At 46.8% G+C, this 144,179-nt stretch overlaps 1 protein-coding gene and 1 long non-coding RNA gene across 7 annotated transcripts; both read right to left on the bottom strand.

The window, feature by feature from the left end:
* Positions 1-45,505: 45,505 nt before the first annotated feature.
* Positions 45,506-121,466, bottom strand: B4GALT5 (beta-1,4-galactosyltransferase 5). 6 transcript variants are annotated; one of them, XM_030309430.1, is made up of 10 exons: positions 80,093-80,232; positions 79,865-79,948; positions 65,144-65,278; positions 54,841-54,954; positions 54,103-54,227; positions 52,997-53,113; positions 52,218-52,405; positions 51,382-51,504; positions 49,112-49,213; positions 45,506-48,160 (listed from the first exon to the last, which is right to left on the bottom strand). In XM_030309430.1, the coding sequence occupies exons 3-10, from the start codon at positions 65,259-65,261 to the stop codon at positions 48,013-48,015; spliced, it is 1,035 nt and encodes a 344-aa protein (XP_030165290.1). In that variant the 5' UTR covers positions 65,262-65,278; positions 79,865-79,948; positions 80,093-80,232; the 3' UTR covers positions 45,506-48,012. The 6 variants fall into 6 exon arrangements, with proteins under 6 accessions (XP_030165290.1, XP_030165289.1, XP_030165287.1 ...); XM_030309429.1 differs by lacking the exon at positions 79,865-79,948 and adding an exon at positions 65,953-66,037; XM_030309427.1 differs by lacking the exons at positions 79,865-79,948; positions 80,093-80,232 and adding an exon at positions 121,331-121,466.
* LOC115509989 lies at positions 97,451-102,573 on the bottom strand. Its single transcript, XR_003967558.1, has 3 exons — positions 100,867-102,573; positions 99,669-99,764; positions 97,451-97,901 (listed from the first exon to the last, which is right to left on the bottom strand). It is a non-coding gene; the product is annotated as an uncharacterized LOC115509989 (long non-coding RNA).
* Positions 121,467-144,179: the final 22,713 nt, after the last annotated feature.

Below are 144,179 nucleotides of genomic sequence, written 5' to 3'. Positions count from 1 at the left end.
AGTTCGAGCCCCGCGTCAGGCTCTGGGCTGATGGCTCAGAGCCTGGAGCCTGTTTCCGATTCTGTGTCTCCCTCTCTCTCTGCCCCTCCCCGTTCATGCTCTGTCTCTCTCTGTCCCAAAAATAAATAAACGTTAAAAAAAATAAAAAAATAAATAAAAAATAAAAATCTTTGAAAATAAGATGCGGGGCACGGGGGATGGGGGGAGAAAAGAAGACTAATAAATAAATCCCCAAAGCTGGTTATTTTGATGATGGCAGAGAGGGGTCATCAACAAGTTAAACGGATAAACCACTACTTAATATGACCCAGAAAAAAATGGAGACAGTGTAAGTATGTATAATAAGAAACAAGGGGAGAATTAGCCACAGAAAAAGAAAATTAAAAGGATCACAAGGGTCTACTTTTTGTTCACCTCTCTATAATTTAAATGGAAAATCTGGATGAAAAGAAGAATTCTCTGATAAAATATAATTTACCATATTTGGCTTCAGAACAGAGGAAAAAATAGACCGATTCCCATAGAAATGCTTCTGTCATGAACACACAGACCATATGAAGATCTTATAAAAATTCAGATTCCGGTTCTGGGGTTTTGCCCCAAACCCTCAATTCTGTAAAGTTCCCAGATGCTGCTGCTGCATCAGGAGGAGGGTAAATGTCATGGGAGAAACAGAGAAGGTTGTAGAAGGTCTGTACTCCCCTCACCAAAAAGAAAAAAAAAAAAGACTAACTTAGGTAGCCTCATAGGGAAATCCTATGAAACTTTGAAAGAGTGAACCATCCAGGAGTGCCTAGGTGGCTCAGGTCACGAACTCACAGTTTGTGGGTTCGAGCCCTGCGTAGGGCTCTGTGCTGAGAGCTCAGAGCCTGGAGCCTGTTTCGGATTTTCTGTCTCCCTCTCTCTCTGCCACTCCCCTGCTCTCTCTCTCTCTCTCTCTCTGCCTTTTCCCTACTCACTCTTTGTCTCTCAAAAATAAATAAACATTGAAAAAACATTTTTTAAAAAGATTAACTATCCAAAAGCATTTAAGTTATTTCAGAGCATAGACAAAGAAAGAAAACTTTGAAATTATTTTTATATAGCAGATGTGAGGTTGATATTGAAACTTTGGCAGGCATGAAGAAAGTAACAACTTTCACTTGTAACTTTCCATGCAAAAATTCTAAATAACATGTTAGCAAACAGAACCAGAAGCACAATAAATATGATTATAAAAATTATAACATTATAAATATATAAAAATATTATGTATTTCAACATATAAATTATTAAAAATTATAAAAAGTAAATCATAAAAAGTAATACATCTTGGGGCGCCTGGCTGGCTTAGTCAGGGGAGTGCGCAACTCTTGATTTGGGGTTGTGAGTTCAAGCCCCACTCTGATTGTACAGATTGCTTAACAATAAAATCTAAAAAAAAAAAAAAAGAATACATCATGACCAAGTGGTTTTTAATCTAGGAATGCAAAGCTTCAGTATTGGGAAATCTGTTAATGTAATTTATGATATGAATACATCTGAGGAGAAAAGCCATGATTCTTTTTAGGCGCTAAAAAGACATTTGAGAAAGTTCCAACATCCATTCTTTTTTTTTTTTTCAACTTTTTTTTTTATTTATTTATTTTTGGGACAGAGAGAGACAGAGCATGAATGGGGGAGGGGCAGAGAGAGAGGGAGACACAGAATCGGAAACAGGCTCCAGGCTCCGAGCCATCAGCCCAGAGCCTGACACGGGACTCGAACTCACAGACCGCGAGATCGTGACCTGGCTGAAGTCGGCCGCTTAACGGACTGCGCCACCCAGGCGCCCCGCCAACATCCATTCTTGATGAAAACACACACACATGCATTCAATAAATAAGAATACATGGGAAAAAAAAAGAAAAAGAAAAAAGAAAAAAAATGCATGGGTACTCTGTAAACTAGAAACAGATATTGCCTCTTTCACATAATAAAATACATCTGAGTACATCATGCTTATTGGAGAAAACCTAGGGGCATGTCCACCAAAGGACCAAGACAAAAAAATGTCTATTTTCACTACTATAATTTAACACAGAAGTGGATATTGAAGATAATACTTGTTAGTGCCAAATTAGATGGCAAAAGGGATAGAAAGACATAAAAACTGAATGGATGAAGGTAAATTTGCAGGTATTATGCGTATGTAACGATTCCAGAGGTAGGAAACCCAGGATAATTCGGTAAGGTGTCAAGATACAAAATTAGCATGCATCAACCAACAGCTTTCCTATATTCAAACAGCTGGCAAGTGGAAGATATAATGAAAGAAAAATGTCCACTTCCAATAACAAAATCAATATCAAATAAATGCCAAGGAATACATTTAACAAAAGATGTGTAAGACCTACACGAAGAAAACTTGAAATCAGTATTGAAGGACACACACACACACACACACACACACACAAAACCTTGAAGAAATGTACTTATTATACCTTTCAAATACTTGAACAAAGGTATACCATGATTTTGGATGGGAAGTTCCGTCATTAAAGCAGTGTCCGTGTTCCTTAAATTACTTTATAAGTTCAATGTTATCACAATAAAAGTACCAACAGCTTCTTAATCAGACAAGCTAATTTAAAAATTAGTAGTACGAAAAAAGAATAAAAACAAGCAAAAATATCCAAGAGATCTCTGGAAGAGAGGAGTAATGAGGGGAGAAGAGCTCTACCAGGTATCAGACCATATTATAAAGTCTCAACAGTTAAAACACTATGGTACGGGTAGATAGCAACAGACAGATTAAACGAACAAAACCCGAAATAGATACAAATCTGCTTAGGAATTTAGTGTGTGACAAAGCCAATGTGGGAGGTTGTCTTTTCCAGAAACAGCCACAACGATGATTCTGGTCCCACATAGTCTTGCCCCTCTCTTGAACCAGGGCAGGCCTTTGTGACCGCCTTAATTGATGAGCTACAGTAGAAGTGATGCTATTTAACCCCAGAGACTTTGTCATAAAGGCAATGCAAACTCTGCCTGGCTTTCTCCCTGTATGTGGAGATGCTTGCCTTTGGATGCCAGCCTCCCGGTTGTGAGGAAACCCTGGGCACATGGAGAGGCCTGGGTGGAGAAGAATCAAGGTCCCCAAATCTTTAATCCCAGCTGAGCTCTTAGCCAACAGCCAGCACCAACTTGCCAGCCATGTTTGTGAGTCATCTTGAAAGCGGATCCTCCAGTCCTTGGTGGACCCAGCCCAGGGGACGTTATGTAGAGCACGGTCTTCCCTACAGATCCCTACTCATGTTGAAGATCGATTCATGAAATTATTTTTTAAGCTACTTTTGAGATAACTTTTATGCAGCAATAGATAGCCGGAACAGTTAACATCTGAAATCAGCGGTGAGTTATTCTATAAATGGTGTTGGATAACCGAATAGTTGTCAGGAATAAATTAATGACAGATGCATGTTTCACACCTGCACTAAAATAAATGCAATTGGATCAGAACATTTAACATACTAGGGTAAAACGTGAAAGAACGTCTTGTTTATAACTGGAAATAACTTTCTAGCCATAAAAGAAAAAATTGACATATTTGGCCATACAAAGATAAAAAACTGTGTCTGGCCAAAGTTATCATAACAAATTATAAGCTGGCAAAAATATTCACAACAGACAAAAAAATCAATATTATATAATGTGTTTTATCATATATAAAGAGCTCCTAGAAATCAATAAGAACAAGACCAGTGTTTTGCTCGCATATTGTTGAATGATAAACCTCCTGAAGGTTTAGTGGCTCTAAATAATGGCCATTTCTTATAACTCAAGATTCTCTGGGTTGGCTTGGTTCAGCTGGATGGTTGGTTTCTCTGCTGGTCTTGCTTGGGGTCTCTTGCACAGTTTCAGTGATGTGGCAGCTGGTTTGCTAGGGTTGGATGGCCTCTGTATGGTCTCTTTCTTCATGTCGTGTCCATTACAAGTGATGTGTAAAAATGAAATTAAACGTGGTGCAGTCTACACTATGAAATGAAAGGAATACGTATGATATGATATGAACTCATTTTCCCAAAAAGAAATGATAGGCAAACCCATGTAGTTATATCTATTTGCTTCCAGACTTGTTGCATGGACGTAACTCTGGGATAAAAGACCACACATGTGTCCAATGGACATCTCTGAGCGAAAGATGAGTACAATTATTATTTTGTCTTTCTCTGTTTTTTACTTTTTTCTGCAATGAACTAGTTCTATTAAGGTAATGCAGAAATAATAAAGATTTTTTGAACTGTTTAAAAATTTTTAAAAGTTAGCTTTAGCACTTTGTATGTTATAAACTACTATATATTTTTTGATTTTTGTGTTATAATTATTTCTGGGTTTCTCAACTTCAGGCTGTAAATGGGTTGGGAACTGAGACAAGGACACATACATTCAAACGCAGAAGTTTGTCAGGGGTTGATTTTCTTTTCCGAACCTTCAGAGGAGATATCTAATCATAACAAAGTCCTTAGAAATCATGAGATCTTATAGTTTCCAAACTGCTCGTGGGCCCTCTGGCTTCTGGAACCTCCAGGGAGGGAGGGAGAGTTGGGGCAGCCAGACGGGGCCATGACTCTTCAGCCCCACATCCATATGCATTGGTTCATTGGTTTATTTTACATTCATATAAGATCACATCTAAAAAAAAATCCACTGCTTTTTTAAAAATTAGAAAGCCTTGGGGCGCCTGGGTGGCTCAGTCGGTTGAGCGTCCGACTTCGGCTCAGGTCACGATCTCGCGGTCCGTGAGTTCGAGCCCCGCGTCCGGCTCTGTGCTGACAGCTCAGAGCCTGGGGCCTGCTTCTGATTCTGTGTCTCCCTCTCTCTCTGCCCCTCCCCAACTTGTGCTCTGTCTCTCTATGTCTCTCAAAAAATAAATAAATGTAAAAAAATTACAAAAAATAAAAATTAGAAAGCCTTTGGGCAGCTGTTCAGCCATGCCTGTGGTCCACAGCTCCAAATTCTGATGCAAAGGGCCATCATGTAGCCCAAATGTCTATGAGTCTGCTTCCATAGAGGTGCTGCAGTGTAAACGCTTGAGCTCCAGAGCCAGACTGAGTGGACTCAAACCCTGGCACCTCCACTAAAAAGCTGTGTGGCCCCAGGCAAGTTTCATAACCTCTCTGTGCTGCATTTCCCCCATGTATCAAATGGGGAATGTCCTAGAACCTACATCATAGGGTGATTGGGAGGATGAAAGAGTTCGTATCTGGAAGTTTTGGGAGCATTGGATAAATGTAGCCTCTTATCACATACTTATCCCACCCATACTCAGCATGCTTATCACAGCCTTTCAACCTTCTCCCATTAATAAAAAAAACACACAGAAGAGGAATAAAGGGAGATTTACAGCTGTTTCCCTCACTTTGGTGAAGGAAGATGTCTCCTTCCTCAGGGACCAGAAGGATTTCTAAGCTGGCAGGACACTGGGACCATTTGCTTTTCCTGAAGAGAGCCTGTCTGGAGAATGAAACCAACTCACAGGGAAATCGAGCCAAGAGACGGAGAAAAACTGATTTCTTTCGGCATAATCTGAACCTCTGGATCCAGCCGTGCCCCAGGACGTTCCTGACTACAGGAACCATTCGATTCTCTTTTTTGCTGAAGCCAGTTCGGGTTGGGTTTCTGTCACTCGTAATCATAAAAAGTTCCCTATTCTGAGGACTAAACGAAATAGTGTATGAAAATTTCTGTTCCATATTTGGTGCTCAAGACAGGGGCATGGAAGTGGTCCAAGGTCACACAGCAAGAAAGGGTTAAAACCGGGAATCAAATTCTGATTCCAAGGCCCAAGTTAATAAGATCTATGTGCCAGGGCCCCAATAATTCCCCATGTCTGGGTGGCACTTTACAGTTTAGTGTATATAATGTGGCCCTCACACCAACTTTAGAAGCGGCAGAAGCCAGCCCTGGCTGATTTAAGCCAAAAAGGAGAAAAGAGGGTTACGGAAGGAGAACTTGACCAGCTGGGACTTGGAAAGGGCAGTGACAGGTCAGTTCCAGGGACATGGGAAGGAGGAGCCGGGACTGTGGGGAGCAGGAACCAAAGGGCCAGGTCTTCAGGGCACTAACTGTTCCCCCTCTTAGCATTAATTCCCCTTAGGGGCCGCTCTTCCAAGAGAGGATCTGATTGGCTGAGTTTGTGTCATGTGACCATCCAGCTGCCCTTGATGGGTAGCCAAACAAGACCGGAGGAGTAGGTCCCTGAAGGCAGACTGGAAAGTGGAGTGGGAAGGCAGGATGTCGGGCGGGGATGACCACGTGCCCACATTACAGATGAGGAAAGGGAAGCCCAGAGAGGGATGGGAATCAGCAAGGCCCCAGAGCCCTGGGATGGTGAGGAGTCTGGGCTCCGAGGAGAGAGACCCTTTGCTCTCTTGCCCCTCCGGGCTCTGGGCTGTCAGGGGAAAAAGGGAGCGTTGTGCTCCTGGCCGGAATGAATGGCTGGCTCCTGGGGATGTGCCTGACCCAGACGAGACCTCTTGGGCACAGGAAACCACCTCAGACGGACCTGTATTCCGGGGGCGAGGCCTCCCCAGCTCTCTCCTCCCGCAGTGAACAGACCCCCCTTCAAATCCAGCCTTGCCCCTCAGCTCCAGCCCCATGTTTTTTTTTAAGAGAAGCAGGGGGTGGGGAGGAAGGCTTATTTTTTCAAGATGCAAAATACTGCAGGGATCCAACAAAATCTGTCCAGTCTGGAGACAGACTAAGGACAGCCCTCCTGTAAATCCTGGAACGCTCCTTTGTGCACACAGACACTGAGGCCGTACGACTAGGGCTCACACTCCTAGGGTTGCACTATTGCACATTTCCTTACTTCGAATTTGGATACGCAAAGAAAAGAGCCTTTTAGGGGCGCCTGGGTGGCGCAGTCGGTTAAGCGTCCGACTTCAGCCAGGTCACGATCTCGCGGTCCATGGGTTCGAGCCCCGCGTCGGGCTCTGGGCTGATGGCTCAGAGCCTGGAGCCTGTTTCCGGTTCTGTGTCTCCCTCTCTCTCTGCCCCTCCCCCGTTCATGCTCTGTCTGTCTCTGTCCCAAAAAATAAATAAACGTTGAAAAAAAAATTAAAAAAAAAAAAGAAAAGAGCCTTTTATACTTTCCTTACGGGTCATCTAGTGCAATGATTAGGAGTGAGGGATATTATGGAGCCAGAGGACCTGGCTTCAAATCCCAGCTCTGCCACTTACTGTGTGACCCCAGGCAAGTCACTTAACCTCTCTGGGCGGCAGTTTCCTTGGGGGGACACATATAACCAGCATCTGGCATACAGAAAGTGCCACAAAAGTTCTGCTCGGGTTCCTGGCCTGATCTTGTCACGAGCCTTCCAGTGGGAAGAAATACAGAGTCCTAAGCCAGGACGATAATTTAAACTGTTTGCTCAGGTAAGGTGGGTTTTACCTGGGTGCTTCAGGGACGAGTGTGGTTGCTCGGTTTCCTTCCCTCCCCTGCTTCTCCCCACGATGGCATCTGCCGGCACCCCGCCTTGGTCGCAGGGAAACTGAGCTCCAAAGAGAAAAGTTGAGGCTCCCAAGTGCCATTTAGTGAGCGTCCCCACAGCCCCAGCCCTGTCTCCGTCTTCCCATGGCCTCCTCTGCCATACGACCATCTACTCTCCCTCTTACGATGATGGATGTGGTGGCATTTAGAGGCCAGCTGGATAATCCAAGTTAATCTCCTCTCGCAACCCTTGACTTAGTCACATCTGCAAAGACTGCCGCATACGGTCACATTCACGGGTGCCAGGAATTGTGGCCCGGTATCTTGGAGGTCCGCTCTGTAGCCCATTACACCAGCTGTGTGACCTTGGCAAGTGTCGTAACCCCACTGTGCCTCGGTTTCCTTACTGGAAAATGACAGCAACTACCTCAGTGGGCTATTAGGAGGGTGAAACAAAATAATCTCATCAAGTACTCGAAAGGGTGACCAGCACATAATAAGAGCTGTGTTTGTGTTAGCTTCTAATCCACTGGAGAGTCTTTGGCCCTGGCTAAAATTCCCACAAGGACAGTGCCCTCCTCTGTCCTGTTCACCACTGTCTTCCCAGTAGCTGCCACAGAGGCTTGCACATAGTAGGTGCTCAGTAAATACGTAATGCACGCGTGCCACTGGCTGGCTGTGTGCCTTCAGGGAATTAGGACATTTCCGCTCTGGGCCTCGGTTTCCTCCTTCCTCCATGAAGGGCTGCTGCTGGAGAAAGTACATTTCTCTGTCTGGAAGGGTGTGTCCCGATTAGGGGTGGAAGGCTCCGGGATCAGGGGCCAGCCACAGCTGCTTTCTCTCTGAGTCACCAGATTTCTAGACTTAAGACCAAATGTCTAAATATTATGAGCAAGTCTGTTGGAGATAAGGTGGGGAACCACTGATGTGGCCAAAGCAGCTTCAGCCAAGGCGCTGGGGCTGGACTTCCTGGAGGCAACATGACTTAGCGCTTAGCACCTGCCAGGAAAACAGGCTGCTGACCCACAACCAAGCGGGTCGGCTCAGATGCCTGGCTTTGGTGGTTAGGGCCTGCTCTGGCCATCTTGGCTCCCACGGCCAGTATTTAGCCAAATTCTCGTGGCTCAGGTGGAGAAACGGAGGCCTCGAAAGAGTGAAGACATGTTCAAAGTTATACTGTGACGGCTGCCAGATGAGGCTAAGACCCAGAAGTCCTAAATCCCAGCCCAGCACCTGCGGGCACCACCCAGGCAAAGGGAGAGGGAAGGCTGAGAGCAGGGCTGCAGCCTGTGCAAATGCCCAGGGGTGACAGGCAGGACACCAACTCAAAACCTAGGGTGAATGAGAAAAAGAGGGCCCAGGGCTTTAGACTCCATTCTGAGGGAAAACAGACTCGTTGATGGTTTTAAGAAGAGGAACAACAGAATCTGAGAGTCTTGTTCCAAGTGTGGTGCATAGACCATCAGCATCAGAATCACCTACAGTGGGGGTGGAGGGGACATTGTGGTGGTGCAGATTCCTGGGTCCACACTAGATGGTTCTCCATTTCAACAGACCAGTCCCCTCCTTGGGGTGACTTTGAAGCACACGCACTGTGCTTTCGTGAGTACAGAGATGCTGGCTACCATTCCAGTGAAAACATCAGGACTCAGCCAAACTTGGTCTCAGATCCCAGCTCTGCCACTTACTTGTTATGTGACCCTGGGCTGGTTACTACACTGAGCCTCAGTTTGCCCTTCTCTAAAATGGGGACAATCTTAGTATCTGCCACCCCCCCCCCCCAGTTCTTCCAAGAATTGAGTAACATAATACACATAAAGTGCCCAGTGTAGATCTAGAACATTTTTAGCACTCAGAAAACACTGGTTATTAGGGATTCGCAGTGGTGGGGGTGTGGAGGAGATGACAGAGTGGGGCAAACATGGAGGCCAGGAGCCCAGTGAGGAGGCGGCTATGGGAGTCCGGGCAAGAGGCCTGTGGTTAGAATGTGGAAATGGGGAAGGACAGGTACTCACCGCACTGTGAAAGGTACCCCTTGGTGTAGTGCTAGGAGATGGCCTGAGGCTGGAGAGAGAAGGAAGGGGTCAACAGACAGGACGATGATATATTTTTTTAAATTTCTTTTAATGTTTATTTATTTTTGAGACAGAGAGAGACAGAGCATGCACGGGGGAGGGTCGGAGAGCGAGGGAGACACAGAATCCGAAGCAGGCTCCAGGCTCTGAGCCGTCAGCACAGAGCCCGACGCGGGGCTCGAACTCACAACCGTGAGATCATGACCTGAGCCGAAGCCGGAGGATGCTTCACCGACTGAGCCCCCCAGGCGCCCCATTATAATATTAACTACACTGGCAGGACTGGGTATTTAGCACGGGCCAGACCCTGCACTAGCTGCTCGGTGAACTTGGTCCTCCCTAGCAACCCTGCCGTGTGGGGATCTCTTTCCCCAAGCGTCCCTCAGCCTCGACACCGTCGATGTCTGTGCTGGATCATTTTCTGCTGTGCAGGCGATTTACCAGTGTCCCCGGCCTCTACCCACCAGATGCCAATAGCAGCACCCCCCACCTCCAAGTTGTGACAGACAAAAATGTCTCCAGGCTTTTCCAAATGCTTCCCAGGGGGGCCAATCACCCTCAGTTGAGAACCACTGACGTTACCCCATTTTACAGGGAGGAAATGAGAGGCTCAAAGAACCAAAGCACCTTACGCATTGGCCATCCAGCTAAGTCAGACTCGGCAGATTTCAAACTCAAGTCTGGCTCAGATCCCCGGATGTTAACCTTTGTTGCGAACGAGGCCGGAGCTGTACATGGTGGGCCCGGATGGTCTCTGTGGGAGGAGCTGGGGGCCAGCGGTCTGGTCTGAAGGGGCAGCCTACTAAGGCCAGCTGCACTGGCACTGGCCTAGATTGTGTGTTTACCGGGGTGCTTTGGGGAGGGGTGGCAGCCACTGTGGGGGAGCCTCCCCACCGAGCCCCCTCTAGGCACCACTGTCGGCTGCCCTGGATTGTGGGCCTGAGGGAGGTGGTCGTGGAGGACAGGCAGGCGGGAGCAGCACGATGCTGTTGGAAGAGCTGAGGGGTCAGCTGTGCCTGGAACCCCACAGCCAGGAGCCTCCCCAAAACGCTCCCCAAGATCTTCAAGCTGAATATTTATGCTGTGAACTTTGCTGCCTTCCTGCGTGGACCAGACGGAGGCTCAGAGACGGGCCCAGGAGATGTGGGGAGTCAGGATGCAGGGAAACAGGAAAGGTCAAAGCTGGAGGTCAGAGGTCAGAGGTCAAGAGAAAGTCTTCCGAGGAGGCCGTCCCCTCAGCTTGAGATCCAGAGCCTTCCAGAGCCAGGCACAGGGCCAACAGTCTCCTCCCACAGGGAGGAGAGGAATTCAAATGTGTTTTTGTTTTCTTAAGAAATGTGGGCTAAAATGACATGTTTCTTTTTGCCCAGTCTTGATCTTTTTCAGCACAGGAGGGAGCTGGAGTGAGGGGACAGTTAATTCAAAAGGTCTTGCCCGGAGAAGAAACCACTTTTTTAGACCCCGAAATACTTTGTTTATACAGATGGCTTCTATGAAAGGCCCGACTCTGAGCCCTTAAAGGAGGCGGATTTACACCAAAGGGGCCTCTGGTTGAGTCAGCGTGAGGCCCCAACGGGACAGTCGCGTGGCTCCGCTCCCACCAGACCAGACAGGCCCTGATGGGTTCTTCTCCCCGGCCATGAACAAGGATAAGGCCCTCGAGTTACCAGTTTTACTGCTGGCCTTCAAGTGTCTGAAGTGTCACCTCTAACCTCTGGGCTAGGGTGACCCCCAGGCCTGCAGATCTTGGTGGGAGGACTGCACGCGGTGTGACCCGTTTCAGTAGGAAATGCCTTCATGGGAGAAATAGGTGCCTCTTAGCTGTCACTGCAATGGCGAATGGCACATCCAGTGCTGTGTGTGTGTGTGTGTGTGTGTGTGTGTGTGTGTTTCGTGCACACGCATAGGGCACCTGTGCCTGCATTTTCTTGTCCTCCTTCATAATTCCACCACAGCGAAAGCGTCCAAAGGTGTCTGAGAGATGAAAAACAGACGGTAACAGCCCTTCAATCCACTCTTCCCTCTTGGGGGATAGTACTACCTTCCTGGATGTTTCTAGAATGAGACCGGTTTCATCTCCCACGTGCATCTAGAACACCTGGGTATCTTATTAAAAAGCAGATTCTGACTCCATAGATCTGGGGTGGGGCCTGAGATTCCGCTTATCCAAGCCACGCCCAGGTCTGGGGATCCCGTCTACAGCAGCCAGGCCTTAGCATGAAGTCACGTGCCTGCCTCTGCCATCTGGCACACCCCCCCCCCCCCCGCTAAGCCTCTCTGTGAGCCCCTTACCTTCTCCAGAGCGTGCCTGTTCCGTTTACAGACCGAGGGGATGTCTGAGCCAGAAGAATCTTGGAGACAATTCATCTCTCTTCAGAGTTCCCTGAAGCTTTAGTGACAAGAGCTAAAATCCAAAATAATTATGATAATAATTACTGTTAATAGCTCACGTAAATGAACACCCAAAATATTAAACAACATTTGTGATCATCAAAAAACAGCAAACAATCTAATGTCAATCGGGAGGGACCAACCAGGAAAACCATTGCTGCCTTATATTCTGGAATGCTATGTCGCTGTTAAAAAGGATGGGAAGGTTTGCCTAGGCTAACCTGAAAAATCTCCAACATTCATTAGAAAGACAGAAAAGCACGAACATGATAAAACACATCAAAGAGATCTTTATATTTTCTACAGGCGTACCTTTGTGCGGCTGCACAGACTGAGGCAGGGTTTCTCAGCGTCAGCACTGTTGACATTTGGGGCAGGATCATTCTCCGTTGTTGGGACTGTTCTTCTTTGTAGAATGTGTACCCTCAGCCTCAGCCTCTACCCATTAGGTGCTGGTGGTACCTCTCTCCTGGCTACGACAACAAAAATGTCACCAGATGTTGCCAAATGTGCCCTGGGGACAAAATCGCCCTGTTTTAGAACCCCTGGAGTAAGATGGAAAGGGACTGTTTTGAAGAGAGAAAATCAGTTACATCTGGGAGGATGGGAAGGACTGCGATGGTAATAGAACGTCTTCATTCATTACTGATTTCATTCATTGATCTATTTCACACATATTTGTTAAGCACCTACTATGTGCCAGGCAGTGTGCTAAGCGCTAGGGATGCAGCAGGGAAGAAAACGAACAAAAATCCCTGCCTTTGTGGATCGGACATTCTTGTGGGAGAGACAGACAAGAAATAAGTGAGTAAAACCTGAATACGGAAGATGGGGCTAATTGCTTGGAAGAAAAATTAGGCCGGGAAAGGGCTGGGGTGGGGGGGCTCGGGCCAAGGTGGGGACTTTACAGCCTCAGTATAATGGTTTAATTTCTTAGAAGAAAAATATTTCCATGTGTTGACTGGTTTTAGATTCTTTAAAGACTGGGTGGGCCTGGCTCCCGGCAGATGTGACAGCCTTCGTGGGATTGCACTGCTGTGCCTGAGAAGCAGCTGGCCCAGCGCCTCCTTCCTTCCCCACATCCTCCCAACTTTGGGCAAGAAACCTGACAGATACCCTCAGCTGTAGATGACAGCTGTCAGGCCGGCCAGACACATGGAGACCTCATGGTGCTATAAAAATAATACTAATGCTCCTTGGGGCCCTGAATGTCTGGTCCCTCCTACCCCTCTGACTTCATCCCCCACTTTCCTTCTGACTCACGAGGATCCAGCCATGCTAACTTTCCTTCTGCTCCTTGAATATTCGAGCTTGGCCCTGCCTCTGGGCCTTTGCACTTGCTGCTTCCTGTTGCCTGGACTGCCTTCCCCACGATCTTCCCATGACCTACTGGTTCTTGTTAACCAAGTCTTGGTTCGGATATCACCTCCCCAGAGAGGCCTCCTCCGACCACCCCAGTCCTCCAAATCTCTTTCCACGGCCCTCTTCCCAGGCACGCTGCCTTCATTGGACTTGTTACTTGATGACATGATTCGGTTTGATTATTTGCTGGACGGTTATTGTTGGTGTTTTCCACTAGCATGCCTGTCCCATAAGAAAAGAATCTTATCCCTTGATAAGGCATCCGAACAAGTGCCTGGCACATAGTAGGTGTTCAATAAATACTCATCAGCATATGAGCGAATGGATGAATGAAGAAACAAGCGTCATCACAAGTATGATGACTGCCTATCGTATGCTGAGTAAACCTTCCTCCGTTAACTCTGGGTTCTTTTTGTCATTGTTTTGCCGTATCTGTGTATTCTCTGTACTATTATTGCTTAGCATTTTTCTTTAGATCAATTCCTTGATTTAAAGAAACTGATAGAAAGGCATCTTGACAATAACACCCTGTAGGGGGGAGAATCACCATATACTTTCTATAAATAGCAGCAAAATGGCACAAATAAATTCCACGAAGACACAATAACATCATCAAATGTTGGACATTTGCTATTGCAGGTGCTAAGCCAGGAGTACTCTGTTGTTGTTTTTTAAATTTTTTTAACGTTTATTTTATTTTTGAGAGAGAGAGAGAGAGAGCATGAGCAGGGGAGGGGCAGAGGAAGAGGGGGACCCAGAATCCGAAGCAGGCTCCAGGCTCTGAGCTGTCAGCACAGAGCCCCACGCGCGGCTCGAACCCACAGACCGCGAGATCATGACCTGAGCTGAAGTCAGATGCTTCACCGGCTGAGCCACCCAGGTGCCTCCGTTTTGCTAAAAAGGACACTGGCAAGTATCAGAGAGGCGCTGGAGACAGGGTGACCCCGGTCTGCGGCTTTCTCCTTGCCACCATCAGTAGGACCGAAGGAGAACTGGAGTGGAACTGGCACCCTCACTGCACGACTTACCATCATGCGAAGTCAAATCCATAGACGGCCTCAGCCCGCCTACCACAGCGGTGGCTTTCGAACTTCAGGGAAGGCTGTGCTGTCGCGCGTTACTTTATGAAAGAGGTTCCTTCCCCCTTTTACAGCCGGGGAGGCTGACACTCACTGGAGCCAGTCACACAGCCAGCAGAAGGTAGAGCCAGGATTCGAACCACTCAATTGACATCCCAAGTTCTTGGCCCATTCTATAGACAGCACGACCTCTGATCCCAAGTGGACTACCTACTTTCTGACCTCTGAGTCGGGCAGGTCCCGGCTCCCCTGCTGTAGGACGAAGCAGGGCTCCAAGGGTAACTGCGAGGTGGACAGAAGTGAGGATCTGGAGGTGCCCAGCCCTGCTGTGAACCTGGTTCTTTCCCCGCCAGCTGCAGGGCCAAGAGCCAGGCCACTTCCCCTCAGCGAGCCTCCGCTCTCCCACCCTACACGGAAGCAGCCTCAGGACCTGCCTTGAGGCTTCTTGGGAGTGTGATGGTCGGTTCGAGACTCTGGTGCCCAGTCAGTCAGTCAAACACAGGCACAGATGGGGCTGCTGTGAAGGTGTTTCGTGGATGTCACTGGCATCCATAATCGTTCCCTGTATGGAGAGGAGATTATCCTGGATCATTGGGTGGGCCTGGTCCAATCAGTTGAAAGGCCTTCAGAGTAGGTCTAGGTTTCCCTAAGGAAGAAGAAATTCCACCTGTGGACCGGTATCTGCTATGTCTGCTCCTACCTGAACCTCCAGCCTGCCCTTCCTGACGTCCTGCCCGGCTTTGGACATGCTTAACCAGACTGCCACCACATAAGCCAAGCCCTTAGAGTCGACCCCTCTCTCTCTCTCTGTCTCTCTCTCAATCCTGGATCTGCTTCTTTGGCAGAACCTTGACTGACTCAGGAAGGATAAATAAGATAATACTTAGAAGGTCTGGCACAGGGACGCCTGGGTGGCTCAGTTGGTTAAGGCGTCTGACTTCGGCTCAGGTCATGATCTCGTGGTCTGTGAGTTCGAGCCCCGCGTCGGGCTCTGTGCTGACAGCTCAGAGCCTGGAGCCTGCTTGGGATTCTGTGTCTCCCTGTCTCTCTGCCCCTCCCCTGCTCGTGCTCTGTCTCTCTCTCTCTGTCAAAAATAAAAATAAACACGGGGTGCCTGGGTGGCTCAGTCGGTTGAGCGTCCGACTTCGGTTCAGGTCGTGATCTCGCAGCTCGTGGGTTCGAGCCCCGTGTCGGGCTCTGTGCTGACAGCTCAGAGCCTGGAGCCTGCTTCAGAATCTATGGCTCCCTCTCTCACTCTTTGTCCTTCCCCTGCTCATGCTCTGTCTCTCTCTCTCTCTCTCTCTCTCAAAAATAAACATTAAAAAAATTAAAAAAAAAATAAAAATAAACATAAACATAAAAAAAAGAAGGTCTAGCATATGGTAAATGCTCAAGAAATACTCGTGCCATTATCATTGCTTATTCTCCCCTTCTCCCTCATCTAAAAGAGCAGACCTCGCTGAGGCCATTCTGAGACCAGCTGATGTGGCCGACAAGACTGTGACCTGGGAGTCGGAGGACATCGGCTCCGGCTCAGCACCACCCCCCACCCCCCGCCCCTAGCAGTGACCTCCTTTGAGCCTCAACCTCCCTCACCTGTAGAGTGACAATAATCTTACCCCCCACAGCCTTGCTGTGGTTTGATGTCACCCTGACTGTGTAGCACCTGGGACACCAGAGATACTGTCTGTTGACTCAGCATGCCATAGGCACAAATGTGCTAGGCATTGTGGGGGATGACAACCCACATGGAAGTCGGGGCATCACACGGCCCGTCTCTGAACTGAGACACACACAGATGTCTCTGAAGGAGGACACCCCTCTCCCTGGAGATCCTGGGATGGGAGAAGGCCAGGAGGGAGGGAGGTAGAGGTGGCCTGGGTGACTGAGGTTGGGACCATATGACCCAGTAATTTCCCTTCAAGATCAGTGTTCTCAAGATTAACTCCTAACCACCCAGCCACTGGCCCATTCATCAAACACTCACCAAGGGCCTACTACCTAGACAGGCCTCTCTCGACCCCGAGCCTCCTTCATTCCTGCTTCCAGTCTCTCCTTCTGGGGAAAATCCCTCTCCTGGGACATCAGGGGACAAAGACATCCAGGGACTAGGAGCAGAACTAGGGGCGGCCTCTCTGAGGAGAGATCCAGGCCCTTCCCACCATGTGGAAAAAAAGTAAAAACCTGTGGTTTCCCTCCAGGGCCGGAGGCCAGGGAGCCTGGGGCTGGGGCTGGGCTCCTGGAGCGCCAAAAGTGGCTGGTGGTGACATTTCCCCTGGGAGCTTTCCAACGGGAGTGGGAAGAAGTAGGGGGGTAGTCGGGGGAGGAGGGGCGGGGAGTACTTGTATCACCAGATGGGGGAGGGGGAGTAGAGGCTGACCGAGACTGAGAGACAGAGCCGGCCAGGGAGAGAAAGACTCAGGAGGACAGCTGGACGTAGAAATAGATCTGGGAGAGGGGACGGAGAAGGGGAGAGGCTGAGACAAGGAAGAGAGGTGAATCTCCACGGATTGTGAGGTGGTGCCCTGGGTCCTGTCCCTCCTGGTCTCAGGCCTCCCGGGACCCCCATGAACCTCAGGACAAGCCCAACCTCCCCTCACCCCAGCTTGTGCCCTGGCCCCTCCCAGGCTCCCTCCTGCCCCTCTCCCCTCACACCCCAGCGCCTCACTGACCAGGCCGCCATCTCTCCCCGGCTTTTGGGACTTGGCCCAGGCTGTGCCCTCTGCCCGGAACCCTTCCCCTCCTCCTCCCCCTGCACATCCTGCATGTCTCAGCTCAGACCCTGCCTCTCCCAGGAAGCCCACCCTCAATCCCTCTCCAGGGGCAGATGTCCCCCTACCCCCAGGCTCCCACAGCCTCTGGGCTTTCTTCCCCCTTCCCAACACTGGCTTCTGTGTGGAGGGACTGTCTGGGTCCCTGTTTGTCCCCCCACTTGACCGGCAGCTCCAGAGGACCATGTTGTCCTCTCCGTGTGCCTCAAGGTCAGGCACTCAGTGGGTGCAAGGGACTGGAGGGGTGACTGGGATGGGGGCACCTTTGGCTGAGGGGCTCAGGGCAAGCGTGCATGAGAAAGATGGGGAGAGAAAGAGAGTAAGAGACAGAGAGAAACAGATGTTCAACAAAGCCCTGCAATCTGGCTCTAGAAACCACAGTATCAGCCCATGAAGGCAAGATCTTGTCTGTCTGGTTCAGGGCCTTGGCCTGGCGTCGGGCCCATGGTCAATGCCCAGTAGCCTTTGGCCAATTGTCAGTTGATCAGTCCACTGTGGCTCAGAGGCAGCCCCCACCACTGACTCTGTGACCCCGGCCGGCCACGGCCCCTCCCCGAGCCTCCCTTCCCGCATCTGTAAGTGGGCATTTTAAGACTTGGCTCTTAGGTCCTACACATATTAACACTCAAGGACGAGCTATTGAGTGAGTGAATGGACTCCGAGCCGGAGGGGCCATGAGAGTCCAGGGCTGTAATCACCCCGACATCACAGGACGAGAGTCATAAGTGACCAGGTGAGCCGAGTCAGCTCCAGTCACCAGCCGCCGGATCTCCTGGTTTCTCAAGGGCAGCCGTAAATACAGTCTTACGAGAACTTTTTCCTGACTTTTACGTGGTGACAACTAATTTATAACACTTAGACACATCTGTGAGCAGGATGTAGTTGCAGGCTGTTGGTTTGAGCCTCCCCAAAGGCCAACTGCTGCGGCTCAGAGGTGGGCACTGGAGCCCAGAGAGGGTGAGCCAGCAGCCCCAGGTCACAGAGTACAGGAACTGGAGGGAAAGTGGCCATCTTTCTCCCCAGGCCTCAGCCCAGCTGCCCAGGCTCAGGGCACAGGCTGGACTACTTGGCCACAGTCCCAAGGGAGGCAGCCCTGCCTTCTCCACCCAGGCCTGGCCGTCCTGGGACGAGAGGTTACCACATTTCTGCCCACCCCACCTAGACCAGGCCGTATCAGGCACTGAGATCCAGAGAACAGTTCTAAGCAACAGGCTGGCCTAAGAAGCAAGAGCTGGGGTGGGCTGGGGGGTGGGCACATTCCTTCCTCACTTCAGCAGAGCTGGGAAAGGGACAGATCTTGGTTCAATTCCTGCTTGGAGAAGTGTGCTCTGCTTCCGAAACTGGACCCCCCCACCCCCCAAGCCCAGCACCACCTTTATAGATCTTGTTGGGCGATACCTGTACCAGGCCCGTCTCACCAGAGCTCATTTGACCCCTACACCCTCCCTGGCCTCCTCTCTCCATCTCCCCCACATCTGCCCCAGTCACAACAGCTAGTCCAGACATGCCCCCACCTCAGGGCCTTTGCACTTGCTGTTGCCTCCACCTGGTATACTTCCCCCCATTGTCCACATGGCTCATGTCCTCACCTCCTTCAGGCCTCTGTGAAATGTGACCTTCTCAGTGAGGCCCTCCCAGCCTGTTCACCCGGTTGAAAATCACAAACCATCCCAACATCCCCGTTCCCCATCTGGTTTTGTTTTTCCCCATAGGACGTCTCACTAACATCTTATACGCTACACGTGTTTATTTGTATATTGGTTTCCTGTTGCAGCTGTCACAAATCACTGCAACTTGGTAGCTTACAACCGTGCAAGCTTATTATCTCATAGTTGTGGCGATCGGAAGCTCAAGCTGGGTCTCATTAGGCGAAGCTTAAAGGGGCAGGAGTGAGCTCATTCTGGAGACTCAGAAAATCTGCTTCTTTTCCTTTTCAGCTGGCTACAGGCCACCTGCCTTCCTGAGCTCTGTCTTCCATCATCAAAGCCAGCAGTGGTGAGTCTGGTCTCTCGCGTGCTGCCTCCCTCTTGGACTTAGAGGGACCTTTATGATTCCACTGGGCCCACAGGATGGTCGAGGATCATCTCCCAGCTCAAGGTATGTTGATTAGCATCTTTGATCCCCCCTTGCCGTGTCACCTAGTGTATTCATTCTCAGGTTCCAGAGATCAGGCTGTGGACATTGTGGGGTGGGGTCTCACGTTATTCTGCCTAACACACACACACCCCAAATTGGCTCCAGGAACACACAGGTTATTGTCCATCTGGTCTATACTAAGCCAGTGCCTGGTGCTTAGTGGGTGCTCAATAAACACCAGGCGATGGATGGGTGGATGGATTATACTGTGGTGGCTGAAGGAAAGAGAGGCGTGAGGAGATTCGGACACCCCAAAACTACCCCTATCTGACTCATGAGGAGACCTTGGCTCAGAAGGACCCAATATGCCAAAGGTGAGGCAGCTCTGACTTAGCCCCTGGCCTTCCTACGCCAGCCAGAGAGTGCCCATGTTGTCATCCTGCGCCCACAAAGACAGGGTGGACACGGGTGCTTATCGCTTAGCTCTGCCCATTCCAGGAAGGAACTGAGCTCCTTGTCCCCTGACAGGCTGGGGGCAGCGTGTAAGAGCCCCAGGGAGAAGGCCTGAGGTCTGGGCAGCTCAGACAGGGGAGAGGCGTGGCCCTGAGCCCACTCTCCAAACGCCCGCTTACGACCTCAAGCTCTCTCCCCAGGCCGTGCCAGGCTGTGCGTGCAGACAGCTGCCGGGGCCCAGCCTGCCCATCTGGGGGCTGCGGCAGCAGGTTGGGGGGGCTGGTGGTGGGGGGGGGGTGCAACAGGACCCCGCATGAGTCATGCAGGGAAATTCTCTCCCTCCCAGCCCTGCCTGTCTTCCCGACTTCAGAGAGGACGGGCTCGGGCCCAGGTTTCCTCATGACTGAAAAATGTTCCACCCCAAAGGACGTGAGCAATCGGGCTGCTGGAAAGGATGCAGAAATAAATGGCTTTTCGGCACCAGGAGGGATGCTCAGCCACATGCGGCAACGTGTGGAGATCGTGGGAACAGCATGTCGAGTCAAAGAGGCAAGAAACAGGAGGAGAACCTGTCCTAACGTAGAAACACTCACACAGAAAATAATACTGCTCGTTTCACAAAGACATGTATACACCCAGGGACACATGTCATGGGCCTGGGCATCAAGAATGAAGGGGGAAATCAAACAAAATAAGATAAAAAGCGGTGGAAATCCCTGACACAAACCAATAATGACAGGCTTGACTCCACAGCTAAAAAGAGCTCCACTTCACCCTCAGTTTATAAAGAGAAGTTTATGGGGCACCTGGGTGGCTCAGTCGGTGAGCGTCCGACTTCAGCTCAGGTCATGATCTTGGGGTTCCTGGGCTCGAGCCCCGCATCGGGCTCTGTGCTGACAGCTCAGAGCCTGGAACCTGCTTCGGATTCTGTGTCTCCCTCTCTCTCTGTTCCTCCCCCGCTCACACTCTGTCTCTCTCTCAAAAATAAATAAACATTAACAAAAATTTTTAAGAGAAGTTTAGGGGCACCTGGGTGGCTCAGTCAGTTCAGGGTACAAGCAGAGCCTCCTTGGGATTCCCTCTCTCCCACGCTCCCTGCCCGCCCCCTAACTCTCTCTCTCAAAACGAATTAAAAACGCTTAAAAAGATCTTTAAAAAATAATTAAAGTAAATAAAAAGAGAAGTTTAAACTACATTAAGATACATGCTTTCATCTACTAGAGTAACAAAAAATCAAAAAGCTCCTAACGCACAGTGTTGGCAAGCTTATGGGGAAACGAGAACCCTCACACGTTGTTGGGGGGAGAATAAATTGCTACGACCTCTACAACGTGCAATTTGATCCTATGGACCTCAAATGTCAAATGCACAAATTTGTCCTAAAATCTGACCTCAGGGATTTTCCCCACAGGGCTTTGCACCCGCGCATGCGCACAAGCACAAAAGCGTTAAAGGAGAAAGACAATTACTCTGGTATTGCTTGGAAATGGCAAAAAGCTGGAAATAACCGAATGGTTCAACAGTAAGGGAATGACTAAGGAGGATAAGGTCCCGCCACACAGTGGAATACTGCGCAATTGTAAGATAAGAAAGGATGACGCCCCCCGCATAGGTGACAAATTAAGATCAACAAGACGTGCAAGGGCGCCCTCTGGTGGCTCAGTTGGTTCAGCATCTGACTCTGGGTTTCGGCGCCCCCCCCACCCCCCCCACCCCTCACCCACCCCCCACCCCCGAGTTGGGCTCTGTGCTCACAGCGTGGAGCCTGCTTGGGATTTTCTCTCTCCTTCCCTCTCTGCCCTTCCCCTGCTCATGCTCTCTCTCTCTCTCTCTCTCTCTCAAAACAAGATATGTCATGTGAAAACAAGCAAGATGTGAGACAGCGGGAACGTCATGCTTCTATTTGTGTATAAAGTCCATCTACGGTCGCGTCTATTTGCATGCTTATGCTTTCTCTGGAAGAGCCCACAGGCAGCTGCGCACAGGCCTGCTTGGGGGTGGGGCTGGGAAAGCTGGGGGCTCAGGGTGGGGAAAAGACTTCATTTTCACTACATACCTTCTTGTGCCATTTGAATATTTTACCATTTACATGTCTTACCAATGTTTTGGGCATACTTTTTTTTAAAGTTTATTTATTTATTATGGGAGGGAGGGGCAGAGAGAGAGAGAGAGAGAGAGAGGGAGAGAGAGAGAATCCCAAGCAGGCTCCATGCTGTCAGGGCACAGCCCGACACGGGACTTGATCCCATGAACCGTGAGATCACAACCTGAGCCAAGATCGGACGCTTAACCGACTGAGCCACCCAGGTGCCCCTGAGCATAATTTTTAAAAAATAGAAAAGCCACACTCATTTCTCCCCAAATTTAGCAAAATGCAGATAATATGAAACCAATCGTCTCTAACCCCTCCCCTGAAACAACGACTATTAACAGCTTTCCAGATTTAGTAAATGATCTCAAATTTTGACGTGCTTCTGTATTGTTTGAACTTGTATGACAGGGGCATGACCCAAAATTAAACATAAAGTCTTTTCCCGTTTAAGTCAGAACAAGCAAGAAGTCTGTTGTAGTGGCAAAGGTGAGAGAAAATGGTGGCCTGGACGGGCCGTGGAGACAAAGAAGTGGCTGGCTTCAGGAGACAAGCATCAGGGACAGTTGCACAGGCAGGTGAGCAGGGACGGTGGGCCACAGGCTCCCGCGTCCAAGCCCACACTGGGCTGGTAGGCCCGTCCTGGTCAGATGGGGCTGAGTACAGGGTCCCGGATAGGAGCCCAGACAGGATCAGAAACTCGGGGATGGTGGGTCTGGGGGCACGGGGAAGGGGTACGTGGGTCCGGATATTAGAGTCCGGAACCCTCAAGCTCAGAGCAAGATCCATGGACGACGCACTCAGTGTCAAGAGTGAAACTCCACGGGTACATGGAGTTCTGGAGTCTGGACTCATTGCTGTGAAGTCTGGAGGGAGACGGTGGTGACAATAACATTAACGATCACAATAATAATTACAATAGCCAACACTTTGTAGCACTAACTAGAAGCCAAGTGCTTTATACATGTTAACTCACTTATTTTTATTTTTTGATATATATATTTAAATTAATTAGAGAGAGAGAGCACGCAAGAGGGGGAGAGGGGAAGACAGAGGGAGAGACAGAGAGTCTTAAGTAGGCTCTGGAGCTCAGCATGGAGGTGGACACAGGGCTCGATCCCACGACCCTGGGATTACAACCCGAGCCGAAGTCCAGAATCAGATGCTCAACCGACTAAGCCACCCAGGTGTCCCTGTTAACTCTTTTAATCCCCATAACCATTCTCTAGATAGGTGCTGTCATCCCCATTTCACAGATGAGAAAACCGAGGCGCAGAGGGGTAAAGCAAGTTGCCTAAGGCCACACAGCTTGTTGACATGCACACCACTCGGGGCACACCGCTGAGTAAAAAGGAGGTCCCTTCACCCTAGAGCCCCAAATTCCACCTTCCTCACTCTGCCTCTCCAGCCCACCACAGCGCGGACAACAGCAACAGCCCTCTCCTCGGCTGCCCAGCTTCTGCCCTCCTCCCCCATGGTCCCTCCTCTACCCAGCAGCCAGAGAGGCAGTCCTAAAGTTTAAATCTCCTTGTCTCTTGGCCTGGTCCCTGGTAGGGCCGGGGATTCAGGTGAGGCAAGGCCCAGGGCACATAATCTCAGGAGACCCTCTCCCTCAGGTGAGACCCTGCACCCGCCCGGCCCCATTAGTGAGGCCCCCTAACTTCTCACCCTCGGCTTCTCACAGGTCCTGGTCTTGGGCTATTCTGTATCCTTCTCTGGCTCCCCATGGCCTTCTAGAAATGTCCAAAGTCCTGAGCAGGTCTTGGAATTCCTGATCCGACCTGCTGGCCTGCTTCTGTCTCCATCCCCCTCCCTTCTCCTCTCCACTGGCCCAGCTCCCAGTGCCCTGAATCTCCCACATCCTTCCCACCTCTGGGCCTTTGCTCAGGCTGTACCCCGCCCCCACCCCCCGCCCACTCCACCTTTCTCCTGATAAAATACTGTTCAATGATCAACTGTTCCTCACTTGATATCCACCCCCCTCGTCACCCCCCCTGGTCCCCACAGCCAGAATTAACCTCTTGGCTGCATGGATCCCCCATGGGGTCTGTTCCCTGGGGACCTTCCAGAGCGTGAGTCCCATATTCCTCTGCGTCCTCTCGGCTCCCTGGGCCCCTGCACAGGCTCTGCTCAGAGCAGGCTCAGTCACCACAGCAGGAACGGACCCTCATTTTACATTCTCTCCCAGCAGAAGGGGCTTCTAAGGCACAGTCTTCAACTCAGGGTGGAGAGATGGAGATCAGAACAAAGTCCGGGAGAGGTTCTCGGGCCGGTACCCTGGCCTGCCTCATCCCTCTCCCCTCTTGCCCTCGGCCCTGGGCTCTTTCTGTAACCGTCTCACTGACAGAAGCATCCGGAAGGAAGGAGTGGGCTTCCAAGGTGGTGCCGGGGAGACCCATATATATCCACTACACCTGGCACTCCTCCCCCAGGCTCCCCGAGAAGCTATCCTGTGCCGGGTGGGGGACGGGGTGGAGAGGAGATGTGGGGGTGGCCGTCAGAACCCCCACCTGTATTCACTGGGCACTCACCAGTGCAGTCCATGCCCCAGTGCCCTGCAGCGGGCCCCGGCTGTCTCTTGAAGGCACGAGGCCAGCAGCCCTCGTAAACTAACAGACTCTTTCCCTACTCACCCAAAAGGGTCCCAGGGAAGATGCTCACTGACGTGGCTTTGATCACTCTCCACGAGTTGCCAACTGCTCTGGTCACAGGATACTGACTTCTGGAGCCAGAGGTGGGTTCCACCCATCAGTCTGGATCCCCGTGTCCTTGCCTAGTTGTGAGTAAAAATTCAAAGCAAGTGAAGGCCAGCCAGAGGCTGTACATCATCAATGATTACTTCTTCTAACCTAGAGCCCAAGTTCTTACATAGAAGTTGTATTTATTTATTTTTTTTTCTAATTCCCCTTGAAGCTCTTCAAGTTTCCCCTCTCAGGACTCTTGGTTCTAACTCCCTAAGGTTCAAGTCTCCGTTCCTGCAGGGGACATGAAAATAAAGCCCCCAAGTAATGATTAATTAAAAAGGGAAAAAGTATTTACAGGAAAACTTTTGTTCAGCTTGGCCAAATGATCAAAGTGAACATCACCAATAAATGATAGCAATAATAATCAACAATCGTGGGGCGCCTGGGTGGCGCAGTCGGTTAAGCGTCCGACTTCAGCCAGGTCACGATCTCGCGGTCCGAGAGTTCGAGCCCCGCGTCGGGCTCTGGGCTGATGGCTCGGAGCCTGGAGCCTGTTTCCGATTCTGTGTCTCCCTCTCTCTCTCTGCCCCTCCCCCCCCCGTTCATGCTCTGTCTCTCTCTGTCCCAAAAATAAATAAAAAAAAAAACGTTGAAAAAAAAAAATAATCAACAATCGTTGGGGCGCCTGGGTGGCTCAGCCGGTTAAGCATCCGACTCTTGATTTCCACTCAGGTCATGATCTCACGGTTCAGGAGCTCGAGTCCCACATCAGGCTCCGTGCTGACATTGGGGAGCCTGCTTGGGATTCTCTCCATCCCTCTCCCTGTCCCTCCCCCGCATGCACACACACGCTCTTTCTCAAAAATAAATAAATAAACTTTTTTTTTAATCAACAATTGTTAATAATAACCAGCATCCCGTGTCGCCTGGTAAGATGTACCCAGAAGGTTCCGACATTCACTCCACAGCTCCGGACAAAAGCATACAACCTGAGTCTACACATGAGGAAACACCAGGCTGACCACAGAGGAGGGACAGTCTGCTCAAAGGGTATTCAGATCAAGGACAGAATCTCTCAGATTCAAAGAGACCAGAGAGGCACGATGGCCAAATTAGACTCGGGATTGGGGAAAAACTTGCTGTGAATGACTTTACTGGCACAGTTGGCAGAGTGGCTATGGATTTTAGACAGTATCTGTGTCAAAGCTGCTGAATTTGATAGCTATGTGGCTGTACAAGAGAATGGCATTACCCTTAGGGAAAACGCCCCAAAATGTTTAGGGGTAAAGGAGTATCCCGTCTACAATGTATTCTCAAATGATTCAGGGTGGGGGGTGGGGTGGGGAATGATCCCGAAGAGAGAAAGAATGAATTGTTAAGGAAATGGCAAGATGGTAACAACTGGTGAGTCCAGGTGAGGGGTTTTAGGGTTCTGCATCATCATATTCTTGCACCCTTTATTTATTTCAGAATTAAAAGTCTTTTCACAAGTTCCTAGGATCCCTCCCTTGTCATCAGCTCAGGCAGCATTTTCTGCTCTAGTGCCGTCCATTTACAAGGCTACTTGTCACGTGCTCTGGCAGGAGGGTTTCCCAGTTCTCTGACCTGTGCCCAGACTCAGCCTCAGGGCTCCCTGAGGGCAGGAATGTGCCCCCGTAGCCCCTGCAGCCCAGAGGTGGGCCTGGCGAATATTTGCTGAATGAATGAACAGCCACTGGTTAACCGCTGGGTTCGAATTGCAGCTCTGTACTTCCCCACTGGAAAGCTTCTCTGCTCAGAGGAATCTCCCTTTCTCCCTCTGCAAGGAGGATATTTCCAGGTTTTTTTTTTTTAATCTTTTTTCTTTCTTTTTTTTTTAAATAAACCACAGGTACAGAAAACCACGTGGCACAAATCGATACCTTAATAACTACGGTAAAAAGAATACACTTTCTTGAGATCACCTCCAGGTGGAGAACAGGACTTGGCTGGCTCCCAGAAGCCCCAGCAGGAGCCCGGTCCCCCAGCCCCTCCTCCCTCCCAGCAGGAACCACTGCCCTGGTTTAGGGTCCCCACTTCTGCTTCTTTCTCTACGGATGTCCCCAGACAGGACACTTAGTCTTGCCCATTTTGAAAAAACTCCACATCTTTTTTTTTTTTTTTAATTTTTTTTTCAACGTTTATTTATTTTTGGGACAGAGAGAGACAGAGCATGAACGGGGGAGGGGCAGAGAGAGAGGGAGACACAGAATCGGAATCAGCCCAGAGCCCGACGCGGGGCTCGAACTCACGGACCACGAGATCGTGACCTGAGCTGAAGTCGGCCGCTTAACCGACTGCGCCACCCAGGCGCCCCAAAACTCCACGTCTTTTAAGTCTCTCTCCCTTTCTGTTTCCTGCCCCATGCCTTTCTCGTCCCTGCCATCTGTCTGCTGCAGACCCTGTGCCCTGTGATCTGCAGACTCTCCCGGGGGCCGGGGGGCTGCTGGGCGGGGGAGGGGGGCTGGTAGTGCTGCACACGTTTCAGCTTTGGCATTTCCTGCAAAACAGCAGCTGCATCCAGAGGTTGATCAGGGTATTTGCAAGGAATGAGGGTGTGGAGGCAGTGCCTGGCTTGGGTGGGCAGCCCGAAAACCGAGACTATTTGGGGTGCCCACGTGGCCTGACCGCAGCTCAGCCAGGGCAGACATCCGGGCTCCACAGCCCCCAGCTCTGAGTCCTGCCCACCCCACTGTCGGCAGGCTTATCCCAGTGGGAGCTGGTGGCAGAATGGCCAGTAATTTTAGCCCTTTCTCTTCCCTAAAATTATTTCTCATCTGGAAACGGTTTCCAAACCCTCCCCAGGAAGGAGTTAGTGGCACAGGAAACGTTTTTCTATTAAAAACCAGAAAAGAGACACTGAGCACAGAGTCTCTGCATCCCCGGTTCTAGAAGCCTGGCCAGCACCCGCTCTGTACCCTGCCGGAGCGACTCTGCCAGGGAGAAGCAGAAAGTGACCTCCGTTGCCAGGATCCCCCATCCCAACCTGGGCACGGACGCAGGGTCTGTGGGTGCAGGGCCTACAGGGACCAGAACGAGCTGGGGAGAAGCATGTGGCCTGGGGTCGAGCGGCTTCCTCAGCTGCTGGGAGACTTGAGGACTGTGGATTGTTCTAGGTAATATAGGGCATCAGGTCACAGAGGGGCTGTTTTCCCCACAGGGATTCTCTCATAGCTGCTCTGAGCATCTCAAGGAATAAAGCTCTCTTGCTGTTGGCATGTTCTTATCACCTGGATAACTAACCCTCTCTCGTGTCCTTTCTTTCTTCCTTCCTTCCTTCCTTTTTCTTTCTTTCTTTCTTTCTTTCTTTCTTTCTTTCTTTCTTTCTTTCTTTCTTTCTTTCTTTCGTTTTGTTTTTAAGTAACCTCTACACCCAATGTGGGGCTTGAACCCACAACCCCAAGATCGAGAGTCACATGTTTCTCAAACTGAGCCAGCCAGGCCCCCTCTCATGTCCCTTTTAACAAAGCTCCTGCAGGCCTCTGCTCCCAGGCCGGACCAGCGAGAGTATCTGGCAAGAATGTAATGACATTATTTCGTTCTGACTGTATTTATTCCCACCTTTATCTTCGTGATAAATGACATAGGATTTCCATTTCTGCTAATGATATATAGTTTCCTTTGTACAGAAACAGATTCACCTACAAAAAAAAAAAAAAATGTGGGTGGGTGTCCATTCAAAATCTACATTAAAGAAGGCAGAGCACAGCACGAAACTCAGAGCTGACTGGAGATTGGACAGCTGGGTGCCCCGGGTTAGAAGGCAGACTACAGAGCCTGAGGGCCTGGGCTCAAATCCTGCTTCTGACATTCGTGGGCTGTGTGATCTTGGGCAAATCACTTGCCCTCTCTGAGCATTGGTTCTGTATCTGTGAAGGAAAGGAAAATAATAGCACTTCCCTCATAAAATTATTTCTGAGGATCCGATAAGACAACGCTGGGAAAAACACTCCACACAGCGGGGATGTGAAAGATTCAATAAATTCATCCATTCGGTCAGAGCACATTGAACCTCTCTCCTGAGTTCATAGTGTTTCCTCAAGAAGCCGCGAAGCATCGGGGCAGCTGGGTGGCTCATCCAGTTAAGCGGCGGAAGTCGGCTCTGGTCACGTTCTCCCAGTTGGTGAGTTCAAGCCCCGCATTGGGCTTGGGGCCCCCCCCCCCCCCCCCCCGCTTGCTCACTCGTGTTTGTGCGTGTGTATGCACGTGTGCTCCCTCTCTCTCTCTCTCTCTAAATAAATAAAAACTTAAAGGAAAAAAGAAGCCGCAAAGCATGGAGGTTTGCCGAGCCGGTTCAACCCCAGCCACTTCCTGGTTGTCTGGGTAACCTGCACCCGCCTCTCCGAGCCTCAGCTTCCCTGTCTGTAAAAGGGGAGGCTGATATCCCCTTGAGGTTCCCGAAGGAGGTGGAGGGCCATTTTCTGGGACCCCATGTCTCCCTGTGTGTCCTGTGTCTGACCCCAGGCCCTGCCTCTGCCGCTCAGAGAACTCAGCCCCACAATCTCTCTGCCGCATCCTGCCTTCTTCCCATCTTTTTTAAAAGTTTTTTTTTTTTTAATGTTTATTCATTTTTGAGAGACAGAACTCGAGCAGGGCACGAGCAGGGGAGGGGCAGAGAGTAGGGGAGGCACAGAATCCCAAGAAGGCTCCAGGCTCCGAGCTGTCAGCACAGAGCCCGACGCGGGGCTCGAACCACCAACCGCGAGATCATGACCTGAGCCGCCCAGGCGCCCCCTCCCATCTTTTTATGCCACTTTAGCAGACTCAGCTATTGGGGCTCCTGGAGTCACCCCGGGGCTTCCGTGCGCACCGTCCCCTCAGCCTGAAGTGTCCCACGGCTTCCACACGGATAACTTGTTCCTCCCGAAAAAGCCAGTGGGCTTCCCCCCTTCCCCTGCGGCATCCCCTGGGGCCGGGTGAAGCTGCCCCTCTCTGGGCCGTCCCAGCTCCCCGGTTCTCTGAGCCTTCCTGATTCCCCGATACGGAGGGCCCACAAGCGTGTTAAACAAACGACTGTGCTCTGCCCTAGCCCACCCTCTTGGGCACACGTGTCCGCCTCCCTCCCTGTGGTCAGCACGCGGATGCGCTCATCCGCTCCTCGCAGGGGACCTGCCTCCGTACACCGTGGAAGGGCGTTGTGTCTGCCCAGGGACCTCACCCGCCCGGCCTCAGTTACCACCTCTGAATAATGGGGGCGGTGACAGTACCCGCTCCATTCCGGTCGTGCTGAAGAAAGGAGCTCATACGTGCGGGATGCCCACAGCCCCTTGCTCTACGCAGAGCAGGAGGAACGCCTATCTGGTAGGACAGAGCCTCTCAGAGCACAGCCTGGGCTAGTGTGAGGCGAGTGAGGTGCCAAGGGTGCAAAATTTAAGGTGGCGCTCACTCCCGTGGCGGTGCTGGTCCTGCGAGCCACGGTCGTCCCGGAGCTCCGTTCGCCCCCTGCTGGCCCCTCTGCAGAATGACATCCCTTCCTTCTGCTCCCGTGGGTCTCCCACCCTCATGGCCAGAGCTGGCTGGAAAGAGGGCACCTCACCAGCCTCTGCCCCCTGGGAGCCTCGGCTTCTTCACCCGTAGACCAGGAAAGCCTGCCTCACAGCGCATGACAAATAGAAGGCATGCCTCAAACATTTATGTACTTCCCTTCGCGCAACACCACTATTTAATGAGCACCTACTATGTGCAAAGGACTGAAGAACGTGACTGAGATAGAAGTCTTCCCCTTCAGGGGCTTAGGGCATGGAAGGGAAGGAGGCAGAAGTCTGGGAATGGTGACTGATGTGAGGCACTGTCTCTACTGAGCATGTCTACAGTGCCACATACGGTTCTAAACGCTTGTGGATTAATGGTCTCAGAACACGATGAGTGGGTGCTATTGTTACTTCTTTTAGGAAGCTCGGGCCCAGAGGAGTTAACTAGCCTACCCAAGGTGGCACAGCCTTGGTGGTGGGGGTGAGATTAGAACCCACAGATTGCTAGTGTGAGGCTGTGATCCATTCAGCAAATACTTGTTGAGCACCTGTTGTCAGAGCCGGACGCTGGGGAGAGTGCAGTGACTGGGCAGACACACCCCTGCCCCCCAGGAGGCTGTTCACAAGGAGCGGGTGGGCAGGAGGGGAGATACGTAAGCAAAACATGTCACTGCCGATTATAAAAAATAGAGGGCAGAGGGCAAGCAGGCAGGCAGGGATGCGTTTCGATTTTAAATAGCGGGCAGGGCTTTGGCTTTCACTGTGAATGAGGTGGGAGCCACGGGGGGTTCTGAGCAGGGAGGGACATGGGGGTGACCGAGAGGAGTGGGGACGACTCCCTGAGCCTCCCTCCAGATGGAGCTGCTTTTGAGCCAGGGAAGGTGGGGAGTTTGATGGGCCCATTCTCGGTTGCCTGTTAGCGTGGGGGCGGAGCTTGGGTTTCTCCGCATGAAACACGTCGCATTAACCCCGCACGTCGTGAGCCAGCCGGGGGCGAAGCGGGATCGCTGCCACCCTTGATACTTGTCATCACAGGAACCCTGGAGGGATGGGTTCGGCGTCTTGGCTTCTCCCGAGGCTGCTGCATTGTCCCGCGGAGCCACCAGGTGGCGCGAGCGCGCGTGCCTTGGGCGGGAGCGCTCTGTTCCTGTGCCCTGCGCGTCGCTCAGCAGCGTCTCTGGTCTCCACTCATCCCGGGTCAGCAGCATGCGCCCTCCTCCCCGGCTGACAACCCAGACTGTCTGCAGCCAGGCATCCCCTGGCGGGAAAAAGTCCCCGGAGCAATCAGGGCCGAGACCTTGGCGCCTGCTCCGTCGCATCCGTTTACTGAGAGCGCCCACTGTGTGCCCGAGCCCGGGCTCGGCTGGAACTTGAAGCCCAGAGTAGGCCGCCAGCAGAGACCACGGCCAGACACAGCTGGACCCCAGGTCACGGTGAGGCCGACGTTCAAGACAGTGGGACACCAGGAGTCAAGTTCATCCACCCCGTGGGGAAGAGGAGCCCTGGGTTCGATCCAGGGGTTGCCATCTATTAGCCACGTGACTCTGGGCAAGGCGCCGTAGCTCTCGAATTTCCCCGGAGGTAGAATGAATTAGGAGCCCGTTTCGGAGCCAAGCCCCACGCCGGGGTCTGGGATCCAGCCGCAGGGAGGCCACCGTCCCCCTCCGGAGCCCACAGGCTTGGACACGCGGCATCTGCAGGGTGAATCCTGCCTGTGCCAGTGCCTGCACGCTCCCCGACGCTCCCAGATGCTTCCCGGCCCGCGTTTTCTCCACTTCGTCACCCAACACACTGTTACATTCACTCACTTCTCTGGTTTATCCCCAGGCTTCTATCTCAAGCGCGTGAGCTCCCTGAGGGCAGAGGTTTTTGCTACAGCGACTCACTGCCGTGTCTCCAGTGCCAGGACTGTGCCTGGCACACAACAGGGCCTTCATTTGGTTGGGTGAATAAATTCCCTTCTTCCGTTTTGGCCCCATCTAGTCCGTTATCAACAAGGCAGCTTAAGGGGGGCTGTGGAAACCCACCGCAGATCATGTTCCACGGAACTCTTCTCAGAGTAAAAGGCAATGTTCTCCCTATGGCCTGTAAAGCCCAGCATGATCTGCCCTCCCTCCCCCACCGATCTTACCTTCCTGACTTCATCTCCCACCATCCTTCACTCAGTCTCTCTGTGCCAGACACACTGGCCTGCTTGCTGTACCTCACACACATTGGCATAGTCCTGCCTCAGGACCTTTGCACTTGCTGTTCCCTCTGTCTGGAAAGCTCTTTCCGCCAGATATTGGCATGGCTCCTCCCTTCCATCCAGGTCTCTGCTCAGATGCCACTGCCTCAGAGAGAGCCCCCAGCCCAGGCACTGGTTATTTTTACAACACGCATCACTGGCAGAAAGGATTTTATTGGGATATTAACTTCTTTATTGTCAGTTTTCACCCCACAAAAGACAAACACCTTCCCTCTTGGAGCTCATATTATAGTGAGCCAGATGGTCAGGAAGGGCCTCTTTGAAATGGTGACGTTTGAATTGTGACTTGAAGAATGAGAAGGGACTGGTCATGGGAGACTGAGGAAAGTCTCTTGGAAGGAGGAATGGCAAGAGCAAAAGCCCTGGGGCTGCTCAACCCTCAGAGCCTGCCTCAGAGCAGGCTCTATCTAGGCGGGCCCTGCTCTTTTGGGTGGTGGTTTCCCAGGCCAGGCCCACTTTTGGCTTGAAAGCCCTTAAGTCATCAGGAAGCCGTATACCGTGGACAGGGGCTGGGCCAGACCTGGCCGCACAGAGGCTTATGGACAGCCAGACAGGAAGGGCCCGAGGTGGCCCGAGCGGTGGCTCCTTCTTGCCAGCTCCCAGGATGCTCTGGCTGGAACAACGGAAAGCCTGGAGCTTCTCAGTAGATTTGTGTTTCCCAGAGTAAGGGAGAGAAACACGGGTGGCCTGGTCCCTTGGACACACAGGGCAGGTGTGCAAGGGCTCTGAGTTCCCACGGCACCGTTCTAGGTCCGGCCCCGCCCTTCGCTAGCTGGGTGACCTTGGCCACGCCCTCTCACTCTCGGGGCTTCAGTTCCCCCCTCCCCCAAATGGGGTGATAAACAGGCCCGGCACTACCAGGATGGTGGAGGTCGCATGGGGGAGCAGCAGGAACCAGACATGAGCCGGGAGGTGCTTGACAGCAGGGGGTCCGCTGCGGTGGCCCTTGTGGGGTAGGCTCCCGTGGTTCTAAGCATTAAGACCAGAGGGGAGCAGGACTCGGGTTTCTGGTTTGGACCAACCTGGGTCTGGCTCAGGTTTCCTGCTTTCTGGCTGAAGGCAGGTATGATCTCCCCGGCCATGCCTCAGTTTCCCCATCTGTAAGGCAGGGATAACAAGAGCCTTACACGGGACAATGACTAAGGCAGCCAGACCGAAGGCCCCCTCTGGTGACAGAGAACAGAGAAAGCATCAGGGCGCACCGGGGACGGGAGGAGAGCGCCGATGTGCGCAGGGCCTGGAGGCAGGTGGGCGACCCCTGCACATGCATGTGAACAGATGTACAAGCTCGACCGCAGCTCAGGGTGGTTGAGCACGTCTCAGGCTCGGGGAGCCGCAAGAGCTGAGACCCTGGGAACAGAAAGCCACACGGCAGCGGCCGAGGCCACGGGCACCTTGAGAAGTCCTGCTAGAAAGGTCAGGCAGGCCCCAGGAAGGGGAGCGCAGACACCCCGAAATCAGGAGTGTGGCCATGGGGAGCTGTGGGAGGTTGGGGAACTGAGAGCCAGACCGTTGTGCCCTTGAGAGCTGGCACAGAGAGGAGGGAGACCGCACTTCGCAGCTTCGTCTCCACGCCCAGCTCGGGGCCTGCGGGACAGCTGGTGCCCGGGGAGATGGTTTGGGATGAATACGAGAGTTAATGGGGGAGGGGGAAAGCTGAGCCTTCCCTGGCCCTTCTCCACCCGCATAGCCCGGGGTTCCTTGAAGGACTTAGCGGTAGTTTTTCAAAAGCTATAGTAGCTGCTGTTTGTAGAGCATGGTTTACTGTGTATCTCCTATGTGCTAGGTACTGGCGAGAGCCAAGAACTAAGCAGACCTAGTCCCAGCACTGGTGGAGCTCACGGTTCAGTGACAGGTAAACCGACAAGTAGGATGCCTTCAGGTAGAGTGCTCAGTGCTTGGGAAGAAGCAGGGTGGGCGTGTGAGGGAGCGAGGAGAGAGTTGAGGACACAGCCGCAGGAATAGCTGAGGGAAAGGCATCTCAGGCAGAGGGACCGGCACAGGCAAATGTCCTGAGGTGGGAATGGGCTCAGTGAGACGGAGGAGCAGCGAGGAGGCCAGGGAGGCTCGGCAGAGAAAACCAGAGGAGAGGAGCCTCGTAGGGTGACGAGATAGGAGGGCACTTCTGCAAGGTTTTGCACAGGAGAGTGAATGGCTTGATCTTATCTGCACTTTATTTTTTTTTTTATTTTTTTTTTAACTTTTTTTTTTTATTTTTTTTTTTTTGAGACAGAGAGAGACAGAGCATGAACAGGGGAGGGTCAGAGAGAGGGAGACACAGAATCTGAAACAGGCTCCAGGCTCTGAGCTGTCAGCACAGAGCCCGACGCGGGGCTCGAACTCACAGACCGCGAGATCATGACCTGAGCCGAAGTCGGCCGCTTAACCGAGCCACCCAGGCGCCCCCTTATCTGCACTTTAAATCCTCCTTTCTAAGGGTTTAATCGTTGCTATCCCCATTTTACAGATGAGAAAACTGAGGCTCCAGAGTTTTCCTGATTTACCTAAGGTCCCACAGCTACTAAGAGGCAGAGCCAGGGTGCAACCCCAGCCTATTTGTGTCTGGGGTCTGCAGGGATGAAAGGGATTAAAAGATGCCTGCTGTGCCCACAGGGCTCCTGAGTCATGGGTCTGGGCCTGGGGCTCGCCTCTAGCAGCCAGGAACTGCCCTGGGAGGTGTCTCTCACAATGCGCCAGGGGTCTGTCGGGTGCTTCCACACCCTTTCTACTCTCCGGGCAGTTCCTGTCGCTGACACCAGGGCTGAATGCCTTGGAGGAGACTGAGTGACAAGCCGCTACCCCATCTGCCCCCCTGCTTTTGCCATGTGGCCTTGAGCGAGCACCCCACCCTCTCTGGGCCTGCCCTGTGCCTGCTGCCTGGCCCCACCCCAGTGCACCATGCCCCTCCCTTTGCACCGCGAGTCCCTGCCGATTGCTGATACTGGGTCCCGGCTGAAGGGCGGGACAGATAAATGCAGGCAGTGGAAGGCCCCCCCCCCCCCCCGGGCCCACAAGCCCAGAAGCCTCTGAGAGCGGCCGAGGCTCAGGCCCCACCCGGATGACAGGACCCAAGAAGCGAGAGACTCCTGCACCGGAATTTGGCCGCCCCGTTCCTCCATTCGGTCCCACGTCGGGTTTCTGACCCACTTCTCACTCTACCAGCCTCCTCAGCGTCCTCCAACCAGGTTTCCACCCTCTGTGCCACCAAATGGCTCTTGATGTCACAATTCTTGCTGCCAGGTCCAAACGTGGCACCCTGTGCTCAAGACATTCTTGCTCTGCTCTGTCTTTGGACCTCCTCCCATGTCCTTGGTGACCTCCCCCATTCCGCTGCTTTAAATAAACGTGCGTGCGTGCGTGCGTGCGTGCGAGAGATGACTCTAAGATTCCCATCAGCATCCTGATCTCGCTCCTGGACTCCGGACTTGAAACGTCCTAAAAAGACATCTTAATTTCCCCAAACACGTATTTCCCTCCATCCCACCCTGAGCCTCCAGTCTTTGTTTTTCTTTTGCTTCTGTCCAGCTCTGTCGCCACCACCCTGGCCCAAGCCACCACCATGCTTGCCTACGGCCCCCTTGCTGGGTTCTCTGCCGCCGGATTTGCTCCTCACAGCAGCCAAGACATGCCATTCCCCCACTGAAACTTTGCAGCGGCCTCTGGCTCCAAAGTTCCGGACGCGGCCTACAGGATCCCACCTTTTCCTCCTCCCCTCCCTTTCAGCCATACTGGCTTCCTGGCTTCCTTTCATTTTCTCCAACAAGCCAGATTCTTTCCTGCCTCAGGGCCTTTGCATTTACCCTTCCTCATCCTGTAACTCTCTTCGCTTTTCTTGCCATAACCGCCTCATTTCTTTTATAAACCTCAGCTGAATCATTAGCTCCCCAGAGGTGTCCTCCCTGACCATCTAACCAAAGGAGCCTTACCCTGTTCCTGGTCACTGTCAATGCCATCACCCTGTTCATTTCCTTCATAGCTTTTAGCATGTCTGGAACCCGCTTATATACTTCTATATTGTCTATCTACCCCTCCTCCCCAGACTGTTTGTTTGAACTGTCTTGTTCACTGCCAGAGGTGGAAACCAGGAGTACAGCACAGTATCTGGCACATAGTACGTGCTCATTAAATATCTGTTGGATGCAAGGATGGCTACATGGATGGATATATATGCAACCAAGTAAGTGAACCTCAACTACACCTTTATTCATGCCACTCTCCCGCTCAAGAACATTCTTTGGCTCCTTACTGTCTATAGAATGAACAACAGATTCTTTGTGCATTCAACGCTTTCTGAATTGTTTCCAGATAGGATGGTTACTGCACCCTCAGAAGATAAATGATCCATTCATACTTAACCATTAGGAAGTGGATCACTTAGCTCAGAAGATAAATGATTAACCCATACTAAGCCCTTAGGCAGTGGATCACTTAGCTCAGAAGATAAACGATTCATCCATACTAAGCCCTTAGGAAGTGGATCACTTAGCTCAGAAGACAAACGATTCATTTATACTAAGCCCTTAGGAAGTGGATCACTTAGCTCAGAAGATAAATGATTAACCCATACTAAGCCCTTAGGGAGTGGATCAATTAGCTCAGAAGATAAATGATTAACCCATACTAAGCCCTTAGGCAGTGGATCACTTAGCTCAGAAGACAAACGATTCATTCATACTAAGCCATTAAGGAGTGGATCACTTAGCCCAGAAGATAAACGATTCATGTATACTAAGCCCTTAGGCAGTGGATCACTTAGCTCAGAAGATAAACGATTCATGTATACTAAGCCCTTAGGCAGTGGATCACTTAGCCCAGAAGATAAACGATTCATGTATACTAAGCCCTTAGGGAGTGGATCTGCCTTCCCCACCTGGCCAGGAGCCATCTGAGAGCAGGGTCTTAGTACTCTGCATCTCTGTATCTCCTCATGTAGCCCCTGGCCAGCAACATCAGAAGTTTGACGAATAAACACAAGAATCAGTGAGTGAGTGAGTGAGTGAGTGAGTGAGTGAGTGAAAGAACCCGTAGTGACCCTAGAAGCCAGCAAGTAGGAAGGCCCAGAAACAGAAGCTTCAGACCCAGACAGATGACCTTTTCAAATTTAGAATATGGGAGTAGTTTCGCCGTTTCAGGTGACTGCTCCTGGTCGGGGTTTCAAAGTGTATAAAGCTGGAAAGTGTGGTGACAGGGAAACTTTGAAGTCTGCCAGAAATGAGGCAGGCAGGGTCTCCTCACTCTCTCGGGAGGGGATGATTTGACTAACAACTCCGATTATAAGACCCCGGCGGCACTGGTTCAGAAAAACACACTGCAGCACCGGGAGCAGAGGTTCTTGAGGCTTCTGGAAGGTCTTGTGGACTCGCTTTCTGTCTTTGCATGCCTCTAAGCCTTTCGACTCAATTCTTTGGTCCCCGGGTGGGGCGGGAGCAGCGCTGTGACGAGGGCAGGCAGCTGGGTGACCGCGGGTGCGGCCTGGCCTCCTCTGAGTCACCAGCTCTGGAGAACGGACCTGCCCCACAGAGCGGCTTTGTCCTTTTTTATTGCTCTTTGGCTCAGTCCCTATCTTTGGCTGGGTTCACTGGAAGGCAGACTCAGAGACAGGTTTGCACGCAGGCCTTGTTTGTCAGGCCCTTTGCACCTGCTGTTCCCTCTGCCTGACGCTCCTTCAGATCTCCCATGGCTGATTCCACACCCTTCAATCTGCCATGTCCCCTCCCTACAGCCCTGAGCTGCCCCGGACGTCACCACTGACCACCAGGAGAAGGAGGACCCCATCCCCCAGACCTGCTTTGAGGCTCCTGGTGTGGGACAGACACAAAGGCTCCCCATAACCTGGCACCCATATAATACCACAGCCATACGTAGTCTGTTCCCCTAATGACCGTGATCGCTGAGTAATGATTCATATTTACCACCAGGTGCGAATTTGCTGTGAGGACAAACTCTTAAGGTCAGTTTATACCACGTATGCAATGAATTCTGCTTGTTGCGGGCAGAAAATTGCCGGGGAGGGTATGAACCGTGCGGCTCCCTTATGAGCACAGCCTTCCGCCCTTTTCTGTCACCCCTAAAGGCGGGCCTTTCCTCTCTGCCGCCTGGCCCTGCCCCTCCACTCCCCACTACTGCTGGCCAGGCACCGACAGAAGCGGTGTGCTTTATTTCCAGAACACTGGTGGGTGGCTTAGGGAAGTAGCCAAATAGGAAAGAGGTCCCTGCTTTGTGGAGAGCCTAGAGGTAGGAGGAGGGGAGGTCGGGGAGTAAATCTCTTGCTCTTAATTCTAGAAAGAGCAGCGATGTGGAAAGATGTTTGATAGCCAGGGGCGCCTGGGTGGCTCAGTCAGTTAAGCATCCGACTTCAGCTCAGGTCACGATCTCATGGTTCACGAGTTTGAGCCCCGTATTGGGCTCTATGCAGACAGCTCAGAGCCTGGAACCTGCTTCCGATTCTGTGTCTCCCTCTCTCTGCACCTCCCCCACTCACACTTTGTCTTGTCTCTCTCTCTTAAAAATAAATAAACATTAACAACAACAACAAAAACAGATGGCCGATAGCCAGATTCTACCTTCTACAACCAGAGCTCCACAGCCTGGAGAAGTTCCTTCACTTCTCCGTTTCCTTCGCTGTTAGAGAAAGAGAAATTAGATAAAACCAGGGGTGGCCCATAGTTTTCATAAGAAGGACAAATTGAAAAGTCTAGGAATCTGGGTAGATGGCCATCCCATCCCATCCCCCCCTCCTACACATACCTCCTGTCTCTCTTTCGGTTTCTCTCTCATTCAACACATTTTTTCAGAGTTTATTTATTTAATTCGAGAGAGTGTGTGTGTGCAAGCGTGAGCAGGGGAGGGGCAGAGAGAGAGGGAGAGAGAGGATCTCAAGCAGGCTCCAGCACGCAGCCCGATGTGGGGCTTGAGCCCACGAACCGAGAGATCATGCATGACCTGAGCCGAGATCAAGAGTCTGAGGCCTAACCGACTGAGCCACCCAGGCGCCCATTCTACAGATATTTTCACCCCATGTACTGGCACACGGAGCTGTGGGTGGTGGGGAGTGCAGCTTCTTTGTCATCCAGAAGTTTACAGCGTCGAGGGGGAAGGCAGCGAATAAACCAGTGAACAACCAAATGAACAAGGAACTTCTTCTAATGATGTGGTGTGAAGAAAAACTAGCCGAGACTGGGACGGTCAGCTGTTTCAGACTGGGTGTTCCGGGAAGACATCTATCATTTCTGAAATCAAAGAAGTGCTCCCAGCAGAGGGAGAAGCACGGAGAAACCCCCTGGAGGCTCACGTCCCAACGTCAGCTCTAAATGCATTCCAATTCTTTCCCTGCACACGAAGCGTCAGGCTCACGTACAAAATTTAATACTTTGTACAGGAAATGAATCAGTTAGGCAAGAAACTGGCACAAGAAACTGTCAAGGGCCAGAGGGTAAACATTTTATTTTTAAATGTTTATTTATTTTTGCAGAGGGAAAAAGTGGGAGAGGAGCAAAGAGAGAGAGAAGGGGACAGAGGATCTGAAGTGGGCTCCGTGCTGACAGCAGGGAGCCCGATGCAGGGCTTGAACTCACGAACGGCAAGATCGCGACCTGAGTGGAAGTCAGACACTTAACCGATAGAGCCACCCAGGCGCCCCAATAGTGACTATCTTAGGTATGGGGGCCATACGTAGTCTGTCACAACTGCTCTGTTCTGCCGCCCTCCCTTGAGGTAGCCACGGACAACTCGTAAACAGACGGGCATGGCTGTGTTTCAGTCAAAAGTTTATTCACAAAGACAGGCAGCCGGCTGGCCATAGTTTGCTAACCCCTGAGTTAGGCTAAAAATATACAGAAAAGTGAGCGGTGAAGGAGGGATCACAGAACAAGGAAGGAGTCCAGGGAAAATAAACCCAACGATGTGCACTGGCTGGTTTATCACCGCGTAACACGCAATAGCGGTACCGTGGAAGGAAACTGAACCACCCGGCAAGAGAAGAAAGACAATTGAGGCTCTGGCAACGCAAGGGAAAAGGGAGTGACAGAGAAGAGTGACAGGTTACACAGAAACACGGAAAAACCAGGCTGACGGGGGAAGAAAGGTCACACCACAGGAAGGACGTGCCCATTAGAACATCGAACTGTAGCTTCTTTGATCCTGGCACGTGGCTGAAGAGAGAGCTACTGGAGATTTAGGGCAATGAGGGACATGACTTCTGTGGTGTCTGCCCGAACCAATGACCAAAACCAGTGTCGAGGCAAAATAGATTTTTTAAAAATGTACCACTTAAGGGGCGCCTGGCTGGCTCAGTCGGTTAAGCATCCGACTTCGGCCCATGTCATGATGTCACAGTTCGTGGGTTAGAGCCCCGCATCGGGCTCTGTACTGATGGCTCGGAGCCTGGAGCCTGCTTCGGATTCTGTGTCTCCTTCTCTCTCTGCCCCTCCCCTGCTTGCACCCTCTCTCTCTCTCAAAAATAAACATTAAAAAAAAGTGGAGGTAATGGAAGTTCCTATTGGATGAGGTTAATAAGTAGAATTTTATCATTTTTTAAATTGTGGTAAAAATATGCATAACATAAAAGTAAATCTTAACTGGGGCGCCTGGGTGGCTCAGTCGGTTAAGCGGCCGACTTCAGCTCAGGTCACGATCTCGCGGTCCGTGAGTTCGAGCCCCACGTCGGGCTCTGGACTGATGGCTCAGAGCCTGGAGCCTGCTTCCGATTCTGTGTCTCCCTCTCTCTCTGCCCCTCCCCCGTTCATGCTCTGTCTCTCTCTGTCTCAGAAATAAATAAACATTAAAAAATTAAAAAAAAAAAGTAAATCTTAACCATTTTTACAATGTGTCTAGTTCAGTAGCACGGGGTATATTCACGGGCTGTGAGGCCAATTTCCACAACTTCATCTTGCAAAAATGGCATCGTACTATCATCGAACACCACTCCCCCTCACTTCTGAGACTCAAGGTGACCCGCTTATGTCCGTGCACGTGGATTTACACGCAGCCGTGTTCGCTGTGGGGCATATAATGTGACAGTGGAAAACTGAAAACAAATTCCATGTCCTTCCCAAGGGAAAGGACTAAATAAATGACATCGGTCCACACAGTGGTTACTCCATGTGGCCATTCAAAGGAAGAAGACAGCTTCGTTCAACAAAGATTTAATGAGCACCTACTATGTGCCTGGGCCAGTTCTTGGCACTAGGGATAGAGCAAGAACAAAGCACACACTCTACTTGACAGGGACTACATTTCAGTGGGTTGACAGTCAATGAGCAAAGAACCAAGAAAAATATGGGATTCAGGGTAAGAAGTCTTGAGGAAGAAAATAAAGGAGACTAGGGAATGAACCATTTTAGCGTGGTGCTCACACAATGCCTCTCCGAGGAAGCGACACTGAGCTTTATTGGAGGAAGCCTTTCAATCACAGAGAAGATATCTCCAAAAAATAGTAGGATGGGATGCCTGGGGGGGCTCCGTCGGTTAAGCGTCCGACTTCGGCTCAGGTCATGATCTCACGGTTCGTGGGTTCGAGCCCCGTGTCGGGCTCTGTGCTGACAGCTCAGAGCCTGGAGCCTGTTTCAGATTCTGTGTCTCCCTCGCTCTCTGCCCCTCCCCTACTTGCACTCTGTCTCAAAAATAAATAAACATTAAAAAAAATAGTAGGATAAAAAAACAAAAGTTATTACAAGACAATTTATGTTGTTTTTCTAAGCATACATGTCTTTACCTCCCCATACATACGTGTAGGCAGACAGGTATCAATATAGACACCAGCCAAACTGCTACCATTCAAGGGGGAGAGATTTAATACTTTTTCAGTGAGCACATACTCATGTATTACTTTTATTAATAAAAATATTTAGGGGCGCCTGGGTGGCTCAGTCGGCTAAGCGTCGGACTTTAGCTCAGGTCATGATCTCACGGTTCATGGGTTCAAGCCCCACATCGGGCTCTGTGCTGACAGCTCGGAGCCTGGATCCTGCTTCAGATTCTGTGTCTCCCTATCTCTCTGCCTCTTCCCTGCTTGCACTCTCTCTCTCTCAAAAATAAATTTAAAAACATTAAAATATATATATATGAACCATGTCTTAAACAAAAGCTATTAAGAGCACATATACAAAAAAGAAGTTGGACCAGAAGTAGCATAGGGGTTCAGAGCATTTACCTTGGGGTAAAAATGACCCCGTGTTCAAATCCCAGCTGTCTCCGGGTGCTAGTTTTGGGACAAGTGAGCAGTGGCTTTGGTGGCTTCTGTTCCCCAGCACTAGGACAGCCAAGGGATTTTGCTCTCTCCAGGGTCATTTGGCAATGTCTGGTGACAATTTTGGTTGTCACAACTGGGGAGGACGGGGTGCTGCTACTGGCCGGTAGAGGCCAAGGGTGCAGCTAAATTCTCTGCAGTGCACAGAGCACAGCCACGGCCGCCCCCCACACCGTTGCCTGTACAAAGAATGATCCCGCCCCCCACACCGTTCCCTGTACAAAGAATGATCCCGCCCCCCACACCGTTCCCTGTACAAAGAAGGATCCCGCCCCAAATGTTAAGAGCCGAGGGTTGAGAAACCTTGCTCTAGAAAGAGGGACAGTCTCCCCTACAGGGCTGAGGACTAATTGTGTACAATGTGCTGTGTTAGCACAGCCCCTGGCACAGGACAAGCATCAATAAATGGGAACTACCATTTTTAGGACTGTACTTCCCCCAAATTAAAAAAAAATCATGAGTGGGGAGGAAGTGTAGTCACCAGGAATCAACTCTGCCTAATTCCAATTCTGGTGACTCACTGAAAAGGAACCTTGTTTTTTTTGAACAGCTGTAAGGATCTTCACAGGGTGTCAGTGTCTGCCACGTAGAAATGACTAGGAAGGGGTCCTAATTCCTCTTGGGTTTTGTTGAGTCTCCCCCCTCCCCCGCCAGCGGCCCAGGTACATTCCTGCTAAATTAGCCCTTGTGCCTCAGATACTCAGCTCTCTTTCTCAGGTCGGCGTCTCCCTGTGGTTCGAAAACATACTCAGGTTTCTCTTGTTGGAAAACCAAAATAAAACCCTCCTCGAGCGTCACATGCTTCCCTCACTACCAGCCTTCTCTTTTCACCCCTTCACATGGGATCTCAGAGATGCCTGCACCCACTGCCTCCTCGCCTTTCTCGGCCCACCCCCTGCGGGACGTCCATCGCCGGCCTCCTCCTTGCTCCTCATGAGTTTCAGGCCTCATCGTGTATCAGGTCTCTGTTGACCACTCGCCCTCAGACATCTCTTGCCTTGACTTTCCCATCCAACCCGCTGCTGGCTCCTCCAACCAGTCTGTCTGCCCTGCTCACTCACCTTCTTCTTCTCAACCGGTATAAATGGAGCTCTTCGACGCTTGGGCCTGCTCCTGCTCTACTCAGCACCGAACCAGCTGGTTCCACTCCTGGTCCCCACTGCGCTTTGCAGTCCCCAGGCTGGAACACGTACAACTGCTTGTTGGCCATTTCGGCTCGGGGGTCTCAAAACCCCCCTGAACTCAACATGCTCACAACTGATCTTGTGGTCTTTCCCGTGAACCTGGTCCAGTTCCAGTGCCCTCGTCCCAGGGAATGGCCTTGCCGTCTACCCAAGTGGGGACGCCGGAGGCCAGGTCACGTTCCCCCAGCTGCCCCCCAGCCCCTCTCCTCCATACTGTCCCCGCGTGACTGTGTGCACTTACCCGAACCCCCTCCTTCTCCTTTGCTTCTCTACAGCACCCATTTTCCCTGCAGCCAGAACCATCTATCACAATTACTACCGAGGGATGCCTGGGCAGCTCAGTTAAGCATCTGGCTTCAGCCCAGGGCGTGATCTCATGGTTCTTGAGGTCCAGCCCGGCCTCGAGCTCCACGGAGCCTGCTGGAGATTCTCACTCTTTCCTCGCTCCCTGCCCCTCCCCCGCTCATGCTTTCTCTCGCTCTCAAACTTTAAAAAAACAAGATAAAATAAAACTACTAATGACATCACACACAGCTCTATCTGCTGGGAACCCTTGAGGCCATTGCTCTAAGGATAAAACCCAATCTCCTTACCTCGGCGCACGAGGCCCCGAAAGGCATTCTGGCTTCATCCACCTTCCAGCCTAGCAGTCCCCAGGGCAGCCCTTTACCGTCTGCACCAGCCTGATGCTTTTCTGTTCCTGCAGTTTACTGGGTGACCCCACTTGTCTCCTCTCAGCTCATCAACATCCCCTCGGGAACGCCTTCCACACTTTGTGCTCACGTCCTTTGTAACGCTCCTGTGGTTTTTAATTTGAATCATACCCTCCACGGGGGGGGGGGGGGGGGGGGGGCGTGTGAGGCGAGAGGACAGTAAGCTTTAGGAGGCCACTGACCCTGTCCTTTTTGCTAATCATTGTATTCCTAGCACCTGGGCACGGAACTTTATACTCCATAAAGATCAGTGAGTGGTAAACACTCAACAAATAGAAGCTATGATTACAATCTCCAAGCGGAACCAGGCAGGACTGGCCCCAGAGGACCTTCGATCTGGACTCCATCAACTTTCATCCTCTCTGTGCCCAGGTGTCTTGCTCGACTCGATGGGCATCACCTGGGCCAATTCTGGAAAGACATTGTGGGAGGATGCCTGGGCAGCACAGTGGGGTTCGGTGCTTTTGCTCCAACGGCTGAGTTTCTCACTCACTGGTCTGGTCTCGGGGGTCGGGCGGGCAGGTTTTCTCTCGGGAGTACCCAGAGGTCGGCGGAGCAGCGTGTGGAAGTCAAGCTGCTTGAAGGAGCACACAGGAGCTGAGCTCCCATGAGGAAAGGAGAAGAAAGGCCCCCGAGGAGCCAGACGGTTCTAGGTAAAGACAGATGACCACCAAGGTTTGGTTCTTGAATATGTATTTTTTACTGAAAAAATCATTCATAAATTAACATACAAAAATGTACAAACACATGAGTAAATAATGTAATGACAAAGGACTATTTTTGTGAAAAGTGTTTTTAAAACATCTTTAGATTTCAGTGCAAAAATGTACCCCTGGCACCTCTTAAAACATAAGAGCAAGCTCAAAAAAAAAAAAAAAAAATGTAGTGATGGAAGGATGCTAGCTAGCTACGTTCAATGCCATCGTCAATGGTGAGTGGACACAATCAGTACATGTGGCTGTTGCTCAGCTATTAATGTCTGTGGTAAAGGAGCTGCAACAAAACAGTCCCTGTAATGTCAAAAGAAATATTTTTGCAATAACTCCTCCCCCCCAGAAAAACCGCGTGAAACGAGAAACCTTTCCCTGCACGCAGCAATCAAAGACGAGACTGATTTAAGGGGTCGCCCATCAGGAGCCTTAAAGAATTTCAGCTGCCAAAACACTCACAGGGTCACATTTGGTTCTTATTGTTCTTTTTTTTTCCTTTTTTTTAACATGAGACTCTGACACCATTAACAGCTCACGGGCCTGGTTGTATATTGCCTTTTATATTTCCGCACGACACTCCCAACTTGGTGGGTAAATGACTCAGCAGCACACGGTAAAGCGATTTCACGCGATTTCACACTAAGAGAACAAACTCACATGTGATCGCAAAGATAGTTTCAGTGACCTTACTTCAAGCAGTGAAAAGAGACCTTTCCTCTTGTCCTCAAATCAGCATTTTCTTTTTAAAATCAGGTGTTTCACCTCTTGCCAACATTTTGTTCTCGGTGGCAAAGATGTTCATGAAAAGCTTCGACCGAGACCATTTTACGACACTGCTGGGTACACACACATCGTCCTTAACCAAGGATCGGTGTATCCCAGCAAATTCTTCCAAATGACATCATATAGTTGTGTCCCACTGAAAGTGGCTCACGGCCTTCAGTGACGAAGGAGGACAGGAGAAGGACCAGAAGCGTCAAGGCCAGCACACAGGCCTGGGGGGAGGGGAGGGCGGAGAAATCTTTATTGCTCTATGCACCAGACTTCAAAAAGGAAAACCAAGTGAGCTCCTGGGTGTAATGTTCCCCCGTGAAGGTCTTTCAAAGCATGAGATGCTCAACATTCTTTTAAAACCTAGGATACAACTTACCAGCATTTTCAAGGGCAACAACCTGCCTTCTCATATGAGCTGATAAGAGCTTTGTAATGCTATTTTCTATATATACCATTCTATTCTTCAAAAGAACAAAAAAGCAAGAACAAAAAACAAGGCCCGGCCAATCACTCCCACAGCTTGTGGGGGTCATAAGTCCATGGAACCAACACATGCAACGGAGAAAACCCCCAACCCGCACGCGAATACACAAATATACCCCCTACACACACATTCATGTAAACCATGAAAATTAAGGAAGTTGAAGGCAAACAAGGCAATTAAAAAAAATATGAAGTACTTTTCAGGAAGTACTCCTAATCACGATATATAAATATGTTTTATGGAAAAGGAGAGGAAGAAGACTGGCATTTGTCGGCGTCCAGCAGAAGCCAACAGGAACTATAACTTGAGGGATTTGGCTCAGGGAAAAACAGAGAGGCACAACTTCGAGGGCAATTTGGAATCTAACTTCAAGAAGTGCATGGGGTGTGAACACAGCTCATGGGCTTGGGTCCTTGCATCCTGGAGCCTGCTTTGCAAAGCTCTGATCGGGGCTAACCAGGACCCTAGCTAACCCACGGCACACAAGTGTCACCTGCTCCCCAGCTGAATTCTTCATTCCATCGCTCATTATTTCTATGTACTAGTTCATAATGTTGACAAACAATCTTTCCAGAAACCCAAACAGGGAAATATTCAGAGGAATCACTGAAGCTAGTTAGTAATTTAGGCACAGATTTCAGGAATTGTGGCCAAGTTCCACAAGAGCAAAAACAAAAAAACAAAAACAAAGAAAAAAAAAAAGAGGAGAAAAGAGGCAGAAAACCCATCCACCCCACCGCACCCCCACGTCTCTCAGTGATGAAAGGATAAACACTAGAGTCCAGAAATCCAGGGGCGTGTGCACAGGGAGGCCCCCGAGGGCTCCTGTCTAGCAGGTGGCTGGATGAGGGCGTGCGTGCCCAACTCGGGAGAGCGCGTCCACAGCAAAAGTCAAGAGCAAAGACTTTCGGAAGAGGAGGATGGGAGGGGGCAGGAGTTAGCTACCAGTGACAGACAGGACCGGCTCGTTCTGTAGGTGACATGCCCTGCATCCTCTCCCTTCCAAAGTGACAGCAATTTGGGAGGGGACATTCTTCCACTTCCCCTGCGTTTTTAACGGAGTTCCTGCATTTGCCAACCAAATAAGTGAGCTAATGTAGAAATCCTCGGTTCGAATTGGAGCCAGCTATAAAATTAAATTTAAAAAAGGCATTTTACATGGCTTATTTACAATTATACTTCTTCAAGAAGTGATTGTTATATGTCTATTTATCTTCCCCAATCCCTCCCCCCCACCCTCAATCCCCACCCAAAGCAGGTAATTTATTTATCTATTTTTTTCCTTTAAAAAAATGAAACCGAAGAGAACACCAGAGATGGAGAAGAATGGTGGGTGGAGTTTCATTTGCGCTGCCCTGGGGTGGGGCTGCCTCTTTGCTCCAAAGGCCATTCGGAGGAACGGGCTCGGCGGTGGGACCGTGGTGGATCTCGGTTCCGGGTGTAGAGATCCTGGCTGAGACGGGACGCTGGGGCAGGAGACCGGGGGAGCAGAGCAGCAGGACAGACGTCGTCTTGTGAAAATAGAAAGCCAGTCCTCATGAAGGCAGTTCCCAAGCCACAGTGAAGGCGTTTTGTGCGTGGACACTGTTCACATTTTTTTTTCCCCCTCGAACCCTGTGATCCTTCATCAGACACTGTATTTCTACTCTCTTCCTGTGTGGAGCCCCCAGACATCACACCAGGCTGCCTTCTGGGTGGCGGCGGGTAAAGCACATACATCCTCTCCTCCTCTCAGTACTCGCTCACCTGAGCCAGCTCGGGTGTCAAGTTGACAGTAATGTTTTTATACAAGGCGTCGTATGTGATGTTTGCAAAGTAGTTCAAGTTGTTGAGGCCGTCCAGCCCTTGCCGTTCTTTGGACTTCCTCAGCAGAGCATACCTGTTGAGGCAGAGAACAGAGGGGTGGCTCTGAGTGAGGGGCTCACCTCCTCCTGGCAGGGGAGGGGGCGGGGCAGACACAGGAGGGGACACAACCCAGGGCAGCAACGCTGCGTCCCCTGGCGGGTGACTGGCCCACCCGTGCAGCCGCTCCAGGCCAGATGTTATTATGGGAAACACCTCCTACTTCACGCCAGGTGCTTTCCTTATGACATCATTTCAGTTAACGTACCTGCCCCGTAGCAAATGAAGAAGCCAGGGCTCATGATGTTAAATGACTTGCCGAAGGTAAGGGCAGGGGGCAGGGGAGTGGCAGGTAAGATACTAAAAATCCATCAGATGAGAAGGTCAGGGTCGGCATTCGGTGCCTTCCTACTCCCATGACAACAGAATGCATGCGATCAGAACTGATGGTCTGGAGAACAGGCCTCCTCCCAGTTAACGAGACAAAAAGCTACTCCTGGAAAGGCAGAGATGTCCCTCCATCTATATGCCCCAATCAGTCCAGTATGGAAGCTCCTTATCAGAAGCAAAGGTGATAGCAAAGCAAGTACAAACGGAATTTCAGGGGCCACCCTTCCGGAACCGGAGCTCGCAGGAAGGGCGCCAGTCTGCTTTGTGGTGTGGGTGTAGGTTGCACAGAGACCTTTAACGGGAGTGGATTTTTCTCCAACTCCCTGAAGACTACAGAAGAGACCATGAAGCTTAAGCTGCCAAGTGACCGATTTCCTTAAAAGATCTATGATCAAGTTTTGCACCGATAATCTGATTTCACACAAGCGCCTGCCTCACGGGTAAATGAACATCTCTCCAGGAACTATTCAACAGCCACCAGAACCGGACCTTAGAGAGGAGGTGGGGAGGAAGACAAAGGGTTGCCACATGCTCTGGGACATCTGCAAATGCAAAGTACAGAGGGTATTTGTGAGAAGGATAAACACATTGCACCAACCTTCCAAGAAACTGGACTTCTCCTCGATGGTGATGAGGAATAGATTTGTACTTCCCGGTGTCGCCTTCTGGCCGGCTCACGGAGTAGCCTGCGTTCTGTACTCTGTCCGAGACCAAGAGAATGGGCTTTTAGACCAAATGATCTAGCAGTGCAGGTGTCCACATCTATGCCGAGGCTGAGAAACCCCAAGGTGAACGACAGAACTTCTGCACCTAAATATTCAATTGCCTACCCTCTGGGCAAGCGCGTGGTTGCAGACAAGAGGTCTACAATACAAAAAAAGTTTTGAGGAAGAAAAGAAACTTAAAATTCTCGAGAGTGAGGTGTGCCGCCAGGTCCCCAGGGACAGGTACATCGGTGAGCATCCCCCAGGGGGTGAGTGCACACGCCCTCTCGGCTGGCTTGTTCGGATCCTATCAAAAATATTTTTCTCACTGGTGGACAAAACACTTTTCCTTTCCACCACCTGCTATAACGCAAGTCAGGAAAGTCAGAGTTGCACTGTGCTTTCCTGGTTGTGAACTTAATTACTCTGCCCAACTCCCCCGTCACCACGGAGGTGAACTCATCTGTAGGACATCCTCTGATCTAGATGTAAAACTTCACAACACTATGGGGACAGCAGCATTTAAGGAGGTACTCGGTTATTTATCCTTAGTATGAAAAAGATAGGATTTTGAAGCTGGGTTTACTGGAAACTTGATGGGACTGTAAGAAACTGTGAACACGTGTCAACACTGCGGGAGAATATTATTTCAACATCCTCCTCTTGACTCCAAATTACACTCTCCTTTTGATACAGGAAAGTGTGTTCTTACTCTGAGTTGATAAATACATATAGGATGCCTACTGTGTACCTGGAATTGTGCAGCACACTGGGGGGAACCAGCCCCAGATCCTGCACCCAAGGGGGTTCCTGTTGACCTGGGGACAGTGCCAGCGGAGAATTTTGGCAGATGTCCTGAATTGGAGTTTGACTGGACTCAAGGACCAGTCAACCAGTAGGTCTGTGGCAAAGCCGTTCATCCTCACCGGGTTCCTAAGAAACCCAAATTAGTTAAAAGGATGAGATGCCATTTTTATCTCTCAGACTGAGAAGGAATTGTCTGGAGCTCCTCTATCCGATATAGCAGCCCCGGGCCACACGCGGCTGCTGAAGGGCCGAAATGTGGCAAAATGTAAAAGGTTGTTTATAGCCAATGTTGGCCGTGATGGAACGGTGATGCACCATGGCTTGGACTCTTTCTGCAATCTCTTCTGGAAGAAAATCCTGGCGATTACTATCCAAATTCAAAAGAGCAACTTACTTGACTCTGCCGTTCCACAAGAAGGAATTTAAGCTACAGAAATATCTGCACACGTGAACAAGGATATTCAAAACTGCGAACAACAATGTTCATCGACAGGAGAGGATTAAAATAAATTCTCGTGTATCCACGTAAAGGAATACCATGCCGTTGTTAAAATTAAGGAAGTGGCTCTCTCTGTATTAACGTGGTTGGAGAAGGGATGGGCCTGGGTTATTTACGTAGGAACAGAAAAAAGTGGGGAAAGAAACGGCCTGTTCGAAATCGCTACTTCCTAGGAATGAAATAGGATAGCGGTGGGGGATTAAGAATTACGCTCTGGTTTATGCACCTTTGTATTATGTGAATTTTTACCGGCAAGTATTACTCTGTAATTAAAAAGCAACACGTAGCCTTCTTTTTTAAAGCCAATTTAGAAAGTAAACAGATACAAGGTAGAAATTCTTTTGCTTATTTGTTCCTTACTAGGTTACTATTCACTTACTCTGTAAAAAGACTAGTTGACGCTACTCAAATACAGCATCGTTCACCCAAACTTGTACAACACAAGCCTTATCTGATGGTACGGATAAATGCATGTACACATCACTAATATGTGACCTCTGGTTTGGGGAGGTTTCAGTGAAATGTGCTAGGAGTGTAAAATAAATACCAGATTTCAAAGATAGAAGGGGAAAAAAAGATGAATGTGAAGGATCTTGTCAACATTTTATACTGATTGTATGTTGGAAGGATATTATTTCTGATATATTACGATAAATACACTGTTAACATGTTTTATTAATAAAATACAGTGAAATTAATTTCCCGTCTTTTTCTTTTTTAACCTTTTTAAACGTGGCTGCTAGAACACTTCACATTACCTCCGTGGCTTGCACCCTATCCCTCCTGCGTGGCGCTTGTCTGGGGGAGCAGCCTAAGGCAGTGTTTCTAGAAGGCACCGGAAACTGGAAAAGGGGGTACCTGTTCCATAAGTCATCATCTTCTCCGCCCCAACCCCAGAAAGCGTTTGGGAAGCCATTGATCTTCCGGAACTGTTCCACCGTTAAGCCGCTCACTCCACCAAAGAACTCGGTGTAAGGAAGCCTGGAAGGAGACGTACAGCTTCAGTCATCTGTGCGTCCAAGGGTGGTTTGTCCCCAGGACAGGCCGCCATCTCACCGGAGAACCACACAACGTGAAACAGCACTCTCCGCACTGCTGTCCTGACCCATCTGCAGCCGTTTCCTTGTGCTGAGGCACGTCGCCCTCTGTAGCTAACTGCATCCTTCTCTAATTGTCTTTTTCATAACAGCTTTATTGACACATAACTGGCGTTCCATATAATTCACGCATTTAAAGTACACAACTTCGTCGTTTTTGGGATATTCACGGAGTCGTGCCACCACGACCCCAATCCATTCTAACACCTTTCATCACCCCAAAAAAGAAGCCTTGTACCCATCAGTGGCCACTCTCCGTTCCCCCTCCTCCCCTCAACCCTAACCATCAGTGTCCTTTCTGTGTCTGCGGCTTTGCCGAATTCTGGGCAAGTCATGGAAATACGATCAGGCCAACACATGGCCTCTGGTAAGTAGCTCCTGCCTCGCACCAATGCTTTCAGGGTTCACCCGCCGGCCAGCGTGTCAGGACTCCCTTCCTGTTTGCTGCCTAACAGCGAACCGTGCTGTGGCCGTGCTCCATTTTGTTCATCCCTTCGCCAGCCGATGCACGCTGGGTGGAGCTAACTAGCTTTGGCCACCTTTGCATCTCTCAGCATCCTTTCAGATTGGACCTCTTCCCGGGGACGTGATACTCACAGGTACATATACTTGTCCAGCTTGGTTGCGAAGTGTCTCGGCATCTGCCCGCATCCGTAGTAGTTCCGATCGCTTTCTGGTATGTGATCCACATCATGAAAAATAAGACAGTCCCAGTCCAGATCCTTCATTGCTTCTTGAAAACCGACGTTGAAAAGCATGGCTCGATTAAAAGGCTGGGTGCCGACCTAAAAGCAGCAGAACTTTATTTTTCTTTTGCTCCCGGAGCAAACTCTTTGCTGTCCCAGCCCTGCCTAAAGGAGCGCTTACTGAACCTGACGGGGAGGGACCCCTGGGGGCCGGGCCAGCACGCTCATCACTGCCTCACAAGCCACTTGACATCTCGCCCCGATCTCCTTAGAAATAAGAGGGGTGGTGACTCTCTCCCAAGACTGTCCCAAAGGCAGGCATTCGGCCCATAACAGCATTTGGAAGCCCCATAAAGGGAGGAAAGAACAATACAGCCACTTCTACTCACAGCTCCTTATCCTTATCTTAAGGGGAGTTTCCTGGGTCTGGAGACTGAAGACACCACCCAAGGCAGCTCTGACTCAACCCCCACACAAGGAGCCTTTGTCGAAGGGCACACACAGGTCTACCCTGGACTCGGGTCTGCCCGTCTCGGGTAACACCTCAAACCCAAACTGCTCTCTCTGCCCTCCCTTTCACCTCTGGGTGGCTCGATCGTCAGATTTCCGTTTCCCTGGCTCTGCACTCCAAAGGTGGACTCTGAACTGCTGCCTCGGAACAGAGAGAAGAGGGAAGGAAGGGCCACTCGCCTGTTCAACCACATAAAACGCAAACCACAGGCGCTGGCGCTGGAGCATGGGAATCAGGTGTCTGAGCAGGACTGGGAGGTGCTCGTGGCGGTTCCGGAAAGGGATGAGGATCGCCACCTGGAGAGGGTCACACGAGAGAAGCCGCCCCGTGAGTCCCCCCCGACTTCTGCTCTGTGGCACGAGGCTGCTGCAGAATCGGGGGACCGGCTCTTGGGCTATTCTGGAAGGCTGCCTTGTCCGCAGCCTCTGCTGAAGGAGCGGCTATATTGGCAGGTGGACCCTCGGAAGTGAGGGGACTCTGTCCTCACACACACCATGCTGTGTACATAGTGCACCTGCTGAGTGAGTTCTTTCTAGGCCACAACCCAGAGGAAGACGTTCATCCTCCACCAAGACCTGTCCCACAAACACATCCATGGATACAGAGGCATACAACTAAAACACACTCCACAAAACAGTACTTCCCCTTAGAGCGTGCAGCGCACTCTGAGATAGATAGATATACATCTATCTCATCTCTTAGTGCTGGTCATACGCCCAGTGATGGGCTGGAAATGCCCATCTATTCCAGATCTGCCTTGTTCCTTGCAGGACCGGCACAGAAACAGCACTTGAATAAATACTTGTTGAAACACTGGACTTAGGCCGGTGTCATGAGCCAGATCCACACACGGATGCCTCCTAACTACAGTCATGCAGAGAAACAACCAGAAATTCTCAGTGTCAGGCTGGAGAACTCCGCTCTTGGTCGCACTAAGCTCAGAGTAACGATGCCGAATGAGGCACTTGCAGCCCCGGATTGGTGAAGACGGCTTTTGCTAACATGGCTCAAGAGACCTATCAACCCTCCTCCTTGCTTAGCCAAGATGCCTATAAAGAAGACCAAAGGGTCCCGCTCAGCCATGCGGACGACACGCACTTCCGGGGCTGCAGTCTGTCCTTAGGGAAACCCACGCCTCCCAAGCGTTTCCATGAACTGCAGATACTTTGCATCGGGCAGTAGGGTGCAAAGCACAGATTATCACGGTCCGTGAGTCCCACGGCGACCTGGGATGATGGCAAGTCCAGGTGGGCCTCCTAGCATCTGGTCTGACTTCGCAGCCTACCTTCCATCGAGGCATGCAATCCGAAGGCTTCCAGTGACCTCCGAGCTTGATGGCTGGGTCTTTGGAGAAGATTTCATGGATGTCGTCCATTGCGATTTCACTCATGTTTATGTCTATTGGGCCCTCTGAACAGAGAAAGGGGTGGGGGGGGAAGAAAAAGAATTAAGAGGCCAGAAAATGACAGAAGTCTCCCCCCATGTCCAGGGTTTCACTCTCTAGGGAGGTTCAATGCTTTTTCACCTGACTGCCGTCTTTCACAGTGCTGGGAGGCCCTTCCTCTGCTTTGCAACCCCCTGTATTTCACTTCATCACTATTACTGGGCAAAGCAGTAAGTCAAGAAGTTAAGACTTTAGAGCTTTGGCTCTGCCAATGGAGTGGAAAGAAATTGAGACTGAGTGAATGGCAGCTGAACGTCTCGAGGAAGGAGGAAAGTGGCTCTGCTTGAAGCCTCTCTGAGGGCTCCCAAGGCGAGCACCCACGCACGGCCCCACCACCGATCGGTGATGCCAAGTGATCATGTCCAAACTCAAAACATCCATCTTCTGCTCAGGTCATGATCTCTCGGTTCGTGAGTTCAAGCCCCACACGTCCATTCCTCTGCAGCCCCCTCTCTCTGCCCCTCCCCCACTTGCACTCTCTCAAAAATAAAACATTAGGGAAAAAAAAACACCTCTCATTCTTATTTTAATCAGATAAAAAGACCCGTCAGTCTGCAAAGCCAGGGTGGCTCTACTCACTCATGGAAGGGAGCCTCTCAGGGCAGGTATGGTTTGCAAAGTAGGTGAAGTCTTCAGGAAGAAACGTTGTGGTTTGTAGGAAGGTTTCACTGTGGTTCAAGTCAAGAGGATAATCTAGAGAGGTAAGAAAAAAAGGCACGTGTCCTCAATTCTGCAATTCTCAGAGGCCTACCAGAGAAGTATTTTTCTTAGACAGCATTTTTTTGTTTTGCAGAATTGGGACTCTGGGCTAGCTGTTTACCGCAGCTAAAAATGCGAACATGTCAATAAACAGGTTAACAGACGATCTTATGCCAACCGGTGTTTCTATTCTTATGGTTACTACAGTTTTATATGCACCTCAGTGTCCAAAGAATTCTAGAACATAATTTAAAAAAAAAAAAAAAAAAAGAAAGAAATGAAACAGTGTCCCCCTCCCATGTCTTATTCTCTACAGGAACTATTTTCACTTCTTTCAGACAACTACTGTGGTATTCACTGCCACTGACAGCTGTTCCAGGAGCTTCTGTTTTAGGTCTGTGGGTTTTGCTCTCTTCCCTCCCTGCCCCCATGACACACACACTCTTTCACCCTCCCATCCCCCAACATATATGATCACTGTGGTTCACAAAATCCTTAGTATTTACACGGAAGGATTTATTCCTCAGATACTGTTTGTAGCTGAGAAATATGGAAGGTTAGGATTCCTTTTCTTTTCCTGCATAATTTTTTCCTGGAGTGACTGTTTCTGTTTGCTTAGTTGTTTTGTTTTTTTTTTTAAGTTTATTTATTTTGAGAGAGGGACAGAGAGAGCAAATGAGTGGGGGAGGGGCAGAAAGAGAGAGAGAGAAAGAGAGAGAGAGAGAGAGAGAGAGAGAGAGAGAGAGAGAGAGAGAATCCCAAGCAGGCTCCGCACTGTCAGCACAGAGCTGGACTTGGGGCTCGCACTCACAAAGGCACTGTCAGCACGGAGGCCAGTGTGGGGCTGGAACTCATGAACCATGAGATCATGACCTGAGCCAGAGTCGGACACCCAACCAACCGAGCCGCCAGGTGCCCGTTTGCTTAGTTTCATGTGGTGTCGAGACTAAGCCGACACCGTGCCCTTTGCCACCACATTCCCGCTTAAGACATTAACAAGCCTCACGTCCTCCCTCAACTCTGTCATCCCAAAGAGGTCCTGCGCCTTCCAGCCAGTCTGGACTGGCTCCCCGCTGTGCCCGCTGTGCAGATGCCACCTGGGGTCTCCCCTCCCCTCTCAGCAGGTGTGAAACCTCACTTTTCCTCAGCTCGATTTCTCCCTCTTTCTCGCTGGAACACATCTCCGTCTGGCTTCCTAAGCAGGGGAATGGAAGTACATCTGTTTCTCGTATCTCTCCCTTGATCCATAGGCAGGCCGGGCTTACAGAATTCCGGGCTGGACACAATCCTCCCAGAGAACCGGGCAGGTGCTCGACTCCACGCCTCCTGCTGAACCTGGAGCCATTCCAATTCCGGGTCCCTGGAAAGGTGACCGGGAATTGCTTTCCCAGAGTGTGATGAACTTCCTCTGGGGTCAGGAAATGTTACATTTCTATTTTGGGGTCTATTCTCACCCGCTGTGTTGACCATTTGGTGGACCTTTACCGTGTAGAAATTCATGTCCTCCTGTTCTAGAATTTGGGGGCAGGAAGAGTAGTATTTTTTTTTTTTAACGTTTATTTATTTTTGAGACAGAGAGAGACAGAGCATGAACGGGGGAGGGGCAGAGAGAGGGAGAGACACAGAATCGGAAGCAGGCTCCAGGCTCCAAGCCGTCAACCCAGAGCCCGACGCGGGGCTTGAACTCACGGACCACGAGGTCGTGACCTGAGCTGAAGTCAGATGCTTAACAGACTGAGCCACCCAGATGTGCCCCGCACCCCCCACCCCGGCCTTTTAATGTTTATTTATTTACTTAAAGAGCACGTGTGAGTGGGGGAGGGACAGAGAGAAGGAGAGAGAGAATTCCAAGCAGGCTCTGCCCTGTCAGATCAGAGCCTGATGCAGGGCTTGAACCCATGACCTGTGACATCAAGACCTGAGCTGAAATCAGGAGTTGGACACTAAACCGACTGAGCCCCCCGGGTGTCCCTCTCAACTCTTCTAACTCACCATCTTGCCACTTTTCTGCTCTGCCTTCTAAAAGGTTTCCTCATTTTACCCAACCCTTCTTTTTAATTGTCATTCCTGCTATTTTTTATTTTAACAAGTCCTTTTTACTTCTGAATGTCCATTTCTTACAATATACTTCTTTTCATGTTTGCAATCCCTTTCCCCACACCCTGGAGAACGTATGTGATGGGTGTTCTGAGTTTTCTTCTCCCAGCATGGCCTGTTTTCTCCTGATTTGCTGCTGCTTGTCCGTTTTGATTCCTAACACAGTCTTCCTTGGTTATCCGCTAGTATTTCAGAGGGCACTAACCAGCTACCTGGCAGGGCTTGGACTGAGCTTCTGCGTTGCAGAATGTTCTGGCAAGAAGTCTGGTTTGGAAGCCTCCAGCATCAGTTCCTTAGGGGCTTTCTTCTTGGTCCAATCAGATGCCCCAGAGAACTCTATTCTTTTATAAAGATTTTTTTTAAAGCAACCTCTATATCCAACATGGGGCTCGAACTCACAACCCTGAGATCAAGCGTTGCACGCACTTACCAACTGAGCCAGCCAGGTGTCCCTAGAGCACTCTGCTAACCCCCTGGCAGAATGGCGCAGTCCCTGCCACAGGCACACTGGGACTGAGGAGGAGAATAGGGCACCTAAGCCAAGCCAGGTGCCCTCAAGTTGGGGGGCCTCTGTCTTACCACCTCTGAGGGTTATCAAGTCTCTAGTTCTTTGCCAGGATAGGGGAGAATCTGGGTTTCTGACTGCTTTTTAAATAGCTTTCAATCTATCTTTACCTAGGCTGCCACTTTTAGTCTTATCTGCAAAAGTACTTAATATTGCTAATTCCTGAGCTTCTGGGGGATTCTGGGGTCGTTATCGGCTTTCCCTGCAGCCACATTATCAGTTTTCTTGGGTCTTTTGAGCCCTTTATCACTGGTCTGTCTGCTTTCCAACTTCCAAAATTTTTTGCTGTGGTCTCCCTTCTTGTTCTCATTCTTCAGGGTTTATGCCATTCAACACACACACACACACACACACACACACACACACACTCTTTACTGTTATTTTAGTGAGGCTTTAGGAATGTGGAGTTGATGCCTCTTTCCTGGGGATCTGTATGAAGGGGGCCCTCCAACTTCTTATCTTTTTTTACAGAAAAAGAAACCGTGTCTACACAACTGGTACAAGGAGACCTGGCCAGTGCATGGGTAACTCTGGCTTAGTGATCTTTCCATTACACTGTACTATTTTTTCAGAGTATTAAAATCTCTCTTACCAATCCTTGGGGATTCATGCAGCTTCTACGAAATTAAAACTTTCTACTCAAACTCACTTTTGTACCCGAGAATTATACAATCTTCAACTCATATTTTTTTAAAAAACACTGTGAGATGGTTTCCAAGAATCAAACAGTGAGTAAGTACAGGGAATCCTTTTATACAGGCACAGGGCTATGTACTCCATAAGCGCTCACAGGACACAACTCAGTGAGCGTTGACTTGAAGAGAATTAAATTTCTTAATAGGGGAGGAAAGGAACAAAATGCTTTCTGTCCTTTTCACTAGCAGCTTTCCTGAAAAACACCAAGCCTGCATCATATCGCCAAAAACAAAGCCAGCACGAACCCTAAAGGCAAAATCAATTTACAACAGAAATGAGTTCAAAAGTCCTCAGCTCATACATGTACACCTGTCCTAAACTGATCCTTTTTGAAAGTATTAACATTTTGGGGCGCCTGGGTGGCACAGTCGGTTAAGCGTCCGACTTCAGCCAGGTCACGATCTCGCGGTCCGTGAGTTCGAGCCCCGCGTCAGGCTCTGGGCTGATGGCTCAGAGCCTGGAGCCTGTTTCCGATGCTGTGTCTCCCTCTCTCTCTGCCCCTCCCCCGTTCATGCTCTGTCTCTCTCTGTCCCAAAAATAAATAAATAAACATTGAAAAAAAAAATTAAAAAAAAAAAAAAAAGAAAGTATTAACATTTCAAAAAGCTCTGTCAAGCCCCTCCAATACTAATCATTACTCTGGATAATCCTGATTTTACTTCTTAATCATGTAGATATATGTAGATATATGTAGATATGTGTAGATATACATGTGTGTGTGTTTAAATCTATAAACGATTCTCTTTAAGAAAAGTTTTCATGTGTACTAGAAAATGTGTATTTTGTGATATGTACATGTGCAGAGGGAGAAGCTTCTTCAAAACAGCATCACAGTAATTACATTTGCCTCTCTGAAGGAGAAGAAATTCCCAGGGGCAACATAATAGCATTTTCATAAGCAAATAATAGTAATAAAACACACACACAGAAGAGAATAATAATTCTGGGCAATGACAGAACCAAGCTTTAGAACTACAGCCTAAACAGGAAATAAGAAGAAAAAAGATAAAACTTACCATGATGTAGGAGAAGAGACAAGACACTTTCTAAACCTAATGATCCTATAAAGCCCCTTCTACTCTCTTCAAACACTAATAAACCCAGTAGCAACGAGCATGAAACAAACAAGACCAAATCAACATCACTCATTTTTTCCCTTCTGATTACTATATTAATAAACTATTTTTTTTAACCCCCACAAATAAACAACTCCTAAGTAGAAGTAACCTTGCCCTACACCGTGAGGGGAAAAAAGGCCCACAAAAACCTTCATTTCCTCATTTCTAACTTTAAATTTTTATTTAAGTAAAACTTGCTTTCTCACCGGTAGAAACCTTTCAAAGAAGTGGAAATTAGCTGCTCGTGACCTGGTGAAACTATGTAGTCACCGTGGGTGCCCAGTCCTCCTCTCCAGCTGCCCAGAAACGGGTGCTTCCAAATGACAGCTTCTTCCTCTTTCTCTCTTTTTTTGAAGACTTTATTTTTACGTGACCTCTACACCCATCGTGGGGCTGGAACTCACCACCCCGAGATGAAGGGTCGCACGGTGCTGACTGGGCCAGCCAGGAGCCCCTTCCTCTTCTTCTTCCTCTCTGCTGAATGAGGGAGGGAGCAGCTGGGCGGGAAAACAAGCTGGCTGACTTTCTCTGGCCGAGGCTTTGTGTTTTAAGTCAAATCTGTTTTAAATCAGGACATATTCTTCCAGCAAAGGAGATAGAGAGGCAAAGAAGGTACTGTTTTTGCATTTATAAGACGGGAAAACAGCAGATAGCCCTCGTACCTACAAATTCAGACGGCCTGCTTACTCAACTTTGCTTTCCACCAGGGCTTCGGCAGCCACGCCTGCACATTAGAATCGTCTACGAAGCTTGTAAAAACCCTAATAACACACAGGCTATTTCCCAGACTGATGAAGTAAGAACCTCTGGGGGAGGGGTGCAGGCACTGGTCACCCCTGGGAGTTTCCAAGGTGCACTCAGGTCGGCATGGCTACCCCAGTGTTTAGGAGGGGCAAACATCTGCCTTCTCCCTTATCTTGCCAAATCCAGTTGAGCTGGGACTGGGGAACGCTGACCAAGAGATTCCAGGAAGAACCACCACTTTCCCCTTCCGTTTGAGAAAAGACCAAACACTTCCCTCTCTGCTTGAAAAATGTGGAAATGTGTATATACTAGAAAGATGTCATCAGAACAAATATCTGTAAAATACAAAGAATTAGCATTTTTCACGAGTTAACAGGCCTAAGGATGACCTTGCACCTGCTGGGTGAGTAGACACAAGGAAGACCATGGACTGAGCACCCAAAAACCAGACAGAAAGAGGGGCGCCTGGGTGGCTTAGTCGGTTAAGCGTCTGACTCTTGATTTCAGCTCAGGTCATTATCTTGTGGTTCATGAGTTCGAGCCCTGCATCAGGCTCCATGCTGACAGTGTGGAGCCTGCTTGCAATTCTCTCTCTCGTTCTCTCTCTGCCCCTCCCCTGCTCGCATGAGCGCGTGCACTCTCTCTCTCAAAATAAACAAACTTAAAAAAATTTTCTTTTCATAAAAAATAAAGAAAAACAACAACCAGAGACAAAGAGGTTAAGAATATCTAGCTCACTGAATCTGATACACAGTGCCCTGGCAATGACTTTATTCACTTCATTTGCCTATGGCAACAGACCTGTTTCCAAGGATGTGGACAAGAGAACATTTTTCTGAGCACATGACTATAAAGGGGTTGGGGCTGTAAGTGTGGGAAGGTTTGTGTGCATGTGTGGACACACGTGTGTACAGAGGCAAGAAATCTCCCTCTGGGTGAAAGTTACTAAGTAGAATGGCACCTGCAAACTCATATTTAAGGATGAGAAAGGCCCGGTCCCCCAACCACTCGCCTCATTTATAAAACTAAGTGGGTGGGATGCCCTGGCTGACTCAGTCAGAGGAGTGTGTGACTCTTGATCTCAGAGTCATGGGTTTAAGCCCCCATATCGGGCATAGAGATCACTAAAAAAGTAATAAATAAACTTAAACAAAATCCTAAGTGGCTAGAAGAGATGAACCCAGATGACCCATTCTGATGTCAATGTTCTTTGAGCATCTCCCCTACTGCTCACAGTAAATTCTGCAGGATTCCTGAGGTCACACACACACACACATGGCACCGAGAAGCCTCCTCTCCAGGTTATTATTATTATTATTATTATTTTGTAATTTTTTTTTTTTTTTTTGAGACAGAGAGAGACAGAGCATGAACAGGGGAGGGTCAGTGAGAGGGAGACACAGAATCTGAAACAGGCTCCAGGCTCTGAGCTGTCAGCACAGAGCGCGACGCGGGGCTCGAACTCACGGACCGCGAGATCGTGACCTGAGCCGAAGTCGGCCGCTTAACCGACTGAGCCACCCAGGCGCCCCTCTCCAGGTTATTATTACTTCAGGTGCATCTCCTGGCTCACAGTCCTGATCCTGACAAGTGCATTCTTTTTTTTTTTATTTTTTTAATGTTTATTCATTTTTGAGAGAGACAGAGACAGAATGCGAGTGGGTTGGGGCGGAGAGAGAGGGGGACACAGAATCTGAAGCAGGCTCCAGGCCCTGAGCTGTCAGCGCAGAGCCTGACGTGGGGCTCAAACTCACAAGCTGTGAGATCATGACCTGAGCCGAAGTCGGTCGCTCAACCGACTGAGCCACTCAGGCGCCCCTGACAAGTGCATTCTTATTGGACAATCACCACTTTGGCTTTCAAGGATAAAGCCAGCATTATTTAAATGCCACACTAAGCTTTTTAGCTACACTTGGCCTAATGAAAGTCTTTGAAGATGGGCATGGGCCCCAGCACTGTGTCCAGGGTGGGGCAGTGGAGCTCGTGGGCCACCTCCGTCCTGCTACCCTTGTCAAGCCCGTGGTGGGAGTGGTCGGGTCAGAAATGACAGTCACCCACTATCTCAGCAGGATCAGGTCGAGAGTGCCCTCTCTGCCTGGCACTGCTTTGAAATGAATAAAAATGGTGGGTTTTCACTGGATACCTTTCCAATGAAATGATATTTCCTCTTTAATACTCACTCCCCAAGGATGTGCCAGGAACATGGAAGCCAATTAAGATGGTAATCTCAGAATTAGGTTACAACACTTAAAATGTTTTCTTGTTAAATCTATTCACTCACACACTCAAAAACCACTTCCTGAGGGCCTTGTGTGTGCTAGGCGGTGTACAACGTGCTGGGGCTACCAGACCACAGAGGCCGCGAAGGCTGCTGGCATCCGGAGGTCAGCAAGCCCTACCCCACAGCCACACCGAGCCCTGTATTTTACATTCTCATCCCTAAAGTGGGAACACGGCAGTCGCCTTACTGAGTTCCTATGACGAGTCCATGAGGCAGTGCAAGTGAAGTGTCGAGCGCATAGTAACACAGCCCCTGACAGCTAAAGACTTCCAATCTTTAAGGGAAACAGACACCATGGACACAAAATGGGTGATTATTCCCACCAGAGGGATGCTGGGAAGAATTATTTTGGTCTATGACAATTTAAAAATAAACACACGCGAAGTCAAATCACAATGGGTCCCTGGGTACGTCTTCCGAGGGCACAACTTGGTTTTCAAGGACAATCACCCCTAGGGTGATTAGTGAGATCCTGTGCTTGTAGGGAGGGCAGCTGCCTGTGGCCCTCTAACTTCTGAGAGAGAACAGACTAACTCACCAAATGCCCAGATGGACGTCCCGGTATCATCTAACTTTGGAGAGACATGGAGACTTGGACTGGATAAATGTCATGACAGCACAAATGTTCCTTTTTTCCTGACTGATTCATCAGGGGGAAGGCTGATGAGTAGTCAAAGGACTCCCTAGTTTCATCACACAACGAAAAGCAGGTTTGGGGCAGGGTTCGGGCAAAGTCACCTGAACAAGTCACTCCAACGCTTCCAAGATTATTTGTGCTACCTGTGCAAAATGGAAGTAACATAAAATCCTGTCCACCTGACAGGACCATGCTTGAGTCAAGGGTGATGATGTGTGAGCAGATTATTTGCAAAATCTAATGTCATACATGATGAATTAGGAAAGTGTGCTCAGCCTTCTCCCATGCCTTTAGAAACTGTACGGATTCCTCTTCCAGATCTGGTTCAGGGCTCAGGCCAATTGTTTAATGAAACCACAATTTGGCCGAAAAGCTCTGAAAAGCCAATCACTTGCTCTTTGCAAACAAGAAGAAAGGAAGTATTAAAGCTTTGGTTTGCTAACTGTAGTCCTTTGTTGCTAAGTTGGCCAGCAGGCCAGACTGATGATAAACAAGGATGTGGTCAATTCTTTTAAGGATTTCACTTCCCTTTGAGAGGCAATGCTTTCTCCCGAGATCCCAAGCACCACAGAATTTTCATTTGCAGTGTTTGCAAAGCAACTTCACATTCTACAGTGAGCTCTGGACAATCTCAGAACTTAGAGAAGGCTGATTTGGATGCAAGAATATTTCTTCAACTATACTCATTTTATGATACTGCACTAGGCTTGAGTGAAATTGGTAACAAAGCCACAGGAAAGCACATTGGGTCTCAGTTAAAGAAATACAAAGGCAAATCATAAATGCTTAGCAAAATAAAATCTCGGGGGTGTCTATTTTTTAAATAAAATACATCCCTGGCCAGACAAGAGACGCCTCACGACCGTCCCATTTAACCATCTGGAAATACTTTCTATGTTCATTTTTTGGAGGAGTTAAAAAGAGAGACCAAAAAGACAGCTTTCAAAGGTGAAGAACTTGCTGTGTATAGCCTTTATAAAAATAGTTAGAGTCAAAACCATGATTCAGGAACAAGCTCTTTTCATATAATGTTAGGCAAGCCATCTAACCTCTGTGTTCTTTTTTCCTCTTTATATAATTAGTGCTTGTAAGATAATAAAAGCCACAGGTAAAAGTTCCAAAAGATTGAGAAGGCAGAAATGTTCACTCTTACGTCCATCACTGCTATCTTTAGCTGAATAGTCTCAAAAGCTTTCTGCAAAGCTGAAGGATTCTGACTACCAAACTCAGCCACGTAGCTGGAATTAAACCACAGGATGAAAACCACACCTGACTAGGGAAGATAAACCAGGCAAACTATTGAACATTTCTTCCAGAAGTGGCTGTTAATTTGCGGAGGCTGTCCCAGATGACGTGATTATTATGAAATGGAAATCTGTTAAGTCTCAATTAAAGCACTCATAACCAACGAGGTAAGCAAGTCCTATGGGGCTGGCGAAATTCTAGCGCAGTCCAACAGGAAGAACAGAGTTGGAGCAACTCTTCCTGTTGAGCAACCACAGCCAGATTTACTTTGAAAATACCGTGGACCACCACTACGTGCAACTAACGAGACAAAACCAACCCACCAACCAACCAAGCAGCCAACCAACCAACCAACCCCACAACGTTGAGCCATAAAATAAGCAAGTGTAAGGAAGTCCAACCAAGTTCTGTTTTTCCTCGTTGGCTGTTTGGAACATTTTTTGAAATCAAATTCTTTCCAGAAACAACTGTTTTGCTGGTGTCCTAAACATAAGCTTAATTTTAGTCCCCTCTTAGAGGCTGAAAAAAGGGGTCTTAAAAGATATTCTTTACCCCCCCCCCCAACCCTGAAAAGTATCAGGAGCAAAACTGGAGTCATCCAGTCACCTTGAGTGTAGTGTTGGCAACACGAACAAGGATTCATTTTGCAAGAACCTCTTTTTTAGGAAGAAGGGAAGGCTCAGCCAAACCTTCTCTCTTTTACAATGCACTTTTTCTCATCAAAAATAATTATTCGAACCAAATTTACCTCTCTGGGGAGGAGACATTCTAATCAGACCATCTCTTGACTAAAAATATACCTGAGTCATTCACACTGCTGTTCCTCTTGGCATAAGCACTCCGAACCACCTGCTCATAAACCTGAGCTCCGATGGTTCTCATGTTGTCCCGGATCAGAATGCCTTGAGCCTGCATCATGAAGAGGTAGGTGTTCACTGCAGAAAACAGAAGAGAAGGGGAAAAGAGGTGAATTCAAAAGCCATCATGAAAACAAAACAAAATAAACACACATACTTTGGCTCACTTGCTTTCCTTCTTTAAAAAAGTTTTTTCAGGGGTGCCTGGGTGGCTCAGTTGGTTAAGCATCCAACTCTTGCTTTCAGCTCAGGTCATGATCTCATGATTCATGGGTTTGGGCCCCACATCGGGCTCTGTGCTGACAGCACGGAACCTGCTTGGGATTCTGTCTCCCTCTCTCTCTGTCCCTCCCCTGCTCGCTATCTCTCTCTCAAAACAAACAAACAAACAAAAAAAACAAATAAACAAATAAACATTAAAAAAAAAACAAAAAAAAAAAACCCACTTTTTTCAGCTCTGAAACCCCCAAATGCCTTAACTCTATTTTTCATCCTGGGCTCTATGTTCCTAAGACACCAACATTCCTTGGGTAGCTGAGTAGGACTAAGGGGGCATTTCTGTCAATATTCAGCAGCTTGAGGAAAAAAACCCAAACACATAAATTACAAAAATTACATTCCACCAGGTCTTCAAACAGCCAATCGGTATTCTAGCGCTGTGATGATCACAAAACCTTTAATTTAAAGAAGATCTCATCTCGCTTTAAGTTCACCTTCTCAATGCTCACTGGCTATGAAAGGAAACCACTGACCGCTCTGCCTACTGCAAACACTTAGGTCCAGGTCTGGTCTTGGCAACCTTCTGAAAGTGGTGTACTAAGGTCCAGCTACTTTTCTCTGGGGGGATTTGGAGAGAAACAGAAGACAGTGAAAGACTGCCAGCAGCCTGACTACCCACCCACCCCAGCCCCGAAGTCCAAAGCAAATGGGAAACGAGCAGGCTGCTTGGTCCGCGTGCAACGGAAACGCACTCCCTCCGTACTATACACGAGTAGTGAGCTACGGTGTGGCACGCCCGAGACACGTATGTCAATGACCCTCAATAAGACCAAACCAAAGCAGAAAACATAATCGTGACACACGATCATTCGCATTGACTGTCCAATCATCGTCGTCTCTGGGGAGTGAGCTCCACTTGTGCTTTCTGCAAGTGTCTCTGAGATGTCAAACTGGGGAGTCGCAATTACGCGCGAGCACAGCGCCAGCATTCCCTATGCAATCTCAACTACCAAGTCATCCGTTTCCAAGAAATGGTAAGGTTTCAAGACACACATTTGCAAATCTGAACTCCGGCCCGCGCTGGAGACCCTCTGAACATGTGGCTGCCCTCCCACCAAGCCCCAGGCAGGTCCGCCACGTCTGGGCCACTCGGCCAGCCTCGATGCACGTGGCCTCGGGCTGTCCTGGCCAGCCTCGATGCACGTGGCCTCGGGTTGTCCTGGCTCTCCCACTAGACGAGTTTTGTTGACACTGCTTCACCATTATCATCTCGGTGTCCTGCACACAATGGGCAGTAAATAAGGGCTAAATGGATGAAGCGGAGAAGTCAATTTATTGTATTTCAGGCTACTGTGTTCGCTGCTTGCACTGGTGACAGGGGTGGGGATGGGGACAGACCATCGGGCACAGCTCTCCATGAAAAACCCCAGGTGGCCCGTGTTAAACAGGGACATAAAACACTGCAGAAGATTTCAATGATCCCGAAGGTATATCCGGAGCTAGAAAATAATAAACAAATTAAAAATAAAGTCGATGTTCAGAATGCTTTCGGGAGAAATTAGGTAGTTTCAATGTAGGCCTTGCACCGAAAGGAAGGCAACCACATAGCCAGAGGAGTTACAGCAAAAGATGCCTTCAAATCCTTTAAAAAGTGTGATTCCGTGAAGCCTCTGAAAGCAAGAGTCACATCCCACTTTCTTTTTACAGCAGGTAGACAGCACAATGCCCAGTCACAGGAGGTAGGCAGTCCAGAAATATCCCTAAACAGAAGACGTAAAGTCCATCCAGTAATAAATTTCTAATGTAGTTTCATGGTATCTTTTATTATTATAATATGTACATTATACATATTATATATAACTGCCCTGAAATCTTCCTTCCATCCCCAACATACTACTAAACCAGCTGTCTTCAATAACATAGAAACAAATATTAATTAAACTTTGTGTGTAAAGCTGTTAGTTCGTGGGCACTGCAAAAAAATCACTGCTTTCCTCTCCCTAAATTTCAATCTTCTCGGTGCCTGTTACCTCCTACACTGCAAAGGACACTGTTCTTGGCCCCTCTTTTAAATTCTCTCCCTTTCTTTGTTCTGGAATCCCAAGGGCAGGATTCCTCTGGGGCAGTTCTCAAACTTTTCCCTGCCTACCACCTTGCAGAGCTACTTGGAGCCTGAGTGGGGCCCATGAATTTGCACTTGTAGCAACCTCACAGGCGATACCAGTGTGGGGGTCTGAGGACATTTCCAGAACCAGGGCTCTAGGGAAGTGCAGCTACATAATAAATAGTTAAGTTGCATTCACTGAGCACTTCATTACATAATTCTTTATCTCATTTAATCCTCATAATTATCCTAAGAGGCAAGTAAGAACTATTCAACTTACAGTCAGTTTCTAGACTTCAGGTTCTCTATGCAGCTTCACCAAGGTCAGCTGAGCCACGGACCCGCACAGGTGCACCCATGCTCAGAGGACTGAGCTTTAAGACTTTGCTCTAGCCAACACCTCTCCCTCAAAGATTTCAGGTACCCACGTGGCTTACACGATTCCTGTTAAGGAGCTAGCTTTCCAGTCTTTATCTCCTACACAAAGCTGCCAGATGGATCTTTCTTAATTACAGATTTATCCACACTGCTCCTGCTCAAAAGCCTTCCATCCGGGGGCTTCGGCGCTCCTGTCTACCATGCAAATCTCATTAATCCTTCAATTCCCAGTTACACACTTCTTTAGTCCTCCTCGAATTTCTGTGGTGCTGTTACAGATTATCAAAAATCTGCCCTTTGTTTATATTTTGTCTTAGTTTCCTAACAACTGTCTCATGTGCTGGTCTTCCCATTCAAATAACAAATTTACTCAAACCACCTATTAAGGCTTTTTCTAATTATCTACAGGAATTAGCACAATGCTGGGGGAAAAAAAAAAAACAAGACTGAGGAGATACATTTTGCCAAACAAAAGAAAATAACACGAATTCACAGACTCAAGATTGGATGAGATTTTGAAAAACACTCCTCAATCAATGAAACCAGAAGCTGCTTCTTTGAGAGAATTAACAAAGCTGATAAACCCCTAGCCAGTTTGATCAAAAAGAAAAAGGAAAGGACCCAAATAAATAAAATCAAGAATGACAGAGGAGAGATCACAACCAACACAGCAGAAATAAAAACAATAAGAGAATATTACGAGCAATTATATGCCAATAAAATGGGCAATCTGGAAGAAATGGACAAATTCCTAGAGACATATACACTACCGAAACTGAAACAGGAAGAGATAGAAAATTTGAACAGACCCATAACCAGTAAAGAAATTGAATTAGTAATCAAAAATCTCCCAAAAAACAAGAGTCCAGGGCCAGAGGTTTTCCAAGGGAATTCTACCAAACATTTAAGGAAGAGTTAACACCTATTCTCTTGAATCTGTTCTAAAAAATAGAAATGGAAGGAAAACTTCCAAACTCTTTCTATGAAGCCAGTATTACCTTGATTCCAAAACCAGACAAGAGACCCCACTAAAAAGGAGAACTATAGACCAATTTCCCTAATGAACATGGATGCAGTAATCCTCAACAAGATAATAGCCAACCGGATCCAACAATACATTAAAAAAATTATTCACCACGACCAAGTGGGATTTATAACTGGGATGCAGGGCTGGTTCAATATCCGCAAAACAATTAACGTGATTCATCACATCAATAAAAGAAAGGACAAGAACCATACGATCCTCTCAATAGATGCAAAGAAAGCATTTGACAAAATACAGCATCCTTGCTTGATAAAAATCCTCAAGAAAGTAAGGATAGAAGGAGCATACCTTGAGATCATAAAAGCCATATACGAAAGACCCAACACTAATATCATCCTCAATGGGGAAAAACTGAGAGCTTTCCCCCTAAGGCCAGGAACAAGACAGGGATGTCCACTCTCGCCACTGTTATTCAACATAGTATTGGAAGTCTTAGCCTCAGCAATCAGACAACACAAAGAAATAAAAGGCATCCAAATCGGCCAGGAGGAGGTCAAACTTTCACTCTTCGCAGATGACATGATACTTTATATGGAAAACCCAAAAATTCCACCAAAAAACTGCTAGAACTGATTTATGAATTCAGCAAAGTGGCAGTATATAAAATCAGTGCATAGAAATCGGTTGCATTCCTATACACCAACAATGAAACAACAGAAAGAGAAATCAAGGAATCGATCCCATTTATAATTGCACCAAAAACCATAAAATACCTAGGAATAAATCTAACCAAAGAGGTCAAAAATCTATACACTGAGAACTATAGAAAGCTTATGAAAGAAATTGAAGAAGACACAAAAAATGGAAAAAGATTCCATTCTCCTGGAGAGGAAGAACAAATATTGTTAAAATGTCCATGCTACCCAAGCAATCTACATATTCAATGCAATCCCTATCAAAGTAACACCAGCATTCCTCACAAAGCTAGAACAAATAATCCTAAAATTTGTATGGAACCAGAAAAGACCCCTAATAGCCAAAGCAATCTTGGAAAAGAAAACCAAAGCAGGAGGCATCACAATCCCAGACTTCAAGCTATACTACAAAGCTATAATCATCAAGACAGTATGCTACTGGCATAAGAACAGACTCTCAGATCAATGGAACCGAACAGAGAACCCAGAAATGGACCCACAAACGTATGGCCAACTAATCTTTGACAAAGCGGGAAAGAGTATCCAATGGAATAAAGACAGTCTCTTCAGCAAGTGGTGCTGGGAAAACTGGACAGTGACATGCAGAAGAATGAACCTGGACCACATTCTTACACCATACACAAAAATAAACTCAAAATGGATGAAAGACCTCAGTGTAAGACAGGAAGCCATCAAAATCCTTGAGGAGAAAGCAGGCAAAAACCTCTTTGATCTTGCCCACAGCAACTTAACTCAACACATCTCTGGAGGCAAGGGAAACAAAAGCCAAAATGAACTATTTCTGCACAGTGAAGGAAACCATCAGCAAAACTAAAAGACAATCGACAGAATGGGAGAAGATATTTGCAAACGACATATCAGATAAAGGGTTAGTATCCAAAATCTATAAAGAACTTATCAAACTCAACACCCAAAAAACAAATCATCTAGTGAAGAAATGGGCAAAAGACATGAATAGAAGCTTCTCCAAAGACATCCAGATGGCCTACTGACACATGAAAAAATGCTCCACATCACTCATCATCAGGGAAATACAAATCAAAACCACAATGAGATACCACCTGACACCTGTCAGAATGGCTAACATTAACAACTCAGGCAACAACAGATGTTGGCGAGGATGCGGAGAAAGAGGATCTCTTTTGCACTACTGGTGGGAATGCAAACTGGTGCAGCCACTCTGGAAAACAGTATGGAGGTTCCTCAAAAAATTGAAAATGGAACTATCTACAACTCAGCAATTGCACTACTAGGTATTTATCCAAGGGATACAGGTGTGCTGTTTCGAAGGGGCACGTGCACCCCCATGTTTACAGCAGCACTATCAACAATAGCCAAAGTATGGAAAGAGCCCAAATGTCCATCGATGGATGAATGTATAAAGAAGATGTGGTATATATATACAATGGAGTATTACTCGGCAATCAAAAAGAATGAAATCTTGCCATTTGCAACTACATGGGTGGAACTAGAGGGTATTATGCGAAATTAGTCAGAGAAAGACAAATATCATAGGACTTCACTCATTTGAGGACTTTAAGAGACAAAACAGATGAACACAAGGGAAGGGAAGCAAAAATAATATAAAAACAGGGAGGGAGACAAAACATAGGAGACTCTTAAATATGGAGAGCAAAGAGAGGGTTACTGGAGGGGTTGTGGGAGGAAGGATGGGCTAATTGGGTAGGGGGCATTAGGGTATCTACTCCTGAAATCATTGTTGCACTATATGCTAACTAATTTGGAGGTAAATTTAAAAAATAAAATTATAAAAAAAAAAGAAAAGAAAAACACTCTTCAAGACCACTTAATACTTCCACACCAACCCAAAAACTGTGCCTTCCAAGAAGACTGAATCAGTATGTAAAACAGAGCCATCTTCAAAGAAAATCCTGCTTTGAGTTGGAGTTGGGTCCAAAATGTTTCCGAATCACTTTTACCCACTGGTAAAATTCACATCTTCGTGAAGTAGATATCATCCTGATTTTTTATTTTAGATAAGGAAGTCAAGTCCTCCAGAAGTCATTTACCCAAGGTCATACAATCAGTGAAGTAAAAAACAGAGACAGGTGAGGTTAGGTATTCTGTAACATTTTGATAAGCTTTTGGGACAACAGTCCTTCCCAATAATATGGTCTTGATCAACAGTGGCAGAATCACAACTAAAAACAAAACAAAACAAACAAACAAAAAACAAATGAATTTATTTATTAGTATTGTTTTTTTAACCTGATTTAAACTGGCACTCTGTTGTTGAGTCCTCCATTGTGTTAACAAGTATCTACTGAGCGCCTGCTTTCCTGGGTGCTTTCGACAGGCGGTACTAGGTCACTGGGGGCCAAGCATGAGTAAGACAACACAGAGTAAGGTACAGACACAATTAAACAATTATAATGCAGTGTGATAAATGTCAAAATAACATTTACTACAAATTCAGGCATACTGTTAACTTTTTTACACTTTCACAAGAAACCCTAATTATTATCCAGCCCCAGTATCTAGGTTAAGGGATCTCTTATGACCATAAAGCAGTTGAGAAAAATGAGCCCCATTCGGGTGCACACAATTGGAAATTTCCATCCCCATGCCAGTGTAAGCAGCCTTGGGCCATGGCTTTAACTAGAGCGGTTCCGGAAGCAAAGCACTGGGTCTCCTAAACCGGAAGACATACTCTCTCCTCTCCATTAGAATTCCGATCAGCCTCCACATCCTTATGAATCAGGTAAATGATTTTCACTTGAACACACACATTAATAAGTGACTGTGACTCATAAAAATTCCCTACAAGATCTGAAATTCCAGATCGGGAGCAAAATAATTTAAGGAAAAGACAAAACAGAATTCTACACATTTAGAGAGTTCATAATTTTTTTAGGCTAAACATGTGTGTCCTTAATGTTGGTTACATCTGGCTTGGTAAGCTAGAAGTAGAAAAAGCAAGCCATTCTTTTCCTGACCGCTCTTGGAGACCTGTGTCTTACCCCCAACACCCAAACACCCCAACACACACACACACACACACACACACACACACGTGCACACCCACACACACACACGTGCACACCCACAGCCCAATCTGCCTTCCCAGCTTTATTTTCCTAGTTGACACACTACACATTTTCTTCTTTGTCTTGTCTAGGCTACTTCCCTCACTAGAACGTGAGCTCCCTGAGGGCAGGGAGCTATGCCCCTGGTTAGCTAGAACAACGTGTCTCGAACAAGGAAGGTGCACAACAAATAACGTAAATAAGTGAATAAATGAGGACAACAAACAGAGGAATCTTCTGAATGAGGCTGTGCCCAAGGAGGTACAGATATGGGATTCTCAGCCCTTCTCTTATATTAGCCCTTACTCCTTTATGAGAGAAACCCAAAATGTTCCCCAAACTAACCTGTTCCTAGGGAAAGTTCCGCAATTCCTTTTCACCAACTGAGCAGAGCTGCCAAATTGATTAGTTCTTCCCCCCAAAAATGTTCTCTGGGACTCTCCTTCCTCATGAAGTTGGGTTTTTTTTTTTTTCGTGCTCCTAATATAACGCACGAGTTAATCAAAACCTTATACATTATTTGTAATAGAAAAACATTGGGAAGAACCTAAATGTGCATCCAAAAAAGACTGGTTGAATACATGACCATGCACCTACGTGGATGGAGTACTAGGAGGCCATAAAGAAGAGTGAGGAACCATTAAAAATAGCCCCAAACTGGAAAGAACCCACAGGTCTATCTGCAGTAGAACAGATTAAAAATCTGTAGCTCATCTGAATCAGAATCTATACAGCAACCAGAATGAACTACAATTGTGTGCGACCACACAGATGGGTCTCTCATACGTCATGTGGAGCAGAGAAACCAAAGAGCGTACATATCATTCCATGCACATGAAGTACAAAGTCAAAAACAGGCACAACTAGTCTACTGAGTAAGAAGTCAGGAGAACAGGTATCCTTGGAGTGGGCAGTGTGGTTGGAAGGGGGCTTCTGGTAACTTTTTAATTTCTTGACCTGGGTACTGTTTACATACTGCGTTCATTCTGTGAAACTTTATCAAGCTGTTCACTTATATTGCTTCACTTATTTGTGGATTTCATTAAATGTACCCCCCCCCCAAAAAAAAAAGAATGAAGACAATCCGTGAACTGAATTTCAGGATATCCTGTTAAATAAATTAAAAAAAAAAAAAAAAAGCAAAGAGAAGTAACAGCATACACATGTGCACATGTGTGATTGTTTCTGATTGTTTAAGTAATAAGGTGAAACTTATACACTTAACATTTTTATAGAAAGAAACACATGAAAGGGAAGCCATTATACACCTATTATGTGCCAAGAACTGCCCTCCACTCTGCGGATAAACAGATCACCATAAATAAGATACAGTCCTTGTCACTGTCTGCAATGCAGGACCCAGGCAAGGAAACCCGTTTCCAAGTAACTAGTCCCGTTTCCAAGGGACAGGAGAGCAGCCACTAAATCCCTCTGTGAGGGCAGGGTCAGGAAAACAGTCTCAAGAAGAGGAGAGTCTGGAAGAGCACTGCATAGGTCTAGGCCAGGAAGAGGGCCCATGAGGAGGAACGGGCACCAGGGGAGAAATATGTTTGAGGATCAAAGAGCAGCTCAGTATGGCTGGAATGAAGGGTGTGTATGGCAAAACGTGCGAGGAGGCCAGAAAAACAAAGGGGGTGAGATCACAAAGGGCTTTATGTGCTATATTTAGGGGCTTGACATTGAAGAAATGGTCTAGGGTCAGATTTCGGGTGGGCCAACTGGCAGGTATAAATCCAAACATAAATTAGCCCTTACTCACTCATGGCTCCAGAAAAAGGACTCGTATTTTTAGTATCTACAACCTAAGTTCCTTAATCAAAGGAAGGAAATTCTTTGGATGAACTGACTAGGGCTCTGTGTGCAGAATCCCACTTGGTTATTAAAAGCTGGGTGTCCAGGAGCACCTGGGTGACTCAGTCAGTTAAGCGTCCAACTTTGGCTCCGGTCATGATCTCACGGTTCGTGGGTTCGAGCCCCACGTCGGGCTCTGTGCTGATAGCTCAGAGCCTGGAGCCTGGAGCCTGTTTCGGATTCTGTGTCTCCCTCTCTCTCTGACCCTCCTTTGCGTGCACGCTCTCTCTCTCTCTCTCAAAAATAAACATTGAAAAAAAACTAAAAAAAGTTGGGTGTCTAAATCTTACCAAAGGCCATATTTTTGCTCTACGTGAAGCAGCGGGGGGAATGTCCTGTCTGCCAAAATCTGGGAAGCCAGCAGATGGAGTGAAGATGTCAGGATGGAAAGCTGGGGACTGCTAACACTAACCACAGCCGGGGAGAGCTGGCGCGGGGGGCGGGCACCTGACAGGCAAAGGTGCCACTTCCCACCGGAGCAGGCTGTCGGACCACGTGTTCTTTCCCTGGATTTACTCACACCGGGCATCTCTGCTCTGACCACCCTACAGACCACACAAATGTGTGACTTATAACAGTGTCAAGGACATTCCAGGAAAACATGGTGACAAATCTATGAACAGATTATACCCCACTAACCCCAATAGGGTTATACCCCATTCAGATGCCCACGCTCTCAATATAAAACGAAGGCCGGGGAAAGGGAACAGAAGCAGAAAAGGAATTAAAGACAGGAAAACAGGAAGGTTGCTCACTTCCTTTCCCTTCCCCCGTATGTAAGCAACACACACAACATAACAGTGAAAATTAAGGGGAAACAAAGAACAGAGAGGTGTCATAGGAAGTTTGGACTTTGAGTTTTGCCAGAGTATCCGCAAAACCTGCGCCACCTTTTTGGACCAATATTTTCTGAGAAAAACCAGAACCTGAAAAATAACTGATCTCTACCACCAAAAACAGAGATTACCAGGGTTCACTGCTCCGCACAGAGGAGTTCTGTAAAAGAATGCATTCACTTATTCTCCTTTTTTAAAAATGTTTTTAATGTTTACTTATTTTTGAGAGAGACAGAGCGCGAGTGGGGGAGGGCACAGAGAGAGGGAGACAGAATCCAAGGCAGGCTCCAGGCTCCGAGCTGTCAGCACAGAGCCTGAGGTGGGGCTTGAACTCACAAACTGTGAGATCGTGACCTGAGCCGAAGTCAGCCACTTAACCAACTGAGCCACCCAGGTGCCCCCACTTATTCTGATTATAATATCCATATAATACACACACACACACAAGCCCTTGCAAAGAGATGGATTCCTAGGAAAAGTCAAGCATTTGTTGAGCCCGTGTGCCAGCACTTTCCTGGATACCTGTGTCTGTCACCTCATTTCCACCTCACACTAAACCAAGGTCGGTTACTACCCTCATTTTATAGACTGAGGGGACTCAGGCTGGGAAAAGTAACTCAACTGTGTGCAGCCAAGATTTCTCTGTCACCAGAGTCCAAGTTTTTAACAAATACTATGTTCCATTTTCTCCAGTTCTCAAATGCCTAGAAATCTCTTGAATGCACACTTACTGTTCCCACGCTTTGCTTACAGATTCCTTTCATCTGGATCCGTAGGGTCAATATCTTACACCTGATTGGCTCCCAATATTACCCTTCAGTAGTGGGTGTCCGTGCTCATGATATGGTGTGGTACGTCCCTAAAATTGTATTAAGTTTTATAAGAATGTACTAAGTTTGAGGCTCTAATGTGAATCCTGAATCTTTGCGTTTCAGATCTACTTAAATACTGGAGGCTTATAGTAGACATTGAGAAAGAGAAAGATCCAAGGTGGCTAAGTACACTGTGGCACATATCTAAGAAAGAAAATATAAACTTTTTTTTTTAAGATGCAAGGAATTTCTTGAAAATAAATTTAGTCTTTGGCACATCTGTTCTACTGCTCCAGAGCAACTGTGTGGCAATTTTCACACAAAAAGTATTTAAAGAAAACTGGGTGTTATGGGAGGGGAGCATTAAGAGAGTTAGGAATCCCCAAAATTATGGAGGAAAAATTTCAGTCCACAAATCTTTTGCTTTCCTAGTTCTTCCCATGTGAGGCAGAAAAACCACCAAGTCGATCCTAAGTTCCGTTTTTCACCCTCCCTGGTTATTATTCCCAGCAATTAAAAAAAAAGAGCAAAAAAAACCCAAGTGGTAAAAATTAACAACTATGAAATACTCTGTTAACGTTTCCACTGACCTGCTAGTGTATTAGCTGTTAAATTATTAAACTGTACATGAGATTAGAAATGAAAATGCTGCCTAAACAGATATTAACTAGCCAAGCTGCCTAAGGCAATCACTTAAGCTTCAGCTTTGTTCCCCCCAAATTCCTAATAGCACGATTACCAACCTTCAGAAGTACAGACCCACAAGAGGGGCTCAGCAAACACGGAAGCCCCAGTCCTGCACTGTGTAACCTGCACAGAACCCTGGGTCAGAGAAAACTGTAAATTACCTATCTGGCACTGTTCCCATCGAATGCCTGCATCTACCCTGGCTCTGCCTTGGGAGTTAAGTTGCAGAGAAGGTGGAGATGTCACTGGGGGGGGGGGGGGGGGGGGACGGGACGGACAGAGCAACACCACTCTCAGCAGCTGACTCCAGCCAAAGGCTCCGCCCACCTCTTGGGCCTAACCTCCCAGAAGACCAGGCAGAACTCCACCTCCTGCTCAGGCTGCCACCTCTCCTGTCTGAATGTGCTCTGGTGACACTAAGCTTTAATGGCCCTTTTCACAGTGTTTCCTGATATCATTCCACCCCCAGGATTAGAATGGTCTTGGCTCTTTCCCAAGTGATACATCAACTCTTATCCATGACCCCATCCATACCTGTGAGCATGGCTCTTCCAGCAGGCTGTGGGTATGTGTTACTCTTCCCACCCCCTCCCATCTATAATGTCTGACAAACAGTAGACACTTCACTGTTTATTAAATTGATGAATTACAGCTTGGCACAGAGCATGCTGTTATGGCCATTTGGTGGAGGTGACCTGTTTTCTAAAGCTAGATGTACGCTGTTTTTTTTGCAGCCACACTAGAAAGATTCGGCCAGAAAAGGGCACAGTGAGACTTATCCTTGACTAACTTTGCTGCTTTAAGTGTAAATTGGTATAACCCTTTGGAAAAACTATTTGCAGACTCAACGAAGAGCCATAAAAATGCTCCCATCCTCTGCTCTGGCAATTTCAAGCAAACTATTCCAAACCTGAGGGCATTCTACACACAGAGTCTTTTATTGAATTATTTCTCCAAGCAAAACTTAGAGAACAACTCAAAAGCAACAATAAAATAACAGATACGTTAATTGTGATACGTACTCTTGGCAGAACCTATAACTTTACAAGTACAAACTATGAAACCTTATACGCAGAACAAATGTAGAACACCTAACATAGACTATCACCCTTAACATGAAACAAAGTTCTGTTATATTAGGTAATTACTGCTGAGGAACGAGCACATGCATGAGGCAAAAGAAGATTAAAAGCAAGTTTACTAACAGGCTTAGGTGTAAACAGTATGTGATTTGATTTTTTTCCTTCTTCTATTTTTACAACTTTTCTCTACAATGTGTGTGTGTGTGTGTGTGTGTGTGTGTGTGTGTGTGTGTGTGTGTAATATGGGGGGAAAAATCAAGGATTCCTCCAGAGTGAATTTACCTGACAACAGACATTAATAAACAAAATATACACAATTTCATTCTTTAGTTGTCAAGCTGGCGGGAGCGGTGGGGGGGCGGGTGGAGAAGCAAGCATACGAAGTATGTAGCTGTCATATTTGAATTACCCCCATATCAACATTCTGTTCTAGAAAGGTTGTTAATCACGGCTGCTCAAGTGCTCCCTACCTTGAAGCCCATCAGAACTTCTTAGAACCAGAAATGTCTGCAGAAACCAAGAATTTACATACTGACAAGGAGTTCTACCTTTCTGTCTTTGGGGAGTGGAGCATATGTGTACCACGCAAATAACAGATATGATGGGAAAGGTTAGAAACCCCTCATAAATATCTTCCTTCTAACGGAAAAGCTGGAGGGGAAGTTCCTGAACTGGGGGGTCCTGGTTTGAGTCCTGTCCCTGGTGGCTCTGTGCTTTCTGGACCTTGGCTGTCCCATCTGTATCATGTTCATATTGAACTGTATGAGGTTTTCTCAATCTCTTTCCAACCAGGCCACGACCCCCATCACTGATACACAGGAGAAATGCAGATACAATTATACAAAATGCATTCAAAATACAGAATTATATAATACTGAAAAATTCTGATTCTTCTCCCTTCCCTTGGGACCTTGAGAATCATCGAACTGCTAAGTCTCCTTACCCTTCAAATCTCACGATGGTTAAGTGTGTTGTTTTCTTTGTTCACTTTGGAAAAACTGGCCCACATACACCTCAGACTTACATTTTCTGCCTTCTCTCCTCTTCCTTCCCAGAGCTGGTTAGGGTTTGACTGTCCTACACTGTTGGCCTTCATTTCCAGAACATTGTGCTTCAGCCCCCTTCATGGTAAAGCTGGAGAGGGTGCTCGACTGGATGGGAAAGCACATTCCCAGGGCCACCTCCTTCCCCATACACACGGGTCAGGAAATTATACTGGAGCTATCTACAATGAACAAGGTCATAAAAGGGCTTCTAATTCTCTCTCTCTCTCTCTCTCCCTCTCTCTCTTCTCCCTCTCTTACCACGCTGAAAAATTATATTTTAGTTGTGATTTATAAGAACGCAATTCTAGAGCAAAGAGTTGAATTTCTTCACCTCTGAAATGCTATCTGCCTACACCTAAGTTTCCTCTATCCTTTTGCAAATAAGAAACCGGACAAATAGGTGTGTTCAAGGATGTTTATCTCAGTATTATCTATAAAAACAAAACCACAAACCTACCTAAATGTGCAACAAAAGGGACTGGGGACAAAAATTATGGCCAAGTCAACGCCATGGAAAACTGAGCAATCATTATTTCACCTAAACAATCATACCATGGGACAGTGTATGCAGGATACCACATTTGTATTAAAGAAAAAGAAACACAGGAAAATACATGCATAAAACAGTGTTACAATTTGCGCATCAAATGTTCACAGTGTCATCTCTGCTCAGTAGAATTATGGGTCATCAGCACTTTCCTTTCTCTGTCACCATGCAGCATTCCCATGGCTGTCAGAAAAACCCTCATATAACAAAGAAGTTCTCTGCTCCCACAGGGAAAGTTTTGCAGCAACCAAATCTGACCGCAAATTTCAAGTTTTCCAGAGTTACTGCTACAGCAAATACTCAGCACCCAGGAAGAGACAAGCGGGGAATCAGAAAAGACGGTTTATTTCACACCTGTGCCAGCCTAGTGGTGTCACCTCCAAAGGCTGAGCCCGAACCTCGGCATTGGCCTTCTCCTATGGCTGGGATGATAGGGGGCTGAGAGACAAAAGAATAAGAGGAGGGGGCACTTATCAGTGGTGCTATGCAGGTGGGTGGTACAGGCAGGAGGCAAGCAAGATTACAGAAGCCAAAAGCACGCAAGGGAGTATCCGCCGTGGACATCTGGCTGGCCCCTTTTACCTTGTTTTTACTAGCTTTTCTTCTCATTAGGAAGAATGTCTTTTTCACATAGCACCTATTGAATATCTATGAACACACTAGGAATGCTGCCTTTGAACGTGGTTTCTTTCTTTCTTTCTTTCTTTCTTTCTTTCTTCTTTCTTTTTAATCTACTGATTTTGAGAGAGAGAGAGAGAGAGAGAGAGAGAGAGAGAGAGAAAATGAACCCCAAGCAGGCTCTGTGCTGTCAGCAAAGAGCCCGATGAGGGGCTTGAACCCACGAACCATTGAGATCATGATCTGAGCTGAAACCAAGAGTCAAACGCTTAACCAACTGAGCCACAAGCACCTAGGTGATTGTTTTTTTAAAACAATCATGCATTTTAATATGGGGAAAAGGGGACACAAAAACACAGCTGAGCTTTTGCTCCCCTCTCTTTACTGCTCCAGACCCAAATGATTTCTCCAACCCCAAACCATTATTCCACCTTCACCTACACCCATGTGATTCCTAATTATCCTAAAATTTCTGATCCTTCTAGTTATAACTTCACCAAACAAGCTTCTTCTACCCAGTCTACAATCCCAAAGTATTCTTCACATACTCTTCTTTGGTCTCTCTCCTGATCCTCTTTTGGAAAGGAGATTATTCTCCATGTCCTATGGGGATAATATATTATAATCATATTACTGTTAGCCTGGAAGATTATAACAGACTAATAGGGTTAACCACTCTTTAGGAATTTAAGTGTTTCCAAAAGGCATCATTCTAGCTGACATTAACACTCACATTGTCAGGCATGAAATCAGAGCCATGATTTCCATAGAAAGGCAAAAATTACCATAGAAAGCACTTGAAAATGTCTGGACTCTAGGCGTAAACACTTAGCAAAGAAAGATCTTCCCTTAACACCCTGTGGGTATGATACCTTCCTCCAGACCAGATGGCTGTCTTTAGCAGACATCAAATTGTAGTCCTAGAAAGGGGTCCTCTGAGCCATGCAGAATGCTGGGCTCAGGTCTCTCATCTATTATATTGTTTTATCTTTCACTTGACCCAGAATGATCAGACATTAGCACTTCTTTCTGTAAGTGATGCTTACGTGCTTAAGCAATGCAAGACCTACCAAGTCCAAAGAAATGGAAGGGCCAACCAAGAATACTCTGGAAAGAGGAATGCATGGTCAAAACTTGTAAGACTACTCCGGAACATTAAAAAATTCTTCCCACAGATTACTTGATTACAAAGGGCAAAAGGTACATCTACAATGGAGAGTTCAGACAGGGACCACTGACCAAGGGATCGAAATGGGCATTACTAACATTGGAACAAGCCAACATTACCTTCAGAATATTCTTGGCAGAAACTCGTAACCTAAAACTAATCAAGCTTTCAGAACTATCTTCCAGCTTACAAAAATCAGGGGGTTAAAAAACACATCAAACGGACACCAAGCAACTCCAGAATGTAGAACATTCTATAAACCAGTGGCCTGGACTCTTCGAAGTTACTATAATAAGGGATATGGGGAGGGGTGGGACGGCTACAGACTGAGACCAAAGAGACATAATCAAATATAGTATGCAATTTGAAGAAGGGTGGCTATAAATTGAGCACCACTGGGGAAATCTGGATATGGTCTGGATATCAAAAGATATTATCAAAGTACTGTTAATTTTCTTAATTGCAATAAAAGTATACAGGAAAATGATAGTATACAGGAACATATCATTTAAAAAAATACTTTTATTTTTGAGAGAGAGAGACAGAGACAGAGACAGAGCATGAGTGGGGGAAAGGCAGAGACAGAGGGAGACACAGAATCTGAAACAGTCTCCAGGCTCCGAGCTGTGATGCAAGGCTCCAAGTTGCAAACTGCGAAATCATGACCTGAGCTGAATTTGGAAGCTCAACCGACTGAGCCACCCAGGCACCCTGAAAATATCATTTTTTTAAAGATTTGATTTTTAAACAATCTCTACACCCAACGTGGGGCTTGAACCTACAGCCCAAGATCGAGTCACATGCTCCACCCACTGAGCCAGCTAGGCACCCCTATCCTTATCATTTTTAAGAGATCCATGCTGATGCATTTAGAGGTTAAATGTCTTGATGCAGCTACAGTTTAATTTCACAGGGCTCAGGGAAAAAGAAAAAAGCCAGAGTTAAAATAAATAAAACAAAAGGTAATAACTGTTGACCCCAGATGAAGGGTAATGTATACATTGTATTATTCTTTAAAAAAAAATTTTTTTTTAATGTTTATTTATTTTTGAAAGAGACAGAAAGAGACAGGGCGTGAGCAGAGGAGGGGCAGAGAGAGAGGGAGAATCAGAATCCGAATCAGGCTCCAGGCTCTGAGCGGTCAGCACAGAGTCCGACACGGGGCTCAAACTCACGAACCGTGAGATCAGGACCTGAGCCAAAGCTGGACACTTAACCAACCGAGCCACCCAGTCACCCCTCACTGTATTATTCTTTTAATTTTTCTGTAGGTATTAATTTTTTCAGAATAAAAAGCTGGGGGGGGGGTGTTTGATTCTGGACATATCTAAATTGCCAACAAGATCTAAATTAAAGTATATTAATACTATATGAAGAATCCTGTAAATGGATAAAAAATTATAATACAGGGGGTAAACACCTAAGTAACGCTCATGTAAGAAGTGAAAACATTCAGCATCTATTCTATACAAAAAAAATATTCTTTATTTTGTCTTTGAAACCAATAATTGCATTTACTCTTTACCTATAACTTCATAGGAGAGCTGAGGAGAAATTACAAATAAATTTTCCTGTTGCTTCCTCTATTTATATTTGAATGGCTTTCCACTGCCTCCAAGGTCAAGTTCAGATTCCTCATGCATTGCATGACTTAGGAGAATCCATGAAACTTGGCCTCTGTCTGTGCAATTTCAGACCTTGCCACTCCCCAATCCCACCCTTGATGGACATCAGCAACTCTCTGGAACCAACCAAGATCTCAGACAATGCCGCTCCCTCCTTTTGCCCAGAACTCAGAGACACAAAACCCAAGATGAAGACAAAGCAAAAATTCCCAGGACAAACCAACCATCACAACAAAAGCAAGTGCTCAGGAGAAGGGAAGGGGAATGAAGAGTCCAGTGAACACCCAACCCAGATGTGCTTCCCTCACTCTTTGCAAGTAGTATTCCCGAGTTGGCTTGTTTGTAGCTCCTTTTCAAAATTACATCTGCAGGTTTACAGAAAGAAAAGTGACTAATTCCTGAGGTTGGCCTAACTCTCAGGCAAAAATTCCTAGGACTACACACCCTACAATCAAAAAAGAAAAAAAAAAAAATTTAAGCCTGGGTGGCTCAGTTGATTAAGCATCTGACTCTTGATTTCAGCTTATGTCATGTCATGATCTCACGGTTCGTGAGTTTGAGCCTCACATCGGGCTCTAAGCTGGCAGCAGGATTCTATCTCTCCCTCTCTCTCTGCTCTTCCCCCGCTGTGTCTCCCTCTTTCAAAATAAATAAACTTTAAAAAAAAAAAAAACTTTATCGGTTAAGAATTAAAACTCAGTATGCCCAAAGACTTTATAAAAACGACCCTCTGCTAACAACCACAGAGCACTGAAATGGCAGAAAAATTAAATTACAGGGCTTTGTAATAGATTCAGCACTTTATTTTTAAATATTAACAAGACTGCCGGAGGGAGTAAGTTTATCAAGGGATAAGAATCCTAGCAGTACTCCTAGTTCACTCAGAGGCCAATTAACATTTCCCACCACGCCCAACACCTAGGCGTTCAAAGCGGCTTTAGGGCCCTGTGGGTTTTTCTGCAGAGGCCTCTGACCAATAACCTACTGCAATCGATGCTCTAGGGGCTCAACGAACAGGAAGCCCAAACCTGAACTATCTCAACCTTGTGAGCCGATTTCGTGTGCCTGTACTGTTTTGCTTCTTTTGCTGTCTGAAGACCCCAAAACCCAATAATGTGGCTAGTTGATTTTTAGTCTCTCTTCTCACCTTGGATTTTTCTTTCCCACAGTTATTTTGAAAATCATCAAATGCCTAACATTCATAAATTGTCAGTAGCCATCTGTGCTTTTCACAATTAGATCACTGTTAAAAAAGAACAACATTTTCAGTCCAGACTTTACTTCAACAATCTGGCAAATCATTAAGGGGGTAAGTGAATGATTCCATCTTTAGAGTGGGGTCACCGTACTATGAGGCCACCCTAAAAAAAACCCAATTCTTAAACAACTGCAGGTCCTGAGTCTTCTGGTTAGAGAAGGTTCCCCCAACCCCAAATTCAGCTCCCCAAACAAAGCTTCATACTTTCTGGATCCCTGCTCATAAAAAGACCAGTCCACTGATGGGGTAACTGCAAAATTTTTGAGGGGTTAAAAATAATACCAGGTGATGGGGCGCCTGGGTGGCTCAGTCGGTTAAGCGTCCGACTTCGGCTCAGGTCACGATCTTGCGGTTTGTGAGTTCGAGCCCCGCGTCGGGCTCTGTGCTGACAGCTCAGAGCCTGGAGCCTGTTTCGGATTCTGTGTCTCCCTCTCTCTCTGCCCCTCCCTCGCTTGCGCTCTGTCTCTCTCTGTCTCTCAAAAATAAATAAACGTTAAAAAAATTTTAAAAATAAATAAATAAATAAAATAAAAATAAAAATAATACCAGGTGAAAAGCAAAACTAAGAAGCAAAAACAAGAACAAGAAGTTCTAAGAAAGCTGTGAACTAAAGAATAGGCGGAAAATTCACCTACAAGGATACAAAAATGATCAAGTAACCCCAACTACAACCTTCTACCAAATGACTCCTCTCAATGGATCCACAGAGCACAACAAACTCAAGAAAATGATGCTCACAGCAGGCCACTAACAACAAGTAATTTTACGAGATTATATCTGTGTCTGTGCAAACAACTTATTCTGGGAGCAGTAATAAGCAGAGATCAAGTCAAGCTATCGACTGAAGATACTAACCTTGTCAGACAGAGAGAGACAGAGACAGAGACAGAGAGGGAGAGAGGAGGATGAAAGGAGCACCTTAAGACCCAGCATGATGTAGCTGCCAAATGATCAACTCCCTCTGAGGTCCCGTTGCTCTTACAGACAACACGGTTTGCACCTGGCAGACAGATGTGCCTTGACTGTGAGGTCTGCGGAGGTCCTGCGGTAGGAGGGCTACCGCAGGCATTTAACAAAACCGCTAAGAAGCTGGCTGAAGGGAGGAGAGGCACGACTGGATAGAAGACAGTGAACAGCTGTCCTGGCCCGTTTTGCGGGAGGAAGAGGAAAACCCTGCCCAGCAAGCGTCTCACTCTTCAGAAGAACAAGGTTAAACGGCATTCATACTCCATGTTTACAATGACTAGACCTGCTGCCTTCTGGTGAGCAATGTGGTGAATAATGAAGGGGAGTCATTCTGAGGAGCAGAGAATTACTTCTGTGTTCCTCCACCTACAGAAAGGCATTACCATCCCCAAATTATGGGACTGGGGCATTTGAATACACCCCCTCCCAAGAAGTGGGTGTGCCTTTCTTTTAAGAGGTGCCATAGTTGTGCTGACTTCTTTGCTCCCTGGGGTCTTTGTGCAGCCTTTTCAGAAGCAACTTAGAGTGCTGGCCAGAGGGCACTGCAACCTTCTGATGTTACGTGGGGAGCATGGGCTAGAAAGCCACAGGGCTTCAAAGATGATCAGAACCACACCAGCTGTCATGGGAAGACGACCCACACTCAAGTCAAGTGCTAGCTCTGCCTGAGTACAAGAAGTCTTAAAGTGACCTCCCTCCCCAAAGTCTGGCCCCAAGATAACACCACAGACGCACCGTCTGGTAAAGTGCGCGCCACCTCCTTCCACCCGTCCCCTCCTCCCCCCGGCACTGCACCTCACTCCTGTTTTCCAAAGCAGCACTTCCGGGACAGCATCGCCCTTTAAGACGCTGCAACTTCAACCGTGGCTGACGTGTACTATTATTTCTACTTTCTAATCCCCTTTCACACCAGTTACACTGTGAACACTGATCACTGATCCCAAATGCTATAGCTCCATACACTTATTGGCATTCTGTTAAAGTGAGGCTTCTTTGATCCTATCTTTTTCTCACTTCTAAAGTGGAACGGTCTGCATAGGGAAAGAGGGGAGAGTGCTGTTTTATTATGCAGCTGAACGGATGAAACAAAGCTTAAATATAAGCAGAACGCAATACAGAGTAAGAGTTACGCCCTCCAGAATTACATACAGATTTGGTTAATGTGATAAGTGAAATATCTTCTAAGTCATATGTTAGCATGTGCTCTAAAAGATATTTTCTATCACAGGGAGCCTGGCTGGCTCAGCTGAAGGAGCATGCAACTCTTAATCTCACGGTCGTGAGTTCAAGTCCCACAGTGGATGTAGTAGACATTACTTAAAAATAAATGAATAAACATCTGGGGCGCCTGGGCAGCTCAGTCAGTTAAGCATCTGACTTCGGCTCAGGCCATGATCTCGCGGTTTGTGAGTTCGAGCCCCGCGTCGGGCTCTGTGCTGACAGCTCAGAGCCTGGAGCCTGCTTCGGATTCTGTGCCTCCCTCTCTGTCTGTTCCTCCCCTGCTCACGCTCTGTCTCTTGCTCTCAAAAATAAATAAACATTAAAACAAATAAATAAATAAACAAATGTTTTTAAAGCTATTTTTCCACCTTATGGCAGAGTCAACAAATTTTATTTCTTTAGAGCGAAGGAAAATGGCAAGGTAGAGAATCAGATGACATTGGAAGTGAGCCTAGATCTCACCCCTCCTGAAACGCCAATCAGATACAGCCTAGGGCTCCTGAGCTAAATTAAAAGATGAAGGTCAACTTGGTTACGAATTTCCCAGAAACAGCCCAAGGGAACCAAGAGAGAAAACCAGAAGCAACCCTGAACTCAAACAGAATTCAATGCATGTCAAAGCATTATTTATAGTCCAGAATAAGTAGCTAATAACTTGGCTGGACAAGAGTTTAGGCCTTTTCCTGAGTTGACTCACCTACTGTTCAAAGAATGTAGGTGCCTTCCTATTGTAGCCACAAGCTGGGCACCCGCCGTGAGTCCTTAAGCAGACACACTCAGTGGTGTGGACACTGGCTCTGAAAGGCAAGACTTATTATCAGCTGGTCATGAGGTTTTGAAAAAGTCTAGCAATGCATGCTTGATAAGATACATGACCACTGAGCCCTGGAAGCCATCCAGGGGCACACCAGGGCTCTGGGAGGACAAAGTGAGGCAGACAGGTAACAAGGACACGTTCTTTTCAAACTTCTCCTTGCTCAAGCCTTAATCAAGAAGCAAATTAAGAGTTAAGGGGTTTCATTTCATTTCAATGAAGTATTATGATTTCCTAATTTTATAGGAAAACAGCTGAGAGTCAATGATTGCTTTGATGCGGCCTAAAAGCTCCCACTAAGCTTGCTCTAAGACCATGGCGATCCTTGGCCTTCGGAAGTACTTCAACACAGATTGTCACTGCTATTACAGCTAACGGGCAAAAATGAAAAGTTCTCACGGTTCATGGCGCCCAAAGCAAAGTCCCCTCCAATCTCCCAGATATATTAATTTCATTCCTTGCCCGCTAGATGATTCCACAAAAAAAAAGAAAAGAAAAATTGTAAAACCTAGGGGCAGCCCGAAGACTAACCACAATTCAAAAGGAGAGAACAACGGCTACTTTGATCTTCCTTTTCAACTCCTTGCGGTGGACTGTTTTCAGCACTGCTGGCATGACTCGATGCGCTTTGGGAAATGACCTGAAAGCTGTACCGGAAACAACTAAACCAGGACTGTGTCCTCAAAACAACCGCTTGCCTCTAATTTTCTTCTCATTTTTTTTTTTTTTACACAAAGATTTTTTTTTTTTTTTTTTTTTGCAATTGCCAGGCTGCAAGTGAAGCTAGAAATTAATTTTCACTCCCCACCGCCCCCCCCCATCATTCTTTGCCACCACAGGGAAGAACATTACCGAGCCTTGTCTAGGAGACTGAATGTTGGTTAAACAAACAACGCCTTGTTCAACACGTCAACTGAGCTTTCAGTGGACTTAACTCCTGAACCCCAAAGGAGGGCCAGGTTCTCCCTCAATGCACTCCCTGCCATGAATACTGCTGTTATCTAGCACAGAGCCAAGAGGTTATTTAGGATATGGCAAATAACACCACAAACGCCTGGAAGCAACAGGTGAACGTTACAGGACTTGCCCCCAATCTTAGCAATTTGTTAAATGAGCAAGTTGTAAAGTTATGCTCTCCAAAATACTTCTCATCCCAGTTCCAGAAGGATCTATTCTGCCATGATTGCTATCTTTAAGCTGTCACTTTTTGAGGTTTTCTATTTCAAATGAGACAAGCTTACCCTTTGATTAAAAATGACACATAAGGGGCACCTGAGTGGCTCAGTCGGTTAAGCATCTGACTTCAACTCAGGTCATGATCTCGCAATTTGTGACTTCAAGCCCTGCGTCGGGCTCTGTGCTGACAACTCAGAGCCTGGAGCCTGCTTCGGATTCTGTGTCTCCTTCTCTCTCTGCCCCTCCCCTGCTCATGCTCTGTCTCTCTCTGTCTCTCAAAAATAAACAAACACAAAACAACTTTTAAAATAAAAATGAAGTAAAAATAAAAATGCCACATAATATCAAAAAATTCATCAAGTCAGGTTACAGGATAAATCATCCAGCTACTTGGTATCACTGTCACTATCTTACTAGCTGCACCAATAAGAATGAGGTTGCGTGGGCCGATGGGGCACTTCTTCAAGTTCTCACAGCTTTCCAGACCCACAGACCTGGAGTGCTCTGGAACACAAGGCTGAGTCATTGAGACCTCTCGAACCCCTTTTCGAAATAGGACTCAAACAAAAAGTTTATGTTAATTATTCAAAAGAGTTAAAAAAAAAAAAAGAATGAAGGCCCTGATAGGCTACAACATAGATGAACCTTGAGGACCTTTTAAGCTAAGTGAAATAAGCCAGATATAAATGCAAATATTGTAGGATTCCACTCATATGAGGGACCTAGAACAGGCAAATTCATTGAGACAGAAAGAAGAAATGGGATTACCAAGGGCCAGAAGAAAGGAGGAGCAGGGAACTGTTGAACAGGTGCAGAGTTTTTGTTCGGGATGAGAAAAAAGTTCCGGGAACGGACAATGGTGACGGCTGCACGACATTCTCAGTGAGTTTAATGCCACTTGACTCTACGCTTACCATGTGTACAACGGTGAATTGTATGCTGTGTATATTTCATGACAATTTCTAAAAAAAGCTCTATGTGAGAACTAGAGTTAGTAAGATTAGAGGTGGCAGATAGTATGTCTACCCCAAGGGGCATGGAGGTTCTATCCTTAAAATCCATTTCAGGATGAAAAGAACCACCACTCCAAGTGTAGTGACGCAGTCCAGACAGAGCTACAGTGGCTCCTACTTTCTCCATCCCGTCTCATGACCCTGAAGGCCATTCGCACACTGAAGGCTCCCAGACTGAGATCAGCCGTGACCTCTCCTGGGCACCGACCGGTCTTGTAGGCCAACTGCACCCTTGACAGCCCCACCTGGATGCCTGACAGTCTTCCCAAGCTTGTCCAAAACCAACTCACCGTCCTCACCTACCACCTGCTCTGCCTACTACCGCCTTCCTGTCCTGGTTTAAGGGTAACCGTACCGTCACCTCACCCCTAACAGCCATTCTCAACCAGGCGCCCCGCGGCATCCTTTAAGACACAAGTCAACTGATCTCAACCCTCTCTATTCGAAAACCTCCAATGAATCCTCATTTTCTCTGGGAGTAAAGTCCAACTCTGGGCCACAGCTGGTCTCCTAAATCAAGAGTCGGCAAACTTGGGGGCCCAAATCCTGCCCCCCACCTGTTTTTGTAACATGCTATTATCGGAACACCGCCACGCCCGTGCGTTCTGCGTTGTCCGGACTGCACAGCCTGGAACAGTCGAGTCTGCCCAGCCCGGCTCCACAAATCTGTGCCTCTGCCTCCCCTCTGAGGGCAGCTCCGTTTCCTCTCCAACTCACTCACTTTGCTCTGGCCACACTGGCCATGTTGCTGCTCCCAGACACCCTGTGCAAGCGCCCACCTCAAGGCCACTGCCCAAGGGGCTCCCCCCCTCCCCCACAACCACCCACCCTCCAGGCGCAACTTTTCACTTCTGGAAGTATTCAGTCGCCACCTCAGGGAGACCCTCCCAGGCCACACAATGTTTAAAATTGCAACCCTCGGGGCACCTGGGTGGCGCCTCAGTTTTGAGCCTCTGACTTGATTTCGGCTCAGGTCATGATCTCTCGGTTCGAGAGATCGAGCCCCGTGTTGGGCTCCTCGCGGACAGTGCAGAACCGCTTGGGACTCTCTCTGTCCCCCTCTCTCTCTGCCTCTCCCCTGCTCATGCGCAAGTGCTCGCTCTGTCCCTCTCTCAAAATAAATAAACTTAAAAAAAAAAAATTGCAACCCTTGCCCCACAAAAAACACCTATCTGCACTTTCCCTTTTCTGCTTATCCTTCTCCACAGCGCTAATCACTAAATATGATATATAATTTTCTTTTTTGTCTGACTTGACCCCTACCTGCTAGAATATTAGCTCCACGAGGCCAGGGGTTTTTGTGATTTCTATTCGCTTATCCCAGTGCCTAACATACAGTAGCAACCCAAAAAATAAATAAATACTTATAGTTGAAAGAGCGTGTGGTATAGTTAGCAAGCCTAAGGCAAAAATTCATGATTTCTATCTAATGGGGGGGAGGGGTCAAATGATTAACAGAAGAGGGGAAAAATTAGGATTCGTACTTAAAAAGAATCTGAAGACACGATTTTGGCTTATGCTACATTCCAAATATAGACAAATACCTCTAAAGTTAAAGATAAACTTCTCAAAAAAAAAAAGTCAAACACCAGTCTAGAGTTGCAATTAAGTAATAAATACCATATGTGCTCATAATTTGAAACCTGTTTCAAGCTCTAGCTCTCCAATTTACTCATTTCCTACTGAGCTGTATTTTTAATCTTCAAAGTCCACATCTTCATTGATACATATCCTATCCTTCTATTCCGATGTCCTGTTAATACTACTTTGCCTTTCACCTTCTGAGCCGAAACTAGGGGGCGGGGGGAAATCCTGTTTGGATGAAGGAGGTTAAAGACGAGGGGTGTTAGCAAATTACACAAACCAACCCGGTGCTGAGAAAACTGACAACTCTAGTTTTTATAAGCAATATTTATTTTTCAACGTTTTTTTTTTTTTTTTTATTTTTTTTTTATTTTTGGGACAGAGAGAGACAGAGCATGAACGGGGGAGGGGCAGAGAGAGAGGGAGACACAGAATCGGAAACAAGCTCCAGGCTCTGAGCCATCAGCCCAGAGCCTGACGCGGGGCTCGAACTCACGGACCGCGAGATCGTGACCTGGCTGAAGTCGGACACTTAACCGACTGCGCCACCCAGGCGCCCCTATAAGCAATATTTAAAAGAAGAAAAATGGATCATGCAAAAAAAGTGAAAGATGGAGAATGGTAGTAAATTCTTTGCCCCACAATCAACAACATCAATGAAATCTGTTAAGAAATTGGCCTTATGGACAGATAGCTTAATAAATACCATGTTGATATTTACAGCAAGAATAGTACACCTGAAATGAACTCAAAAACTAGTAATACGTTAGCTTATGTTCAGAGAAAAGCTTAGAAGAATATGCACCAGGCTGCTTAACGGCACTTACTTGGAGGAGTAGGTGGGATTGTGAAGGGCTTTTGATTTTCCAAGATTATGCATTTCTGTAATGTTTTAATTTTCTACACCTTCATATGCTTTTGTAAGAGAAAAATAAAGATAGAAATAATACAGAAGACTGAAAGAAGCTTGTATACAGCAGATAAAAATTCCCAGCTAGCAATGATTAATGAAGCAGTTATGTTAGAAATAAACTGTTTTGATCTCACAAACAGTTAATGTTCAGATGAGAAGCTACATAGTAGCCGCACACAAAGGTGTTCTGTTCGGCCTATTAGGTGTCTCCCGGTTTCCTTTCATCTTTAAACTGTGACTTAGCTGCCAGATAGTTTGGTGGTTCAAAGTATTAACTTTGGGGGCGCCTGGATGGCTCAGTGGGTTCAGTGTCCCAACTTTTGATTTCAGCTCAGGGCACGGTCCCAGGGTCGTGGTGGGATCAAGTTCCACAAGAATCCTGTTTGGGATTCTCTCTCTCCCTCTGCCCCTCTCCCCTACTCGCTCACTCTAACGTAACATAACATACATAACAGTATCAACTTTATATGTAAACTACCTGTGGTTAAATCCTAGTTGGCCAAAGGACCCTGGGCAAATTACTTAACCATTCCGTGCCTCAGTTTCTTTCCCCATAAAAATAGGGGTAACAATGTTTGTACCTCATTTAGGATTAAATGAGGTAATATTTGTAAAACACTAAGAAGAAAGCCTTGAACATAATAAGGACTACATTTATTTCAATGTTCGCTGTTATTATTATTCATCTAGAAAGCCAGATTTCTAGAGTCTCTTGAAATATTGGCGGGGCGCCTGGGTGGCTCAGTCAGTTGAGCGTCCGACTTCGGCTCAGGTCACGATCTCGCGGTCCGTGAGTTTGAGCCCCGCGTTGGGCTCTGGGCTGATGGCTCGGAGCCTGGAGCCTGCTTCCGATTCTGTGTCTCCCTCTCTCTCTGCCCCTCCCCCGTTCATGCTCTGTCTCTCTCTGTCTTAAAAATAAATAAATGTTAAAAAAAAAATTAAAAAAAAAAAGAAATATTGGAAGATCTGGCAAAAACAAGCATGTAATTCCCACCTTGCCTCCCTGATGCAATCAGTCATCAGGTGCTGAGTAGCCCAGTGGCTGTCTCCTTTTAACAGAATACAATCTTTTTAGTTGGCCCTAATCCCCCATTTATGCCCTCTGATCTAGACTGAAAAAGGAAAATACTTTATAAAATCAGAATTTCATGGCTTCTACCCTCCAAGGAGTTACTTTTGTTTTTTTTTTTAATTTTTCTTTTTTTTTACATTTATTTACTTTTGAGAAACAGAGTGAGACAAAGCATGGGGGGGGGGGGAGGTGCAGAGAGAGAGAAGGAGACACAGAATCCGAAGCAGGCTCCAGGCTCTGAGCAAGCACCTGACGCAGGGCTTGAACCCACAAACTGTGAGATCATGACCTGAGCCAAAGTCGGACGCTCAACCGACTGAGCTACCCAGGCGCCCCAAGGAGTTACTTTCATAGTAATTTCTTAACCTAAGTGTAGAGGCCGCTTTTAGGCAACAGGCTTGAGCAATGGAAACTTGATCAAGGCAAAAGGGCCCACGGTTGACTCCTGACTGAATACAAACTGGTCCATCAGGTGACCCACCCCAAAATACCCATAGGCCCTAGGACCAATGGACACAACCAGGCACAGCTCCCAAAAGGGGAAATTCCGTATGCCCTCATACCTGCTCCCCTTCCCGCTTGAAATACAGCCCCCGGCCACTACCTCCTTACAGTCTTTGCTGAGCGGTACTGCCCGTGGCTTCCTTGCAGTGTGTTCAATAAACTTCTCTCGCCTTTGTTCGGCCTCAGGTGAATCCTTTCACTGCCATCACCACTGGCTTCCCCCCCGACCGGGTCACCCCGCATCGGACACCACACTAACCATCCTTCAACATGGAAGTGTCTACGATGAAGCCATGGAGGATCCAACGGCAGTAAAACAGGAGCACAGCTCAGTGGGTAAGAACTAGCCTCCCAAATAAACTATGTGGACTCGAGTGCAAGCTGCGCCACATATTAACTGTGTAAACCTGGTGGTCAAGTTACTTAGAGTCTCTGTACCTCAATTTCCTCACCTAAAAAACAAAGCGAATAATAACACCTATCTCACTGGGCTAGGAAGACATACAAAGCGCCAAGACAGGGCCTTGGATATGATTAACACTCGTGTTAGTTCAAGATGGACTGAAAGGAAAGAAATCGCTAAATTACACACCTGAAACTAGTATTATGCTGCGTGTTACCTAACTGGAATTTAAAGGTAAAAGCTTTTTAAAAATCAAGAAGGAAAAAAAAGAGAAAGAAAGGAAAGAACAAGCTGGTCCCTGAACTGACGGAGGCCACGTAGGAAGAAGAGAAGTGTAACCATCAGTATGTGCCACGCACTGTTATTGGTGCTACAACAGAAATCGAGGCATATGTACAGGCCTGAGCGCCAAGCTCAAGAGCCACCTGTTCAAACAATTACACCCCAGGAGACAGACAGGAAGCTAAATGGGGTGTGATTAGTCTTTCCCTCAGCTCAGAGGAAGGTCTGAGTCAGGACCCCGTGGTCCTGACCTTCTTACAGTCTCGTGAAGGTTAGAAATAACAGATGTCAGACCCCTAAGTTAGTGATTAGAATAGAGTAGACCTTCAGGAAGTCACAGTTACTATTCTTTTCATATGCCTTCTATTTTAGAGTAACTTTAGATTTACAGAAATAGAGGATTACATTACAACGCATTCCCAATGATTACTTCTATCCACATTGTTATTCTGATCATAGAGACAGAAATCATCTCTATGCTACTTTTAAAACCCATGACAGCAATGAAGACTGACACTCTGGGAAAATTCTGATTTAAGCACTTTAAATAAATACACCAGACCACATCAGCGGACTGATTTAACAAGTATGTTTAGATGTGTCATAAGATGTGTTTCAAGGCAGATGTGAGTAAGAGGCTACGATGCTCATCACAGATCTAGCAACACCTTACCCAGGCTACCAACTCCCACAGGAGCTTCGCAGGTATGGAGGGGTGGGTATCTCAGCTAACGCCACAAACCCAGTGGCTTCAAAAGCTCCTCATATGCCCCGCGGGGCCCATCACAACACAGTATTTCCTAACCAACCAGAAAAGGAAAAACTCTATGGCCCAGACAGGCCTGTATTTGAAAGCGGCAGGGATAACAGTGACTGGGCTCCCAAAGGTCAGACCATCCAGAGTGCTGTGGGCTGGCAAAGGTAGGGGAGAAAAATGTTGGATCTGAGCCTGGATCCAAGCATTCACTGAACAATTAATTACCAGGTCCTTTCCTTCATATCTGTTTGACTCCTAGCAGATGCCTATCATAAAGGTAATGTGAAAATATCATTTTATATTTTACAAAATAGAAATTACAGACTCAGGAGAGACATATCAAGACAGTAGCTAGAAAAGTGGGAAAATAACAGCTATTGTCCCAGAAATCGAATACAATTCGCGCTAACATTCAGACCAACTTTTTTTCTTCTTTTTTTAGACTCACTTTGAAGAGCTCTCAAAAGCTTCCTGTCATAGACCTCTCTGGATAGTTTTTAAAGCCTTGTTCTTTAAGAGTAAGAAGAAAGCATCCTCTGAATTGAAGCGTTAAAGCAATTCGTGTGAAATGCTTGCTACAAGATGTAGGTGCAAGGAAAATGGCAGCGTTTGAGCACTGCAGAGGGCTTTTTCTCCTCTTCTCCGACGCTGGGGTGAACCCTCTCTGACTCAGCACCTAAAAAGCACCATGGGAAGGGAGCACCACAAAAAGCCATGCATTATTAATTCGAGCCTCGGCATCAAAGCAGAGTGATTTGGAAAACAGGAAAATGTCTGCAGCGTAACAGAAAGAGTAGCCAGCAGTTCAAATCACTTTTCGTAGTGTCATACCATTCAGAAATGTCCACTCCAAGTCAGTTCTCTTCTTAAGCAGGCTTTTTCTCTTGTAACCCTTAGTTGGAGCCCTAATTTGGATCCCTTTATGTCCTTCCTACCTTGAACTCCAAACGGTTATTTATATTCTCTGGGCAGATTTCTCGGTGTTAATTTGCTCCTGTCGGCTACGTCAGATCACCGTGAGAAGAGATTGCAACCTTCTGCTCTGCAGAAGCCCGAGGAGATGCCACACATAGGCTGGGACGGTCCCCACCACCTAGAAATCGAGAATCTGTCCTCTCAACTCTAGGACAGGTGCACCAGTGACCTAAACTCTCCATTCACAGCAGGTAAGCGAGTGGTGAACAAACCCACGTACTCTTAGTGCCATTTGAAGAGCCCAGGATCTACCATCAAATGATCAGGCAAGAGCGAGGCTGGAAAGCCGTCCGATGATGAAAGACAGTGACCTGAGTAACTCAGAGTTCACTTCTCTGGCACTATACACAATTAGGAAAACGACTCCCTCCTCTTAGGTCAGTGCTTTTCAACCAGAGGTGATTCTGATCCCCAGGGGACATGTTGCAGTACTTGGGAGACATTTTTGGTGGTCACAGCTCAGGGACCAGTGGGTAAAAAGCCAGGGACGCTGCTAGACGATCTGCAGGGGGGCAGGAAAACCCCCAACAGCAAAGGATTGATATCCAGCCCAAAGCACCAAAAGTGCCTGCAGGGCTACTCCCTGAGAGTATAGGCAAACCAGAGGTAAATTGAGCCTTCCCAAAGCCACACCCTGCCTTTGATGGCTCACGCCCTCAGAGGAGAGATGGGATCAGACCCCACACTATTTGCCTGGCAAATGGAGTGAGCCCACTCTAGAGGATGATGAAACCACACAGGACCACTGTAATTTTTTATATACAACATCCAGTTTTCAATCAAAATTACCAAGCATGCCAAAAGACAGGATCAAATGACTGAATAACAGAAGAAGAACCAGACAACAGGAAAAGATCCACAGGCGATACAAATATTGGAGTTAATTACTCTTGGGCTTTAACAATAACTACATCTGGGGTGCCTCGTGGCTCAGTCAGTTAAGTGTCTGACTCTTGGGTTTCGGCTCAGGTCACGATCTCACAGGTTCGTGTGATCAAGCCGCATGTCCAGCTCGGTGCTGACAGCATGGATCCTGCTTGGGATTCTCTCTCCCCCCTTTCTCTGTCCCTCCTGCACACACGCGTATGTGTGCATGCTCTCTCTCAAAATAAATAAACTTAAAAAAAAAAAAAACCTACATTCAAGAAAACAGAAAAAATAGAGAATAAAGATGTGAAGAAAATGGAGAATTTCGTCATAAAATTGGAATCTATAAAAAAAAGTATCAAGTAAACACTCTAGAACTAAGAAATACAGCAACTGAAATCAATAAGTTAATAGATGGGTTTAACATCGGATTCGATGCAGCGAAACAGGAAAATTAGTGAACTAGAAGTCAGGGCATAAAAAAATATCCAAACTGAAGTCTGGAGAATAGGAGAAGAGAAACATACAGATTTGTACTGAGCGTTAGCCTTAGAAAGCATCTTGGCAAAACACACGTATCCGTTGGATGTGGTATGTAGAAATGAACACAGATGCTAACTGTGATGATTATACAGGGCTTATATTACTTGGGTCATTTCTAGAACAGTAAAATAACCAGAACAGTAATCTTTGTACTCAATGAAGAAAGACACTGAGAGGCCCCTAACATAGTAAAGATGAAGAATTCAACGATTCTTACTTCGCTATCAATCTCAAAGTGAAAAACATCAAGGCAGTGGTCAGATTCCAATGGCTCCATTTCTGCCCCATGGTGACCAGAATCTTACATCTTTAAAACCAACATTTTATTATGAAAAATTTCAAACATACAGCAAAATTGAAAGAATTTTATATGTAAACCCATTTCTCATCATCCTGATTCTATTACCTTTCTTACCAAATATATCCATCTAGCCATCCATCAATTCATCTTATTTTTTTCATGTATTTCCCAGTAAATCGCAGAGATCAGCAAACTGCTCTCTAAATACTTGAGTGTGTCATTAGTAAGAGTTCAATATTTGCATAATTTTTCCCCTTTGGATATAAAGTTTCATGAAATGAGTGTCAATTTGCTGAGTTTTTATGAATGCACACCTGTGTAATCCAAATCCCTATCAAGATAGGAAACATATCATCACCTCTCAAAGTTTCCTAGTTCCTTTCTGGTCAATCCCAATGTCCATTTCCCCCTTCTGGAACAAGTGTTATTTCTAACCCATCCTTTTTCAGAAATGTATTTTGAACAATCTTCAAGTCTGTGGGGTGAGGAATCAATCTTAGAAAAGCAATGTTTAAAAACGCCATTTTAATGATAAAATATTAGATGAAAGCACATTCCTGAAGTAAATTTATATGCTTATATATGTAAAGTTAGGAAAAAGTAACCTCTCTAAATTCCTGTAATTCCTTTACATTTAAATACCTTTAAATTCCATGTTAAGTGATATTAATCTAACAGCCAAGTTGCTGCCAGTATCTTTCAATGTAATAATATTTAGCTCCCAAGAAGGCACACTGATTGGTATGCCAACATATGTAGCCTTTATTTAACAACTATTCTTGTTTGCTGAAATTCTATTTTTATTAATTCATGGAAGCACAAAATAGTCTAGGGAAGAATCCTCAGCCACGGGTTTCAATTTTATCCATAATTTACATTCCTTGAATACTTGGATTTCCTCTCTGCATATGACCAAAACAAATCTTGCTTGGCAAGAATGGATTGTTCTCTCTGCTGTTAACTATAGTTACCTGGCCTTATCCAGCAACCAGTTAATTTAACATACGTTTGCAGACTGCTTGTGCAGATCCTAGAATATTATTTAACAGCAGGTGAGAGCTATAACTGATCAAAACAGGGCTTGCTGAGTCAGGCAAAACTTCTTTGAGGATTAATTTATTATTTCAACTTCTGAGACTATTTACAGATGAGGAAATATGAGCCATTCTGATAAAACCAAGGTGTAGCTTCAGACATTACTACTATATAAAAACATACCAAAAATGTCCTTCTATGGCATATGACAAAGTCCACATTTTCATACGGGACTGAAAACCTGACACTCTGCCTCCAGATTATACTTTAACATTTTAAGTTAATATATATAATCATACATACAATATGAGCTCAATTATGTTTCTGAACAATTACACACATACCAAAAAAAAAAAAAAAAAAAGAGAGATAAGACAAGCCCCAAAATGTGAATAGTAAATTAACTTTGGGTTATGAGATTCTGTGCTTTCTTTTCTTTATGCTTGGCTGTACTTTCCAAATTTTATACTTTCAGTGCATTACTTTTAAAATCCAAGGTAAATAAAAACTACTGGGGAAAAACCCCAAAACCCTAGCAGTAACTAACCTGTAACGATCCCCATCCTATTCTGATTATGGAGCTTCGATGCCCTTTGTACCTGTTTTATCTCTGCTGCTCCCCCCAAAGATGCACATAACTGGTTTTCGTAACAGCAAAACACCCTGACATCCCACATACCCCATGTCCGTAAGGACAGCACATGGTACTTGAACTGTTTTAAACCTATGCCCCTACAATCATGCTTTCTCACTATCTTCGGTGTATTCCCATCTGCCAAGTTTTTTTTTTTTTTTTTAACTTATTCACTGTAGTCTGCACTGTAAAAACAATAGGTGTGTTGAGTGTGCTTTTTCTATTTATACACAAGCCTCTCTCAGCCTCGCCCCCACCAAAAAAAAAAAAAAAAAAAAAATCCTGCTATTGTCATATCATCATCATCATCCAATGCCACCTTTATGAAAATCCTTGGTTTAATAACCGGACAAGAAATGAGTTCTAGTCTTGGTATTGCCTGGGAGACTGCATAAACCCTTCACCATCTCTAAAATTCCATTTCCCCACCTGTAATATACAGAGGTCATTCCTGTAATCTTGAATATCCTCTCCCACTCTTTTATGTTGTAATTCTTCCATCCTGTTATGTTCCGTATATGTAGCCTGGTCCGAAAAACACATCTAAGATCAGAATCTCCCAAAATGCAGACTACCAATCAGAGTTGTAGCCAACATTCACTGGGTACACCACTGGCAGGAACCTTGCTAAGGACTTCACTATGAGGTAGGAACTATTACCATCCCGTGAGAATGCTGACGCACACGTGAACAGAATAGTGAATAGTTCGGGAATTTGCCCCAAGTCACAACTCCAGCAAATTGCAGAGTTGGGACATGAGCTCAGAAGGTGTGGCTCTGGAGCTCTACGCAGTTTTTATCTCCTACGTGCAGGCAAATTCCCTCCGTCCAGAACAAAGCAGACACGGTACGTGGGTAACTTGGGTGTCTCTGAAGGTCTGCAAGCCAGATGATTGGGAGACCGACAAACAGATACACAGGGAGAGGAGAGAGAGAGAGAAAGCTAAGCTAGCTAGCTTTCTACATCTCTGTTTCAAGGAGTCTAGGAAGTGAGTATAAATATCCTTACTATTCTCATGGTTACACGTCATTAAAAAACAAGCTTACTTTCCTCACCACTTTCAAAAAGCCTGGCTGACAGTATGTTTATTCTCAGATACGATTAGCTCAGCTCCACGGTTAGAGAGCAGTGCAAATGAGGTTACGGTGCCAATTCGACTCCAGGGCAGGCCTGCAGCTTTTCATAAAGAACAACTCTTTGCATAAGGAGTAGCCTGGGGGAAGCTCCCGGTCCCCAAACAGCTACCTCACAAAGGCCTGACACCAGTCACAAGGGAGAGCTGTCACGATGGGGGACAAAGGCACAAAACAATTCATCCCTGCACCTAGAAAATAATTCAAAACCACATGATGGACACCCACTTTCAACTGTTATTAACGATGAGCCACATCACTCCACTCACAGAATAATAACAAGACTGAGATGGGCTGATAAACTGAGTAACCTCTAAGCTGCTCTTCCTTAAAAGCATCAGGTCTTTGTAAAGGACCTTAATATTCACATTCGTTTCCAAAGAGAAGTTAGAAAAGCTGTGATCCTCATTCTTCGAAGTGCCCCTCTGTACGAAGAGCACGGAGTTGTGGCCAGATCAGAGAAGAAGCAGGCTTATCGGGGGTTCACACCTACCACTCCTTTGGGCCCATTCCAGGAATGCCAGCATTTAAGTGGCACTGTTTCCAGGCAGCTAATGGTGTCTATTTTTCTTCTTCCAACTATAACTTTCAAGAGCTTATGCTTCCTCTTCCTAAATCAAAAGGAATCAAAAACAGGGATTGAAAAATTCAGCCTCCTCAAATTTATCCTAATCCTACAGAGGCAGCATCACACGGTCACGAGGACAGGCTCTAGGAAAAAAGCAGGCTTGGATTCAAATTATACCGCTAACCTCTTACAAGTTATGTGACCTTGAACAAATTATTTAACCCCTCCCAGCCTTGGTTTCCTCACCTGTAAAACCCGTACATCTCACAGAGGTAGGGTGTTTTAATAGGGTAACACATGCAAAACACCTACAGAGAGGGCTCAGCCAAAGGGGACAGCACCTGCTGCCACTGTCATGGTGGGGGGGGGGGGATGGGCCACTGAGCTAGAAGGGGAGACACAGAAATGCAAACTACGGACCAAGACCGTCACTTCTGCAAAAGCAGGCTTTCTCAAACACCACAGTCCCCATCTGTATCACAGGGAAGTCTGAAGAGGGGAGGAAAAAAAAAAAAAAGACTCATCAGAATTACGTGGGCTACAGACTTCACCTTCTGGTTAGTTAAAAACGGGCAGCCCGTAGGAAGAAATCAAGAATGATCCTGTGCACCGAGAGACACAGAAAATAATCTAGGTGACATGGCCCCGGGTGAACAATTTTCCCCCCAAAATGTGAATTTACTTAGCAAAAAGTTTTATATAGACCCCTTCTGAAACAATTCAATCCTTTTCTTCCAAAACACTTCAGTCCTAAAGCCGTTAGGTGGGTCTGAGCTAGGGAGGGGTCTGTGCTGAGGTGTCTGGGGGTGGGAGGAACACAACGGGCCACGGATGGAGGCCTGAGCACTGCGGGACGAGGGCTGTCCTGAATGCAGTGTCGGAACCAGGAAGGGTGAAGAGGGCACTAGCAGAAAGAGGGGGATGCCAGAGTTGGGGTGCCACAGCCCAAGCAGGGCTGAGAGGAGTGTCTACCCAGGGAGGAGCAAGCAGTCGAGTCCACGGTGTCAGAACCCACGTGGGGCAAAGAGGACACCCACGCTGGCGGAGAGGCTGGTGCAGAGCATGAGAGCTTAAGTGGGATAAGGACGGAGGAGGAAAGCCCAGCAAAGAGAACTGAACTCTTTGGGGTAAGAAGGATGTCCGAACAGGGACTGGGGATAAAGCAGCAAGGTACATACAAAGAACTGATCAATTAAGTAAATATATTAAGAAAAACGGGAGCTGGGATTCTCACTGCCAAAGGAAGGAATTACAAATATGGAGAGGGAGAAAACTAGAATGAACCCTGAGGTGTTAGCTTTAAATGGCAGGTAGTGATGTGAAGTCACACCTTTCCATTTACATGCATGTAGAAATATAGATGTCAACGTGGGTATGTGTCCACATACATATATTCCATCGATTTATGCACTGAGGCAAGAAGCCTGGACACTCCAATAGCAGTGAGGGCACAAAGGACCTGGATCTTCGCTTCTACATATCCATCCTCCACCAAAAAGAATCAGGATTCTTTGGGGAAAGAGCTGATTCCAGATCTGGGATAAGGAAGGCACAAATGTGCCTAGAACATGTTGTCATGCCAGAAAGTAAAAGAAGTGATTCTGAGCTGAACTATTTTTTTTAATTTTTTATGTTTATTTATTTTTGAAAGAGAGAGAGAGAGGACAGAGTGTGAGCAGGGGAGGGGCAGAGAGAGAAGGAGACACAGAATCCGAAGCAGGCTCCAGGCTCCGAGCTGTCAGCACAGAGCCCAACGCGGGGCTCGAACTCACAAACCGCGAGATCATGGCCTGAGCCGAAGTCGAACACGTAATCGACTGAGCCACCCAGGCACCCCATGAACTGAACTGTTAATTATTTTGATATAAAAGACATTATTGGGGCAACTGGCAACACTCTGATGGGGACTGAAGGATTAGATGGCCATGAAGTATCAATGTCAATTTTTTTTTAATGCTTATTTATTTTTGAGAGAGAGACGGAAACACCGCAAGCGGGGAAGGGGCAGAGAGAGAAGGAGACAGAATCCCAAGCAGGCTCCCAGGCTCTGAGCTGTCAGCACAGAGCACGACGCGGGGCTCGAACCCACAAACCGTGAGATCATGACCCAAGCCGAAGTCAGACGCTTAATTGAATGAGCCACCCAGGCGCCCCCAACAGTTTTTGATTGTTGTGTACCTAACTTCATTTTTTCCCCATAAGTTCTATGGCTTTTATTCAACAATTTTGTGTAGCATTGTGTTTTTTAGGAACGCTTAAGTCATGTTATAGCAGAACTAACTGTATTTAATATAACCACCTTAACAAAGAAGAATAAATTGCATGACATCAATGGTATCCCTATTCTGTACCTATAGACGTTAAAAAGAAACAAAGAGGATGGAAAAAGAAAACATGCCATTTAGTTGCAACCTAAATTTCCAACAACTCGGAAGCAAAGGAATATCCTGAGTTTTCATTCTGTCTAATGGTTCCACATGGGATCTTCCAACAGGCTAGGGAAGCCCGGTCAGCCTAGAGAAGGCCACACAAATTAACTTTAACTACATATCTAATTCCTTTAACTACAGATTTAGAGGGCACGCTGTGTCACAAAACTACATTTGAAAAAACAAAGGAAATAACGGCAGTAAAGTATGTGAATGTTTAATGTGGTCGCAGCAACCTACCCTACCTCCTTCGTTTTAAGCTGCTCTGACCTACCTTTGAGTGCCTTCTCAATCATTTCAAGTTTAGTTACTCCTGACAAGCTGGAGAAAACAATACCAGGCTGGAGAAAAATAATCACTAAGTACAACAGCTTTCTGAGAAAGCCTTTCTTTCTGCTTTGTAGAATCCCATCAAAGTCGGCGCCAGATTGAATACTACACTTTCACATTAAATTAGCCACACTGGTATATGAGTTAATGAAATATAAAATTCTTCCGCTTAATTTTTATTCGTAATATTTAGGAATGAGATTAAATCAACCTGACACCAAAGGGGCTACAATTTCCTATCTGGTTTTCCATATATCAGTAAACACAGCAAGTATATTTTCTTTATAGCTCTCCTTTTAAGAACTCCTTGCCAGAAAAAGATCTTTTTTTTTTTTTTAATGTTTATTTATTTTTGAGACAGAAAGAGAGAGCACAAGTCGGGGAGGGGCAGAAACAGAATCCCAAGCAGGCTCCAGGCTCGGAGCTGTCAGCACAGAGGCTGACGTGGGGCTTGAACTCATGACTGTGTTCGGCTCAGGTCATGATCTCAAAGTCGGGCGCTTAACCGATGCTTAACCAACTGAGCCACCCAGGCACCCCCAGAAATAATCTTATAGCGAGACGTTACATTTAGTTAGAGTAAGGGAGAGACAGAACTAACCAGGAAAAGATGTTACAGCAAAGAAACTGCAAAAGGGTAATCCAGCACAAAATAGCATTTACTGAATTGCTACCCTTCTCTACAATCAATTCTCTCAGACTAACAACTCCTAAGGTGCAAAATTTTCAAATATCTGTGTGTATAAAGATGAGAAGGAAAACCAAGAGATGAAAACATTTGTGAGGAAAAGATTATGAATAAATTATTGTAATTTCCTTCCTGCATTGTTCAAGTGGGTTTAATAGTTTAAAAGTGTTGTTCAACAGCACAAGGGTGGTAACATTTGTGAGACCCTAATTAAATATGATTCATTCTGGAATGTTTCCGGTGACACAAACTTACATAAATAATCTACTGGTACGTTTACTCAGATATCACAATGAAAAGAGTCTGTTTTTCACACATACAAAACAACCCCAAACTGTAGCTTCCATCTATGCACACTGTTTTACTATTTTATTTATAGAGCAATTAAATTAATAAAATAATATTAAAATTAAGTTGGTGGCAGTGATGTTTAATTTGTGGATACTGGGGAATGTTACTGAACGCAAACCACAAAACCTATGCCAAAACAAGTCCTAAAAGAGGTATTTTTCCCACTTTCCCTTGTAAGCTTGGTACCTTCGCTTTGGTCAAAGCTGACGTAAATAGCTACAGAAATCAGCAATACAGTCTCAGAAAATAAGGCCACTGAACCAAGAGAACACAGGTGGAAGACAGGCTAGCAGTTAATGGTGTGCTCCCAGGGGACCCTAGGGGCCTTCATCATCCTCAGCCATAGCACCTGCTTCTCAAGCTCAGCAGAACCTTCCAGACAACATCACAGGATGAAAAGATTTATCCTTTGCAAACGTACTGACCCTTGTCCTTCTAGCTTTAAATTCTGAGGGTTCAAATAAGAACTGGGTAACAGAAAAAATGAGACCCTCCGGAAACTTTGCTGCAATCAACTGCTTCAGCCCTGGTCTACTACGTACCCCTTCCCGGGAATTGGTAACCCTAGCAGGAAGTTCCCCACTTTCCCTTCCCCTCTCTACTCCAATAGAGCACTGTGATCAAGGGGCTGGGGAAGAGGTGGGAACAGTGATTTGTTGAACACCTAACTGGTACCAAGACTTGCAAACATGTGATGATATCCCTCCTTTATTGTCACAATAATCCTGCATTTATGTACCGCTCATCTCCCGTTTTTACATATTAAGAAACACTCATTTGGGCACCAAAAATGAAATCGAATTATCCAAAAGCTTTAAAAATCAGACTGTCCTTATGTTTTGTTTTGGTTTGGGTTGTTTGTTTTTGTTTTTTGGAGTCTTTGGGCCCTTTTACCTTTATAGTTTTCAGAAATACAAAGGTCACATCAAAAAATTACCTTTGTTCATGGCGGTCCAGTATACTATTCACACTGCTTTTGTATAGGTTTGAAATTTTCTGTAATCAAATCATTAAGGGAAAAAAATTATCTCAAACATAAAGTGGACCAAAAAAGCAGCTTCTTACCTACAGTTAACTGCCAAATGAAGTTTGAATAAATGCCAATCTTCTAACCCACACAAATCTTAAGATTTCTCAATACTTAAAACCAGAATGAAGATAAGCCAAGTCAACAATAAAAAAGAAAATCAGGCCAACACCAAAACAAAACATCTCACTTGCCCTGTGCCACATACATTCTCTCTCTCTCTCTCTCTGACACACACACACACACACACACACACACACACACACACACACACACAGAAGAATGAAGGATTCCAGGGGCGCCTGGGTGGCTCAGTCACTTGGGCATCCGACTTTGGCTCAGGTCATGATCTCACAGTCCATGAGTTCAAGCCCCGCATCAGGGTCTGTGCTGACAGCTCCGAGCCTGGAGCCTGTTTCAGATTCTGTGTCTCCCTCTCTCTCTGCTCCTCCCCTGCTCACGCTCTGTCTCTTTCCTTCAAAAATAAATAAACATTAAAGAAAAATTTTTTTAAAAAAGAAAAAAAGAATGAAGGATTCCAGTTGCCCCTTCCAGACAAAGCAAATGATGGGTGCCAGCCTAGCACAATCAGCTCAAGTTTTTATCGAAAGCATAATCTTAGCAACAGAGGCAAGGTTATTCCCGCTTTCCATGCACAGAGCACAAGAGACTAGCTACTTCTCAATCACAGACTTGTGCTTCATGCCGTCCGTATGGTCCAGTCTCAGAAGACGCTTCGTCCTCATCTCTCCTTGGATCAAGTAAAATACAAAACAGTTTCTCATTTCCTACGCAAAAACTACCTCTCAAAATGAAAGACTGGCAAGCAGAGCCAAGACATAAAGGCATAACTTTTGTAAGTTTAAAAACACCAAAGTCATTAACCTAGATACTTTTCTAATTAAAAAATTAGAAATGGGGCGCCTGGGTGGTTCTGTCAGTTGAGCATCCAACTCTTGATTTTGGCTCAAGTCACAATCTCACGGTTCATGACATCAAGCCTTACATCAGGCTCTGCGCTGACAGCACAGAGCCTAAATGGAATCCTCTCTCTCCCCCTCTCTCTCTCTTCATCTCTCTCTCTCTCCCTCCCTCTCTCTGCCCCTCCCCCACTCTTGTTCTTGCACTCTCTCAAAATGAATAAACTTAAAAAAAAAATTAGAAACAATGTTCCTAGCAATATATGAGAATCATCGTAGCTGCCCCATCCTAAATCAATCAGGACTGTTTTTCATCGACATGTCAAGTTTACGCACAAGACAAACCATTAATAAATTCATCTGCGACTTCCAATTTCAAAGCATTATCACACACAGACTAGGTAAGACACAAAATGCTTACAAGGGTTAAAATCCTTATTGAATACAAAATGGGCAAAACCTAAAACTACCACTTGTCAGCTGCCCACACACCAGGCCCACATAAAACCAAACATCTAACTGTGCTGGGCATAATTAATATAAAACCGTGCTCTAGGGGCGCCTGGGTGGCGCAGTCGGTTAAGCGTCCGACTTCAGCCAGGTCACGATCTCGCGGTCCGTGAGTTCGAGCCCCGCGTCGGGCTCTGGGCTGATGGCTCAGAGCCTGGAGCCTGTTTCCGATTCTGTGTCTCCCTCTCTCTCTGCCCCTCCCCCGTTCATGCTCTGTCTCTCTCTGTCCCAAAAATAAATAAACATTGAAAAAAAAAAAAAAAAAAAAAAAAAAAAAAAAAAAAAACCGTGCTCTGTGTCATAGTTCAATTATAATGAACATTTTTACAAATCCATCATGTTTTTATTTGATTCTTTTAGTTCCTCACCCTGAAGTTTTCTTGGTTAGCACGGCAACCTTTAACATTCCCATACGAGCAGGGAACTAGCTAGTTGTACTTTCCAGCACCTCAGATCTGTCCACCTCTCCTTTACTTCCCTAACTTAACAAATAAATAGTGGGGTGCCTGGGTGGCTGGGTGAAGCCTCCGACTTCAGCTCAGGTCATGATCTCGCAGTTCGTGAGTTCGAGCTCCATGTCAGGCTCTAAGCTGTCAGCATAGAGCCTACTTCGGATTCTGTGTTTCCCTCTCTCTCTGTTCCTCCCCTGCTCATTCTCCCTCTATCTCTCTCTCTGTCTCTCTCTGTCTCTCTCAAAAAAATAAACATTAAAAAAACACAAATACATATTGACTGCACACCTCCTGTGTGACAAGACAGTGTTGTAGGCAGGAATACAACAATGAACAAGAAAGGTAAGTCCCATCCATTTAACACTGAATGAGAGAGAGGTCTGAAGATGGGCAGGAGCACAGAAGTCAGCCAGTGAAAAGGAAAAGGAAAGAGTCTAGTCTATGTTGGAGGGACAGGAGAAGAGTGGCATAAATGAGGCTGGAGAGGGAGGTAGAATCAGGTAAGATAGAGGGCCTTACAAGTTACGATAGGGAGTCTGAATTTTATTCCAAGAGCAATCAAAGTCACCGAAGGGTAGGAGACAAATTCATTATGTCGGACAAATGCCTCCTGAGCACCTACTCGGTGCCAGACTTGTATTCTAAAACCGACACTCTTCCAGGTGGAAGAGAAGAGGCCTCGGCATGTAAATGTGTCCCTCGTCCACTGGTCCAGAGAGCACTGTTCTTATTAAGAAACATCAGGTCATTGCTTACCACCATCACCATGACTCCATTCAGGAGACACACAGCAGCCACATTCCCTGTAAATGTGACCACCAACCAAAACCAGGCACAACCAATGAGCCCAGTGGGGTAGGAAATCAAATGTGTTTTCAAGAATTTAACTTTTCTGCTGCCTTAAATACCACGGTCTTAAATGTCTTAAATTATATGCACTATTATTTCTGGCAATTAAGGAATGTTAACACCAACTGAACAGCAGTTGAAACTGATCTTCAATTAAACACATCCATCCAGGAGTATCAAATCACTCAAAACTGAAAATTTTTACTACAGGGGAGCTGTAGTCCCTAGCCGAATACTTAAAAAGTAACAGAGCTATGGTGCTTGCCTCATTCATTACCGAACCCCAAAGCCCAGCACACTGCAAGGGTGCAACACAGAGATTAAACTAATGAAGTTATAGCTCTAGTAGCCAAAGTAGGCAAATGGAAAGCCAAGTTTACGTACTTTTTCTTTCATCACAGAAAAAAAAATTTCTAAGGACCCACCTGTCTTTAATCACCACCATTATCATTCATGTTTAGATAAATACATCTGCAGCTGGCACCGGGCACAAGACAATAAAACTGCCAAATTTTACCTTGTCAGAGGTGCAGGAGTTCAGCAGGTTTTACATATTAGGTTTTCCTTTTTGCTCATTCTTTAGACTCTGTTCATATTCTGATAATGTTACGAAGGAAACAGGATGAAAAATAAAAAATCCTGTGTTCACACCACAACCCTCCTCATCATGCAGGGACCATCCTGGCAGCGTGTGCCTCACCTCCACCTGCCAACCTGGCCTGTGCCGTTGACCGGGAGGCATGGGGAAACAGAACGCTCTGGTGAATAAGGAATTACCAATTTTCAACGAATCAGAAGACAAAACAAAAACAAACAAAAAGACCCCACATTTCATACCAAACTCAAAACCACGCCTCCATTGTCTTCATTCTAACCACCAGCACCTATTATTAAATAACCAAATGCAGGGGCCTCTGGGTGGTGGCTCAGTCGGTTGACTTTGGCTCAGGTCATGATTTCCCGGTTGGTGGGTTTGAGCCCCGCATCAGGCTCCGTGCTGACAGCTCAGAGCCTGGATCCTGCTTTGGATTCTGTGTCTCCCTCTCTCTCGCACTCTGCTCTCTCAATCTCTCTCAAAAATAAATAAGCATTTAAAAAAATAATAACAAAATGTATAAGGTGCTGGTTAATGGAGATTTGGGGTCAACCAAATGCCAAGTAAAATTTACTTTTCCCTATCTTAGAAGTCATCAGCCCCTTTCATTTCTGTATAGAAAATAATGAGCCCAGTGTTTCATTAACTATGTTCACCAATCTATAATATTTTCCAAATTTCTCTTCTGTAGCAGATGTTCAATCAGTAAACTGTATTGTCCCCACCACCAAAACTGTGGTATATCTCAACATCTGGCCTTGCCTTTACACGGACTTTCAGAGAACCGCGACTCGAAGCAGAAAACGTTTAAGTTATATTTCAGTCCCGCTGCACAAAATAACCAATAAACAAAAAACATCAAATAAGACGTGGATAGTCCCCCTTCCATCAGAAAAAGTCACAGGACTCTTCTAACACTTGAAACACTTAACACAATCCGCACAGCATGTCAAGTTTAGCAAAAAGAGTAACTATTTTAAAGACAGAGTCAGAAATCAAGCAAGCAGCATCACATTTAAAGAGGTTAAGAGCAAAATAAACCAAAAACCTGTGACTCCTCCTTTCTCAGTAACCAGACCAGTAGTAGCTTGTGCAGGAAATGCACGAAATGCCTTCTGGTAACTTAAGCATTACAAACGCCTATCGGACCTTCACAGGCAGAAAAAGGAATGGGCACGCTGAAGAGAGCAAAAGTTAGCAGTACATTTTTTTAAAGTGCAAACAAAAGAAAAAAAAGAGACAAATTGAACCTCATTAAAATTAAAAACTTTTGCACACCAAAGGTTGCTATCAAGAGTGAAAAGCAGCCCACAGAATGGGAGGATATTTGCAAACCACAGATCTGATAACAGCTTAATATTCAGAAAATAGAGAGAGCTTCTCACAACTCAACAGACAATCCAATTAAAAAATGGGCAAAGGACCAGAACAGACATTTCTCCAAACAAGATACACAAACGGCCAATAAACCCATGAAAAGATGCTCATTATTCATCATTAAGGAAATACAAAGCAAAACCACAATGAGCCATCATTTCACACCTAAGATGTTTATACTCAAAAAAAAAAAAACAAAAAAAAAAAAACACCCAAAAATGGAGAATAAGAAGGGCCGCCAGGATGTGGCAAACTGGAACCCTCATACACCGCTGGTAGGAACGTAAAATGGCGCACCCACCGTGGAAAAGTCTGGCCGTTCCTCAAAAAATTAACTAGAATGACCACATCACTCAGCAATTCCAATCCTAAACATATACCTCAAAGAATTAAAAACAGAGACTCAAGCAGATATTTGTACACTAAAGTTCACAGTGGCATTGTTCACATACCCAAAAGGTGGAAATAATTCAAGTGCTCGTCAAAGATGAAAAAACAAAATGTGGTGAATACATACAGTAGAATATTCTTCAGTCATAAAAGGAACAAACTTCTGATCATGCCATCACATGGATGAGCCTTGAAAACACTACATGAGCTGAAACCAACCAGGTACAAAAAGACAGTATTCTAGGATTCCACTTATGTGAAGCATCTAGAAAAGGCAAATTCAGAGACAGAGAGTAGATTAGATGGTACCTGGGGCTGAGGAAAGAGGAGAATGAGGAATTACTGTTTACTGGGAACAGAGTTTCTGCTTGAGGTGATGACATTTTTGGAAACGGTGATGGGTGCAAAACTTGTGAATGTAACGAAAGCCACAGAATTACACATTTAAATTACTAAAATACAAGGCAAACTTTATGATACATATTTTTCTACCCCAAAGAAAACAAGTACAAAGTAGTTTGGGGCAAAATGAATGCAAAGCCACTTCAAAACCAGGATTAACAGAAGAAGCAGTCCTTCCCCAGAGTGAATGCAATCCCACAACGAAAGGCTGATTTACACAGACAACAGTTTCTTCATTCATGCCATCAAATGCTGAAGTGCATACAACGTGCCAGGCACTATCCTAGACCCCCCAAAAAATCACAATCCAGAAAACTTCCCGATCAGGACTCTACAGATTATGACGATATGGATAAAGTGAGTTTTTCTTAACAAGTTAAAAGATTAAATGCTTTTATTTAAAATACACAGTTTCGGGGCGCCTGGGTGGCGCAGTCGGTTAAGCGTCCGACTTCAGCCAGGTCACGATCTCGCAGTCCGGGAGTTCGAGCCCCGCGTCAGGCTCTGGGCTGATGGCTCAGAGCCTGGAGCCTGCTTCCGATTCTGTGTCTCCCTCTCTCTCTGCCCCTCGCCCGTTCATGCTCTGTCTCTCTCTGTCCCAAAAATAAATAAAAACGTTGGAAAAAATTTTAAAAAAATAAAATAAAATAAAATACACAGTTTCATAATAAGTACATCAAAACGCCTAAAACCAGTCTGTTACCATCTTTGGCCCACGTGGTTTAATTGAACTTGCCAATTTGTCACTTTCTAAACTGGAATAAAGGACCTTTCCTTCTTTCTTCCTTTCTTTCTCCTTCCTTCCTTCCTTCCTTCCTTCCTTCCTTCCTTCCTTCCTTCCTTCCTTTCTTCCTTCCTCCCTCCCTCCCTCCCTCCCTTCCTTCCTTCCTTCCAACAACCCAAACATGATCACAGCGCAGCATTTAAGAAAATACTATTTTCTGACCTTCACAAGCCAATGGGCTACCAGTCGGAAAATATATACATCACAATCCTGAGTATAATTTAGGCGTGGTGCCTAAAAGCAGAACTCCTCAAGATGGGATAATTAGCAGTTCTATGAGGGAAACAAACAAACAAACAAAAAAACCTTGTTTTCCCATCTTTCCAAGCGCATGGTTGTTCAGCAATGAGAACTAAGCAAAAGGTTTAAATGACTATGAATCATAGTTTTGGGACCACCTGGAGGGTGAAGAAAACAGTTTCCCCTTTATGATATTTAAATGTTTTACAGCTCTTTAATAAAAAATAATACACAGTCGTGCTCACTAGCATAGCCTAGATTAATTTAAGTTTTAAAGCACAACACTGAGCTGTCCTACGACCCACGCCTGCTGGTACCTGACGCTCCACAGCATTTTCATCACCATAATTAGGCCACTAATCGCCTCAGAGAACTGTTCATAATTGATGACGGTAACTAAGGTAACTCAGAAACAACGACCAGGTTGCCTTCTAGTCGCTGCAAAGTACCTGGGTATCTGTAACCTGGGAAGGAGCAGGAACAATGCCTACCGTCTAATAATTGCTTACTCAAACCAGCAAAGGGAGGGGAGGAGGGACACTGGAGAAGAGACAGCACTTTAAATGATTCAGGGTGACTCCCGTGCCTGGGAAAACACTGAATTCAGGGGATCGGCAGGAGGTATGAATGTTCTTCAGGATAAAGCCACAACATAAAAAAGAATTTACTGGGTCAAAATGTAATATTCATTTTCATTTAGCATCCAATTACCTAGAGGACGGAGGACCGAGCAGGAGCTAATGAGTCCGGGGCTATCTCACGCTTGAAAGCAGAAGTGTGATACTAGGGAAAGGACTGATTTAGCAGATTAAAACTTAAAAGGATTTCCCCAAGGACAAAAAAAAAAAAAAAAAAAAAGAGTGGGGGGGGGGGCGGGGAGGTTTTAACATCCCCAAGATATTCCCCATAAAATTCTTTTTAGTTTTTTCCCTTGCCCAAGACAACACACAAATTTTTTTTTCTTTTCCTTGTCATAGTAATTTCAAAGATACAGACTTGAGTGCAAAAATTCTTCTTTTTAGGGCAAAAACTGTCCAAACACAACAGCACTGCACACAGCAAACTTCTCCATCACCCCAAAGGGGGAACCTGCGCAAACACTTCGCCACCCCAGCAGCGCCACAGAAGCCACGGCTCAGCACCTCACCGAGGGTTAAGCAAGCGGGAAACCCAAATTTTAAAAGATGGGTGCCTTTACACAACACAAGCCATTATTCCTTCTTCCACATCAGGGTGCCATCCACACTCGCCCAGAATCCTGTAACCTCAGATCTGACAGCATCCCTAGAATCTGTACCACCATCCGTGCCCTCAGTTTACAGACGTGAAGACTGAATAACGCTTCCTGTCTAGTCACTGGTGATGCCCGACTAGAGCCGCGGTCCTTCCAGCTCCGTGTGGTGCTAGCATCAGACCCTGAAGGACGTCTCCCACTTACAAATAATCGTTACAAACCTAGGGAGCTTGGTGTCAAGCTCTGTGCTAAGCCCTTTTACATACATGCTCTACTTAATTCCCACCACAACCATGAGAAAGATAGTATCTTCCACTTGGTAGATAAGAAAATTGAAAATAATTTGCCCGGGGGACCTGGCTGGCTCATTGCATAGAGCTTGTGACTCTTGATCTCAGGACTGTGAGTTAGAGCCCCCGCTCTGAGCAAGGAGGAAAAGGAGGGAGGGAGGGAGGGGAGAGGAGGGGAGGAGAGGGAGGGAGGGAAGAAACAATGTGCACATTCAGTGTGTTGATTCAAAACCTAGGTCTGGCTGACTTCTAAGCTAATGTTCAGTCCTATTCTCCAGTCCTTACCATGGCTACAGGGTCCTACACAGCCTGACCCCTCCTACATTTCTGAATTCATCTCCTACCACTCTCCCATCACTTAAAAAAATCCAGTCGGGCCCCCTGGGTGGCTCAGTCAGTTGGGCATCCAACTTCGGCTCAGGTCATGATCTCGAGGTCCGTGAGTTCGAGCCCCACGTTGGGCTCTGTGCGGACAGCTCAGAGCCTGGAGCCTGCTTCGGATTCTGTGTCTCCCTCTCTCTCTGCCCCTCCCCCGCTCATGCTCTGTCTCTCTCTGTCAAAAATAAAATTTTTTTTTAAATCCAGTCAACCTTCACTCAAACTCATCCCTGCCTCAAGGCTTTTATACGTGCTGGGTGCCCCCATCCCTACCCCGACCACCACCCCCAAACCTGTCAACGATTCATTCTACCCCTCCAAGACAAGTATCACCTCTTCAACAAGGCTTTCCCTAACCATTCAATCTAAAATAGACACTCAGGGGGCACCTGGGTGGCTCAGTCAGTTAAGTGCGTCTTGATCTTGGCTCAGGTCATGATCTCAGGTTGGCAGGATGGAGTCCCACGTTGGGCTCTGTTGGGCTCTGCACGGATAGTGTGGGGACTGCTTGGGATTCGCTCTCTCCCTTCTCTCTGCCCCTCCCCCCACGCGTGGGTGTTCTCTCTTTCAAAATAGCTAAACTTAAAAAAATAAACAAATAAAATACAATAGATACTCCGTCACTCCTACAGCTATCTGAAATCTTCTTGTACATTGGTTGGCTCCTTATTAGGATAAAAGCACCACAAGGGCAAAAACCTCTCACTGAAATAAAAGCGCCAAGATGGCAAAACGTTCTGCCTTATTCATTTCTAGACTACCCAATACCCAAAAGAGCATCAGACCAGAGGAGGCTCTCAAAGGAACCACCAGTTGCATAAAGGAATGAATGCCTTTATTCTACTTTTCCCTAGTTGTTTCTTGTGATTAATCTTATCTTTTCAACCATCCTGCATGTGCCTCAGGGATATCTTATAATTCTCACTTTGGGCAAGTTAATGACTCAACTTGGGCTTATACAATCATCTAGAAACTGAAAGAAGCAGTCGGTCTGGAATTCAGGGGTGCCTGGGTGGCTCAGCTGGAGGAGCATCTGACTCTTGATTTCGGCTCAGGTCATGATCCCAGGGTCGTGGGACCAAGCCTTGTGTGGATCCACACTCAGCGTGGAGGCTGCTGGGGATTCTCTGTCTCCCTCCCTCTGCCCCTCTGTCCCTCTCAAGCGTGCGCACACTCTCTCTAAAATAAAACATCTTTTGTATTTAAAAATGTTTAAAAAGAAGCTTAGAATTCAAGTATCTCCCACAGCCGGTAACATAACAAGGTAGATACTGAAATACTCATTATTGACCCATGGATCTTAAATCCCTTTCATTTTCTCACATATTTCTACAAAAATACACCTACTGTGCAAAGGCAAGCACGCTTACCTAGCTGGCATTAGAAACTAAGGAATAACTGGGGCGCCTGGGGGGGGGCTCAGTCAGTTAAGCGGCGACTTCGGCTCAGGTTATGAGCTCACAGTCCGTGAGTGCGAGCCCCGCGTCGGGCTCTGTGCTGACAGCGCGGAGCCTCCTTGGGATTCTCTGTCTCCCTCTCTCTCTGCCCCTCCCCCATTCATGCTCCCTCTCAAAAATAAACACTAAAACAAAAAAAGAAGAAAGAAAGAAACTGAGGAACAACTACCCTTACGCTAGTAGCATACACAGGCCCGCCTCTTCTCGAGGGCTCCATTCGCCTCTTCCAAGCCACACCCAACCTGTCTGCTTCTGATTATCCTTTATCTTGACCAGTGTTAAGCTCCAGTTTTCTCTACTTCTTTGACAGGCCTCAGCAGCATCACATTCTTTTACTTCTCGCCTGCTAAAGTTTTGTTTGCTTTAGATGGTTGGATGTGTCCAACAGATCTCCTATGATCAAAAAAGCTCCAAAATTAGAGCAGTCAGTTGCATTTTGGCTCCTATGGTTTGGAATTTCTACTCTCCTGAAGAGTTCCAAAGAGTCTTAGCAACACAGAGACCCTCCTTCCTGGTAATATATTATATGCTGCTCCCACTGGCCTGTCAAGCTTGGGGTGGGGGGGGGGGGGGGGTCAGGATTGGGGCGGGACCATCTACTGGCTACAGTATCAAAGGCCTGGAACCGTATCTGATACCGTGTGAACGGCTGCTTCTAAAGATTGTCCAAGATGAGCATATTTTCACTGTTAAAGACATTTCATCTCCAAACCCAGACCTTGTTTCCAACACAGCAAAATGCTGCAGGGGAGACATGAAACATCACCAAAGTCCTGGTCAAAAATGTGCTGTTCAGTTTTATAACTTCAACCTGTTCTCTAAAGATGGTTTCCTTCTAAGACAACTGACCGGACTCAAAGAAAATATTTGAGTGAGTTGAGTGTGAAAATGAGCATGAGGGGGTGGCGATCTTTAACAGGATGAAGTTTTTTTACTTTTTAAAAAAAAAATAACCCACATTTCACCATATGTATATCACTCCACAAAAGCTCAAGCACTACATGCACTGTGGCATTTAGGGGGCATTTTCACATAGGGTACAAAAAAAACCCACAAAAAAATAAAAAAACGAGGCTGTTTTCATACCAACCTGGGGATTCTGAAATTTTCCTATGGTTATTAGAAAAAGTTGCACTTGACTACATAAAACATGTATCTTATCTAAAATCTTAGGCCCAATATTTGTACAGAATATGAATGAATTATCAACTTTCTGTATGTGAAAACATCTCCTTAAAAGTTGGTTAAGATGGGGGCGCCTAAGTGGCTTGGTCGGTTAAGCGTCCGACTTCGGCTCAGGTCATGATCTCACGGTCCGTGAGTTCGAGCCCCGCATCGGGCTCTGTGCTGACAGATCAGAGCCCAGAGCCTGTTTCAGATTCTGTGTCTCCCTCTCTCTCTGCCCCTCCCCTGTTCATGTTCTGTCTCTCTCTGTCTCAAAAATAAATAAACGTTAAAAAAAATTTTAAAAAAAAAAGTTGGTTAAGATGAAGTTCTGGTTTTTCAAACAGCTTTGGGGTTTTGTCAAGTATAAGATCAGAGAGAATCAAGTGACTTGCTCAAGGTCATTTGGTCAAATCAGGTGGGATTAGCATTACTGATTCCTGCCTTCCAAAAGCCAACCAAAAATCAAACTTTTCTTGGAACTAAGCAAGCCAAAAGGGAAAAATCATTCCCCATTTACTCTCCTCGGTAATCCAAGGACAAAAGAAAAATTAGTTTCAATGGCAGAACTTCAATTAATAAAGTTCCGTCAATACATAGATTACCTCCAACCATGCACGGCACCTCTCTCAAAATTTGTAACTATTTTACCAATTTGCAAAGGTCAGTAACCTCTATACAGCCTTCCCATCTAACAGCCCCATAAACTTACTAAGATGCTTTTAAATCAGCCTATGTACATCTATAAATAGTTCACTTCTCTTATCTTCTATAAGATCTGGTCAGACTGCAATATATAGATGTACTCTGAGCTGTTAGATTTTTTTTTCTTGAAGTTAAAGGATCATAAATAAGTTCAAAGTTTTCTTCAGAACTCTGAAAGGAATAGGGATATTTCACCAGGACGGGTGAAGCAGCGATTAAATACACGGGAATCGGTCAGGCTGGGGCTGGGGCAGGGCTAGAGAGGCTCCTACACATTTTTATCCCCAGATCAGCTGCTGCTTCAGACATTTCAAACCCACCACCTTCATCACATTTTCTGCCCCATCCTTTTCATTTCTACTTTCAACCTGCTGATATAAAACACTACCTTTGAATTAATAACAAAAATGTAATATGCAGTGAAGCCATATTTTGAAATCACTAACTGGACTGGGATAGGGGTATTAAAGCGGCTGGGAACTCTTTGTACTTATTACAAGCACAGTGTACTCATATCTAGCAGGCAACAGTCCTCACATCCAATCTTCCGAGTCGAATGGTGCCATTACCCCTATTTCAGATGACCCTCAAGTCCAGGATATTGCCCTTTGCTCTCGGACGATAGGTCACCAACATTAAAAGCTGGCATGAGAACTCAAAAATACTAAGTTAGTGGGCAGGCTAAAATTGTGGCTGGATTCTATCATATATGAACAACTTTAAAATACTTATAACTAACATTAATTTTCTCTTACCTCAATTTCAATTCAAGTCTACTTATTTCTGAATATAGTTGTAACACACTTTTTGGACTGATGATTTCTCTGTAGGCCTTTGAGCAAAACGTGATCACTGGGTATATAAAGCAAATCAAAAGCAGGACTGGAAAAAATTAAACCCGGAAGGAAATGTAAGTCACTAACACTTTCCATTATGCCAGAAGTGAGAAATGTCATTATTTGGAAATGAATCAGGTTAAGCTATTATCACACTGCCAACATACAACTGTTTTTGACCTGCAAAAACAGAAATTTCAAATGGTTCAACCTAATGTTATTTTCTAAGCTCATTTTGATAACTGTCTCAAATTAAGGTGTTGACAACCCAAGGCACATAAAACCTTCTATTTCTCTAGATTGCCTTAACCTTTGGAAAGATTTGCCACCCCACTGTCCAAAGCTGGCCATTTGAGAAATTAAGTGTATTAACAGGAAAGCCAAGATTTAAGAAACGAAACAAAACAAAAACAAAAACGAGACCAAAAATCCCACCAAACAGCTGAGTATAACTGTGCCTACAAGAACCCTAAAGCCATTCCACATCTTTTGTGCAGTTCACATTCTCCACTAACAGAAGTTGAATCCTGAGAAGATCGGCCCTTTAGAAGACTTCCATTTAAGGAAAAACTAGTGAAAATGTAAGTGCACCGCATCTTTTTCAGTTTTCAATGATACAGGAATCTAAGCATGGTAAATGTTCATCATTTTACACTGGGGTTCCACTGACCTAAAAATTTATTGTTGAGGAATTCTAACTGAGTTGGTGAGTTCTGCTGGAGAATGTGCCTTCTAACCTTTCTAATCTCAAGGGTGATCACCATCCCAGTGGGATTATTCTGCTATTTGGATATGGTTGATTTATGTACAAACAACAGAAATAACCTGTCACGGAAAGTGGTTATGGCTGCAAGAATACATCTAGGTCTAAATCTATCATCTCACACCCATTGTTAGTAAGTCTAATAACTAATATGCTAATGACCTCTTTTCTCAATTAATTCCACTAATTACTCACCTGTTCTCATTCTGCCAAAATTCCTCTCTCCTAATCTGATCCATCAGACCACGTACTATACTCTCCCAGAGGGATGTTTTTTCCCTAAGATACTTCATAAACTGTTAGGACAATCAGATGGTGCCTGTTCTATCTTTCCAGGTTTCATTTATAGTATACAGCATCAATATTAACCAGCAAGTGAAATACGCTCTTAAAAAAAAAAAAAATCAGGAGAGAATCTCCTGCTCTATCTGGAAATTTCTCTATTCAGCTAGTTCAGTGTTGACAGGTCAACAGAGAATGGCACTAGGCATTACTACAGTCCTAAAGGGCATGCCCCTATAGTGAACCCATCAACCCTTTCCTAACATCCAAATGACCCAGACTTTTTATAGCAGAATCTACTCTCCTTGCCCCAGCCCCAACAGCATCTTCTGGTCATTTTTCACCCTGAACTAAAGTTTTCTCTGGAGCGTATGGTGACACCCTGTCAGTCAAATACATTCTTTAAACCTTCCATCTACTTACTCCCTTCTTTCTCCAAAGTTGCATGTAACTGTTTTTTAAAAAAACACGTACAAAAACTCCCTGTGCATCGTAAGTGCTTTAAAAAAGAATGTATCTACTTCCATCCTTAAAACCCTATGAGGCTAGGTTTAGTACTCCCATTTTACAGAGGAGAAAAGCTGAGGCTCAGTAACTTGCCCAAGGTCATAAAGGGCAGGGATTTGAATTCGAGTCCGACCTCGGTGTCCTCTGACCTTAACCCTCATGCTGTATTTCCTTCCAATCTCTTTCTTCATGTCCTTTATGTCTGTCTGCTCTGTGGTCTTACAAAGTCTATGCTTGGGCAGTGTTCAGTTTCTCCTGGGGCTGTCTTGCCTTTAAAGGACATGCCTTCCAGAAGAATGAGTACCCATTCCATTTTTTCTCCATGCTCCTCCTTCCCACCTGGCACCATTTCCCCCAAGGTTCTTATCACATCTCCTCCTCTAGGGCCAATTTACGTGTCCTCTGGGTCCCTGAGCAGGCACCACAGGATACTGAAGGGCCACCTTCTACCCTCAAGGCTACGAGAGAGAAGTAAAAGGGTGGAAGGGTCCAGACAGCCCCTCTGCCTAAGTCTTCATTCAGGAAGAAACTGCGGCGAGGACCGGAGCGGGGGGGGGGGGGGAGAATTTGGGGAAGGAAAAGAGGTACGGGGCGGAGTAACAAGGGTGTGCCCTTGGGGGTGGGGGGTGGGGAGATGGAGACGGGGAGGAGGCGTGGGACGCTCAGGGTTTAACAGATTGAATGGGAGGGGGGGTGGACCGCCATAAGGTGGGGGGGGGGGGGGCCACCCGGAAAGGAAAGGGGCCACTTGGAGGAGGAGAATGTGTGCGCTGGGGAGGAGAACCTGGAGGTGGATATAACAGGAAAGTGGAGGGAAGAAAGGGTAGGGAGGAGGAGCAGGAAACGGTGGACTCACCCGGGAGGAGAGAGGGGAAGGATGGATGGGAACCGGGAAGGTGGGGCGCCTCGAGACCCCACCACCGAGGCTCGGCGAGGAGGGGCGGGAGGGCCGAAAGGGTTCGGGGTCCGCGGAATGCCGGGAACCGGGGCCTCGGGAGACCCCGGGGGAGGAGGAGCGGGAGTTCTCGAGCCGAGCGGCGGGAAGGGGGGGCTCGAGGGAGGCAAGGGCGGGAAAGGGGGCGTCCCGGCCCGGGGGCTGGGGGCGAAGGTATCGTCGGGCTCGCCAGGGGATGGAGTAAAGAGGGCCGGGGGTGCGCGGGAGGCAGGCGGGGGCAGTGGGTTCCGGGGCCCGTCGGGGTGCAGAGGGCGGGAAGGTCCTGGCGTCCCCCGAAGGCCGGGCGGGGGGTCTCCCGAGGGTCGGGCCGGGGTCCCCGCAATCTTCCGCGGCCAGGCTCCCGGCGGCCTCCGGCCGGGGTCTTCCAAGGGTCGGCGCGCCGTCAGGGTGGGGCGAGGGGTTCCCGAGATTTTCCCCCGCTCCCCGAGGCCGGAGCGGCGCCTCCCCCCCCAGGACCCCAGGCTTCCTTCCTACCTATGCCGGGCGCCACATAGACGAAGTAGAGCAGGGAGGACGACAGCGAGAAGAAGAAGAGTGCGGCGAGCAGCGAGCGGCGCGGCAGCCGCAGCAGCCCCCGGCGGACGCGCATTCTGCAGCCGAGCCTGCTCCCGCCGCTCCCCGTCCGCCGCCTCCTGGGCTGCCGCCGCCGCCTGGGCCTCGGCCACCACCTCCCGGGCCTCGCGGGCCGCCGCTCGCCGCCGCCGCCTCGCCGCTCCCAGCCGCCGGCCGCCGCGGGCCGGGCCACATAGAGCGGGCGGGGGCCTGAGCGGCCCGGAGCGAGCGCAGCGGCGGAGACGGGGCGGGGCGGGCCGCGGGAGGCGGGCCGGGGGCGGGGCCAGCGCCGCCGGGCACCGTCGCAAAAGACCGGCGCGCGCTCCCTCGCCGCCCGACCCCCCGGTTCGGCTCCCGCGGCGGAGCGGCGGCCCGCAGGGAACGTCGCTAAATGGCGACAGCCCCTCTCCTGGCGCGGCCACCGCCCAGGCTTTCGGGGAGCGTCGCTCAAGTGCCGGTGGGCTCCGCGCAAGGGCGCCCCTAGCCCGGGAGCCAAGGGGCCGTCTGCAATGTCTGACGCTGCTGGTCGCCTACTGCGACAGTGGAGCGGGGATTATAGGCATAAGGGCTCGGCATACACCTTCACTCATTCATTCATTAATTCACCTCACCATTTATTAAAAGCCAGACATAGGCCATAGGCCAGACACTGTTGTTGGTGTTGGGCATGCTACAGAGAACAAAACAGACAAAATCTGTCTTCGTGAACTCACGCTCGAAAGCGAGGAGAAAAGGAGACAAATCAGTTCGTAGTATCGGGTACTGATAAATGATATGAACAGAATAAAACACGAGAACGTATTGGAGGCAGGCTAGTGTGGTTAAGGAAGGCCTCATTGACCAGGTGACGTGGGATGAGACATAAAAGGGTGAACAGCAGGCACAAAGGCCCTGCGGTCAGAAAGCCTCCTCTGTCCCCAGGTTATCCAAACCCAGGATAAAGGTTAGATCTCTAGGCAGGGTCCACATCCCACAGAATCATAAGGAGTGTAATGATAACAATTATCAACGTGAGGACTTGGGTTGAGAGACGCTGAGCTTTACTTATGTCGTTAAACTGCCCCAGCAGCCCTGCAGTCTGTGCTCTTACTATTGCTATTACACAAATGAGGAAACTGAGGCTCCTAGGGGAAGCAATTCCCCCAAGCCTTGCAGTAAGGGCTCAAATCAAAACTGACCTGTCTCCCAAGGCAGACCTGTGACCACTAGGTGGTAACTTACCTCAACATTACATCTGGCTACTAATTCGCACCCTGCAAGTTGGTATCCTACTCCGTAGGATAGTGTGTGTGACCATAACCAAAAGAATGCTTTAAGATCAGCCCCAGGTCAGAAGAACCAGCCCAGCTTCCAGAGCCTTCCAGCTGAATTGGAGAGGAAAGCGTTCCTGGTGTAGACACATCTCCCAGGGACTGTGAGGCTGTCTTGGAATGCCAGAAGCAATCAGGAGGGATTCTTTGAGAGTCAACAATAATCCCACTTTCTATTCCTAAGGTAATTTATACTTTTTGCAGTGTCTGAGCCTGTAAGTGAGGGCTCTAGAGCCAGACCGTCTAGGTTCCATGGCTCCTATCTTTTCCATTCTTAGCTGAGTGACTTCAGGCAAGTTGCTTAACCTCTCTGTGCCTCTCAGTAAAATGGCGGATATTATTAGTAACAATTGCATCCAGCTGTTGCAAGGATTTGAGTAATCCATGCCAAACCAGGCACGTGGTAAATGCACACAGCTCTCACCTAACCAACACCCCTGGAAAATGGGATGGGGCAGAAGAAGCTTAAACAACAAAATTTCTCTGCTTTTCTCGGCAGGGAATTTTGACTCGGATTTGGGTTCAAATCTTGGCTTGGTCTCAGCTAGCTGTGTGACCATAAACAAGTCATTTACCCCTCAGATTCTATTCATTGCCTACAAAATGGACCCAGTGTTGCCCACCTCTACAGGGACGTGATTCAGAGTAAGCGAGAGCTGAGTTGAGGCCCTAGACCAGAAATCTCAAACTGGCTGGAATAATCTGACCTGTAACTCCTTTTTGTTTGGCCCACACCATGGCCCCTGCCCCACCATGATCTCGCAGTTTGTGAGTTCAAGCCCCACGTAGGGCTCTGGGCTGACAGCTCAGAGCTTGGAACCTACTTCGGATTCTGTGTCTCCCTCCCTCTCTCTCTCTCTCTTTCTCTCTCTCTCTCTGTCCCTTCCCCACTCTCACTCTGTCTCTCTCTCAAAAATAAATAAACATAAAAAAAATGAACAATTGGGGCACCTGGGTGGCTCAGTCGGTTGGGCATCTGCCTTCGGCTCAGGTGGTGACCTCACGCTTCAAGGGTTGGAGCCTGCATCGGGCTCTGCTCTGTCAGCACAGAGCCTCCTTGGGATTCTCTCTCTCCGTCTCTCTCTCTGCCCCTACCCTGCTTGTGCTCTCTCTCTCTCTCTCTTTCTCTCTCTCTCTCAAAATAAATAAATAAAATTTAAAATTTTTTAAAAGAAAGTGAACAATCATACTGTAATATGCTGTAATAGCCAGTACATTCCCAAATTTCCCAATTTTCCCCAATTGTTTAAGGAATGTCTTTTATAGCTGTTATTTTTTCTCAACAGCATCAAATCAAGACTTACAGATCGCATTTGGAATTATTTCCATAGTATGTACTTACTTACCTACAACCGTCTCTGTACCTTTTTTCATCATTTCTCCCAATATTTTATTTAAAACATTTTTAAACCTATAGGGAAGTTGAGCAAATGATACAGGAAACACCCAGATATTACCATGCAACGTTTTGTTTAACCAAACCAGTGCTGGATCCGTTGGATTTCCATGGGGGGAAAAAAAGACTCTTCACTCCTACTTCACACTATCCACAAAATCAATTCAAGATGGATTGTAAATCTAAATGTGAACGATCACAAAAAAGCTTTTAGATGAAAACAAAGACTATCTTCATGTCCTTGACGTGGGCAGAAATGTGTCAGAGGACACAAACACCAACCAGGAGGGAAAATTGTGATAAATGAGGCTGCATTAAAATAAAAAATTCTCTTCATCAAAAGACACCAGTAAGAGAAATGATAGGCAGTACAGTAAAAGAAACAGAAATACGTAGCTTATAAAGAACTCATATACAGAATTAAAAAAAATTTGTTTTAATGTTTATTTATTTTTTCAGACACACACACACACACACACACACACACACACACGCAGGGGTGAGTTGGGGAGAGATGGAGACACAGAATCTGAAGCAGGCTCCAGGCTCTGAGCTGTCAGCACAGAGCTGGACGCGGGGCTCGAACTCACAAACCACGAGATCATGACCTGAGCTGAAGTCGGACAGTTAACCGACTGAGCCACCCAGGCGCCCCCAGAATTTTTAAAAAACCCACACATGTATAGAAACAAGACTGACAACCAAATAAGGGGTGGGCGGGGGAAGACTTGAACAGGCATTTCATAAAGGAAGGTATCTAAATGGCTAATAAGCATATGAAAAGGTGCTTAAAGCTCTGAAAAAAGCAGAGGAAATCCACACCTCCATAGCGTGTGTGGGCCGCTGGTTCTGAGCAAGGGAGGGACAGCTTACAGCCAAGGCTTGAGGGCGCTTCAAAGGGCAGAGCAGTAGGAAAGTGAGGCTGTCAAGCTGACGGAGAAGGAGGAGCAAAGCCGGGAGGCTGAGCGCTCGGTGCCTCTGTCCCTGTGAGTAGGCCGACTTGTGCACTTCTGACCACGCTGCGGCAGGGAGAAAGAGGGTCCAGCCCCCTTGGATGACACAAAATGGGCTTCAATTAGGAAAAGGCTGGTGGAGACCCAGCCCGCTTGAACCAAATGTCTCTACAATTGGATTCCCTTACCATCCACCCCCACCCTCGCCTGGGTGGGCAAGGAGTTCAGCTGTTCCGCTGTGAAAGAGACAGGAAAGCCTCCCTACCCCTGGCCTAGGTTCTGATGACCAATCTCTACCCCTACTACTCCATCTGAAATAACAAGATCTTGAAAAAGATTGGGTTTTTTTTTTCAACTTCTTTCTTTGATTTTTTTTTTTTTTTTTTTTTTGGAGCTTGACACTTTTTTAAGTTTATTTCTTTATTTTGAGAGAGAGAAAGGGAGAGCGCAGGGGAGGGGCAGAGAGAGAGGGAGACAGAGAATCCCAAGCAGGCTTTGCGCCATCAGCGCTGAGCCAGACGAGGGGCTCGATCTCACAAACCGTGAGATCATGGCCTGAACCAAAATCAAGAAATCAGGATTCTAAAGCTTAACAGACTGAGCCACCCAGGCGCCCCTGGGGTATTTGTGTGTGCATGTACGTGTGTGTGTGTGTTTCAACCTTCTCATTTCTGAGTTAGGCTTCCAACTCACTCAAATACGCATTCATTCATTCATTCATTATTAATTTCCTATTCAGCCACTCAAACAAGCTCACTGCATTCTGGTCTCTGCTCAAATGTCACCTCTTCTAAGAGACCTTTTCTCTAAAATATCTTCTTCCCCCCCCCCCCCCACCGGACTCTCTCTCCCCTTACCCAGCTCTATTTCTCTTCATAGTACTTTTCATTCCCGACATTATATTATACACGTGTGTGTTTGTTGGTTCATTTTCTGTCTCCCCTATCAGAACATAAGCTCTGTGATCTCAGAGATTCTGTTTCATTCTCTGCTACAACCTTGCATCTAGCACGGTGCCCCGCATCCAGCAGGTGCTCAATAATTGTTAGAGGGAAGGTGAAGGAATAGCAGGTGCGCACTAAGCACGATGGGCAGGTATCCAGGGGTTTTTGCAGCCCAGGGGCAGCACTGACAGGAAACTGGGTAACCGGTATGAGGTGTGAGGACAGGACCCCTGGGCTAGCAGTCAGGGGAGCTGTTCTGTGAGATTCTAGATGGTCTTTTTTTTTTTTTAACATTTTATTTATTTTTGAGAGACAGAGCATGAGCGGGGGAGGGGCAGAGAGAGAGGGAGACACAGAATCCCAAGCAGGCTCCAGGCTCCGAGCTGTCATCACAGAGCCCAATGTGGGCCTCGAACTCACGGGCCATGAGATCATGACCCGAGCCGAAGTCGGTCACTCAGCCAACTGAGCCATCCAGGCGCCCCTCTAGATGGTCTTTGAAAGGGAGTTGAGACAGGCTTGCTGCCTGCCTGATTGGAACAGCCGCTCAGTCCAAGGACAAGGAAAAGACGAGGGGTGAGGCTGGAGGTGGCTGGACCCCATGGCTCAGCAGGGGCCCCTGAATTGAATCGAAAAGACCTGGAGGCCAGCCAGGCCTGCCTCTTCCTTGTTCTCTCCCTGTGATCTGGGCAAGTCTTTTCACCTCTCTGAACCTCCATTTCCACATCTGGTTCCTTCTTCCAGGGTTTCTGGGAGGATTTGAGATAGTACCTATAAAGTGTCTGGATGTAGCAATACTCAATCACTGTTGGTATTCTCACACTTTTTCCTGTGGGCCATAGGGAGCCCTTGAAGGTTTTGGAGGAGGGGAGTGACCTAAAGAAAGGAAGGCCCCTGGAGAAATCCCAGAAAGCACAAGTTGGCCCTCATGTCTGCTCGTCAACACCTAATTAACAGGCTTGCCCAAAGCAAACACATAAAGAAGAGGCTCCACAGCCTAAAGTAAAAGATAGCATGCCCCTCCTACCCCCTCATACTTTACTGGGAAAGATTCCAGGAACCCGCCCTGAGGAAGACATTGCATAATCCGTGGACAATAATCACCAGTAGTGTGATAACATCATACACTTCAAACTATCTCAGGTCAAACTCTCTGAGGCGTGAGCAGATAAATATCATTGACTTGTGCATAACTGCTCTTAGCCAGGGATGCCTATTGGCCGGGCATTGACTAGGTGGCTCACCCTGGTAAGCTTTAGCCAGGCAGTAGTTAATCAGCCCCTTTCAGAGAAACTGAGGCTCAGAGCAGAAGTGACTATCACTTCCTGCCAGCAGCTCACGGAGCCAGCGCCCTTTGCCACTCTTTTCCCTCTGCCGTAATAATGAACAATGTTCTGCAGAGCTGAGGCCCCACCAGCTGACTTCCAGAGTGAGGAGGAAACTCCCGTCACCCCATCATGATCAAGAAATAAGGGGCGCCTGGGGGGCTCAGTCAGTTAAGCATCTGACTTCAGTTCAGGTCACAATCTTGCGATTCCTGAGTTCGAGCCCCGCGTGGGGCTCTGTGCTGACAGCTCGGAGCCTGGAGCCTACTTTGGATTCTGTGTCGCCCTCTCTCTCTGCCCCGCCCCTGCTCGCATACACTTCTCTGCAACATGCTTTCTCTCAACATTATTTTTATAAGACATGTCCACAGTGAAGCATGTAGCTTGAGTTTATTCATTTTCACGGCTGTGTAGCATTTCACCATATATTGAGGCCTGTTTTTAAGTCCTTTTTCCTGATGATGTCTATTTAGGTCGTTTCCTCTTTTTTGCTACTACTGGTCCATAGATTCTTAGCTAAAGTTCAAAATCCAAGAAACCTAAAACCTAAAAGCTTTTTCATAGTTTATTTCGCAGCAAGACCTGACCTGACCTGAACATCTTTAGTGGCAAAACTTGACCTCAGTACACAGAAAGCTGTCTATAATCTTTATCTCACTGTGAATATCTGCATGTTCCCCTGAGGAAACATGTAGATCTTCCTTTACAGAGTAACCCCCATCCCTCTCAAGAGGTGTTCTGTAAATATTCAGTGTATGTCTCATATTATCGTTTTTATTTTCATATTATCTTTCAAAATTCTGTGATTTTCAAAATTTCAAAACACATCTGGCCCCAAGGGATTTGGGAAGGGGATGTGGACCCAATTCACACAGTGTTCCAAGGAACAACTGCAGCAGAATGCATTTTCCAAAGATGGTCTCAAAAATATTTTCCATCCTCCTGCTCTTCTAGAACTTTCTTCATTCCCCCCTTCTTTGCAGCTGGGTGGGGTTGTGAGTCATTTATAGCCAATAAAAACGCGTGGAAAGTGACACTACGCAGCTTCTGACTTGTTGGTGGGGACACACATCTCTGGAACCTCTGGCCACCATGCGTGAGGAAGCCACACGGAGGGGCCACCTATGGGTGCTCTGGTCAATGGCCCCAGTGGGGATCCCAGCCCACGGCGGGCATCAATCACCAGACGTGAGAGAGAACAAACCTTTAATTTTTTTTTTTTTTTTTAGCGTTTATTTATTTTTGAGACAGAGAGAGACAGTGCATGAACAGGGGAGGGTCAGAGAGAGAGGGAGACACAAAATCTGAAACAGGCTCCAGGCTCTGAGTTGTCAGCACAGAGCCCGACGCGGGGCTCGAACTCACAGACCGCGAGATCATGACCTGAGCTGAAGTCGGACGCTTAACCGACTGAGCCACCTGGGCGCCCCAAGAACAAACCTTTAGATATTCCAGCCCCCATCTGTGACCTTCCGGTCTTCTCAGCTGAAGCCCCCCAACATGCTGTCCCCACTGTGCCCTTCCCAAATCCATGAGCATAATAAAATAGTTACCGTTTACACACAAGTCTGGTTTGCTACACAGCAGCAGTAACCCTAACACCACCCTTCTGTGCAATCCTATGCATATGAGCAAGAGTTTCTCCAGAGCACGTACATGCAAGAGTGGATTTGCACATCTGCTTAACTATTTCTGAATTGCTTTTCAAAATGGGTGTACCCATTTAAACTCCCGGCTGCAGTGAATGAGGGTTCCCGTGACTTCCTGCCTCACCCACAATTGCTATGATCAGACTTTTCCAAGGTTCTGTCCCTCGGCCATGAAACGCCTCTATAGAGACAAAGATATGAGGAACATCCCTTTTAAAAATTCTGCCACTGTCTTTCTATCCTGGACAGGTAGGCCAAAGGCATAACAGGGTTGCGGCCGGGGAGTATTAGCTGATAGAAGTAATTTTCTCATTCAACAAATATTTATCACGTACCAAACTATGTGCCAGGCATTTTTATAAATGCTAACTGGAAAAGCTGATGATGATGATGATGATGATGATGTCGTCCTGGTACCAGGCATTTATTGACCTTTTATGGTCACTTAACATTCATTCACCTTCTGCAACAGCTCCGATTGCCTTCACCTCTTGCTTTCATTCTGGGTGGTGCTTTGGGGTTGCTGACTCCATTTCTACCTTCAGACTTGTTATGTGAACCAGTCTGGTCAGTCATAACATTGTATTCCTCTGGTAATAGTGACTGGTTTGGAGTTGGGCAGACTGGTCAGAACCAATGAGACTCAACTCCCAGAAATTTAAATTTGTGCCTTTGGAGAAACCAACCATGTCTTTCACACTGGACTTTAATATGAAGCGTTGTAAGCCTGGAGCAACGGCAGCCATTTTGTCAGCATGTGAAACCTGGGGATGAAGCTGGTGTATGCAAAGAGACTGATGTAAGCAACAAGGAGAAATTGAGGCCTGATGACATAATTTGAGTCCTGAATCCACTTAGCCCTGGTGGCCATCATTTTACCCCCACTTTGTACCTGCTGAGGTTTTCCTGTTTTGTTTTAGCTGAAGTATAACATGAATACAGAAACATACGCGTATCATAGACATATAGCTCTCCTACATAGGGTGACCGTAGACCCCTCTAGTAGAGCACTGGTCACAGTGCTTCATATGTGCATATGTGCACAAGGATGTAAGTTCAAGTGTATGTACATATTTAAAGAAGCACTTAAATAGTACTTACTCGGTGTCAGGCACTGTTCTAAGCACTTTATACACAGTTACCTTACAAAAACATCTTGAGGGAGGTACAATCATCCTCATTAGCAGAGAAACTGAAACTAGAAAGATTAAGGAACGTGACCAAAGTCACAGAGCTGGTTTCTTTCTTTCCTTTTTTTTTTTTTAAAGAGGTGGGTTTTTGGGGTTCCTGGGTGGCTCAGTGGGTTAAGCATCCGACTTCAGCTCAGGTCATGATCTCACGGTTTGAGGGTTTGAGCCCCGTGTCGGGTTCTGTGCTGACAGCTCAGAGCCCGGAGCCTGCTTCGGATTCTGTGTCTCCCTTTCTGTCTGCCCTTCCCCCGCTCACACTCTGTCTCTCTCTCTTTCAAAAATATACAAACATTAAAAAGAATTTTTTTTAATCAATAAAGAGGTGGGTTTTTTGTTTTGTTTTATTTTGTTTTGTTTTAGAGACAGAGCTCAAGAGCATGAGCAGAAAGAGGGGCAGAAGCAGGGAGAGAGGATGAGAGAGAGAGAGAGAGAGAGAGAGAGAATCTCAAGCAGGCTCCACACTGATCATGGAGTCTGACGCAGGGTTCAATCCCACAACCCTGGGATCATGGCCTGAGACAAAATCAAGAGTAGGACACTCAACCTACTGATTCACCATGTGCCCCTCACACAGCCAGTTTCTTATAAATCATACGACAGTTACGGCTAAGTAACACATTTCCTTGAGGGCAAGAGCTGTCTCCTTTCCATCTTTGCACCCCCAGTACCTAAACCAGGGCCTGGCATAATGTAGATCTTTGGTAAATATTGGTTGAATGAATGAATGATGAATGAATGAGAGAAAGAAACTTTATGAATTCAACTGAGTCTGCTGTGAGAAAACTTTAAAATACCCAAAAATCCACGGGGCGCCTGGGTGGCGCAGTCGGTTAAGCGTCCGACTTCAGCCAGGTCACGATCTCGCGGTCCGTGAGTTCGAGCCCCGCGTCGGGCTCTGGGCTGATGGCTCGGAGCCTGGAGCCTGTTTCTGGTTCTGTGTCTCCCTCTCCCTGTGCCCCTCCCCCGTTCATGCTCTGTCTCTCTCTGTCCCAAAAATAAATAAACGTTGAAAAAAAAAAAATTTTTAAATACCCAAAAATCCAAATATTTAAAAAAGACTCCAGGGTGTTTCTTCTCCCACTAGAGCACAGATAAGCAAACTTCTTTAGTAAAGAGCCAGATAGTAAATGTTTTTGTTTTTGCAGGCCTTACATTCTCTGTCACAACCACTTAATTCTGCTATTGTACAACAGCTAATGTGGCTGTGTTCCAATTGAATTTTACTTTCAAAGACAGGCAGTGGGCCAGATTTGGCCCTTGGGTTGTAGTTTGCTAACTCCTGCTCTAGAGAATGAGTCTTTATTTTATCAAAGTATTCGCTGTCGATTATTGCAGTTAGTAAAATCAATCGGTACCTTGATTTTTGCTTTGCTTTAAAAAATTATTTTTAAGCCACTGCCTTCCAGTTTATCCCATTTACTCCCTTCACTATATTAAGCTTCCTAGAACATACTTCTCATCATGTCACTGTATTAATCAAAAAACTTTAGTGGCTCCCTATAGCTTATAGAAAATGGCTACTCTTCCTTTGACTTTTAAGACCCCTCCACGATCTGGTCGTGACCCTTTGCAACTCTTACTTCTCTCCAACAGGTAAGTGGGTGTAAACATCTCAAGTTTTATAGTGGGGAGTGTGGTTAGTAGCGTTCTATGACTGTAGACCATAGGGCACTCAGTCAACATTCCAGGATTCTACACAGAAGAAGGGGGTTCAGCTAACATTCCTTAAGTCTATACAGATAAGGAAGCTCTATAGACACTCCATAATGATTGGCAAAGAGGCTCTGCAAACACTTGATGATTTTGTAGAGGCAGGCATCCTATAAGTCATATAAGATTCAAGGCACAACAAGTGTCTTTGCAAGCATTCCATGGTTCTGTGGACCTGAGGGTGTTCCTCAAAGACAGTTCATAATTTTATAAACAGGAAGGAAAAGATGTTCAAACACCCTCAAATTCCATATACAGGGAGTGTTCTGTAAGCATTTTATGATTTTCTACCCAGGAGGAGACTACAAATATTACTTAATTCCATAGAGAGAATAAGGCTCTGTAGATCTTCCTTGATTTTCCAATGTGCTTTGCAGATAGTTAGAGACCCTTGAGAGGGCTCTGCAGACAATAATTCTACATGGAGGAGAGTGTTTATTCCCTGAACAGGCTTTCTAGGTAGATTCCTATGGTCTATACAGATTCCATGGTCCTAAACAATAGGAAACTCTGCCTGCGGTTAGTGATAGTACAGATAGGACAGCATTCTGTGACTATTTCTTCTTTTAATTTTTTTAAAATTTATTTTGAGAGAGAGAGAGAACAAGAGGGGGAGGGCCAGAGAGAAAAGGAGGGAGAGAATCTCAAGCGGTCTTGATGCTTTCAGCACAGATCCCCACGCGGGGCTCGAACCCACAAACTGTGAGATCGTGACCTGAGCCAAAATCAGGAGTCGGACACTTCACCGACTGAGCCACCCAGGTGCCCCTGTGTAAAGAGTTCTTGTTTTCACACAGAGGAGGGGCAGGGACTATAGGCCATGACTAAACAAAATGGTATTCTGCAAATAACTCTTACGATTCTATACATAGGAGAGAGCTCAACACATTCCCAGATCTTACACAGGTGAAGGGGGTCCAGCAAATACTCCTTGAGGAGTATTTGGTCCTCTACCAAGAGGACCAAGAATCTCTGCAAATATCCCTTGGTGTTACCTATAAGATGATTTGGAAGCAGGTCATGATTTAATACACAGGAGGGTGCTTGGCAAAATCTCGGGGATTTTGTGGGCTCTAGTGGGCTTGGCACATCTGGTCTTACGAAGGAAAGCTGGGGGCTGGGCAGTTTTACCAAAGGACACGAGAGGCCAGAGGCCACAGGCCAGAGTCTCCAATTGTTTCAAGTGCACATAAAAACGTGTTAGACCTAAAAAACAATATTGACTCCAGAATATAAAAAGGAAGCTCCAAAAGTTGAAATTAATTGATGTTTAATTAAAATGTCTACAAAATAGTAAATCAACTAATCAACGGCCTCTGAACTCACGTGATTACATCTCATGTATCTAGTGGGCCATGGGGGTACATTTTCTTACACTTAATAGGACGTGGGTGGGCCTTAAAAACTCAAGACAGAAGCCCAGGAAGATCCTAAAATGGCCCCAGACTTGGAAGGGGCTGGAAAGTTCATGTGGGAAGGTCAGAGGACTCTCCAAGCCACCTGCTGCCCCTGTCCAGCCTCGTTCCTGAACAGGACACTGACATTCCAAGGCTGGGACTCTCCCAAGAGATGGACCGGGCCCCAAATATCACCGCTGATTAGGGGAAAGGCCGCCCATGTCAGCAACAGGGAAAGCCAATTAGCCAAGGACATTATGTTGTGGCAGGTGTCTGGAAGAATCAGATATTGTCATGGTCTCGGGAAGGAAAAGCAGCTGTTTCTGTTTCTCCTCCATCATCCCGAGTCCCAGGAGAGGGCTTTGAGCTAGCAGCATTACTTGGAGCAGGGTAATGGGGGCCAGAGCAAGGATCTGTGGCCACAGGTAAGCCCCAGAGTCACAGGCAGAAATGAAGAGTGTTGATCAAAGCCAGTGAGGGAAAATCTGAGTCTAGGGTCTTAACATCCCAGAGCCCAGCCATAATCAATCAACCCACATGACAGCAAATGTAACACTGCCCTGAGCTAGAGGCCACAGGATGGCAGAGGTTATAGCTTTGTTTCTCAGTTTTCTTAACCCATACCCCATTTCAATGAACATAAAAGCATCTCAATCTCCTTTGACATCATTTTAGATTATAAAAAAATGTTTTTTTCTTCGAAAACTCCAAAATGATTAAAGGAACACATAGAAGAATATCTTTATGACTTCGGAGAGAAAGGGATTCCCTAAAATGGCACAAAATGCACAAACTATAAAGGAAAAGATTAATATACTGGAGTACATCAAACTTGAATATTTCCTCTATGGCAAAAGACCTCACAAAGGGGAAAAACAAGTGACGAGCCAGGAGAAGATACAACCAATGTAACAAAGGAATTAAATCCAGAGTCTATAAGGAACTCTTGTAGATTAATAAGAAAGAAAAGATAGTCATCCCAATGAAAAAAAGCACTAAAGGATTTGAAAAGGCATTTCTGCGAGAATAGAAAGCCCGAAGGGCCATAAACATATGAAAAGAGGCTCCATCTCAAGATTAATCAGGGAAATGCAAATTAAAACCAGAGTCAGACACTGCTTTACATCCAGAGATTGACAGAAATTCTACTTCTAGGTATGTGCTCCAAAGATACTCTGGCAAGTGAGCACAAGGAGATATACATACAGGGTGTTCGTTGCAGCATTGAGTACAATATTTGCAAACTGAATTTCATTATTAGGGGAACAGGCTAATAAAATACGGTTTCACAGGGGCGCCTGGGAGGCTCAGTCGGTTAAGCATCCGATTTCATCAACTCGGCTCAGGTGATGATCTCACGGTTTATGAGCTCGAGCCCCGCGTCGGGCTCTATGCTGGCAGCTTGGAGCCTGCTTGGAATTCTCTCTCTCTCCCTCTCTCTCTCTCTCTCTCTCTCTCTCTGCCCCTCCCACCACTCGCGTGCTCTCTCTCTCTCAAAATTAATAAATAAATTTTAAAAATATAATGCTTTTACTAGTGACATGATGGCATGCTATGCAGCAGTTAAAACGAATAAACTAGAGCTTCTCTGTGTATCAATGTGAGAAAGCAGCAAGCTACAGAACGAGACACATGGTTGGATAACATTGGACTGAACTGTAAAACATATAAACAACGAAACCATAGATATTATGAGAAAATATGAAAGAGGGCTTTCTAACCATGATTTAAAGTCCAGAAGCCATAAAGGAAAAGATTAATACATTTGACTACATTAAAAGAAAAAACCTTATGGCAAAAACAAAGTAATAAAGAGAGAAAAGAAACAACCCATCCTATACAAAGTCAAAACACACATGACAAACAGCGGAAAAATTCTTGCAGCTCATATCACAAAGAGTTACTTTCCCTCATGTCTGAAGAGCTCTTAGAGGCAGATAAGAAAAATGGACAACAGCCCAATAGAAAAATGAACAAAGGGTGTAAACAGACAGTTTATAAAGAAGGAAACTCAAGTGGCCATTAAACATGAAAAACGGCTCCATTGCCACTATGCTCCATCTGTCACACTGGGAAAGTTCCAGAAGCTTGATAAGACTTCGAGGCCGTAGAGCACCTCCATGATTCCCGGTGGGGCATAAACTGGCCCATCCTTTCTGAAGGGCAGTTCAGCAAAGTTTATCAAAATTAAAAATGCGTACACCTCTTTGATCCAACAATTCTATTTCCGGGAGTTTGTCCGACAAATAATCCCATGTATGTGTGAGATGACATTTGTATGGAATTACTTATGGAAAGTGTGGGTTATAACAGAAAAAAAAAAAAAAGGAAAACCATTGTCTGTTATGAGGAGACTGGTAGCATAAATTGTGATCCACCAAATCATAGAATATTATGCAATAATAGGAAAAAGAATAATGATGTTCTCTACACATTGATACGGAAAAGTGTTTAAGATAACACTGATTGGTGTGTGGAAAAGCTAGTGTGATAGTATCTACCTTGTATAAAAACAGTAGGAAAACAAACACGTGTGTGTTTGTATTTGTTTATGCATGCAAAAAGAAACTCCAGGGGCGCTTGGGTGGCTCAAACGGTTAAGGGTCTGCTTTCAGCTCAGGTCACCATCTCATGGTTCGTGGGTTCGAGCCCTGCGTCGGGCTCTGTGCTGACAGCTCAGAGCCTGGAGCCTGCTTCGGATTCTGTGTTTGCCTCTCTCTCTGCCCCTCCCCTAGTCATGCTCTGTCTCTCTCTCTCTCTGTCTCTCTTTCAAAAATAAACATTAAAAAAAAAAAGTAACTCCAAATGAACACATAAGAAATTAAAACACTAGTTACCTGTTGCAGGGGGAGGGGGACATATGAATTATCATCCACTTAGGGATTAAACGTAAAAACAATGAAAATACACATTACACACACACACACACACACACACACACACACACACACCCCTAAATCAGTTTATGTTTCTTCTCCACTTAAAAGGCTCCCAGAGCTGTCCCCTGACATCACAATAAAATCCAACACCTGACTGTGAGGCCTCCCAGCCTTGCATGATCAAGTACCAGCCTTTCCCTCCCAGCCCATCTGTTCACCTTTCCTCACCTCCTTCTATCTAGATGCTCATACAGTTGTGTGTCTCAAAAAACCAGCAGGTATGAAAAGGCATCCCCAAATCGGAACGCTTACATGCAGCTGGTGGGAATGTAAAATGGTGCTGCCGCCTTGGAAAACATTGTGCAGTTACTCAAGATGGTGAAACATAGTTACCATATGACCCAGCAATTTCACCTGGAGGTATACATACAAAAGAATGGAAAACACACATCCAGGAATGCCTAGGTGGCTCAGCCGGTTAAGCATCTGACACTTGATACTGGCTCAGGTCTTGATTTCAGGGTAATGAGTTCAAGCCCCGCATTGGGGTCCTTGCTGGATGTGGCGCCCACTTAAAAAAAAAAACAAAAACAAAAATGTGTCCACACAAAAACTTTGTACACAAATGTTCATAGCGGCATTAGTCATACGGCATACGGCTCCAGAGTGGAAACCTTCGGTGCAAATTACTAAGTGAAAAAGCCAATCAGAAAAGGCTGTATACTGTATGATTCCAATTATATGACGTTCCAGGAAAGGCAAGACTATGGAGACAATATAAAGATGCGTGGTTGCCAGGGGTGAGGAGAGGGGGAGATGAAGAGAGCACAGAGAATTTTTAGGGCAGTGAGAATACTCTGTATGTTAACGATGGATATATGCCATTTCACATTTGTCCAAACCCATAGAATGTATAACACCCAGAGTGAATGTTTCACTGTAAGGTAAACCGGGGACTGTGAATGACTATGATGGGTCAGTATAGATTCATCCTAGGAGCAGAGGCTGTGCATGAGACGGGGCAGGGGGTATATGGGAAGTCTCTGTACCTCCCTTCCAATTTTGTTGTCAACCTGAAACTGCTCTTAAGAGAACGCGATCTTAGGGCACCTGGCTGCCTCAGTGGGTGCAACATGCAACTCTTGATCTCAGGGTTGTGAGTCTGAGCCTCACGTTGGGTGTAGAGATCACTTAAAAATAAAATTAAAAAAACAAGATCTTAAGAGTGCGCACACACACACACACACACTTACCCCAAGACAGAAAAAGACATATTTTTTTTTTAATTTTTTTTTTCAACGTTTATTTATTTTTGGGACAGAGAGAGACAGAGCATGAACGGGGGAGGGGCAGAGAGAGAGGGAGACACAGAATCAGAAACAGGCTCCAGGCTCTGAGCCATCAGCCCAGAGCCTGATGCGGGGCTCGAACTCCCGGACCGCGAGATCGTGACCTGGCTGAAGTCGGACGCTTAACCGACTGCGCCACCCAGGCGCCCCAAGACATATATATTTTTAACGTTTATTCATTTTTGAGAGAGAGAGAGAGAGAGAGCATGAGCAGGGGAGGGGCAGAGAGAGAGAGGGAGACCCAGAATCTGAAAAAGGCTCCAGGCTCTGAGCTGTCAGCAAAAAGCCTGACGCGGGGCTCGAACTCACAAACCGCGAGATCATGACATGAGCCACCCAGGCGCCCTGAAAAAGACATAATTAAACAAAAAATTATTGAATGGAAGTGAAACTGAAGGCCACCTGTAGCCAAACCAGATGGCAAGCCAGGAGGAGCAAGGTGCCAGTCCGAAAGACTGAGTGAGCTAGGGAAAGGCAAATCCCAGTGTGCCCTTCCTTCTCCACCGCCCCCACCCCACTTCCCCGCCCTCCACCTCTCCTGCCCACATACACACCTTTTCTCTGAAACCCTTCTCACCCTCCTAGGCTCACATACACCTACACCTACACACCTGCCAGCCTCAACTCAGACTTCACCTCCACCAGGAAGCTTCTGTGATAGAGGTTACAGCTCACACTAGAGCCCAGGGGAGGGACCAAGGTGGTGAGTCGGGGCAGCAGGGAGGAGGTCAGTGTGGCTGGAGTGGAGCTGGGGGGAGCTGGAGGAAAGAGATCAGAGGTAATCTGATCAGGGAGGGTGATCACAGAAGGCCTTATTGATCATAGTAAGGCTTTTACTCGAATGAGGTGGGAGCCACGGGTATTTTGAGGGACACTGGCTGGCTTAGGATTCCTTTGCTTCTGGAGAGTGGTTGGTGACAGCAGAAGCAAGAAGCGACACCCTCAATCAGAACTGGGGCACCTGGGGGCGCCTGGGTGGCGCAGTCGGTTAAGCGTCCGACTTCAGCCAGGTCACGATCTTGCGGTCTGTGAGTTCGAGCCCCGCGTCGGGCTCTGGGCTGATGGCTCAGAGCCTGGAGCCTGTTTCCCATTCTGTGTCTCCCTCTCTCTCTGCCCCTCCCCCGTTCATGCTCTGTCTCTCTCTGTCCCAAAAATAAAATAAACATTGAAAAAAAAAATTTTTTTTTAAAAATAAAAAAGAACTGGGGCACCTGGATGGCTCAGTCGGTTAAGCGTCCGACTTCAGCCAGGTCACGATCTCGCGGTCCGGGAGTTCGAGCCCCACGTCGGGCTCTGGGCTGATGGCTCAGAGCCTGGAGCCTGTTTCTGATTCTGTGTCTCCCTCTCTCTCTGCCCCTCCCCTGTTCATGCTCTGTCTTTCTCTGTCCCAAAAATAAATAAACGTTGAAAAAAAAAATTAAAAAAAAATTAAAAAAAAAAAAAGAATTAATTGGCGATGTATCCAGACCACATGCGTGAGCTCCTTCGACCAAGCGAAAGCCTTTATTTCTTCTGTTTTATGTTCCAGTTGACTATAAGCAGGTGTGAAGCATGGTGGTTAAGACCAAGGGCTCTGGAGGCTGGCCTCTGGGTTGAAGCCCAGTCTCCCCCATCAAAAAGTCCAGTGTTGTTTCGTTCGTTGGAACTTCGGGTTTTTTCATCTGTAAAACGGGGTTGATAAATTGTATTGACCCCCACAGACTTTTGAGGATTAAATGAGTAAATCTACATTAAAGGATGCCAAGAGCATAGTGAGTGCCCAGTAAATATTAGCTATTATTAAAAAGCGTCTGTCTGCATGACTGTAACCAGAATTTCTCAGGAACTCTGTATTGATTTAAACAGGTACACTGAGGCAGCCCTCGGGGGAAGCTGGATGGAGAGTCAATTCTCTACTCACGGCAGAAGGTCTCCCTACCTCCCTCCTTTACCTCCCCCTCTCCCTCCTTCCCCTCTGACCCTTCCTCCCCCTTCTCCCCCCGGGTTTGTTCTGATTCTTGTATCAGGTTCCTGCAGACTCTTTACCTGTTAACACTCCCAAATAACTCCATCCAGCAATCCACGGTCTCTGGACAGGTGGAGAGACTGACGGAGGCATTCAGTCACACGGTGGAGGGGCTGGCAGGGCCTCAGAGCCCTTGCCTCATGTGCATTAAGGTAAAGAAATGGAGGAACAGAATGGTTAAGCCGCCACTTCCTGCACGAGTTAGGAACAGAACCGGGGCACAAATACAAGTTTCCTCTCTCCAGGAATGAGGTACTTTTGTTTCCTTTTATAAATTTCTCATTACACAAGAAAAGCAGTCTCCTCATTTTAAAAAAAAAAAAAAATGCAGGTGAGGGGCACCTGGGTGGCTCAGCGGTTAAGCATCCGACTTCTGCTCAGGTCAAGATCTCACGGTTTGTGAGTTCGAGCCCCGCGTCGGGCTCTGTGCTGTCAGCTTGGAGCCTGGAGCCTGCTTCCGATTCTGTGTCTCCCTCTCTCTCTGCCCTTCCCCCATTTGCAATCCTTGTGTGTATCTCTCTGTCTCTCAAAACTAAACAAACATTAAAAAATATGGGGCGCCTGGGTGGCACAGTCGGTTAAGCGTCCGACTTCAGCCAGGTCACGATCTCGCGGTCCGTGAGTTCGAGCCCCGCGTCAGGCTCTGGGCTGATGGCTCAGAGCCTGGAGCCTGTTTCCGATTCTGTGTCTCCCTCTCTCTCTGCCCCTCCCCCGTTCATGCTCTGTCTCTCTCTGTCCCAAAAATAAATAAACGTTGAAAAAAAAAAAAAAGTTTAAAAAAAAAAAAATAAATAAATAAATAATAAAAAATGCAGGTAAGTGTAAAAAATGTCTTTAATGATCACCCTGTGCCATCTGCTAGCATTCTTTATCCAAAGCACCCATTTCCACGACCTACCACTCCCTGGAACAAAACCCCCAAGAGGACAGGGAGTTGGATCCATTGTATCCACAGCTGAGGTCCCAGTGTAAGGATAGTGCCTGGCACAGAGTAAGTGCTCAATAAACACCTGCTCAAAGAATAAACGATAGTCTGCAATCCTTCCTCTCTCCGTGCCAGGGTAATTGCTATTATCAATTTGACTTTTTTTTTTTTTTTATTCCAAGTTAGTTATTGCATGCAGAGTTTCCCTCAGTTTGGCTTTTTTTTTTTTTTTAACCCATCCAGACCAGCACCATCCGACAGAATGTACTAAAACGATGGAGATATTCTATACCTGCACCGTCCAATATGCTAGCCGCCAGCCACTGGCCACATGACGCTGCCGAGCCCTTGAAGGGTGGCTGATACCACTGAGGAGCTGAATTTTAAATTTTAGTTAATTTTAATGACTTTACATTTAAATGTAAATAGCTGCGCGTGCTAGTGACAGCGGCTCTTCGAGATGGTTTTCCTGTGCGTTTGCATATGTACCTTACTGATAGACGGCTTTGCATTTTTGTGTTTTGCGCAAGTTTTCAGGCTTTTCGTATCCTTCTGCTTCTTGGTTTTTGTTTTTTGTGTTTTTTTGGCTGAACACTAGATTTTAGAAGTTTTTCGTATCAGGCCACACAGCTCTCTCTCCTTCCCCAAGCACTCTCTTTGAACTGCTGCACAGGATTCTACTGAGCCTTTCCTACTGAGCCTACTGAGCCTTTCCTACTGAGAGATATTTAGATGGTTTTCAATCTGTCACTATTAAAAGTCACGCTGCAATGAATATTACTATCCATATCTTCCTGGGCATAAAAATGACCTTTCTCTTTTGAAAATTAACAATAATAGTTATTGTTATAATAATAACCGCTTGTACTTATTCAGCCTGTATTATATGCCAGGCATTGTACTGAACCTTTTCCTTGTATTAAATGATTCAAATCCTATTTCAGTCTGATGAGGGAGGTTTTTGTTATTCTCTCTGCAGTACAGATGCAGAAACTGGGCACAGAGAGGTTCAGTAATTTTCCCAAAGTCACACAGCCAGTAAATGGCAGAGCCAGGATGTGAGCTCAAGGAGTTGCGTCCAGAGTTGCACATCCAGGCTCAGTTTTCCTAGCCCCTGCAAACTACTCTGCAGAGGGTAGAGAGGCTGTGCCAGTGTCCACACAGCCACGGGTCCTTCCCACAAGGGTGAAATGTCACCCTAGGGATCTCTTTTCTGGGATGAGACCCTGGGATCCTCATTCTAGAGTCAGTCACACATCCCTGGAAACTGGAAACCTGGCGGGGCCACGCTGCTGTTTGGGTCTGTCTGGGCAGCAGCAAACTCCTGCTGATATGCCCTGTGCCGGGGCGCCTGGGTGGCGCAGTCGGTTAAGCGTCCGACTTCAGCCAGGTCACGATCTCGCGGTCCGTGAGTTCTAGCCCCGCGTCGGGCTCTGGGCTGATGGCTCGGAGCCTGGAGCCTGCTTCCCATTCTGTGTCTCCCTCTCTCTCTGCCCCTCTCCCGTTCATGCTCTGTCTCTCTCTGTCCCAAAAATAAATTTAAAAAACGTTGAAAAAAGAAAAAAAAAAGAGATATGCCCTGTGTCTTCCTCCCAGGCTGGTGTGAGCTCCGAGCGGTATGGAGACAACAGCAAGAGAGAGACAGTGCTAGCAGCCGGCAGACTTATGCAATCCGGTGATACAGGCCGACTGGCTGATTGGAAACAAACAGGAAAGGAGTCAGGCAGAGCTTCCTGGAATCCAGGTCTAGGAGCTGCCGAAAGCAGGCCTCTTCTCTTAGGAACAATTGAATGTCACTGGGGTAACTGAACTCTGCTGGCAACAGAGGCCTCCTGCCCACGGCCTCACAGAGCGGCCTGTGTGAGCCAGGCCGGGCTCCAGAGGAAAAAAGGGCCTGGCAAAGTGCCCTGTGAGGCCATCTGAGGAGACACTGCAGTCTCTCACGCTGGACCGGCCTCTGCTGTAGCCAGGCTGACGGGCCACAGGCGTGGGGATTCCCAGGGCGAGTCTCAGGCACAGAGACAGCTCGCGGGGAGGGCCCTAGCCCAGTGGTCAGGCCCTGAGCTCAGGAGGCAGGATACCTGAAAAGCAGAGACAGTAGGTATCCGCTCTACCACCCAGCTGTCTTTATGTGAGAACCGCTGTTATCATGCCAAACGCAGGGCAGGAAGTGCAGTGGCTTCAGACATTTCTGGAACCGGCGTCCGAAAAGTCACCTGGAATTGTGGCATCTGTATTCTGTGTTCCTTTACCACTCTGCCCGCAGATTCCTTCATCTCTGCTCTCTGCTTCTCCTCTCTCTCTCTCTCCTTCCCCAAGCCCATGACCAAATATGGCCACCTCACAGCACCTGAGGGTGCACCCATCCCGTAAGCAACAGCTCACGAAAATCACTAGATCATAACCCCAAAATCTCAGGAGAGAGGATCCAGTTGGCTCAGTTAATCAGGTCCCCGTCTTTATCCAGTCAACTCCGGCTGGAGGGTAGGGTTGTGCAGTTGTAAGCATGACTCCCTAGGGCGTCCACACCTGTTCCAAAGAGAGGGGTCACCGTGGACTGGCCCAACCCCACGTAATGTGTCCACGATGCTCTGTACCTGAAGGAGACAATCCACAGAGAGATGGGAGCCAAGTTGCAGAAGCTGTGCCAGCAGCCAGGAATCTGTTTCCTCGGGACGAGACCGAGTCCTGCCTCTGGGGAAGGGCTGAGGCTGCTTGCCTGAGCACAGGACCCAGCTGTTGGGTGGGGCTCTGCAGGGCCCAGAGGAGCATCCTACCAGAGCCTCATTCCAGCAGGAAGCCACGAGAACTTCTGCAGGAAACTGAAATCATGACAATATAAAATAGTGCTACGAGTAATCCTTAGTCAGTGGTACTGCAGGCTTCGGGTAGGTATTGTACACGCTTCACATTTTTAATCCTCACGAGGATACAATAGAGTAGGTCTCGTGCTTATTTACAGAACACTTGTCGAATGACTTAGCACTAACTGATCACTTGTCTCCTTTGTCCATTTAGTCCTTCACTCACTCCGTGAACGGATATTTAACGCAAGTCAACTCTGTGCCAGACATACGTGTGTTGCTGGCTGTTGGGGCCACAGTGGAGAGCAAAAGTGATCCTGCCCTCACAAAGGCTGGAGCCCCTGAAGGACCGACAGCCACTAAGTAGCCATAGAGGAAAGGGAACAGCATCCTAGCACAGGGAAGAGCATGTGCTAAGGCCCCGTAGGGGGAGGGAGGGTGTGAGGCAGCAGGAATGCTGTTAGACTAATGTAAACCAGGTAGACAGAGAAACAAGCAATTTACGACAGCGATTGTTTTTAATCTTACTTTGAGAGGAAGAAGAGAGGGCGAGAGAGAAAGAGAGAAAGAATCCCAAGCAGGCTACACACACTGTCAGCACAGTGCCCAACGTGGGGCTCGATCTTACGAACCATGAGATCATGGCCTGAGCCCAAATCACGAGTCAGACCCTTAACTGAGGAGCCACCCAAGCATCTCAATCCTGGGAGATTTTTTAAAATATCACTTTGAAGATGAGGAAACTGGGGCACAGAGAAGGTGAGTAACTTGCCCAAGAACACACAGCTCCATCAGCAGTGGGAAAACCGGGGTTAGAACCCAGGCCTCTTCGACTGGAATCCCAAGCAGCTCTAATCTTTAGTAAAGAAGGAGACGTTCATCCAGTGGGAGCAGGTGTGTAGTCTGGGGGCCCTCCAGGACTATTTTTATTTGCA

The sequence above is a fragment of the Lynx canadensis genome, chromosome A3 (assembly GCF_007474595.2).
Source record: "Lynx canadensis isolate LIC74 chromosome A3, mLynCan4.pri.v2, whole genome shotgun sequence".
Lineage (NCBI taxonomy): Eukaryota > Metazoa > Chordata > Mammalia > Carnivora > Felidae > Lynx > Lynx canadensis.
Note: the sequence above shows the minus strand (reverse complement) of the source record. Positions and strands in the feature narration are given on the sequence as shown.

Bases quoted from the DNA above. Each gene is read 5' to 3' on its own strand.
- B4GALT5 (XM_030309427.1), bottom strand. From the start codon at position 121,445: ATGCGCGTCCGCCGGGGGCTGCTGCGGCTGCCGCGCCGCTCGCTGCTC. The intron at 54,955-65,143 runs GTATATTTTTAG...TTACCTCTCTAG, and splicing joins CAGCAGTGTGAATGACTCAG to ATTATCCTCTTGACTTGAAC. The intron at 52,406-52,996 runs GCGAGTGGCCCT...TGCTGCTTTTAG, and splicing joins CGTTTTATGTGGTTGAACAG to GTCGGCACCCAGCCTTTTAA.